Source organism: Lissotriton helveticus, chromosome 7 (assembly GCF_964261635.1).
Source record: "Lissotriton helveticus chromosome 7, aLisHel1.1, whole genome shotgun sequence".
Classification (NCBI taxonomy): Eukaryota; Metazoa; Chordata; class Amphibia; order Caudata; family Salamandridae; genus Lissotriton; species Lissotriton helveticus.
In genome coordinates this window covers 644,521,476-644,665,654 of record NC_136068.1, presented here as the reverse complement: position 1 = coordinate 644,665,654, position 144,179 = coordinate 644,521,476, and the positions used below count along the sequence as shown (strand labels likewise).

General features: G+C 44.9%; 1 long non-coding RNA gene across 1 annotated transcript; it reads right to left on the bottom strand.

Moving 5' to 3' along the window:
• Positions 1-36,210: 36,210 nt before the first annotated feature.
• On the bottom strand, positions 36,211-128,192 carry LOC144766945 (uncharacterized). The gene is made up of 3 exons (XR_013597995.1): positions 128,127-128,192; positions 126,769-126,878; positions 36,211-36,578 (listed from the first exon to the last, which is right to left on the bottom strand). It is a non-coding gene; the product is annotated as an uncharacterized LOC144766945 (long non-coding RNA).
• Positions 128,193-144,179: the final 15,987 nt, after the last annotated feature.

Genomic DNA, 144,179 nt, shown 5'->3' with positions numbered 1-144,179 from the left:
TTTTTTTTTAATGTTTGGATATGGTAAGTATGGGTATAGGGGTATATGTTTTGGGGTACTGAGGTATATGTTTTGGGGTGTTTGGGTATTTTAAAGGTTCAGATATAGTTTTGGGTAATGGGGTACAAGGGTAGTTCTAGGGTTTAGGGATAGGTATGGGTTTTGGGGTACAGGGGTATTTTTAGGGTTCAGAGCTAGGTTTGGGTTTTGGGGTATAGGGGTATTTTTAGGGTTCAGGGGTAGGTTTGGGTTTTGGGGTACAGGGTTATTTTTAGGGTTCAGGGCTAGGTTTGGGTTTTGGGGTACAGGGATATTTTTAGGGTTCAGGGGTAAGTTTGGGTTTTGGGGTACAGGGGTATTTTAAGGGTTCAGGGCTAGGTGTGGGTTTTGGGATTCAGGGGTATTTTAGGGTTCAGGGGTAGGTTTGGGTTTTGGGGTACAGTGGTATTTTTAGGGTTCAGTGCTCGGTTTGAGTTTTGGGGTATAGGGGTATTTTTAGGGTTCAGGGGTAGGTTTGGGTTTAGAGGTACAGGGGTATTTATAGGGTTCAGGGCTAGGTTTGGGTTTTGGGGTACAGGGGTATTTTTAGGGTTTAGGTTTGGGTTTTGGGGTACAGGGTATATTTATAGGGTTAATATGGGTTAGTGTTTAAGGGTGTTGGGGTATTTTAAGGAGTATGGGTGGGTTATGATTATGGGGTGCAGGGGTATTTAAAGGGAGCAGGGTGGGATTAGCACATGATATGAGACATGGCATGAAGGGCGGAACGTACCACATGCCCCCGGCGCTTGTCACGCCCTCAGCACACGCCCACAGCACAACGCAGACACGCCCACAAGGGACTACTTTGCTGGCACAGTTCTTTTACCTTTTAAATGTATATGGTGGGCGTCTGCATAGCCCATGTCCTTCTGCTGCAACTGCCCTTTCCAACGCTGTATTGGGTGTTGTGATTGGTGCTGTGGTTCCTGAGATTACCCGCTTCAAATGTTTGGGCTCTCTCTTTATTATATTACTATGGATAATCTCTGCAATTGATTATCTTCTCCATCAAAGTTAAAGTCCAAAAATATTTCAAAGTCTCTAGCACCATAAAATTGTTCAGTCCGACAGTATGTCGTGGTGCATCTAAAATCTGTGCCCATTGTTCCTTCCTTGTATCATTTTTACATAATTTTATTTCCTGCAATTCCTTTCCCATGGTTTTAGACGCAGGCATCCTTTGGCACACTTCATGCTCTTAGGCCAAGCTGACCTTCTCTGACATCTCTCACTCGAACACAGGCCATTAGTTCACATCAGACACGCACAAGGCATGCATGGGGGCCATCTTTTCTGGAGCCTTTGTCATTGTTTCAACAAACAGTCATCTTTCTCTGACGAGGCCGTGCAGGCCTCAATGGGAACTAGTACGAAAATAAACACCACAGAAATTAGATTTAGAATTGTAACTCTTCTGTTTACCTCCCTTCATTCTAATTTTCCCAGTTAGTTGTTACCTAGCAAAAGCACACATATATTCGTCTTTTTACTTACCCTTTGTATTTTTCTTTTGCGACAAAAGGACATTTTAACCAAGCACAAATACACACGCATTTTTATTATTTTTATAATCACAGCTCTATTTTACCATGACTCATTTACATTCATTTAGTTAGTTACTTTATGCAGGACAGTAATTCGTTTTCCCATGTGTAGTGTCTATCTATGTGCCTTTGTTGATTAGGTCACATGCTTAATTTCTGTTAATATTATTATGGTAATGAGAGTTTGACTTTACAAGGGGTAAGCAAAAACATTTTTCTCTCTCCTGCTCCATCACGTACGTAATGAAATTTGTTTAATTTATTTATTTATTTTCATTACTCCGGTCGGCCGTGAGAAGGAGTTTACTACCCCCCACTCTGCCCGTCCCCCGCCCCGCGGCACTCCCTCCTCAGGCTGCTACTAGAGTTCGCTGCTGCGGTTTGGGCAGTGCATTCTATGTAATATCGGACACTTAACCTGTTTGTGCCTGGTGCACCTGTTTTAAGGTGCTCCAGGGTGCAAACAGGTAAAGGGTTCCCTGTACATATTAGGTCCCAGGTTTATTAAAATCTGAGCAATATGAAATTCTTTAGTACTGTGTTTAGTGAAGAGTAAAAGCAAATTGCCCAAGGACATTTCTGCAGTTTTATGGCGATGTCATTGGCAGCACTGGCAAAAAAACGTTTATGCATGATGCTACTGTACCAAAGCAAATACAAATGAGCAATGACTTGTAGGACAATTTGCATGTGAGGGATACCTTCCAGTACAAATATCTAGGTGCAGAGCAATGCCCTTGGGCAAACTAAAAGACGTAATTCATATTGCAGATAGTAACATTGTGTGATTTCCTTCTGCCTATTGTTCGCATCTACTTTCATTTCGTGTTAAGATTGCAAACCAAGCCAAGTCATGCTACGTTTGTAGATCTGGGGTTTTCTGTAATCTAATGGGTATTTGTGTTATTTCCATTGGTGGCAAAGAACTGAGTAATGCAAAAGTGTTTTGAGGTGTACTCTCTGATACTTTTCAACATATTAAACTTTTGCACAAGAAAGGTAATTAATGCTTCAACTCCTACTGCTTTGTCTCACATGAGCTCTAACCCAAATGAAGAGTAGATATGGGTGAAAGAATACCAAAATATTTGCCTTTGAAGTTGTAACCTTACATCACCTTCTTTAAAAATAAAGCAGAGGAGGAGCTTCGCTCGATTCCAAGATGGACGCGTGAGCTAAGAGCTCCCGGGACCCCTTCCACCTCCGGCGACTATCCTGTCATCTATCCTGATTCTGACGACGGATATTTTTCATTGACGCCCTGCTGATGCCAGCGCTCTTTTCGTGACTTGTTTTGGCCGTCGCACGCTGAACTTACTGCGACCTGAACTTTGAGGCCTACCACATATGCCAACCGGGGGCTCAAGTCCCCGAGGTACCCAGGTGGCAATCGAACAACAACGGCTGGTAGGCCACGCCCTCTGCCCTTGGTGTGCTTTCGGTTTCGTTTCTGCTCCTTGTGCCAGCCCACTTCCCGATCGGAGTTCTTACTCTGCAACTGCCAGTCTAGTGCTTGTGCTGTGCCCTTATTCACTCGCAATTCGGTGCCTGCCACGACGGAGGTTGTTTTGCCCGAGTTTCGCACTTCCAGTTGGAGTTTCTCCCCGGTCATGACGGGCAGGACAGTTGTCGAGAGACGCAGCGCAAGAGGTTCGTCCCGAGGGGGGGCCACCCACTCTCAGACTATTGATCGCTTTACTCGACCTAAGGGCTCCCCGGGCGGATCGAGTGGTGCCCTGGAGGAAGCTGGGGACGGTGCTCCTGATGACGAGGAGCCTACTCTGAAAGACGTGATGGGCGCCATTGCGAGTATTCAATCCAGTATGGGCCAGCAGTATGAAACCCTGGCTGCTAAAATAGACACAGTGGCGGTTGATGTTTCCCTCATCAGAGCGGACCTTGGGAAAACAAACGAGCGTGTCAAGTCTCTTGATCTTAAGACCGCTAGTCTGACCACGGATGTCTTGGACCTCCAGACCACGGTCCGTAATCTTCGGACCACTTGTGACCTATTTGCCAATCGGTTGGAGGATTTTGAGGGCCGGGCCAGGCGCAACAACGTCCGCATCGTTGGTGTCCCGGAGAATTCTGCCGATATGCCTGTTGATATCCTGGTGGAGGACCTTGTGTTGAAGCATCTTGCGGCGAAGGGCCTAAGTAAATTTTTTGCGGTCGAAAAGGCCCATCGTGTTCCGGGAGGCAAGCCGAAGCTGGGTGCCGCTCCACGGCCTATTATAGCTAGACTATTTAACTTTCGCGATAGAGACGCTATCCTGCAAGCATCGCGAACCACTGGGCCCATTAAATTTGAGAACGCTTCGATTAGTTTCTATCCAGACTTCACGCAAGCTGTCCAGAAACAGAGGATGGGCTTTACGGGCGTGAAGAGGCGCCTCAGGGACCTGGGACTGAAATATGCCATGCTTTTCCCGGCCCGCCTGAGAATCGAACATGCTGAGCGTGCCTTTTTCTTCGACCGCCCTGAGGTGGTGAGTGACTGGTTGGACGCTTTACCGAAGCGTACCGAGGGCCCGGAAGACTCGAGAGGAGCCGAGGGAGGCGTGGAGGACCAGGAGCAGTGAGTCTACGTTGGCAAGCCGGAATACATCGCAGGGGCTGCTGGACTGGGTTTTTTCAGTATTATGTGAATGCCCGGGGGCGTGGGGGGGTCTGAGGGATCTTCCTCCTCTGGGGATTTTTTTCTCTCTTTCTGTAGGTTAGTTTAATGGGGCGACAGGCACACTGCAAGTTGGGGTGGCTTTTGGGTCTACTGCAGGGGTGCAGGGTGGGGGGTTCGTTACTATTGGGTTCCTTGGGGGTGGGGGGGGGCTTTTTCTTCTTGTTTGTTTCGAGGCTGTGCTCTGTTTATCACTTGCTTTCACTTGACTGTTTCGAGGTGGGGAGTGCGGTCGGTTTGCTTCAGGGATGGGGGGTAGGGGGCTTAGGGTTTTGAGCTGGAATGTTAATGGTCTTGGGGACAGGATAAAACGTGGGATTGTGCTGCAATATTTGAAGAGGTGCTCCCCGGATGTGGTCCTGCTTCAGGAGACCCATTTGGTGGGCAACACGTGCCACGCTTTGCACAGGAGAGGCTATCGTTTGGTGGCGCACTCCGGCTTCACCTCGGGATCGAGAGGGGCTGGTATCCTGGTCAAGCATTACCTTCCCTTGGAGGTGGATACCACACTGTTAGATGATAGGGGCCGCTATGCTGGCATTACCGGGAGATGGGAGGGGAAATTGATCTCCATACTGTCTATTTATGTTCCGCCTGGGCTGCAGTCTACTACGTTCGCTGACTTGGGCGAGGTCATTCTGGGCTTGCCCGAAGGCTTGCTTGTGCTGGGCGGCGACTTCACTTCAGTGGCAAATGGTGAGAGTGATCGTAGCCCCCCCCGGCTCCTCCCTGCATCGCAGTTGTGGTTGGGGAAATTCCTTGATGCCTTTGGGTTGGCCGATTGTTGGAGGCAGCTGCACCCTGGCCAACTTCAGTATACCTTTCATTCGGGGGCTCACGGAAGTCTCTCGAGACTTGATTATATTGTCGTGCCTATGGTGCAGTTGGCTTCGGTGCGTGAAATCAGACACTTGGCTAGGGGGATCTCGGACCATTCCCCGATATGGTTTCACTTAGACGTTTGTTTGGGGACGGGGGGCCGTATCGCCCCGATCAATCCGTGGCATTTCCAGAACCCTAGACTCAGATCCGAGGTGGTCAAATGTGTGGACTATTATTTTGCAGAAAATGAGGGATCTGTCTCCTCCCCTGTTTCATTGTGAGAGGCCTATAAGACGGTGATCCGAGGTCAGACCTTGTCCCTTGTGGCCGATGAGAAACGGCGCAACCAAGAGGAGGTGGTGAGTTTGGAATCTGAGATTGCGGTGCTTGAGGGGCGATTGGAGGCTGGAGTTACGCCTGAGATTCTGCATGTTTTGGCTCTTAAGCAAACTGAATACAGGGCACTTGTGACTGCTGCTGCTGAGGCGATGCATCGCGTGCAGCAAGGGCGACTTTATGATGTGGGTGATAAGGCCGGGAAGTTGATTGCGTGGCTGGACAGGAGAGACAGATTGAATCGTGTGGTGCCAGTGATTGAGAGAGATGATGGAGTGCGAGTCGTGGACCCGGTGGAGATAGTTGAGGTGTTTGCTCAGCATTTTTGGGTCGTATATGCCCCGGTTTCGGGCCTCCCGGAGGAGGACTGGTGCTTGTTACTTCACGACCTTGCGCTGCCCAGTCTCTCGGAGTCTGACGGGGTGTTAATGGAGGCTGATTTTTCCGCTGATGAGGTTGCGCTTGCCATTCGCTCCCTTCGTTCGGGGAAGGCTTCGGGCCCTAATGGTATACCGGTTGAGTTGTATAAGTTGTGTCCAGACAAAATGGCGCCGTATTTGCTGCGTATGTTTGCGGCCTCGTGAGATCTTGGCTCTCTTCCCAGGGACCAGAGGCTGGCTTCCATCGTGGTCATTCATAAAGATGGTAAGCCCCGCGAGCGTTGCTCATCGTATCGTCCAATCTCCCTTCTGAGCGCTGAACCAAAGATATTGGCAAAAATACTGGCAAATCGACTGGTCACAGTGATCAGCGGACTGGTTCACCCAGATCAGTCCGGTTTTATCCCCCAGCGCAATACTGCTCTCAATCTTCGCCGTCTGCATGGCATCATCGCGAGGGCGGGATCTCTTCGTGAGCCGGCCATCTTGGTTTCTCTCGATTCTTCGATGGCCTTTGACACGGTTGAGTGGCCGTATTTGTGGGCCACCCTCGCCAAGTTCGGTTTTGGCCCTAAATTCATCACCTGGGTTAAACTCCTGTATGAACAGTTGCATGCGCAGGTGGTGGTTAATGGCAGAGCCTCGGCGCCCTTCGCCCTCGGGCGTGGCACGAGGCAGGGCTGTCCTTTGTCGCCGTTGTTGTTTGCGCTTGCGCTTGAACCGCTGGCCGCCTGGCTTTGGTGGGAACCCTCTCTAAAAGGTATTCGTTGGTCTCCGGATTTTGAAGACCGTGTCTCTCTCTATGCCGATGACATCCTGTTATATCTGACGTCCCCCCGCAAATCGCTGGGAGTTCTCATTGACGTATTGCGCTCTTTTGGCCGCAACTCCGGGTTGGTTATCAATTGGTCTAAATCCTGTATCTTTCCGCTTACTAGTGACCCTCTTTCTCTGCCCCGAATATGTCCGATCCCGGTCTGCACTGATGGTTTTAAATATTTGGGGATTTATATTTCACTTGACCCTGTGCTGCGTTATGATCGGAATTTGCTACCTCCGCTCGCTCGGCTCCGGTCGGACGTTGCGGCGTGGTGTAATCTGCCCCTATCCCCCTTGGGACGTGCGGCATTGTTCAAAATGATGTCCCTCCCCCGTCCAAAACACGCTAGATTTGGTGCCGGCTAACTATTTTCGTGAAATAGAGTGCCTCCAGAGGAAGCTGGTGTGGGCTGGTCGGCCCCGTATAGCATTGGCCAAACTCACGCTACCCTGGTATGACGGGGGCATCGCGTTACCCGACATACGACGATACTATTGGGCATCCCAGTTGAGTGCCGTGAACCATGCTATGTATGGTCCTGTCCCGAATCCGGCTTTTGAAATGGACCGATGGCTTTTACCTGGGGGGGATTACTATAGGGCATTTTATTCTAGGAGTGCTAGGAGGAACTTGACGGGTCCCACGGCAGTGGCGGTGCGGGTTTGGAGCAGCCCGACCTCGGCTACCGGGTGGACAGATAGGCTTACCAGGGCGACCCCTTTATTTGCTGCGGAGAGGCTGGGTGAACTATGGACGTCAAAGGGGTTCGATAGATGGGATCTCATCGGGATTAGTAAATTGAGCGATCTTTTGGTTAAGAATAGAGTGAAGACCTTTGTGGAACTACAGCAGGAGTATGGTCTGCATGACTCGGAATTTTTACGATATCTTCAGGTTCGCCACGCCGTTGGGTCGGTTTTTCCGGCCGGTTCTGATATTCCAGAGAGTTCCCCCCTGGAGGATAGGGTGCTGGACGGTCTTGTTCCAGACAGCACTATTTCTCTTATTTATAAAAAACTCATTAATGTTCGGTCGGACTTGCTGGTCCATTTGCGTGGCGCCTGGACTGCCGATGGGCTGGAGCTAGACGATGAAGATTGGCAGGCTGCGGTGTCCTCTCCTAAAGAGGTCGCGATTCCGGCGCGCTTGCGACTTGTTCAGCTGAAAGTCCTGCACCGTGTCTATGTCACTGGTCCTCGACTGATGCGTATGGGTTTTTCTGATGATGGACTGTGTCGGCGGGGTTGTGGTATGCTTGCTACTTTCCTTCATATTGTATGGGAGTGCCCGGTGGTTGAGTCCTTCTGGAGGGGAGTGCATGAAGTGATGAATGAAGTCACGAATGTTCGACTGCTACCTGAACCTAGGCGCTGTCTCTTGAATGTGTGGGAACCGACCGACTGTAATGTTGCTCAGACTCAATGGGTGACTCTGGGCAACATGATCGCAAAGAGGGACATTGCGCAGTTATGGGGGTCTCAGAGGGCTCCCTTGGTCTCCGGATGGGAAGACAACATGGACTGGTGCATGTTCAGAGAGAAAATTGTCTACATTTCCCGTGGCAGGCCCCAAAAGTGGGGTAGGATATGGAACCAGTGGAATGCATTCCGTGGGGACATCTGTGAACCCCCCTTCGTAGATCCCCCTGATACTCCTTGTTCCCCTTGACTGTACACTCCAGCTCTCACATGTACAGATTTATCGATATTTTCACCGGCTCTGGGCTCCCGTTCTGCCCCTCCCTCCCTTTCTTTTTCCTGTCCTGAACCATCTCCTGTCTCCCTTATTGTTTCCTGACCGCCTCCTCCTGCCACACACGAAACGACCATAATGATCGGAGTGCAGCCTTGTTTCTTTTGTTGTTTGAATGTTATAAAATGAAACCGCTCGTATCCTGTCGTTTGGAACTTAACGATTTTCTTACCATGGCTGCCGGACCCCTGGTTGTCGGCTGATGAGCTGTGTATTATGTTATACCTTGTGATGTTTTCCTGGCCGGCCCGAAGGGTTGTAGGCGAGAATCTGTACTTCCATAATTTTGCTAATAAAGGTTTTTAAAAAATAAAATAAAAAAATAAAATAAATAAAGCATCCTAATAAACAGTGGAGTTTAGAATGTTTCATCTTCAGGTACCCACCAAACAATATGAAGTATGTTGTGAAGTGTTTGGTTTCTGGATTTAAAAATGTTTGTGGTGGACTGAAATAGGTCTTTTTCTACTATATCAAACCAAAATATGAGAAACATAATTATTTTGTCAAAGAAAAGCAACCATTTTTGGATTCAAATTATCAAAACAATTTCTTGATCGCCACGAAAGTGAGTGAATAGTGGTGCCGCAGTAGCAGCTTAAACTCGCAAAACACTAAATGGTAGGGTAGGTCTACTTGAAATATCATTACAGAAACTAGGATTTAAAGAAAGCAGAAGAAAAGCATCCAAATGGAGAAGCAGGATGTGTATTTTTTTAATTTTCAGCCCAAATATTTGATTTACGGTAAGCAGATTTTCTGTTTGAAGCACATTGAGGAAAGATGATTTAGCCACCGTTGCCAGTATTTTGATCGAATTTCAAAGTCAGGATTACAATCAGTCTTTTTACACATTAAGCAAATAACAAGCCATGCCAATTTCCCCTCTAGACCTTTCTGCCTTTGTCCCAAGAACTGTGTCATCTGTCAGTGGTTTTACATTTGCCTTTCAGTGGCAGCTCCTCCACTAGGGTGGAGGAGTGTTGCCCCACTGCCTTGCAGCAGTGAAGGAAAGAAACATAAAATGATAATAACATGACATTATTATAATTGTACTTGTTCCTTCTGCGGCAGCTTGGGTTGGTTTTGGGACTGCTGTTCACAGAGCAGAGCAGGAGAGGAATGGTGGGAACACTGAAGTGCGAGTGAAAATTTAGCCAGCCGTCTAGGGCCTGGCAAACAGTCATGCACCCTTAGCATGTTCTCCATCCAGGCTGTACTACAGTTTGGGTGGAGAATATGCCCAGGCCCCATTCCAAGTCTGAGTACCGAATTACAGTGCCAGACCAATCACAAAACTGCATGGCAGTTTTGTGAATGGCTTAGGGGAGCCAATCATTGGATCAGGGGAGACTTGCTGCTTTCTGTTCGGCCAATGGAGACTCAACATGTTTCAGAGTGATGAGGAGGTAAGTGTATTTTTCTTTTTTTATACTACCTTACCCCTTTGCCACCTGCCTCGCCACCCTGATCAGTGCCAGCCACCACAGATTTTCATTAGCATTTCATAAAACTCTGACACTGACTCATGGATGTGATTTGGGGGTCGCCAGGCGTCACAGCTGTAACCCCTGGCTTGCCCTGTGCGACCTCTTACACTGCTTTTGCAACCCCTGACTTCAATGGTGGCAAAGGTAATGCGATGAATAGAAGGTAAACAGTGCCCTGATGTACACTTTTTGATTACCGCAGCTCTTACTGTTACCCAGGCCATGAAACAGCTGCACTCTGCAATGCAATGTATAATCTCTTCCATTATTAACACTATAAAATAAGAAATTTACATTTTTAAACAAGATGTTTCAGATTGTTAACACATGGAGAATGAAGTATGTGTTCTGATAAAGTGAAAGTGCCTACAAGTAATGATAATCAAAATGCATTAATACTAAGAATAATTTAAGAACACCATACTGCAAACCATTACACATGACAGACCAGCTACCTGTCCTATCAATCCTTAACTTCATGCTTTCCTTTGATCCTGTACAGCTCTCCGTTCCCTTGTGGGTAGGTTTATACCAATTCAATACCACATACATACATGCAAGTCCTTAGCATCGTTCACATTCAATATATGGTCTACGCCAGCGTTTCCCAAACTGTGGTCTGCGGACCCCCAGGGTTCCGTGAGACATTCCCAGGGGGTCCGCAGGACTTGAGTGCCTGTCGTCTTAGTGAAAAATGAAACGCCCATGCGTACTCACAGCACACAAGAGCTGTGAATGTTGGCGCATGGGTGGCGAGACCACAACAATACAATAGGGACGCATGGTCAGTCAGAAGGGGGGGGGGCACAGGGGGCACAACGGCTGGGGAAACAAGTGGAACAAAAGGCAAAAGGGGCACAAAAACAAGGAAAAAACGAGTTGCTTAGAAGGCAGAAGGGCCCAAAAAAACGAGTGGAACAGAGGGTAGAAGGGCACAAAAAACGAGGGACAACGGGTGGAACAGAGTGCAGAAAGGCACTAAAAACAAGTGGAACAGAGGGCAGAAGGGCACAAAAAAAGAGGGAAAAACTAGTGGAAAGAGGGCAGAAAGGCACCAAAAACGAGTGGAATAGAGGGCAGAAAGGCACAAAAAACAATGGAAAAACTAGTGGAACCGAGGGCAAAAAGGCACAAAAAAGAGGGGAACAGAGGGCAGAAAGGCACAAAAAACAAGGGAAAAACGAGTGGAACAGAGGTCAGAAAGGCACAAAAAACAAGGGAAAAACGAGTGATAGAGAGGGCAGAAAGGCACAAAAAACAAGTGGAACAAAGAGTAGAAAGGCACAAAAATTGAGGGAAAAACGAGTGGAACATAGGGCAGTAAGGCACAAAATATGAGGGGAAAATGAGTGGCACAGAGGGCAGAAAGGCAGAAAAACAAGGGGAAAACGAGTGGAACAGAGGACAGAAAGGCACAAAAAACTAGTGGAACAGAGGGCAGAAAGGCACAAAAAATGAGGAGAACAGGAGGCACAAAGGCACTAAAAACGAGGAAAAAACAAGGGGAACAGAGGGTATAAAGGCACAAAAAAACGAGCGAAAAATGAGTGACGCAGAGGGCAGAAAGGCACAAAAAATGAGTGGAACAGAGGGCAGAAAAGCACAAAAAATGAGGGAAAAACGAATGAAACAGAGGGCAGAAAGACACAAAAAATGAGTGGAACAGAGGGCAGAAAGGCACAAAAAACAAGGGAAAAACAAGTGGAACAGAGGGAAGAAAGGCACAAAAAACGAGAGGAACAGAGGGCAGAAGGGCACAAAAAACGAGGGAAAATGAGTGGAACAAAAGGCAGAAAGGCACAAAAACAAGGGAAACAGAGTGGAACAGAGGGCAGAAAGGCACAAGAAACATGTGGAACAGAGGGCAGAAAGGCACAAAAAACGAGGGAAAAACGAGTGAACAGAAGACAAAAGGGGCACAAAAATGAGGGGAAAACGAGTGGCACGGAGGGCAGACGGGCACAAAAAATTAGTGGCACAGAGGCAAAATACAGAATGCAGAAATATAGGGGCAGCTAAGAACAGAAGGCAGAGAGGCACAGGGGCAGCGAGGGGAACAGAAGGGAAAACTGGGCAGAGACACGGGGCAGCAAGGGGTACAGAAGGAAAGACCGGGCAGAGAGAGCACAGGGACAGCGAGGGGAACAGAGGGAAGAAAAAGGGGCACGGACCACGTACAGGCAGCGGAGGAAGATAGACAACAGCAGTCACAGGTACAACAATGAAAATACAGGAAATAAAATCAAAGCAATAAAGCACTGAAAGGCACATGTGTATAGGTTACCCCTACTTGGCAGGCAGGTAAAAATAGATGCAGCCAGGATCAGCAGTAGAATTGTCATGCTGCTGTCTGATTGCTCACTTTCAAAAAGCCCTTGGGTGAATTATGTGTGCTGTCAAGCTTTCATATTCAGACATATCAAGCTCTTATTCTGTGTAGCCTTTGCAGTTTGTTGTTGGCAAGGGATGGGGCAGTGGGCATCCTAACAGGAGAGGGTCATGTCAGGTGCCAAGCGAGGCCTCTCTGAAATATGCCTTAACTGCACTGTTCACCCCTTGGTGGTAAAATGTTGTTCTGCTGTCTGTGACTAAAGATTATATCTAAAAGGGGTTATGGTAATTGGCATAGCATTGTTCCATGATCTCGCTGAAACAATATGCCTCCTGTGCAGATACCTTCCTGCCATCTCTTGCACTTCCATGATGAACTCCTCATATAGACCTTGAATTTGGTCTGTACACTGGACTCATCGCTTTGTGCACTATCTTGTTAGAATTTTCATGATATTCGTTGCTCCTTGGGGCATGTCTTTATTATAAAATGCTTCATAATTGTATAATATTTTAGGTAAAAATGCTAATAATTCACAATCATTCAACCTGTTGCTGTAAGGAAGGGTCACCACTCCAAGGCTCTGGAATGAGAATGTAGAGTTGCTGCTATGGCTGAGAGCAGGAGACTTGTACCGCTAAATAATACACTGCTGTATGCATACCTGTCCATGCCAATAGACCCAGGCTGTCTCCCTCTTGAAATTGCCTCTGCTTCAAAAGGCATTTTTAAAAAGAAATTTAAATTGTACAAATTGCCTGGGGGTCCCCGGCTTCCAGTAGTTATTCAGTGGGGGTCCTCAGGAGTCAAACGTTTGGGAAAAACTGGTCGACATCAATTAATACACATGAACATAGGCACTATTGCTTTTTACACATTTTGGTTAGTCTTACTTTAATGTACGCTTGGGGTATACTTTAGGGAGGTCATTAATTCACGAAAATTTGTTATTCAAATATTTTGGCTTCCCATTAGGTTTTGTGACTCTAAATTCTCCTTTTCAAGCAAACACATCATTTATCATACAGCAAAAAAAATATGCAATGTTTCTAGCCAGTCGGCATGCCTCCTCTATTTAACCCCTTCGCTGCTGGGCATTTTCACCTGCTGTGCGGGGGAGAGGGGCCGCGCGCAGCGCCGCTGTGCTTGTGACGAGCTTGGCTCATCATGAGGCACAGTGGAAATGCACTCATGACGAGCGGAGCTCGTCACGACCACACCCATTTTGGAACGTTCAGCACAGCGGGGAAATTATCCCTGCGTGTGAACGTACCAACGGTCATGACGAGCTCACCTCATCATGAGCACAGCTCAACCGTGCCTCATGACGAGCTGAGCATGGAAAGTGTTAAAATGTAGGTGGTTTATTAAAATGCCCATTTCTCTGTGTTAGGAACGGTTGTGCTGTTATACAACCATGTACCTCGGAAGCTCTTACCTTCAGCAATGTCATCAGGGTAAAGGTAATGTGACATCACTTCCTGAGGATTTAGTGTCAACGATTATATGATGTCACTTCTTAACATATCATTGGGTCAAAAGGTGGATATGTGATATCACTTTTCCTACCACTGGCATTTTGGTTAAACGCTGGACATGGATCTTTACTCAAGTTTAATGTTCATGCATGGGTGACACAATTAAAATACATTTCCATCTTGCACTCAATTCAATTTCACACTTTAGTCATTAAAAGGTTTTATTTTCACACATAAGTTATTAAAGGGATTTGTTATGCACGCCTACCTGTTTAGTTTCATTTTACTAAGAATGGATTCTGAATTTCACACAGATTATCATATAATCCGGGTGCTATATTGAACATCCTGAACACTTCGCCATGAAACATGGTTGTTGTGTGGTCGCACATTGGATTTAATGTTCAGTCTCCTATGTGAAGGATCATGAAAATATACTGCTGTAGAAAACACATTTGTGCTGGATTTCTTTGGACTCTGCACTTGAAGGCTCACATAAAATATAAACTCTCTTTGTGGAGAGTTTCGCCAGTCTGATGGCTGTCCCTTTTGTAACTCATTGAAATGTACATGGTTCTGAAGCTAAAGAACACTACAGGCTGCCATGAGAGCCCTGATAGGCATTGTGCATCATGTAAATCTTCCCACTGGTCAATCCTGACACGACAGAGCTCTTGAATGTGTTTCTTTTCCCGTAAATAGACCTTGAGCCCATCAAAGATTCAGTTATTGCTTTTAATATTTAAAAAACTAATATAGACAGTACAGTGTTAACCAACTATCATCCCATCTCAATGCAACCGTTTCCAAGTAAAATCATGAAATTGAAAGTAACAACTCATTTACATGATCATGTGTCAGAGTGTTTTAGTAAATGCAAATTAATGTAATTAACATGTAGAATTACTGTGTACGACTAAAACGAGAAGCAAGATTTTATCAAAACCAAATGGGAGCCCTAGGCTTTCACAATGAGCCATGTCAAATTAGAAATGCTCCTGAATGCAGTTTCTTCTATTTTTCTTTTTACTGACCTTAGGTCAACATTCTTACTCATGTGACGATGTGAAGAGTTCAATGTTAGAATCTACTGGACTAGCATGACAGTGTTAGGAAAGATATTTGTTGACCTTCCCATATAAAGATTACGCATAGAAAACACTAGTGTACTCAATAATGACGTTTAAAATGTATTCAAATGTTTCTTTTTACACAAGACGTGTACGTGGGATTATGTGAGAAAGTGATGGTTTCATTTAATAAATGAAAAGGACAAAAATGTGAACTGTTATGTTTTGTATAGAATAAGCCGATGGGACCAAACACGACTTTTTCAATGTTAACCCAAATGTAGCATTAGAAATCTAATAATCTGGGAGCTTTTGTTTTTAAAACAATGTAGATGGTGGAAGCTTTCCATTCCCATGAAGACATCACTACCTCGTTGGCTGAAGAGACTCAAATACCGCAACAAATGTATTCGTTATAGATATCTAAATTTTATGTTAGTGCGTAATTCTAGACTAGAGTGGGGCAGACTTTCCCAGGTGACGTCCCCAAGAGGTTCCTTTCACACTGACATCCAGACTCTTTGCCCTCTAAAGCGCTATGCTCTGAGCAGACTTTACTAAGCTCCTCACTGAGCTATTTACTGAGACGCAGTTATTTCCACTTTTGCCAAAACCTATGCTTTACCTCTGAAGACTCCTCTTGATAGTCTAAACGTCTCTTCAGGAGAAGTGCTATTCGATTTGCTTTAAAATACTTTTCTCGTCCTTATATTTAGAGTAGGGAATTATTTATATGGAACATGCTTTATGTCATATGTTTTCTATTGTATAGAATATTAACTGATGCCTAATAAAAACATAATTACGAACAGATATGAATAAAACCTATTAAACTCAAATCAAATCTCATAATTGATTCCTAAAATCGGTTGTTTAACAGTGATGATTAATTCAATTGTTGCTATTGCAGCTTCTGATTAATTCTTACCTGCATCAAAGGTCAAGAGCCTTTGGCCCAGTAAGAGCAGGGGTTTTGTTTACTGGGCATGCTGAAAACTCTTTCAGAAGCATAAACAATATATTTATTAAGCCCCTTTGCTCCCGCACATGTAAAGCACTGCAACTTGCTCCTTAGACACTTTCTGAATATACAGGCACCAAAGCAGTAGAAACCTCAACAGAAAACGTTGAACAGATTGGCTCATCTCTATAATTGATAACTCCCACACAGCACTGATATCATATGACCTCTTTGTATTCTACAATGTGATAGACTGCAATATAACGTGTCTGTTAAAATATTGTGATAATTAATTTCAGAAGTATGCTCCATGATAAATTCTAGATAAGAATCCTCCTTGAAATCCCTTAAGTATCGACCTACTCCCACAGATCTGACAAGCTGTGCATGCACCCTTCGGTTCTACAGTCAAATTGTAGTATTAAATACCTGAACATTCAGGGGCACTGAGACCTATGCTCACCCCTGACATATGCAGTAAATTGCCATTTACATGTTTCAATCCCAGTGAAATAGACTCAGTCTACCATCCTGCATTGCTGGTATGTTGAGAACCCCATCTTTGGCACCTTATGCTTACAGTATAACATCCATGGGCATTGGTCTAATGGATGGACCGGATTGTGTCAATTATTGTGTACAATACATAACAAATTAACAAGACTGTGAAATCTACTTGTGTCAGTTAATCACGGACTGCCCATGGATGCCAGAACAAGTTTTAAGATGGCCTCCATCACACATAAAGGGTCTACTACTTGCAAGACTAACTCTCAGTCCCAGCAGATGGGAGGAAAGCACCAGAAGTAAATCACAGTGGATTATGTAACTACTCAAGCCAAGAAAGCGCGGGACATTGAGTGACTTCAACAGCCTAGAACTATTTGTCTGAGATTCTACAGCGTATTGATGATCTACTATCAGTGAGTAGGAAACTGAAAACCCACCTGTTCAGAACTTTCTTATAGAAAGCAGCCCTTCTCCCATTGTCCCTCATTATCAATTAATCAATCAATTAATCAGTAGATTTGTAGAGCTCTACTTGTCACCCAAAAACCCTAATTCACGAAGTTATCCCGCTTTCATTTCTGTGCTTTCATATCATCGCTGTGTTTGTAGTTATTTATAAAGTGCATGAACAACCAAGTGGAAAGATAGCTGCTATATAAATGGAAATAAAAAACAGTAATAATTAAATATTTTGTTATTTAAGAAAATATTGGTTATGGGCTGGGCAAATAAGTAATGAAAGACATATATTTTAATCATGTCACTTCCACCATTAATAATACACAAATAACAATCCTCAAAATAATTTGCAATTCAAACTTAATTACCTTAGTCAAAAGAGACATAGATCAAAAGCACCAATCATGCAACGAATATGGGGATGAAGTGTGTTTCATTAATTGGTATGTACCAGTTACAGATAATACATGTGATGAGACCTTTTTGGACCTGCTGGATTTTGTTATACCCTACAGTCAGGTCATGCGTCCAACCCCCATGGGCACACAATGCTGACTATGTGCTGTAACAATATAAAGGTTGTGATTACAATTAAGGCTGACCTACAGACATTGGAAAAGTGTCAGGACACAAAAATTTAAAAAGGTGGCCTATTGATTTGATCATAGGGCCAAAACATCAACATATATAGAGAAAACCTATTGTCCAAAAATCTCTAATAATTATAATGAAATGTATATTGCAAAGTTTTAAAAATAGTAAATGTCATAAAATATTTTGTTAAAACCTTACTAATAAAAAAACATCAACATGCTTTTGAGTCTTTTTTAAACCTTTTTCAGGCCAGGAAATGCAACCCTAGCACCGACCTGAGCCCCTGGACTCCAGCTGAAGAGCATACAGCTCTAGCCATGAGTGTTTTAAAACAACATGGTAAGCTCTCCTGGGGTCAATGATATAATGACCCTGGGGACTTGCTGTGGCCTTTATATTGCTGGGGGGCTACTACAGTCCCTGATGCCCCCACAGCATAAAGAAATGGCTGGCAGTGCCCCTGCCTCTTCTAGAGGCACCACAAGGATGAAAAAATATAATTCACAAAAACCCTAAAGCAATATGGCACACTCCTTCCCAGAGCAGTGAATAATAAACGAGTGGCTCTTGAGGATAATTTATTATTGTTTATAATCCCTTTTTTGTAGTTTTTATGGTGTCCTGCCCATACTTCTATTATAGGTTTTTCAATTAATGGGGAGCCCCAAGGCCCCCTATCCCCTTGCCAGCTCCCCACCAGCACACCTACCTGATGCTGGCAGGATCCAGCCTTTTTATATAAAAATTGATTTCCCAGTGCCCCTCTGGGCTACCCAAAAGTGGACAAATCCTTCAAGGCTGCGGGGAGAGTTCAAAACCACTACAGCCCCTGCTGCGTCCACACCTGCACCCATATTGGGTGCCATCCAAAACTATCGTGTTTTTTTTAAAGAAAAAGGATACCCAGGTGCCCATCATCGGAATCCTCAACTTGCAAAACTATTGGCGCCAGAAATTTTCCCAGATAGCCTACTTCTTGGGTGCGAGAAGGCTCATTCACTTTCTTGCCATCCGGTTGGGAGCAGATTTTTTAATATACTTCCTAATAGGGCACTGTGAGGTAGCTAGGAATTGTGGTAACATACTCTGATGATATGGATGGACTCAGTCCCTATTTTCTGACTTTTGTTTCTGAATACACAGTCCTAATTAATTTGTAAGAACTCTATGACAGCAATACTGTAATAATAGTGGAATCTAGAACAGCTGTTAAGCAAACTAATCAGTAGTAACTTTAAAAGTTTTTATTACAAATAATAAACACCACAAAACTACAACAACCCAAATTACATTAACAAATGATTCCAACAATTATAAATAAAAAACAGCCAACTTTACTAATTTATAATTTCTTCATCACATTTTGAGAAGCAGCTTGGTGTAGCGGTGCCATCTCCGCCACCTCAGCCTGGTTAAAAGTCTTTCATATGGTAGTTTTAGTTTTGAAGCCAGCTAGCAAAAAAGTATTAGCAATGTTTCTCATGTGTATAGTTTTTTAAAAGGAGTTCACAAAGGCTAGCTTGGGCAGAATAAGCTTGTGCTGCAGAATTGCGGAGCTCTTTAGGTGCTTCCCCTTTCTTTCAACCTGGTTACACTGTGCCTGCTCAGGTATGCTATGCTGAATGAAACAATAATCTGGCATGTTTTAACAACGCTCATGTTTGCTGCTCATGTAAGCAGATAAATATTTCCTCAGAGACAAGTAGATCTACACAGCACAATCTTGTGCAAGATCACAAATATCCTTTTATGCAATACAAATAATATCACTTCTCCAATTAATAGTTTTTCCCCACTTTTCACAGAGTAATTATTTCCTGTTTTTTCAAAAGTGAACATGACTTCTTTTACTCCTCCATGTACTTTCTCACATGATAGTTTTCTTGTTCACAATGTCTGGTTTCCATTTTCCTCCTACAAAAAGAGAAAATAACCAAAAATTATACAAGTTACATACTAGTCAATAAATCATAACAGTCGTTCTTCATTATATTCTGTAAAGTTTTCATCTTTGATCCATAATCACAAATTTATATCTAGTATACTACTAACTTTTTATTCCTTTCTATGGAAAATTTTGACATCCTCACTCACTGCATTTTTTCACAAATAAATTATAACATGCCATCAAACCTGATTTCATAAACATTTATAAAGTATCACGTTCGTCTTGTGACACCTTTCCTAAGTCTGAGCATGGAGCTTCACTCTAGAAATAGCAATATGATCACAAACTGAGCAATCTCTGGTTCTGCACCCGATCACATCACAGCATTTTTTGAAAAATTTAATAAGAATCATAACTATTGGTTGAGCCTTGGCCCTTTTTTAGTTCTTGCCTAGGCAGAGAGCATGCGCTGCTCCAGGAGATGACCTTTAGAAAATGGTCAGCTCTTTTCAAGCACTCGTGCTTGTGCTGGCATCCACCTTGCAGGATCGAGCTGTGGCACTCTCACTAATTGAAAACAGATGGGTCTCGTGCCGCTGCTGCTCTCTCCCACAAGATGGATGCCAGCACAAGAACGAGTTCTTCTGTTTCTAATTCTGCGGAGCTGCATGGAGGTATTTACATGCAAGGGCATAGCCACTATCAATGCATATTACGAAGCCACCTCTCCTTCAGTGCGAGTTCATGGAGTCAGACTATCCTTCCCATTAGCATACCAATTTAGTTTTGAGACTACAAGGGGCAATTCCCCTTTTTTCTGACATGGCTATTTTTCATGTTAGTGTGTGAAAAATAGGCATACAATATGTATAAAAAGTAGATATATTTTGAGTGCAGTAGGGATCATTTTAGGTCCGGACGAGTAAGCTGTGGGGACGAATTAGGAAACATGTTGACCCAGTAGGGGACATGTCATTACGGTATACCCCTATGTATCCACATTTTTTAGTATTTCCAGCTAGGGAAGTGAATAAAATTAGTTTTTTCCACTAGCCAGGGAATTTTTTATAACTCACCCCTATTCTTCACAGACCCTACCACTCTCAATCCCACACTACACATAACCTATTTCACAAAAAAGTGCTCCCATGTATTTTTAGGTTGTAGCACACCCCGCCCCATAGAGGGATGGTAAGACCCCTATGTTGAAGCATGACACTAAGGGATTCTTAGTGTGTGAGGGGTATTTTAAAAACACTTGTGCTTTTCCATGACATTTCATGGATCACCAATACACCTCTTTATAACCACTAAAAAACAAAAATAGTCTTTTGATTGCAGGGTAGAACCTTATTGTTTAGAAAAAATGTTGAACAGGAGGTTGGTTCTATCTTAATATCTCTTTACTCCCTCCCTTTTTGTTATTTTTCTTATAGTTAGGGACATGCGTGTGCTTTTTTTTTGTTGTCGACTTTATTGCCTTTTGTTAAAAGTTTATTTTTTCTTTTATGTTGTCTTATTTGTTACAGGTTATCCTACACCGGATTTATGTACTACGTATAATGCTTTGATATTTTTCTTGCAGTGCGTTACTTTAACAACATGTAACAAATGGGATGATTTGCATAAAACGTGCTCCAAACAGCTACAAACACACTGATTTTCTGCATTCCGCAATATTGAGTAGACAATTTGCACCCAGTTTGAATCTACGGTAATGTGAAATAGACTCAGTCTACCATCCTTCATTGTTGGTATGTTGAGAACCCCATCTTTGGCACCTTATGCTTACAGTATAACACCCATGGGCATTGGTCTAATGGATGGACCGGATTGTGTCAATTATTGTGTACAATACATAACAAATTAACACGACTGTGAAAACTACTTGTGTGAGTTAATCACGGACTGCCCATGGATGCCAGAACAAGTTTTAAGATGGCCTCCATCACACATAAAGGGTCTCCTACTTGCAAGACTAAATCTCAGTCCCAGCAGATGGGAGGAAAGCACCAGAAGTAAATCACAGCGGATTATGTACCTCCTCAAACCAAGAAAGCGCAGGACATTGAGCCAAGCTATCTCTTGTGTGACTTCAACAGCCTAGAACTATTTGTCTGAGATTCTACAGCTTATTGATGATCTACTATCAGTGAGTAGTACACTGAAGACCCACCTGTTCAGAACTTAATTATAGAAAACAACTCTTCTCCCATTGTCCCTCATTATCAATTAATCAATCAATGAATCAGTAGATTTGTAGAGCCCTACTTGTCACCCAAAAACCCTAATTTATGAAGTTATCCCGCTTTCATTTCTGTGCTTTCATATCATCACTGTGTTTGTAGTTATTTATAAAGTGCGTGAACAACCAAGTGGAAAGATAGCTGCTATATAAATGGAAATAAAAAACAGTAATAATTAAATATTTCGTTATTTAAGAAAATATTGGTTATGGGCTGGGCAAAGAAGTAATGAAAGACATATATTTTAATCATATCACTTCCACCATTAATAATACACAAATAACAATCCTCAAAATAATTTGCAATTCAAACTTAATTACCTTAGTCAAATCAAATCAAATTGACTTTATTTCGGATATATTGCAATCCATAAAAGTACACAACATTAAACAATTCATATTAAAAACATCACAATAATTACAAAGTCAATCTATGTTACATACAACACATATGTTTCTTAAAAGAGTGCGTAGACAAAATTAGTACAAGAAAAAGTACAAGTAGTGCCCACATACAGAAAAAGTGCATTAGTGCATTGGGCTGCAGATGATTCACAATTACTCATCTAAACATTTTCTTAGTCTCATGGTTAATTTTAAAAATTCTAGCACCTGGAGGACACTATCAGAGTGCAGCAGCTGTAAGTACATAAGGGCGGGTCTGATTTGATTAAAATTTAATTTCTTTAAAAGAGTAACAAGATACCGCCTACGGGGATATTCATAAAATGTACATAAAAATATAAAATGCAGCATATCCTTTGGAGACTTCCCGTCGCAGCCACAGGGAGCTGCAGGTTTCTTAAAAATGTCCGACTTGGGTCTAATTAAAAGATGATGAAAGATGTTAAACCTGAACCGGGTGAGCAAAAATTTCTCATGGGAGGTAAGGGAGCATGTTAGGTACATTTCCATAGAATCACAAGTTCTCAACATGATATACTTTCTAACATTGGGTTTCGAGAGCTCAACTTCATCTCTTAAGGCATTACAATCCAAGAAAAAAGCTCTCTTAGTTGCTGCAACATCACCCTTAACTATATCCCTCGGGTTATCAAACAAGTTCAGGCGGCCAAGCTTCAAAAATTGGGACTTCAAATATTTAAGCCAAGGTACACACATTGCATGATCGAGTGATACAAGATCTTCCACTATCCGGTGGGTTAAAGGAATTTCATCACTTAACCATAATTTTACCCAGCATAACAGTGGTTTCAATCCAACAATGTCGGATAAATGCAGGCAACCAAGTTCTTCATGTACAGCTAAATTCGGTGTGCTACCTGGGACACATAACAGACGCTTTAAGAAATTATTTTCAACTATTTGTAGTTGTTCGCCATTTGTGTAGCCCCATATCTCGCTTCCGTATACTGCGGTGGCTATGGATTTAGCGTTGTATAATTTCATCATAGCCACATTTGGCTTTTTCCCCAATTTAGAGGCAAAGTTGAAGATGGAGGCATTTACTCTAGTCATTTCCCCCTTCTTCTTGGCCAAATGTGGGGCCCAACAAAGCTTCGTATCAAATAAAACACCCAAATATGAGAACGTCTGGGTGATGGGGATCAGAACATCATTCAGTTTAAAATTGAACTTCTTTTTAGGTTGACGGCCAACATGCATTATATAAGATTTAGAATTGTTGACCATAAGGTCCCTGTCAGACATACAATTAATAAAAGCATTCAAAAGTGCCTGGAGACCTAATTCTGTTTGTGAAATTAAAACCGCATCATCGGCATATAAAAGTAAAGGAATACCCCTCGCACCAGCTCTAGGACAATCTGATTTTACCTCTTGTAGTTCAGCCTCTAAATCATTTATATAAAAATTAAAAAGAAAAGGGACCAGGATACACCCCTGATGTACTCCTTTATTAATGCTAAAACTTCCTGTGGTTTCCCCAGTCGATGAGAACCTCACATTGGCTCTTGTGTCATTATGCAGATCCGCTAGGAACTCCACGATCCCCCCATCAATACCTTTATCCTTCATGGTCTGCCACAGCCTCCCTCTGTTAACACAGTCGAAGGCTGAGGACAGATCCATGAAGGCAAGGGGAATTACTCCTTTCTGTACGACAGTATATTTATTCAGAATAAGAAACAGGTTGAGACACTGAGTTATGGTAGAGCGCCCTTCACAAAAGCCATATTGAGAAATCGACATGGTGTTATTGTCATTCGACCAGCTTGTTAGGCGTTGAAGTATAACTCTCCCCATAATCTTAACCATTGAATCAATTAGGGATATTGGTCGGTAACAAAGAGCACTTCCCCTATCTCCCTTCTTGAAGACAGGAACTATAGTTGACAGTCCCCACGTTCCCGGACAACCCACTATGGCCGCAGCATTAAATACAGCAACCAGAATGGGAGCCCAGAAAACTGGATCAGATTTGTAAAGATCCGGTGGTATTCCGTCAGGACCTGGCGCTTTATTTGCAGTGAGACCCATTATGGCAGCCAAGACCTCACTTTTGTCAAAAATAATGGTGCTGTCCCTATCATAGGGGGCAGCAGCCATGGTTCCAGAACCCTCAGAATAGTACAGACTTTTGAAATGACTTTCCCATTCCTCTTTGGTTATGCAACAGACAAGTCCATCTCCAGGGTCCTCGGTCAAAAAAGGTTTCTTAACCAGGGCCCAGAATTTGGTGCTGCTATTCAGGGTAGAGGGGTCAAGCAGTTCCTCCCAGGCCTCTTTCCTCAGAAACTCCTTGCGGGCGACAGTAATAGCCTTATATTCCTTTCTACAGAGTTTTACGACCTCCCGATTCCTCGGGGAAGCTGACAGTGCAAGCCTCAGTTTGCGAGCAGCTATAGTGCAGTCGTGGCTAAACCATCTCGGGCCTATATTAACCTGAATTTTATTAGGGACCGATAGAAACGCTGACACCTTCTCCGAAATATTTTGATTAGCCTCTAAAACCAGCCTAGGTTCACCCCCCCCCATTGGTACAGACTTTAATATCCTCTGCACACCTTTCAGAGATGTTCTTATAAAGGATATTCGCAGAGACCATAGACCATTTTAACCGCCTCCTCCCATCTGTTGTGCCCAATCTGGTAACTAGACATAATATCGACTCCACAATATCGAATGGACAAAATATCGAGTTAAAAATATCGACAATAATAAAATATCGATAACAAAAATATCGTTGGGAAAAATATCGATTAAAATAATGATAAAAAAATATCGAGTACAAAAATATCGACTCAAAAAAATCGACAAGACAAAATATCGATAAATAGTCAAAGTAAAAAATATCGATAATATGTAGAAAAAAGGTAAAAAAATAAAAAATAATTATTAATAGTAATATAAATTGTAGTTAATGTTTAGGAGCGGGATGTTGGGTTAATAGGGGATAAGGGTGGGGAGTAATTTAAAATAAATAATTAATTAATATATCTTTGTAAATAATTTTAATTAATAATTAATTGGTAAATAATTAATAATAATTAGTTAATTAATTAATATAATTTTGTACATATTTTTTATTAGTAATTAATTGGTAAATAATTAATATTAATTAGTTAATTACATTAAATAGAGTAATTTTTATATATATAATATTTTGTTATTGTTAATTAATTAATTGGGAAAAAATAATATTAATTATTACATTAAATTAATTACAGCTAATGTGCTAATATATTAACTTCTTTGTTATTGTTATAAATTGTAGTTAATGTTTAGGAGCGGGATGTTGGGTTAATAGGGGATAATGGTGGGGAGTAATTTAAAATAAATAATTAATTAATATATGTTTGTAAATATTTTTAATTATTAATTAATTGGTAAATAATTAATATTAATTAGCTAATTAATTAATATAATTTTGTACATATTTTTTATTAGTAATTAATTGGTAATTAATTAATATTAATTAGTTAATTACATTAATTAGAGTAATTATTTTATATATAATATTTTGTTATTGTTAATTAATTAATTGGGAAAAAATCATATTAATTATTACATTAAATTAATTATAGCTAATGTGCTAATATATTAACTTCTTTGTTATTGTTAATTAATAATTAATTGGTAATTAAATAATATTAATTAATTTTGGGTAAAGGAGTATTTTTAGGGTTCAGGGTCAGTTTTGGGTTTTTGGGTAAAGGGGTATTTTTAGTGTTTAGGGTCAGTTTTCAGTCTTCATGTGAAGGGGTATTTTTAGGGTTCAGGGTCAGTTTTGGGTTTTTGGGTAAAGGGGTATTTTTTAGGGTTCAGGGTCAGTTATAAGTTCTTGGGTAAAGGGGTATTTTTAGGGTTCAGGGTCAGTTTTCAGTTTTTGGGTAAAGGGGTATTTTTAGGGTTCAGGGTCAGTTTTCAGTTTTTGGGTAAGGGGGTATTTTTTGGGTTCAGGGTCAGTTTTGGGTTTTTGGGTAAAGGGGTATTTTTTAGGGTTCAGGGTCAGTTTTAAGTTCTTGGGTAAAGGGGTATTTTTAGGGTTCAGGGTCAGTTTTCAGTTCTTGGGTAAAGGGGTATATTTTTGGGTTCAGGGTCAGTTTTCAGTTTTTGGCTAAAGGGGTATTTTTAGGGTTCTGGGTCAGTTTTCAGTTCTTGGGTAAAGGGGTATTTTTTGGGTTTAGGGTCAGTTTTCAGTTTTTGGGTAAAGGGGTATTTTTAGCGTTCAGGGTCAGTTTTGTGTTTTTGGGTAAAGGGGTATTTTTAGGGTTCAGGGTCTGTTTTCGGTTTTTGGATAAAGGGGTATTTTTAGGGTTCAGGGTCAGTTTTGGGTTTTTGGGGTACAGGGATATTTTTAGGGTTCAGGGTCAGTATTGGGTTTTTGGGGTACAGGCGTACAGGGTAAATATAAAAATCAGTGTCCAGCACATTTGCATATAATTGTACATTACCGTGTTATTATATTACAAAATATTGCAAAATGGATGTTTTCACAAAACTTTATTAAAACATTTTTTTTTTTTTATGTGTACTACAATACAATCACAATAAAAAAAAATAACATTTTTTGAAATGTAGTATTTGCAGAAAAACACATTATCATTTATGTACATGTTGTAAATTATCACACAAAATTATTTAACAACATTTTTTCTGTAAATAAACAAATTTATCATCATTAACTTTGAGTAACAAGTATTTATATTGAAATAAATAAAAAACCCGTTTTTTTTCAGCTTCTTCCATTTATATTCAATAATGTAAATATTATATATTAATATTATTAAATATTTATTTTTTAAATTTACATTTTTATAAAGTAACATGACAATTATTATATTTGCTCAAGATATGGAAATACAAATTAAGACATTTTTTGGTACATATTTCAGAAAATGTTGTTTTTAAATGAAACATATAAATATATTATGTTGTAAACTTTATAACTGTATAGAGGAAGAATATGTTTAATAATAATATCTGGTATTGGCAAAAGATTATTTATGCAATTATATACTTTTATAATACTTAGAAATTATTATACAACATTTTGTAATAATTAATAAAAATAATAACTAATATATTTATTATTATTATTATTAATTACTAAACATAATCATTTATCTCTTCTTTTCTGAAAAACATACATTCAGAGAAATAAAAATACATTATTTCAGGGCATTGTTTATATATTAAATGGTTATAATTGTTTTATTAATAACAATAAATAAGTTATATTATTTATTATTATTAATTATTACCATAAACAATTATAATGTTTAGTTATAAACAAACACAAAGTTATTCCAATAAATGTACACAATAAGAAATTATTCACATATATTATTTCAAGTGTTACATAATTTTTTAATATTATTAATATATAATAATTACTATATATTAATTAATATTAAATATATTTATATTTTTTAAACAGTTTAAATTATAATGAGTCTAGTGTATTAATTTGTAAAAATAACAATGTGTATGTATTATATTTTTTTACTATAACATTGTATTTTCTATGATACCTTTTCAAAAATGGTTTAAGGGGACTACTTTTTTACCGCGTAAGGTTATTGCGCTTCATTCAGGACTGGAGAAGCTCGCGGTTGGGAGTTGCTTCGCGTGGAGAGAGGTAAGGTTAATTTTACATACAATTTATAACTGAGTGGTAATGTTTGAGGGTATATTCGAACTGTGTAGTGTTTTTGTGTGTATGTATGAATTGTTTATGTAGCGTTTAGGTGAAATGTCGTCGTTATAGATGCGTCGTGTATGTTTTAGTTCTAGTGTTATTTTAAGTGTTAGGAAATGTCTTCTTACATGGTTAATGTTAATTGTGAGTGTATTTACAAATCTTATGGGCTATTTGTGGGTGGGTTTCGTTATGTATGTTTTTTTACAGGTTCCGGTTCCTCGCATGAAAACTACATGGAAGGAAGCGTGTTTTTTTCCGGAGAAACTAATGTATGACTTATTATGGTAATATTTTGACATGTATCTCCTATTTTTCGTGTTTGCCAGGAGCGGATTTTAAATTTTTTAAACATTTTTCGGGTTTTTGGAGGGTTTCGTATTGGATTGATACATTGAAATGCGTGACCCTTTTTTAAAAGTTGTGTGTATATCACTTTAAATACTAAAGTGTCCACACTACTGTTTTCGGGATTTCCTGGAGCGTTTATTTCATTTTTACATAATTTTCGGGTTTTTTAGGGTTTCCCATATTGGAATTGTCCTACATTGCAATGGATTGTATTTTGCTTCATTAGGTCTTTTTCATCTACAAAAATTGTAAATATTTAAAGTACTTTTTTTATTGGGTGGGAAATGTCGATCTTTATGTAATGTGTATGTGTGATGTAATTATAAATATTGCATATTTGTTCTGAAATAATGTCCCAAATTTTGATAAGTTTCTTAAACAAATATGTATTATTTATAATTGTTTAGAAATGTTTATGATTTTTATATTTACCATTATTGTAAGAAGACATTAGTATATTTTGTAGACATTTTTATAGTAGGCTTTTAGCTATTATTGACAGGTATTCTAATCCTCTAGTTGTAGGATATAGTGTGACTTGACTTTGCAGTAGTCGGAACATTTGTTTAGTTTGTTTAGTTAGTTTTGGACCAATTTGGGTCACAGATTGTTCCATTCTTAGTTCTTGATAGCTTTGTTCTTTTTTCAAAGCTTCTAGTAGGTTATGGAATGTGGGTTTGGCTCTGCTTGTGGTAGCTTGGAAAGCATTATGCCACCCTTCTACACTGTTGTTTGTTTTAGCCTCTTGGTTTAAAGTACTAATATAGACATTCCACCAAGATATTTGGAATTTGGGTTGGCGTCGATGTCCAGATCTGTGCAACCTTCCCACCCAAGTATCTTCGAAATAGTCCAGTAATGGGGTTAGTTTATCTTCATTCCTCTTGTAATATGTGCTGTCAATTAATAAATTATAGTGTTCCGTTACATCGGTAACAGGAACGTAGGCCAGTGCTATCAATTTTTTAATTTGATAGGCAAAGGTGCTATCTGTTGAGTATAGAATACTTAAAGTTGATTTCTGGAGATGTCTCCATATGCTCTGATTGAAATGATAGTAGCAACCCTGGATTGCTGTGTGGGGAAATGTTTTCAAAATGCTATTAATCATAGCTAATTCAAAATCAATAATTATTTTTTGTGAAAATAATTATTGATTTCATTTTTGAGAACATTTAATATTTCTGTATAAGTGTTTTGCTGTTTGTTAGGTAGCAAACAGTAAATGAAAGGGATGTTATAGTTATGGTATAAACCGTGGATGGAATATAGTTGATAAAAAGGTTTTGGGCATGGTTTAAATGTTCCATCCATCATTCATTGGGGACACTGTTGGATTTTTCTTAAATTACTTGCAGTTGCAAACATTATGTTTCTGTTTGTACTGCTTTCATTGTCAAAAAGGATAAATTTGTCTTTATTGTGTGTGATGCACATTTCTGGTGAAATAATAATTTCCTCAAAAGTAGTAGGGTTGGGTTGGGTTGTGGTAGTGAGTCTTTTAGTGTATGCAATTGTGCGTTTAAGGGAGTCAATAGAGGGTAGTTGAGCTGAAGCATGGGCTGGGACTTTTAACAGTTCTTCTTTAAGGATTTGTGTTGTTGGTTTATCACTTTGTGTGCTAGCAGTTTTTATACTTTCTAAAGCATCTCTTATTTCAATTTCTGTGACATTGGGGGGATGATTGTGTTCCCTGGTAAATAACACATTACTTTCCTCAGTAGTAGCCCTTCCATAACATTTATTTGAGTAATATTTAGTACATTTCCGGAAAACTTTTCTACCACTTTGTCTTTCCTGATTATAAACATAACCCATATAACATAACAGTAATTTATTTTTCTGTGACATAACAAATTCTGCACCTTCTGTCATTTTGTTTTACTTGTTCTAGGAAAGAGTAGAAATAAACAAAATCAAAAAACATATATTTCACTTTGTGGTGCAAACATAATTAATGATGTATTTATACTTACAGTTACTAAAAGTAGTAATCACAAAGGCAGAACTGTATTTTGAAGGATTTTCTTGTATGTATTTCTTTATTTACTGTTGGTATGAAAATATAGAAATGCTAAGTTAATGTTTACACATAACAAACGTTTTTCCTAGGAAAAAGCAGTTTTCTATTTTGCTTAGTAGTACATTTGATGTAAACATTACATATACTTACTTGTTTAAATAGTTGAGTTGTAGTATTTGGTGGAGTACATCAAGGTAGTAAAGTTCAGATCTGTAGAGAAGATAGAATAAATAAATGTAAAATATTATAAATAATATTTGGAACCGTTGGGAAATTGGAAATATTTAAAAGTATACTAACTTCTAAATAAGTAGTTTTGTTTGCTGTAGGTAGAATAGATGTATGATGTATTCAGAATATCTGTAGAGGAAATATAAAATAAATAACATGGTGTTAAGAACATAGTTTTCGTTTTTTTCGGAAGTTTTAGACAAATTACAAGTATACTTACATTTTTTACAAGGGTAGTCTTGTCTTTTGGTATAGTTGATGTTGGATGTTTTTATTGGATCTGTAGGGAAGATGTAATATGCAAGATATGTTGTTTAGAAAATAGCATTTTTAATATTGGGTGTTTACTAACAAAAACATATATACTTACATGTTTAATTAGTGTAGTTTTATACATTTGTAGTGTTGAAATAGGAAAATCTCAGAATATCTGTGAATAAAATGTTTAAAATAAAGAATGAATCTTGTGAAATAGTGTTTAAAAACAGCAGTTGGTGTATAACAGAGCATTAATATATACTTACTATCTGATTTTCCAGGTGAAGAAATAGGAGCATGTATTAGGAATTTATTTGGAGTAGTTTCTATCAGAAATGTAGGAGGAGATAAAAATTAAATAAGTGCAAGAGTTAGGAGATATAAGTAAAATAGTAGACTACTAATTTAGATTTCTAAATAATGCACTGTAACTTACTTGAATAATTAGCTAGTGAGCTGGATCTTTAAAGATGTTTGTTCAGGAACAAAATCTTCAGAGTGTTGGCATCTTCTTTCTATAGAGTTAGCAGCAACAAATGGTAGAATGCATGTATCCCTTTTATAGTATGTGTATTTTGTGTGCTTTGATTTGATTGGTTGTAGGATGAAATGAAGCATTGTATAGGCTAGTTTGAATTTTTTTTGGTTAATTGGTGTGTTTGTTGATGTGAGAATGGTGGTATGTGGTGATTTCCGCATTAAAGCAGGTTAGTTGTTAAATAAAATAGATGTGTAAGTGAAAAAAAATAATGAAAATGTTAGTTAAATGTAAAGAATATTTTTCAAATGATAGAACACATTTAATAGAATGTATAGCAAATGTAGATAAATAGGAATGTTATAAAAGTAACAGGTATTATATGTAAAATGTTTTTTGTATAGAGCAATGACTTTTATTGACGATTAATATGGTATTTTAGACATGAAAGGGTACAAAAAAGAACTCGATATTTTATTTGAAACGATATTTTTGTACTCTATATTTTAGTAGTCGATATTTTTGTAGTGTTAGGGGTAATTTCATGAAAAACGATATATTTGTAGTCGATATTTATTAAGGCGATATTTATTTACTCGATATTCTAAAGAGTCGATATTTTTGTAGTTGGTGTAATAAGTATACAAAGTCGATATTTTTGTCGTCGATGATTTTTCAACGATATTTTAGCAAGTCGATAATGTGACCGTCGATAATATTTCAGTGATCCGCCCAATCTACCTTGATTGATGATCTTATTACTTTTTTTTACCCAGGGACATTTTAAACAGATTGTTAGAGGGTTATGGTCGCTGAATTCGCTAGGAACAATGCAAAAAGAATCTAAAAAAGTTTGCATCGTCCGCGAGACAAGTATATGGTCTATAAAGGTACCCCTTCCATGCCCTTTAAAGGTAGGGGTATCAAAGCAATATAGCGGGTCCTTTAATGACATAGCCAGAGAGAGGTCAAAGTCATTCAGTAGGTCATTGCACATTTCCCCCTCCTTAGTGTGCTCCATATGGAGACAGTCTGCTCGTTCACAAGTCATTTCTGGTAAGCACTTGTGCAATGGATCTATACAAGGATGCAGATTAAAGTCCCCCATAATCATGAGGTATGGCCCACATTTTTCATAAAATTAGAGACAAAAGAATTTAATATATGAATATGATTCCTGCCTGCACTATCATAAGCAGCATTGTAAAAATTCACCAGGCCCACAAGGACATTACCTCCAGTTAGAGTTAAGCCCATTACACCTGTATGTTGTGCTTCAATTCTTCGTACTTCACAGGGTATTAGTATGGAAACAAAAATTACAAGACCCCCCTTGGGCCTACCCCGCAATGATGGCAAGGCTGGCACAAAGAAGGCCTTATACCCTTCTAAGAAGAGGTTACAGCCCAGCTCCCAGGTCTCTTGTAAGCAGATAATCGAAAATTGCTTAATGTAAGTCACCCAATTTGCATCAGACATTTTGGCCGCAAGACCAGCAATATTCCAAGAGACAGCAAGACATCCTGGCATTTTGCCCACCGGGTTATCTGAGTTTATAGATTCACCTGAAGCCCTAGTATCCTGAGCCGCAGGTGCCCCCCGTCAATCACACAGCTCAAAAACGGATAACACTTCATACCTGTTCTGTGTGTTTAAGTTCGACCCATATTGATAGTGTCCAGCACTGGGGCTCCTGCTATAAGTTCCAATGGGTCCGCCTGACCCGCAGGGATTAGTGATGTTATAAAGAAATTGAGTCTCTTGCACAGGAGTATAAGGTTCAAGCCCCCGCCTGGTTAAACTCTGTTGTGGTAGAGGTTTTCACAAATGCGCATAAAAGTAACCCAGTGGGCCTACACAGATACTGTTCATATTATATACCAGTGCAGAAGCTCTCAAAAGAACAGTTGCCACATGCTGGGGGTGTTTGGAATTTACAACTATACAATCCCCGGACCCAGTCTTTTTAGACGGCCCCACCCAGTTTACACGCCTTACTGTCATTATCTGGTCAGAATATGAGATGGGAAAACCACAGTTTTTGTTGAGCCATGACACTGTCTTATTTTTCAAAGAGGTTTGAGATTCATCAAAAGGAGATGCGGGATGGGTGCCACAGGGGGGCACATTAGTCAGTACTGCCACAAACGGAGCACAGTCTGGTGGTAAATTAAGATAGCGGTTGTACCTCGGGGGTCTGGGAGCTCTACTGCTTTGGGGGTTTGTAGATGGTTGTTGCTGCGAGGCAGTTGCCACAGGGATATCCGGTCGAATAGGTGTTTCAGACCCTGAGGCCACTGCAACAACAATATTCCCCCTCCCCATATTTCGTGTATCATTAACTTCAGCAATTTCTCTCCCTTTCCCCCCAGAGTGTTCATTTCCACTAGATGTTACAATCTTCTGTGACGATAACAGACCACCCAGCCTTGTCACTTCCTTGACTAGGTTATCTATCTTATTGGTTAATGGTTTAATAAGCTCCTCCATTTTTGCTGTTAAAGAAACTTCTAAGTTTTTTATAAGTGAAGCAAGGAAATCAGGAGTTAAATTTACACCATTACCATTACCATTACCATTAGTGCCCGTGAATACAAAAGGGGTTGTTATAGCAGGACTGATAATTGCCTTACCATCCTTATTTTTAGACTTAGAGTTGTTATGTTTCCCCTTCTCCCTTTGAGACAGTGTTCTACAAGTTCTCAGGGGCCTGGTTTCAGGTTGGGTCTCATTCAGCACACCAATATCTGAACTTGACAGCGCCCGTGAGTCAGGATGAACCTCCACATTCATTAAAATGGGCGCTGGAGAGTCAGTAGAGATGACATCCCTCGTGTTAATTTCACAGTCTTGGGTCAGACTAATAGGGGAATTTTCAAATAGTGTTTCCCCTATCACAGTGCCTTTCCCCAGAGATACACGTCTATCATTATTAATCTGATTTACTTTCCTAACCAGGAAATTGTCTAGAGTAGCAGGGCCCACCATCACTTTGTCAGTTTTGGATTTAGACAGTATGAGCAGTGATGATGTTAAACTTCCACGCAAGTACCCTTAAGTCTAAACACTCACAAAAAAAACACAAACGAAAATAACATAATAATAATGAGTAAAATGTCTTACATGCTCATAGCACGTTAGAGGTCCATAAGAGGCAATATAAAGTTCCTGGCCCAGTCCAGTCTCCTCAGGCCTCTGAGGGCCACAGAGGGCCCGCCCTTTGCCCGGGCTTCGCCCCGGGCGCTCCCGCGGGCGCGAATCGCGGTGCGAGAGGGCGCGTGGTGCTAAATACCACCTCCTGGGGCTCTGCACCCGTCACAGTGCGCCGCCACCCCTGAGGCTTCTGGGTGATGTAGTGCCGTTGCCCTCACGGCTGCCCGGTGGCGTGGAAGTCTCCCGGCGCTTCCCTACGCCCAGATGAAGCAAGCAAGCTGCACCGCCGTTTCCCTCACGGCTAGGATGGTAGTGAGAAGCCTCCCGGCATTTCCCTTGGCCAGGACAAACAAAACTGCACCGCCGTTTCCCTCACGGCTGCCCGATGGCGTGATTGCGCTACTGCTGCAGCCCCCTTACCTTAGTCAAAAGAGACATAGATCAAAAGCACCAACCATTCAACGAATATGGGGATGAAGTGTGTTTCATTAATTGGTATGTATCAGTTACAGATAATACATGTGATAAGACCTTTTTGGACCTGCTGGATTTTGTTACACCCTACAGTCAGGTCATGCATCCAACCCCCATGGCCACACAATGCTGACTATGTGCTGTAACAATATAAAGGTTGTGATTACAATTAAGGCTGACCTACAGACATTGGCAAAGTGTCAGGACACAAAAATGTAAAAAGGTGGCCTATTGATTTGATCATAGGGCCAAAACATCAACATATATAGAGAAAACCTATTGTTCAAAAATCTCTAATAATTATAATGAAATTTATATTGCAAAGTTTTAAAAATAGTGAATGTCATAAAATATTTTGTTAAAACCTTACTAATAAAAAAAATCAACATGCCTTTGAGTCTTTTTTAAACCTTTTTCAGGCCAGGAAATGCAACCCTAGCACCGACCTGAGCCCCTGCACTCCAGCTGAAGAGCATACAGCTCGAGCTCAGAGTGTTTTAAAACAACATGGTAAGCTCTCCTGGGGTCAATGATTTAATGACCCTGGGGACTTGCTGTGGCCTTTATATTGCTGGGGGGCTACTACAGTCCCTGATGCCCCCACAGCATAAACAAATGGCTGGCGGTGTCCCTGCCTCTTCTAGAGGCACCACAAGGATGAAAAAATATAATTCACAAAAACCCTAAAGCAATATGGCACACTCCTTCCCAGAGCAGTGAATAATAAACGAGTGGCTCTTGAGGATAATTTATTATTGTTTATAATCCCTTTTTTGTAGTTTTTATGGTGTCCTGCCCATACTTCTATTATAGGTTTTTCAATTAATGGGGAGCCCCAAGGCCCCCTATCCCCTTGCCAGCTCCCCACCAGCACACCTACCTGATGCTGGCAGGATCCAGCCTTTTTATATAAAAATTGATTTCCCAGTGCCCCTCTGGGCTACCCAAAAGTGGACAAATCCTTCAAGGCTGCGGGGAGAGTTCAAAACCACTACAGCCCCTGCTGCGTCCACACCTGCACCCATATTGGGTGCCATCCAAAACTATCGTGTTTTTTTTAAAGAAAAAGGATACCCAGGTGCCCATCATGGGAATCCACAACTTGCAAAACTATTGGCGCCAGAAATTTTCCCAGATAGCCTACTTCTTGGGTGCGAGAAGGCTCATTCACTTTCTTGCCATCCGGTTGGGAGCAGATTTTTTAATATACTTCCTAATAGGGCACTGTGAGGTAGCTAGGAATTTTGGTAACACACTCTGATGATATGGATGGACTCAGTCCCTATTTTCTGACTTTTGTTTCTGAATACACAGTCCTACTTAATTTGTAAGAACTCTATGACAGCAATACTGTAATAATAGTGGAATCTAGAACAGCTGTTAAGCAAACTAATCAGTAGTAACTTTAAAAGTTTTTATTACAAATAATAAACATCACAAAACTACAACAACCCAAATTACATTAACAAATGATTCCAACAATTATAAAAAAAAAAACAGCCAACTTTACTAATTGATAATTTCTTCCTCACATTTTGAGAAGCAGCTTGGTGTAGCTGTGCCATCTCAGCCACCTCAGCCTGGTTTAAAGTCTTTCATATGGTAGTTTTAGTTTTGAAGCCAGCTAGCAAAAAAGTATTAACAATGTTTCTCATGTGTATAGTTTTTTAAAAGGAGTTCACAAAGGCTAGCTTGGGCAGAATAAGCTTGTGCTGCAGAATTGCAAAGCTCTTTATGTGCTTCCCCATTCTTTCAACCTGGTAACACTGTGCCTGCTCAGGTATGCTATGCTGAATGAAACAATAATCTGGCATGTTTTAACAACGCTCATGTTTGCTGCTCATGTAAGCAGATAATTATTTCCTCAGAGACAAGTAGATCTACACAGCACAAACTTGTGCAAGAACACAAATATCCTTTTATGCAATACAAATAATATCACTTCTCCAATTAATAGTTTTTCCCCACTTTTCACAGAGTAATTATTTCCTTTTTTTTCAAAAGTGAACATGACTTCTTTTACTCCTCCATGTACTTTCTCACATGATAGTTTTCTTGTTCACAATGTCTGGTTTCCATTTTCCTCCTACAAAAAGAGAAAATAACCAAAAATTATACAAGTTACATACTAGTCAATAAATCATAACAGTCGTTCTTCATTATATTCTGTAAAGTTTTCATCTTTGATCCATAATCACAAATTTATATCTAGTATACTACTAACTTTTTATTCCTTTCTATGGAAAAATTTGACATCCCCACTCACTGCATTTTTTCACAAATAAATTATAACATGCCATCAAACCTGATTTCATTAACATTTATAAAGTATCACGTTCGTCTTGTGACACCTTTCCTAAGTCTGAGCATGGTGCTTCACTCTAGAAATAGCAATATGATCACAAACTGAGCAATCTCTGGTTCTGCACCCGATCACATCACAGCATTTTTTGAAAAATGTAATAAGAATCATAACTATTGGTTGAGCCTTGGCCCTTTTTTAGTTCTTGCCTAGGCAGAGCGCATGCGCTGCTCCAGGAGATAACCTTTAGAAAATGGTCAGCTCTTTTCAAGCACTCGTGCTTGTGCTGGCATCCACCTTGCAGGATCGAGCAGTGGCACTCACACTAATTGAAAACAGATGGGTCTCGTGCCGCTGCCGCTCTCTCCCACAAGATGGATGCCAGCACAAGAACGAGTTCTTCTGTTTCTAATTCTGCGGAGCTGCATGGAGGTATTTACATGCGAGGGCATAGCCACTATCAATGCATATTACGAAGCCACCTCTCCTTCAGTACGAGTTCATGGAGTCAGACTATCCTTCCCATTAGCATACCAATTTGGTTTTGAGACTACAAGGGGCAATTCCCCTTTTTTCTGACATGCCAATTTTGCATGTTAGGGTGTGAAAAATAGGCATACAATATGTATAAAAAGTAGATATATTTTGAGTGCAGTAGGGATCATTTTAGGTCCGGACGAGTATGCTGTGGGGACGAATTAGGAAATATGTTGACCCAGTAGGGGACATGTCATTACAGTATACCCCTATGTATCCCCATTTTTTAGTATTTCCAGCTAGGGAAGTGAATAAAATTAGTTTTTTTCCACTAGCCAGGGAATTTTTATAACTCACCCCTATTCTTCACAGACCCTACCACTCTCAATCCCACACTACACATAACCTATTTCACAAAAAATTGCTCCCATGTATTTTTAGGTTGTAGCACACCCCGCCCCATAGAGAGATGGTAAGACCCCTATGTTGAAGCATGACACTAAGGGATTCTTAGTGTGTGAGGGGTATTTTAAAAACACTTGTGCTTTTCCATGACATTTCATGGATCACCAATACACCTCTTTGTAACCACTAAAAAACAAAAATAGTCTTTTGATTGCAGGGTAGAATCTTATTGTTTAGAAAAAATGTTGAACAGGAGGTTGGTTCTATCTTAATATCTCTTTACTCCCTCCCTTTTTGTTATTTTTATTATAGTTAGGGACATGCTTGTGCTTTTTTTTTGTTGTCGACTTTATTGCCTTTTGTTAAAAGTTTATTTTTTCTTTTATGTTGTCTTATTTGTTACAGGTTATCCTACACCGGATTTATGTACTACGTATAATGCTTTGATAATTTTCTTGCAGTGCGTTACTTTAACAACATGTAACAAATGGGATGATTTGCATAAAACGTGCTCCAAACAGCTACAAACACACTGATGTTCTGCATTCCGCAATATTGAGTAGACACTTTGCACCCAGTTTGAATCTACGGTAATGGATATTAAAGGGTTTTAGTTGCCAGTCAATAAGTAATTTGTGGGTAACGTAATTAATTAGTAAAAGAGCTCGAATGGTGAGCGTAGTTTTCAAGTGCCATCGTATGTTTTTCTTTGAGGTACCCCCCATCCCCGCCACACCTATGGTATTTGACATATGTGTTACATTGGCATCTAATCAATTGAATCTATTGAATCTGCTAATATCATGTGTTTTTTTTAATTTGTAATTTTTTTCAAGTTTGCTTTTGCTTTGCCTGCCATTCTTCACCTTCTTTGCTTGGTGTGGTGTTCCCATTCCTGTTTGTGCTTCACGGTGATTGCTGTTTTATTTTGTAATTTTCGTATAGCGGTGTTCACATCCCCGTGTCTACTTCATGGTGTTTACTTTTTATTTTATATTTTTGTATAGTGTCAACCCTCACTCTCCATTACTCCGTCTCCTTCCTTTTGGAGAAACACAGCGCTCCCTCTACTCCGGGTTCAGTCAGTTCTCCGCTGCGGACCAAGAGCCACCTTCTTCCACTTTGAGCCAGTTGCAGGCATGCAGAGGCAGAACCTGTGAGCTTCCTCTCTCACAGTCAGGCCATGGACAAGGCAGAAGCAGGACCTGTGAGTTTCCCCCCTCGCAAGCAGGCCATTGACGAGGCAGAGGCAGGACCCGAGATCTCCCCCTTGCAGGCAGGCCATGGACAAGGCAGAGGCAGGACCCATGTGCTTCCCCCTCCCAGGCAGGCCATGGACAATTCAGGACCCCTTGAGTTCCCTCCCTCCAGGCAGGCAATGGACAAGGCAGGAACTGTGAGCTTCACTCCTCGCAGGCAGGCCATGATTGAGGCAGAGGCAGGAAGCAGGAGCTTCCCCAACGCAGCCAGGCCATGGACGAGGCACAGACAGGAACCGTGAGCTTCCCCCTTTGCAGGCAGGCCATGGACTAGGCAGAGGCAGGATCCATGAGCTTCACCGGGACGTAGGTTAGGAAAGCAGTAAGTAAGTGGGCATATTAAACCAGATTTGGGTAGTAAGCAGTTTTTAAACAAGCACATGTGTTTTCGTCTGATCCTAGTTTACTTTGCAAGAGTTTGTGTTTTCAGCTGAGCCTCGTTAGTCACTTGCAAACAAATGAGGATCAGGTGAAAACACAAGCACTTATTTAAAAACTGATTTCTACCCAAATCTGGTATTGCTTCCTTCCCACGTGGGTTTTTAAGATTCTCCTGTACTCTTGTAACTTTGTTATGTGGTATGTATCTGCACAGCACTGGAAGTCAATGATGTTTTGGTCGAGGCAGAGGCAGTACCTGTGAACTTCCCCGGGACGCAGTTAAGGATAGCAGCAAATTAGTGGGCATATTGAACGAGGTTTGGGTAGAAAGCAGTTTTTAAACAACCATGTGTCTTTTCATCCGGTTATAGTGTACTTTGCAAGTGATTGTGTTTTAAGCTGATCCTTGTTAGTCGCTCACAAACAAACAAGGATCAGCTGAAAACATACTTGAGCCACTGACTTTGCAGTGTCTCCTCTCTGTATTGTGACGTAATTTCTTTCTCTTCCGGCTTCCTCACTTAGCGCGTGCACTTGTATGTCTCACACACATCACTTTTTCTCCTGTCCTCTACTGTTGTCATTGCTGCACATCTTGTGCTGATTCCTCCACTGCCACGGACTCTGCTTTCCAGCAGATCATGGGATTTCTTATTATATACACCTAATCTCCCTGCACACAACAGAAAGGTTCAAGCATCTGACCTCCATTCCCTTGCGAGAGACATATGTTCCCTCCCCTCCCTCTCTGTGCCTGATGCCCTTCAAGCTCCCAGGTCTCTGCCCCTGACTCTTATCCTTCTCACCTCTTCTTTTCTCCTACCCCTTCTGCCTCTACTCGCTAATGTCTCCTTTAGCCCCGGCTCCAACACCTGTTCCCTGTCTCGGGTGTCTCTCCTAGATACTCGTGGTCTTTTGTGTTTTATCTAATCTTTCTCGCCTTCCTCCTTTTTTTGGTCACTTTTACCTCCCACCTCTCTTACCTCCTGTCCCTCTTTCTCTACTTGTTCTTACAGTCTCAAACACCCCTCTGCATTTTGCTGTCTCCTAGCTCTGCCTCTTTTACCCCCTCAGTCTATGCTGTTTATGCTAACTCCCTGTCCCTCACCACTTCCTCCACTCTCCACCCCCCTCCCCCAACACGCACAGGTTTAAAATATCTTAAGAGTTTATTTACATAGATTCCTTCTAGAACGAGCCTTTTTACTTCTCTTGCAAATATGTGATGGCAATGGCAAATATAAACCGCATTAGACCTGTTGTAAAGGGATGGGACTAAACATTGCATCCTGGCAGCACTGTTGAGAAGAGCGCAACCTGACAAAGTTCTTCTAAACAAAAAAAAGGAAAATGTTGCTGGCAAAGTGACTGAAAGGAGACTTGTTATTATGAATCTATGGAAAATGTGTGATTATTTTGCATTTTGGCACCCCCTTTTTTCTCAGCCCCCGCTTAAGAAAAATCACTCCAAATCTTTTGAGGAAAGAGCTGACGTTGATGGACCTTTTTCTTGAGTTATGTGAACATTTGCCAAACAGGGATACACTTATGGGCATACTTAACTAGAATTATGGAGAGGAATGGACAGCATGCACCAGCAGATAGCACAGCTTAAATCTGAGCTTCATGTCAGCTTGAAGTTTCTGATCCCGGACACATTCAGAATTCATTCAGCTTGGATTTAAGCCCTGCTGTTGCATGCTGTTCACTCCTTCCCGGCAATCCGAAAGAGATGGATCCTCTCTGACTTCACTCCTAATGTTTTGCAGTATTGCTTTTGATTCATCTAGGGTCGCTTGAAGACCTTCAGTAGTCCTAGTGATTTGTCACACCTTCCATACCTAAAAGTGATTTTACTAGTCACAACATGGCCATTAAAGTCTGGCTACTGTTCCCTTCAAGGTTTTACTTACCACTTGGTCTCCAGAATGTCTTCATTCATGTGTAAGCTTTGAGCGACAGCTGTGGACCTTCAGGCTCTTCACTGCAGACCAGTTGAACTAGCCTAGGCCCAAGTAAATATGCTCCCCTGGCTCCAACATTCCCTGAAAATCATTCAGGCAGCAGTCATCCTTTCTGTATTCCCTTGTCCTGATGATGACCTTGAGTCATGAAGGTTGAAACACCATTGACTTCAATCAGCTGAATTGGGATTGTTAATTATAACATGATTTTTATTTGCGGTATAAAGAAAACATTCATGTATAATATTGCTTCTTAAATTACTTCCAAGATTTTGCTGTTTTATTTTTCTCATGTGTTACACATGCGCCATTTTTTAAACCTTGCACAAGCACAATGTGCTCACTTTGCCCTTAATGCAAATCCTAAAAAGCAAGGGTGTTGCTGAATTCTAACCCTAGTAAAGTCTAAATGTATGCTGTTTCAGTTAACATAACTTCATGAATAAACTTTCTGAAGGTGGCATTTCTAAAATAGTAAGGATTTATCGTTGCCATTTCAAAGATATGAAACATGATGCAGCTAATCCTTTCTATTCAGGAATTACAGCTGAAAATTATTAAGGAATTCCTAATGCTAGCCTATGCTAAAAGTAGACATCACATTAGTGAAAAGTGAATTTAGCCATTTATCACTACCAGGACATGCAAAACATAAAAGTACCTGCCTTACCTTTTACTTACACAGCATCCTGCCCTTATGGCTACCTGTGGCCTCCTTAGGGGTGTCTTATGTGCAATAAAAGGGAGTTTAAGGCTTGACAATTAGTTTAAATGTCAAGTTTAAGAGGCCGGAAACTGCAAACACAGGCCTTGCAATGGAAGGCATTATATTGGGTTGAAAGGCTAGTTGTTTGGTTGGCGCAATCAGTGCTGAAAGTCCTTGAGTAACATTTAGGTTGTAGGCCCGGGGTACATGGTAAACCACTTTACAAGAGACTTATTAGTAAACTAATATGCCAATTGTGTATACACCACTGTCACCATGTTTAGGGAAGAATCACACGCACATTTGCACTGGTCAGTAGTTGTAAAGCGCTCAGAGTCCTCAGGCCAACAAAAAGATTAAACAAAAAGAGGAGGTAATCATGCAAAAGGTTTGTGGGAAGACTACCCAAAGGATGACAACTCTAATATGTTGGGAGAAGGTGTTAGACATGGCAGAAATATTGAAAACGATTAATGCTGCAGTGCCACCCTTATCCATGATGAGAAAGATGTTGTCAGTGGTAGTAAAGAATGCAGTCTGTAAACTGTGATTAAGCCTAACTCTAGACCGGGAAGGGTCCAGGAGGGGTTGGCAGCCAATTGTTTGCTGATAAGGTTTTCCCAAACTTTGCTGGGTTTTGAAGGTGGTATAATGGTCTGTAGTTTGCCAGTGTTTCTGTGTCTGCTGAAGGTTTATTCAGTAGTGGTAGAAGGTTGGCATTTTTCCAAGCATCTGAGAAGGTGGTGGTGGTGAGAGAGTTGATGAGTATCATGGTAAGGACAGTGCAGCTGGAGTCAAGTCCTTTGGTGAATATGAAGTATGGACAAGGGTCAGACATGGCTTCTGAGTTAATGGAGTGAATGGTATTGGGGATTTCTGCAAGCATGATGATGGAACAGCAGGTGAGGGTGGTATTCAGTGAGGTTTTCTAATCAGGTTGGAGGGTTGTGAGGGTGGAGACATCTAGTTTGTGGTGGCTACGTTTTTGTACATTGAGCTGATTTGGTTTCTGTAGTGAGTGCGCTGGGAGCAGAGTTTCTGAAGGGGATTGATGGTAAAGGAGCTGGAAGTGGGGGAGGTGAATTCCTGTACTTTGGGAAAATTATTTTAGAATACTTGGAGCTGTTTTTGATCTGGTCTGTCAAGGTAGAGCATTCAGTGGATCTAAATCACTGATGATAGTACAGAAGGTCTAATCTTCAAGTGTTTTGTCACTGTCATCATGGGTGCGCTGCTAAATGTGTTGCAGCTGTTTGCAGGAGTGTTTGGTGAGTCATAGGTCACATGTTTATCAGCTTGCTTGTGGGTGGTCAGGGTGTCTGCTCAGGAGGTGATCCAAGAGTTGAAGTTGGTGATAGATCAACAGAGGTTGTCCAGGCAACAGGCATGCATTTCTGTTGTCCAGATTTCTTCAGGAATCTTGTTCCAGTTGCATCAGGTGGTTTTGGTGGGTGTGATGCCCTGTTCTTGGGGTAGGTGTAGGTTGAATGATATTACAAAGTAGTTATTCCAGGTGAGGGGCGTGGCCTCATCCACTGTGATATTTAAGAAGCACATGTGTTTTAAGAAGTTGGTAGATGAAGGGTTGAGGAGATGTCCAGTCACATGATCGTGAATCTTCATACATTGGGTGAGTCCAAGTGTGTTGAGATCTTCCGAGAGATTGTTCATGTTTGTGTAATCTTCCATGTGGAAGTTGGGTTTGTTGAGGAGAATGAACGAATTGGAGTACAGGACCAGTGATGCCATGAAGTCCAAAATGGTGTTTGTGAATTTGAATCTAGGACTGGTAGGTTGATAAAGTAGGGTACCTGTTTCCGTGGTATTGCTTGAGATGTTAAACGTCAAAGCCATTTGGTCAAGATGGCTTCTCAAGTTATCAAATGAGATGGAGCAGTGGATGTTTTCTTTGTATAAAATGTCTACTCCTCCTCCAGGTTTGTCACTGAGATGTTGGTGACCTTTGTCAAATTGAGCCAGATCATGGTCTTGAAAAAGAGGTCAGGGAAAACAATGTTGTGGGATGTACCAAACTTTGATGGAATATCTGATGAGGGGGTATGCAGTGGAGGAGGGTGGGGTGTGTGCGGTATGTGGGGGTGTTATGAGGGTTTGAGTCTTGGGGCAGGGTTGAATACAGGTGGTTGATTAGGTGACACAATATAATTTGGTCTTCAATGTGGGTGGAGGATGGAGGGACTGGGAGAAAACTAGGAGTTTGATTTTGAAAAACCAAAGTCACTCACAAATTAGAGGGATGGCTGTCAAATCTGATTGCGGCCATATACCAAACATTTACTACATGAAAATAACCACAGTGATGGCAGGGCTAGCAGTTGCCCCTACATTTGCTAGAGGATTGCTGCCATCCAGATATACACTACTCCACCCACCCAGTTCTAAAGATGGCCTCAAGTTCTGTTTGATCAATTCATCAACATAGAGCAGATGTTGCAGCCAGGGGGCTCTTTTTGGTTTAGCTCTTCATGGTAGACCTCCTTGCTCAGTATTAAACAGTTTTTCCATTGTTTACTGCAGGACACCGATGAATGACTTTCATATGTAGAGTTTCATTTTATTCAGACAATCCCAGTTTAATCTTAAAATAATGGGTTACTTGTGGCGTCTTCCTCTACCAATATGGTGGCAAACTAAGTGCCAGGGTACATATTACACAAAGTTCCCCTGGGGCGCAATGGGCATTTGTGCCCACTTTGCACCCCCCAGGGCACTTTGGTATTACAGAAGGGGCAGCAGATGCTTGTACGTCCCCTTCTGTAATACTCATAATCACTTGCGCACACACAGCGCCTGTTCTTTCTCAGGAGGGCATTCCCTCATTGGCATGGGGGCGTGCCCTTTTGCAAATGAGGGAATCCCTTTGACACCATTGCCGTATTAAAGACGTGAGTACAGAAGCAAAGTAGCTCTCAGGAGGTGCACGTACAGTGTTCTACCTCATTGCAGGCTCTGGAGCGGGTAAAGATTGTCCTGTGGACTTCCCAGAAATCCCCTTGCAAGTTGGTGAGGTAACTCACTCACTTACCTGCAAGGGTATCTCTAATGCCCTTTAAAAGTGTAGTTTGCCACCAGCACAGTGAAACATGGAGCGCATGCTTTAAAGCCGCTCTGTATTTCACTTGAATGGGCTGCCCTCAGGGCAGCACAAGTTCACAAGTAGTGGACATGGAGAGAGTGCCCTGGGCAGTGGGCCGTGGCTGGGTGGAAGGTAGTCAACTCCGGCTCACAGCCGACCGGAATAATGTAAATAAATAAATAAATAAAATGATTTTAATTGCTCGCACTGAAACGCATTTTGCGTTTCAGCGCATGATGCAGATGAGCTTTCTAACATACCCTCAAACCTTTTTCACTTAACTCAGGAGCAATAATTTATCTTTTACTCATCGGTGGGGCCCATAGCCTGAATCAGTGATAATAGAAGGTGAGCTGCTCGATTGCGGGGTACCTAAGATCTATACTTTATACATTATATACATTTCAAAGTTATCGACTAGCCTGTATAAAAAGGAAAACAAATACATCAAGGTACTTCTCCTTTCAGTTGAAGGACCAACTAGTAGAAGTCAGTTGATCGCGATTAAGACCAGCCCAATCACAGAATTCCTTATCAATGTTAATATTTGTTTTTGTCATGACTTTATTTAAATTAATAAAAACAAACTCAAGTTTAGATTTTCAATAGTTTATCTATTTCATGAGGAAATTAATTTAGCATATTCTTTGACAAGTGAAATTTAAGCATTTATTTAGTACAGATTAATTGAGAAAAATAAATTTAAAAAGCATATTACCCATCAGTCATAGGCAAATGACTAAGTCTCATTAAACAGGTTCCCAAGCTTTCCATCTCTATTCTCCTCAATGACCCTCTCTTGACTTAAAATCTCTGCAATCGATCGTCTTCTCTGCTCCATCAAATTTAAAGTCCAAAAATATTTCAAAGTCTTTAGCACCATAAAATTGTTCAATCCAACAGCATGTCGTGGTGCAAAATAAAATCCGTGGAGCCAACTTTGTTCTCTCTATTGCCTAAGCTCTTTTATACCCTTTTTCTCTAACTATCTAACTTAAAATTGAAACTTTTATAGTCCACAGTCATTTCTGCAAAGCAGAAGAACAGTAGATAGAAGGTTATACGCTTGCGCTCAATAGTCATCAGTAATTAATGAAACTTATTGGGGCTTCTACTAGGGATAGAGATGACGTCTATCTAACCGTCACCATATAATGTAGAAATCCACATCAACAAAGATAAACACAATATATCCCGAGCAAATTCGAACAGTCGTATTATACAAATCATAAATCAAAAATGTAACATCATAATCCAAATAAGTGTCAATCTTCTTTTTTAATGTTCACAACAGCATCCTTTTGAGTTCTAGTCAACACGTGTTTCGTCTAATTAGCAGTATATGCATGTAGACTTCATCAGGGCTAGAATGTACAACAAGGACAATAATTACTGACTGATTTTGTCAATGTAGGACACATTTGAAATAAAAAAGAAGAGGCAAGATTTATCTCAACCCTGTGTCATCCATACCACAGCAGAAGACAGGAGCACCTAAAGCAGCAAGTGCCTCTACATGTGCAAAAAGCACATCCAAACAAAACAACCAAATGTGAGTGAAAAAGTGCATAAGAATAAGCAATAAAGTGACCAAAAAATATTCATATATAACAAGTGCAAAGAGGACCAAATAAAACACCAAAGGAACCAAGATCAAGAAATAAATAAGAAACAGAAGAAAGTAACACGTAGAAGCATATCCAGCCAAACAAGATCCACATAGGACGTGACTCATAAAAAAGACCCCAAGTGATAGAAAATCATTAACAATCAATAAAGTTAAGGCTCACCAACACATGTATTTACGATACTGGCAACACCACTGACTACCAGTTCCAAATGGCGCAATAAGAAAACTAAAAGAAGAGAAAAAATTTAGCAATATAAAGCCCATATCGACATAGTAATGAAGCTGCTAATCCAGAAATATCTAGATCATCACAGTAAGCAAAATATCACAAAGGCTGCTATACTCACTAGAATCAAAGTTCAAAGTAGACTCCACGAAGAAGTAACACCTCAAGTTTAAAAGTTATTGAAACTCATAACTTGGGATCTAATACTGATGTCTTGTTTTAGATTGCGTGACCTGATTATGCCCTGACGAGGGTTTCGATAACTTTTAAACTTTTAAAGCGATCATCAGAGCCAGTCACCACCCACGGTACATGAACTCTCGGATGTTGACTCCCAGGATAGTTTGGACAATGAGCTCCAGGCCGGCCCATCTGGTGTGCCAGGGACCAACAGGTCCCAGGCCCCCGTCTTCCCCACCACCACGTCTGCTCCAACTACAACAGCACAGCAGACCCATGTTGTCACGGCCTGTGCCTCCACCGCTGCCACCTCTGCCACCACCACCACCACCACCACCACCACCACCACCAGTTCCACCTGCAGCACCCTCCCTGTCCAAGGGGATGACCAGGATACACCAACAACTGTGGCGGGCAGGGAGAGTGTGTGTGGACCCACCATGGTGAGGCAACTGGTCACTGGCAGCAGGGCAGGTGGGAGGGCCAGGGCCCAGACCTCAGGAGGTTGGCACACCATCCCTGGTCCATTTCACCAGAGTCATCGGGGCATATGAACAGGTCCAGTGACAAAGTGGCCGGTCTGATGAACTATTACGTGAGCTCATCCTGCTGATGAGGTCCATCGACACAAGCATTGGACAAATGGTGGAGCTCATGGCCCAGCAAGTGGCATTACTGAGGGACAGGCCTGCATCCCAAATAACACCTTCGCCCCCCTTTGTTGTGCTGCAGGATGACAATGCACAATCCTTCCCTGCGGCCACAGAGAGGGGTGAGTCCTCAGACATTCATTAAACACAGATGAGGGGAGAGGGTCAACCGTATCTACAACTCTACCACCCCGAACCCCCTGAACCACAGTTATACACACGTAGAGGGGTGGAGAGACTCAAAGTAAACCCCAAAGCAACCCAAATAACAAAACAAATGTGATTGTTTTGAAAATACTGCCCTCGCTCACACACCGAAGTGTGTGACATGCTTCATCATCGGGTCTGCTTACAATTCGCCCAGGTGTAGCCACACTCTGGACGGAGCATAGGGGAGGGGTTTAAACATAAAAAACCACAGGACACAATACAAAACCAAACAACATATACACATGAACAGAAATGTGATCAGTGAATGTCACCCCGTGAATGGAACTGAAGTGCAACACGTGCAGTTAATGGGGAAGTGTTTAAAACTGGTTTGGGGATAACAAACAAGACTTTATTAACAGGTTCCGCAACCAGGATTAAAAGAAAAGAAAGGATGGGTAGTGTTTCCAAGAGAAAATGAAGTTCTCAAAACAACCCTCCTAGTACCGCTGTTGTCAAAATGTTTCGACCGACTTACTGCGCCAAGAGGGTCACCCCGGTCTTCTTCAGGACGTGTGTTGCTATCAGTCCTGCTATTGGTCGAGCCGTAGTTCGGTCAAAGTACCAATTAGCTGATAACACAGGATTCCAATTGAATCGACATGCGTGGAGGGGATCCCAACAACGCGGGAAACATAAGCTGGAAGTATAATAATCCCATGTAAATCTGTAGTAAAGGGGGATGCACACAAACCATTTCCAACATCCCTTGGATTGTGATATAAGAAAATTTAAAGATTGGTCCGTTTTACCGGCCTAAGGGCATATTATATTCATCACCCTTCAATATCAATAAACTATTTTAATGTGCAATGCTATGATCAAACAAGAGTCTACACCTCTTCACAGGTTCGGACTATGTATCCGGTTGTGGTATTAACTAACAGGATATATACCCCACATGCAAAGTCTGAGAGAGTAGTGTAGTGTCACTCCCATTCCAGAACTCACCGAGTTTATTAAAGATGTAAACTCGACATGGCGCACTGCAGGTAGGTGTCCCAAGATCACAACCTGTATACATAGAAACAAGATGAGGAAAAAAAATAGCACCACAAACGGGCTCTGTCATTTCATGCTCAATCCCAAAATGCAGTGAACCCCTGCCATAGGCATCAATGACAACAAATAAGTGAGATAGGCTCAGCGAAATGCACTCGTGTTAGCCCATAGAGGGGAGCCTGCATCAGAGAATGGAATAATTACTAGCCCCCCTGTACACTCCTTACTGTTCCGAGGAAAAACCTCGTACGACTGCCTGCTCTCGGATCGCCACGTAGATAAAAGCGGCTTCCGGGAATCCATAGAAGTAACCTCTGTGTTCTGCCGTCCGTTCACGCACTCCACGCATCACATGACGCGCCGTCCGTCCGTCCGGTACCGGAATCACGGTAATCATGGGAAATGGAGTTCCCAGTCGCGGGTGCCTGGTTAAACTATCGGATGTTCCGATCAATATGCCTTCGGTTGACTTATTAAGTAGTAGGGGGAAGAGATATACAACAATGAAGAAGTATAGAGTCAAAGGCCCCCAACTACCATAGGTAGTGTTTCAGATCGTGTCACAATTGGTAAAAAGAAAAACTTTTTTGCATATATGTGTATATATATATATATATGTAGAATCACAATACCCTCAGGCTGCCTCAAATGGTGGTGAGTGCAGCATTATTTTTGTATCATTGTAACAGCCAAATGTATCGCCAACGAGGAAGAACCAGAGAAACCCCTGTGATAGTATACAGTAACATTCTTAACAGAAAGCACAGTGAAGAATGATGTATGTATCTAGTCCCGGTTTCAAAGGCAAGGTAATAGGGCACCAGATCACGGAGCCGTCTATACCAAATGCCCCAGCTATCTAATCCCGAGTGGAGGCAACATGTTTTTTCAAGATCTTTAAGTGTTGTTGTATCAGCCCATTCATAATGAATAAACTAGTGCCTGCCCAATGATTGCCAAGGAATGTCATCATTGAGCCCTGTAATATGGCTTCTCAGGCGGTAAACCCATTTCTGTTCTCATTGAAGTAAGATGCGTTGTTCATCTGCCATATGTCTGCCTAAATTCAATTTCTCAATGACAGTCCATCTTAGTTCATCAGCAGAGTGTCCCATTTCTGTAAAATGTGCTGTCCGCTTGGTATTCGATCTGCAGCATTGTATTGTACTCCGATGTTCAGTGATCCTTGTGCGCACCCTCCTGCTCATCATCCCCACATAAAATTTGTTGCAGGAGCATGTAATAAGATAGATCACCCCCTGGGAATTACAGTTGGTGTAGGATCTCTGTTCCCAGGGAGTGTGGAGGCCCAGATCAATTTGTTTGGTGTTAGACGTCAAAGTGCATACACTGCAGGAACCACACCTGGTGTGGCCCATCAGTCTAGGAAGACCAGTCAATGACATGATGTCCATAGTCACGTTAGTAACTCTGGGTCTTGTGTGGACTAGCATGTCCTTCAGGTTCTGGCTCAGTCTAAACGAAAAAAGAGGCTTCTCTATGTGCAGCCCCCCTGTGTTGAGAATTTTCCAGTTACGCAGCACCAGTCGTCTAATCTGCTGGGATGCTGTATTGAAGGTCGAGACATAGACAGGTTTATTTGTCTTGGGTCTGGTAGTTATGGTAAGAAGGGAGTCCCGGTTGGCGTTCAGTGCCCATTTCTTAGCTCTCTTGATGGTATTCACTGGGTAACCCCTGTGCTGTAATTTCATTGTAAGAGCATTAGCTTCTGTGACAATATCAGCACAGTTGCGATGAATCCAAAAGAATTGGCCCACCAGTAAATTCTCCCGAAGGGACTTAGGATGAAAGCTATCATATGCCAGCAACGCATTCTTGTCTGTGAGTTTATGGAAAACCTTAGTTTTTAAGATGCCCTCACTTGGTTCAAGCAACAAGTCCAAAAAGGGAAGACTGGTCTTAGTGACGGTCGAGGTGAAATGGAGGAGGGGGTTTCTCTCGTTTAGCCATTCAAGGAAACACCCCACAGAAGTCTAATCACCTCTCTAAATCAATAAATCAATTCAGTAATTTGTAGAGCGCGCTACTCACCCGTTAGGGTCTCAAGGCGCTGGGAGGGAGGGGAGTCGCTACTGCTTGAACAGCCAGGTCTTGAGTTGTTTCCTGAAGGAGAGATGGTCCTGGGTCAGCCGTAGGGTGGTGGGGAGGGAGGTCCATGTCTTGGTCGCGAGGTAGGAGCAGAATCTTCCTCCGGCGGTGGCTTTGCGAATTCGTGGGACGGCAGCGAGAGCGAGGTAGGCGGATCGGAGCTGGCGGGTGGGTGTGTAGAATGTGAGGCAGCTATTGAGGTATTTGGGGCCCATGTCGTGGAGAGCCTTGTGTGCGTGGGTGAGGACTCTGAACGTGATCCTCTTGCTGACGGGGAGCCAGTGCAGGTCTTTCAGATGGACAGAGATGTGGCTGTGACGGGGGATGTCCAGGGTGAGTCGTGCAGAGGCGTTCTGTATGCGCTGGAGTATTTTCTGGAGTGTTATATAATCAATAACTCCTGGATACTTGAAAAGGTTTCAGCTGCGTTTATTGTAGAGAAGTAGATCTACACAGCTGGTCATCTTCCTGCAATCCTCTCAATACACAGTTAACTTCCCAGCATTGAATAATAACATTCCAGATACAATGACATCACAATCCCATTAACATCAGCACTACACTAACCCACTAGTAACTTTGTTTACAAACATAGAGCTTCAATATAACATAAAACAGTGTGCCTAGAATACAACATGGAGTTTGGCTGTGGTTCCAGCGTAGAGGGTGTTCCTGTAGTCCAGTCGGCTGGTGACGAGGGCCTGGGTGACGGTCTTCCTGGTGTCGGTGGGGATCCACCGGAAGATCTTTTGGAGCATGCGCAGGGTGTTGAAACAGGATGACATGACGGCGTTGACTTGCTTGGTCATCGTGAGGGATGAGTCCAGGATGAAGCCCAGGTTGCGGGCATGGTCCGTGGACTTGGGGGCGGTGCCCAGCGCAGAGGGCCATCCGGAGTCGTCCCAGGCAGAGGGGGATGGTCCCAGGATGAGGACTTCCGTCTTGTCCGAGTTCAGTTTCAGACGGCTGACCTTCATCCATTCCGCGACGTCTTTCATTCCATCCTGGAGGCTGCTCTGGCGGTGGCGGGATCGTTGGTGAGGGAGAGGATCAGCTGGGTGTCGTCAGCGTAGGAGATGGTGTTAAGGTTGTGTTGGCATGCGATGGCTGCGAGAGGGCTCATGTAGACGTTGAAGAGGGTGGGGCTGAGCAAGGATCCTTGAGGAACGCCGCAGATGACTATGGTGGCGGCGGATCCGAAGGGGGGAGGCGGACTCTCTGGGTTCGTCCGGCGAGAAACGAGATGATCCATTCCAAGGCCATTCCTTGGATTCCGGTGTTGCTGAGGCGCCGTATCAGGGTGCAGTGGCACACGGTGTCGTAGGCTGCTGAGAGGTCCAGGAGGATGAGGGCAGCTGTATCCCCGTTGTCAAGCAGGGACCTGATGTTGTCGGTAGCTGCGATGAGGGCAGTTTCGGTGCTGTGGTTTGCTCAGAAGCCGGACTGCCAGGGGTCGAGGGATCCGTTAGTCTCAAGGAAGGCGGAGAGTTGTTTGTTGACGGTCTTTTCGATGACTTTGGCAGGAAAAGGGAGGAGCGAGATGGGGCGGAAGTTCTTGAGGTCCGTGGGTCCGCGGTGGGTTTCTTAAGAAGGGCGCTGAGCTCGGCATGTTTCCAGCTCTCCGGGAAGGTGACGGATGCGAAGGAGCTGTTGATGATGTCCCGGAGTTGGGGTGCAATGATGGAGTCGGCTTTGTTGAAGATGTGGTGTGGACAGGGGTCGGTTGGGGAGCCGGAGTGGATGGTGTTCATCATGCGGGTGGTGTCTTCGGTGCTGACCGGCGTCCAGGTGCTGAGGGTGGTGGTGGGGGGCGCTGGTTTGGTGGTTGGGTGCGTGGTCTGTTCGCCGAAGCTGTTGTGTATGTCGGCGATCTTGCGGTGAAAGAACGAGGCGAGTGAGTCGCAGAGGTCTTGCGAGGGTGTGATGTCGTTGTTGCAGGAGCTGGGGTTGGAGAGCTTTTTAACTATGCTGAAGAGTTCCTTGCTGTTGTGGCTGTTGTTCTCCAGTCGTTCTTTGAATGTTGTCCTTTTGGTGGTGCGGATCAGCTGGTGGTGTTGGCGGGTGGCGTACTTGAGGGCTGTCATGTTTTCTGCTGTCTGTTCATGGCGTCAGGCTTTCTCGAGGGTGCGGCAGGTTTTCTTGGAGTTTTTGAGGTCGTTGGTGAACCACAAGGTTTTCTTGCTGCCGGGTCTGCTGGGAGGGTTCTTCAGTGGTGCAAGGTCATTGGCGCAGTTGGTGAGCCACTGTGTTAAGACTCTCAAGTATCTGTCCAAACTGTAGCTTCCACAGGAGCCGATGTAAATTCCGCAATTCCCAACTCCCCTACCAGCGAGGGTAATCTCACGTGAAGGAGAGAGGGGGAAAGGGGAGTTGGAGAGAAAAAGAGAGACAGCACTGTTTCTCGTTCTTCGGACTGATCTTCTGCCCTCTAGTTCTTCTGACTGGATTCACTCTTCTTATGGAACCCTGCAAAAGACACAATCATGCATTCACAATATCCAAACCCCAAGGTGGTTAAATCTAACTTCTAGGGATTTATTATATATCTGTCTTCTACAGTGCTATGGCTCCTCTCTTGAAGAAGTCGGTCACAATATCTGAGGACCTAGTTCTGTATTCTTTCATAGATTTGGTGTCTGCTGTTCTAGTGAATTCTGTAAAATAGATAACATGTAAATCTTGTCTTAAATTGCACCCTGCCGACCCTCTCTTAGTATGCTAATTACCTGACTTCACTTGCACCTATCGTTGAGTAATTCTGTACTTTCTTGTCCAAATAATGATAGTGACTCTTTGTTTCTTTCTTTCTTTTCAGCAACGAAGATTCCACTGGACTTTGTTGGTAAGTACAATTATATATTCGCTGTCTTAGCTGCCAAACACTGGAACAGCTTACCGATCGACCTGAGATTTGCTCCATCTGAAGCTCTGTTCCGTAGAGGCCTGAAAACTTGGCTATTCGCTTCTATCTAGATTGCTCTTCTCTTCTAGCAGATAATTTTAGCGCCGGGACACCCCCGTGGGGGGTAGCCGTGCGCTCTATAAAATCCATAAATAAATAAATAAATAAATATATATATAATTATATCTACTTGCATTCGTCTTTTTAATCCAATTGTGGTTCAACGATTTAGCCTTGGAACTCTTGTAGTTTATTCAAGTATAAGTCTCTAACTTCCTCAAAGCGAAGAGTATCTCTCTACTTAGGTTATTCAAAGGTCATAACCCCTAGAGTTTCAATAAGTGTACATTGTTCTAATTAGTCTTTTCCATATCTGCGGGACTAATTTCCAGAAGAGTACTGGCTGAAATATATTAGCCAAGAAAACTGACTCGCTATCTCAGCTTACTAATATTCTAAAATTGCTTCTCCAAAATACATTCGATAGTACACTTAGCTTATTCTTCAGAATTTCATTAGATTTCTTCCCAAACTCAAACTTCGTCTTTTCCAGAAAATGCAGACACTGTAGAAATCACTGCGTCTCCTCAGAAATCCTCGTTGAAGTGCGCAGTTGACAGCGTAAGCAAGTGCCTTCACAGCTGCACTCAAACGCGCGATGTCAACTAGACCGCTAAACCAAAGAAGATCGGATGGCGGCCATCTTGAAATTCCACGGCCAACCATCCGACAATGAACGCAAGGCTAGACTAATCAGAGTCAGGGAAACGACTCTTCTTAGCTGACTGTAACAGGGAAATGCTGGTAGGGACCTTGAATGGACTGCACTATGTCTGAATTTTAGTGCGCTGCCTTTGCTCCTGACAGAACTTCCCACCAAGGCCCCCCAGTCACCCCGACTTGGTTTACAGGGATAGGTCTTATGGAATTCATTCACTAGTCTGGGGGCATGCACATTATCCTCTGGATCCCATGATCTTTCTTCCGGACCGTAACCTTTCCAATCTACCAAGTAGAACAACCTCCCTCTTTGCAATTTGGAGTCCAGAATTCTTTTTACCTCAAACTCTTCAGAAAATTGAATCTGGACTGCAACTGGTGAACCTTTTGTTCTCAAACCCACTGGATTCTTCTTAAGTAAAGAAACATGGAACACTGGATGTAGCCTTAATCTAGGCGGGAGTTTTATCTTCACACTCACTGGATTCACCATTCTTTTCACTACAAAAGGGCCTAAAAATCGAGGTTGAAATTTTCTATTTCCCTTTAGGCGCATATTTCGGGTCGAAATCCACACCTTATCTCCAGATTCATAGATTGGGTTTGTGCGTCTTTTTTTATCAGCTTGTTTCTTATATGACTTCTTAGCCCTAATCAAATTGTTAGTAGCCTTCCTGTAAGCTTCTTGTAACTCCTGTACCACATCTTCCACTGCTGGGACCCCACACTCAGATTTTCCCACAAAGGTATTTGGATGTCTACCGGAATTAAGGTAGAATGGGGAATAACCAGTGGAGGAGTGTGTGGCATTATTGTGAGCAAATTCTGCAGCTCAAAGTAAACTCACCCATTCTCCCTCATGTTCCATCAGAAAAAGGTGCAAATATTGCTCTAATTTCTGATTCACTCTTTCCGTCTGCCCGTCGGTCTAGGGATGGAAACTAGTGGACAGACGAGAGTCAATTTCTAATCTTTTGAGAAAAGACCTCCAAAAATGGGAAACAAACTGAGGACCTCTGTCAGAAATTATCACCCTGGGGATGCCATGAACTCTGACCACGTGCTGAGTAAACAAAGTGGATAAATGAGTGGAAGTTGGAATTGATTTTAATGGAACAAAATTACTCATCTTAGTGAAATGGTCAACAACACCCAAATCGTAGTGTAGCCCTGACTAGAAGGAAGATCTACAATGAAGTCCATGGATAAGGTGTGCCACGGGTAAGGAGCAGGCGGCAAGGGTTGCAATAACCCTTGAGGAGCTGTTCTAGCAGGTTTCCCCCGCACACACTGTTCACATGAAGCAACATATTGTCTCACCTGAGCCTCCATGTCGGCCAACAAAATTCACCTTGAATTAATTCCAAAGTCTTCTTAACACCTTTATGGCCAGCTAACAATTCATCATGACAATGTTGTATTACTTCAAGTCGAAGCTCATCATTAGGTAGAAATAGGTTTTCCAAATAATAAGGTTTCCCATTCTTGACCTTTCTCCCAGAATCTGCCTTGACCCAATCACTAAGCTCTTTCCCTGAGAAATGGTTTCTTACTTTGTCTTCAAACTCTGGATATGAAATCACTCCGATAATTTTCTCTGAAGGGATTATCTAACCCTCCTTCTTTCTACCATCTTCTTCATCAAAAGGAAGGTGAGACAAGGCATCTGCCTTTCCATTAGCTGAGCCTGGGCGATATGTCAGCACAAAGTTAAAATCGTCAAAATACAAAGACCATCTCAATTGCCTTGGGGTGAGTGTTCTTGCAGATCGTAGAAATTGCAAATTTCGATGGTCTGTGAAGACTGTGACCACATGCTTAGCTCCCAACAAATAATGGCGCCATTTCTGAAAGGCGTCTTTCACCGCAAGTAACTCTTTGTCTGCAATGGAGTAATTTATTTCCGCTGCTGAAAGCTTTCGTGATCGATAAGCTACTGGATTGAGCTGCCCATTGTCCTTATGTCTTTGCGACAGCACTCCTCCTATGGCCAAATTGGAAGCATCTGCCTCCACATAAAAAGGTTCCGCTGGGTTTGGATGCTGCAAAACCGGTGCTGTTATGAAGATTCTTTTTAGCTCTTCGAAAGCCTTGTCAGCATCGTAGGTCCATTCAAATTTTACTCCTTTCTTAAGCAGACGAGTTAAAGGACAGACTTTCTCAGAAAACTTGGGAATGAATCGCCTGTAAAAGTTGGCAAATCCAAGAAAACTTTGCACATCCTACACACATAATGGAGATGGCCAATCCGTAAATGCTTTTACCTTTGCTTGATCCATAGAGACTCCTTTAGGAGACAAAACTAATCCCAAAAACTCCACCTGATTAGTATGAAAAAACACATTTCTCCAATTTCACAAACAGTTGGTCTTCCAATAGACGGCCCAAAATCGCGCGCACATGTTACACATGTTATTCCATATTGGCTGAGAAGAGGAGAGGATGTCATCTATGTGCACCACTGCGAACCGATCCAAAAATTCTCTCAATACATCATTCACAAAGTGATGGAAAGCTGCTTGTGCGTTGCACAAGCCAAATGGCATAACTTGATATTCAAACAACCCCAATCGAGTTCAAAAAGCTGTCTTCCATTCGTCTCCTTCTGCTATGCGCACCAGATGATAAGCTCCTCGCAAATCCAGTTTTGTATACACCTTCGCATCCTTCACCTGATCCAAGAGTTCAGAGATTAACGGCAAAGGATACCGATTCTTCTTGGTAACCAAATTCAAAGCCCTATAATCGATGCACGTTCTCAACTTGCCATCCTTCTTTGGAATGAAGAAGAGAGGAGACGAACCTGGAGATTGAGAAGGGCGAATGAATCCATTTGCCAAATATTGTTCTAAATATTCTTTTAAATGTTGATTCTTCGCTTCAGAATGATACAAAAGGGGGGGAGGATGGACGGAGCGTTTGAACAAATCAAACACTCACCCCCAGTCAACTGATCTGGGTTTAATCCATCACCATTCTTTAGTTCACTCAGCCACCCCAGTTCAGACATGGCTATATGCAAATCAGTCTGACCCTGTTGCCTCATGGGAACAGTCCAGCCCGAACTGCCAAGCCATGTCTTCCCTGGACCGGAAACAAGCATCCTGGAACAGGTTTCGGATTCATAATCCTCATCAGCCACGCTATCTTGAATCCAGTAGCCAAGTGAACAAGGGACTCACGTCTGAGCATACCCTGCCACACTTAGGGCGAACAAAGCGATACAAAAGGGGATGATGGACGGAGCGTTTGAACAAATCAAACAATCACCCCCAGTCAACTGATCTTGGTTTAATCCATCACCATTCTTTAGTTCATTCAGCCACCCCAGTTCAGACATGGCTATATGCAAATCAGTCTGACCCTGTTGCCTCATGGGAACAGTCCAGCCCGAACTGCCAAGCCATGTCTTCCCTGGACCGTAAACAAGCATCCTGGGACCGGTTTCGGATTCATAATCCTCATCAGCCAGGCTATCTTGAATCCAGTGGCCAAGTGAACAAGGGACTCACGTCTGAGCACACCCTGCCACACTTAGGGCGAACAAAGCGATACAAAAGGGGACCGATTTTGGCCGCCATAAGTGTGGCAGGGTATGCTCAGACGTGAGTCCCTTGCTCACTTTGCCACTGGAGTCAAGCAAGCCGGGCTAAAGACGGCTGCAATGCCAGAAACCAGTCCTCGGAAGCTTGTTTCCGGTCCAGGGAAGGCATGGCTTGGCAGTTCGGGCTGGACTGTTCCCATGAGGCACAGGGTCAGACTGATTTGCCTATTGCCATGTCTGAACTGGGGTGGCAGAGTGGGCTAAAGAACGGTGATGGATTAAACCCAGATCTTTTGACTGGGTGTGAGTGTTTGATTGGTTCAGATGCTCCGTCCATTACCACCCCCTTTTGTACCGCTTTTGGCCGCCATAAGTGTGGCAGGGTATGCTCAGACGTGAGTCCCTTGCTCACTTTGCCACTGGATTCAAGCAAGCCGGGCTGAAGACGGCTGTAATGCCAGAAACCGGTACTCGGAAGCTTGTTTCCGGTCCAGGGAAGGCATGGCTTGGCAGTTCGGGCTGGACTCTTCCCATGAGGCACAGGGTCAGACTGATTTGCATATAGCCATGTTTGAACTGGGGTGGCAGAGTGGGCTAAAGAACGGTGATGGATTAAACCCAGATCTTTTGACTGGGTGTGAGTGTTCGATTGGTTCAGATGCTCCGTCCATTACCACCCCCTTTTGTACCGCTTTTGGCCGCCATAAGTTTGGCAGGGTATGCTCAGACGTGAGTCCCTTGCTCACTTTGCCACTGGATTCAAGCAAGCCGGGCTGAAGACGACTGTAATGCCAGAAACCGGTCCTCGGAAGCTTATTTCCGGTCCAGGGAAGGCATGGCTTGGCAGTTCGGGCTGGACTCTTCCCATGAGACACAGGGTCAGACTGATTTGCATATAGCCATGTCTGAATTGGGGTGGCAGAGTGGGCTAAAGAACGGTGATGGATTAAACCCAGATCTTTTGACTGGGTGTGAGTGTTTGATTGGTTCAGATGCTCCGTCCATTACCACCCCCTTTTGTACCGTCTCCGCTTCAGAAAGCGCATAAATCTGGCTACAAGGCAGTGCCGCTCCGGGCTCCAAGTCTGTTCGACAGTCATACTCCCGATGCGGAGGCAATTTCTGGGCTTCTTGCTCATCAAACACCGATTCCAAATCCAAATAAACGGATGGCACACTTGGAATTTCCAGTGCAAAAATGGACGACGTGACACTGGCCAAACTTATGGATGGAGAAGACTCCAGTTTCTTCACAACCTCTCAAAAACAATGATGTTGGCAATAATCTGATGTCATTTCAATGGATCTCCTGGCCCAATCTATTTTAGGATTATGGTCTCTTAACAACGGTAATCCCAAGATTACTTGAAACTGAGGTGCGTCTATGAGACTAAACTGTAAAACACTATAGTGATCTCCCAGACCTCTCAAAGAAATTTCTTCGGTATCAAACACAATTGGCCCAAAGGATACATTTGTTCCATTCACAACTCTGACCGCTTCTGGTCTCATCTTCTTTACAAATTGAATCTTCAATGACTGTGCAAATCTGATGTCACAAAAATTCCCAGTGGCCCCAGAATCAATCATGACTGAGATCATGTCGACCACTGAATTTCCAAATCGAATCAAGACTGAAATGATTAGATGTGGAGCTGCGGACTGTAATGTGTTTGCAATAAATTTAGAGTTTGGAGTTGACTTATCGTCAGCATCCACCAGAGCATCCCCTTCTACTGGTGGAGCCTGTCTTTTACCCAGGGATTTGTCTTGGGCTTCTTCGGACACTCCTTGACAAAGTGCCCAGAATTTCCACAATACCTACAGAGTTTTCCCACTCTTCTCTTCTCTCATTCCTCCTTGGTAAGAGGACCCCGCACCGATCCAATTTGCATGGGTTTTTCATCGTTGGTACCTTCTTTGGGTCTAGTAGAATCAGATCTAATCCTATCAAAACGAAGAGGGAAATAATTCACATCCTTACTCCACTCATTCTTCCTTTCACTCAAACGCTGATAAATCTGTAATGTCAGATCTATTAGTTCGGAAACTTCTGTGGGATGCACCAGACCATCTTTCAGCTCATCCTTCAATCCTCTATAAAAAATTACTGCCTTCTTGGCTTCAGGCCAGTTGATCTTGACGATTAATTTATTGAAATGCTCTAAATAAGCTACCAATTCGCGATTGCCTTGCTCAAATCCAACAGTTCATTATCCGTGGTTTGAGATATTGAACGTCTATCAAATATGCGAAGAAATTCTTTTTTGAATGCTTCAAAATCATACAAAACTCTGTCATTATTATTCACCAGAGGCATAGACCAAGCCGCGGCATCTCCGCTCAGGTAAGACAATATGAAAGCTACTTTGGATTGATCCTCCTTGAAGATTATGGGTCTGCACAAGAAATGCAATGAGCACTGTGTAAAGGAGATGTGGGCCTTGTGTGGATCCCCACTAAATTGTTCAGGGGCTGCTAAAGGAATCGTAAGGGAGATGGCATGTATAACCTGTGTTGTCAATTCTGTAGCTGATGGAGCTGGGGAAAAAGACTGTGGTTTACTTTCCTTAGAACCTGATGGGTCACCCAGGGCTAATTCTTCAAAGCGTTGTCGTAGAAATAAAGCCTCTTGACAAGACTTCTTGACCTCCTCCCTAAGAGCCTTCCATTCCTCCATAGTGCCTCCCAAATGCTTTTGAATACCATCCAGAATGGATGCTAATGACTTTACATCTAACCCTTCAGCCATCCTGCTAAGGTGGAAGTTTGGGAGGGCACATCAATCTGTCAAGACTCTCAAGTACCTGTACAAACTGTAGCTTCCACAGGAGCCGATGTAAATTCCGCAATTCCCAACTCCCCTACCAGCGAGGGCAAACTCACGTGTAGGAGAGAGGGGGAAGGGGGAGTTGGAGAGAAAAAGAGAGGCAGCACTGTTTCTCGTTCTTCGGACTGATCTTCTGCCCTCTAGTTCTTCTGACTGGATTCACTCTTCTTATGGAACCCTGCAAAAGACACAATCATGCATTCACAATATCCATACCCCAAGGTTAAATCTAACTTCTAGGGATTTATTATATACCTGTCTTCTACAGTGCTATGGCTGCTCTCTTGTTGAAGTCGGTCACAATATCTGAGGACCTAGTTCTGTATTCTTTCATAGATTTGGTGTCTGCTGTTCTAGTGAGTTCTGTAAAATAGATAACATGTAAATCGTGTCTTAAATTGCACCCTGCCGACCCTCTCTTAGTATGCTAATTACCTGACTTCACTTGCACCTATCATTGAGTAATTCTGTACTTTCTTGTCCAAATAATGATAGTGACTCTTGTTTCTTTCTTTCTTTTCAGCAACGAAGATTCCACTGGACTTTGTTGGTAAGTACAATTATATATATATAATTATATCTACTTGCAAACGTCTTTTTAATCCAATTGTGGTTCAACGATTTAGCCTTGGAACTCTTGTAGTTTATTCAAGTATAAGTCTCTAACTTCCTCAAAGCAAAGAGTATCTCTCTACTTAGGTTATTCAAAGGTCATAACCCCTAGAGTTTCAATAAGTGTACATTGTTCTAATTAGTCTTTTCCATATCGGCGGGACTAATTTCCAGAAGAGTACTGGCTGAAATATATTACCCAAGAAAACTGACTCGCTATCTCAGCTTACTAATATTCCAAAATTGCTTCGCCAAAATACATACAATAGTTAGCTTATTCTTCAGAACTTCATTTGATTTCTGCCCAAACTCGAACTTCGTCTTTTCCAGAAAATGCAGACGCTGTAGAAATCACTGCGTCTCCTCAGAAATCCTTGTTGAAGTGCGCAGTTGACAGCGCGAGCGCCTTCACAGCTGCACTCAAACGCGCGATGTCAACTAGTCGCTAAACCAAAGAAGGTCGGATGGCGGCCATCTTGAAATTCCGCGGCCAACCATCCAACAATAAACGCAAGGCTAGACTAATCAGAGTCAGGGAAACGACTCTTCTTAGCTGACTGTAACAGGGAAATGCTGGTAGGGGCCTTGAATGGACAGCATTATGTCTGAATTTTAGTCCGCTGCCTTTGCTCCTGACACACTGTGTGAGGTTGCGGGCTGTTTCTTTGTTGTCCGTCGTATTGGTGGGAGGGTTCTGGCTGAGGGAGGTGGTGAGCTGGTCGGCGGTGATCTTGCTCCAGCTTCTGCGGGGAACTTGTTGCGGGTGGTGGAAGGTCGTGGTTCTCCTGAAGTTGAAGTGGATGCAGCTGTGATCTGTCCAGTGTAGTCCGGTGGAGTGGTTGAAGGAGATGTGCTTGCTGGAGGAGAAGATGGGGTCAAGCGTGTGGCCGGCGTAATAGGTGGGGGTGTTCACCAGTTGCTTGAGTCCGAGGTTGGCGAGGTTGTCCAGCAGGGCGGCGGTATTGCTGTCCTTGTTGTTCTCCAGGTGGAAGTTGAGGTCCCCAGGTGGATGTAGTCAGAGGAGGTGAGGGCGTGCGGGCTGACGAAGTCTGCGATGGCTTCGCTGAATTGTGTGCATGGTCCCGGGGGTCTGTAGATCAGAGTGCCTCTGAGGGTGGTCTTAGGGTCGGTGTGTATCTGGAAGTGAAGGTGCTCAGCAGCGGTGAGGGTGTCGTCGGAGTTGGTCGTGATGCGGATGCTGTTTCTGTGGACGATGGCGATGCCTCCTCCGGTTTGGTTGACGCGGTCCCTCCGGGTGATCTTGTAGCCATCCGGGAAGGCTATGGCGATGTCAGGGGCTGAGGAGGCGTTCAACCAGGTTTCTGTGAGGAAGGCGACGCCTGGTGATGTTGTGTCGAGGAGGTTCCAGAGTTCGACGGCGTGCCTGTGGATGGAGCGGGTGTTGAGCAGGATGCACTTGAGGTGATCGTTGCTGGAGCTTGGCTTGGCGGGTGCGGTGCAGGTTCGGAGGCAGGTAAATTTGCAGGCTTGGCATGTGAAGGGTCAGTGGGTGTGTTTCGGGGTGGCTCGGTGGCAGGCGGGGTTCCGGCCGGTGTTGAGTGCGTGGAGGGTAGAGGCGCGTAGGTCCGTCGGGTGGGCTGGCATCATCGGGGGCCAGGGGTCCTGGCGCTTGGCGCGGTCCAGGTGCGGACGGGCGCAGACGGGCTTGCGTTTGGCACGCCTTGCGCAGCCGCTTCGCGGACCCCATAAGAGGGAAACTGGGAGGGAGGAGCAGCTGTGTGGCGGGAGCGGGGCGGCGAATGGGCTTGGAGGGGGCGGGGCTGGAGGGAGCCAGCGGTGGGAAAGTGTGGGAGGGCGGGAGGAGTGGCAGGAGGAGAGAGCGAGCGCTGGATCAGCGCTGAGGCAGGCAGTGGGCAGCAGCATGTAGCATCATCGTGGGGGCGACCTAGCCTGAGGGCCGGGTCAGAGGTTGCTCCCTGCGTCGCCACGTGGTCCCCTTAAGAGGGAAACCGGGAGGGAGGAGCAGCTGGGTGGCGGGAGCGGGGCGGCAAATGGGCTTGGAGGGGGCGGGGCCGCGGGGAGGCAGCGGCGGGAAAGTGCAGGAGGGCGGGAGGAGAGGCAAGGGGAGAGAGCGAGCGCTGGATCAGCGCTGAGGCAGGCAGTGGGCAGCAGCAGGCAGCGGTGTGGGGGCGACCTAGCCTGAGGGCAGGGTCAGAGGTCGCTCTGACGTCATCAAAACGTCGTCAATGTAGCGACGACATAACCTCAAGTGAGAAAACCACTGGTCCGTGGTGTCAAAGATGGTAAGTTGTTCAAATGCCCCCACGTACAATCCAGCTAGACTGGGGGCAAAGACACTCCCCATGGAAGTACCATGGGTTTGTAGGTACATCGTGCCCTCGAATTCAAAAAAATTCTTCATTAAGGCTATTTCTGCCAAGTGTAGTATGAAGGCTCTGGGTGTGTGGTATCGCCATTCCTCCTCAAATAAGGTGGTTTCCAACATTCGGAGAGTTTCTCTTTGGGGAATGTTGGTGTATAAAGCCTCTATGTCCAGGCCTATAAGAAACTCAGTTGCGGGGTCAAAGGGGGTGTCTTTAAGGAGGTTCAGGATGTCCAGGGTATCCCTCAAATATGCAGGGAGTTTTTGTACAAGGGATTTAAAGAAAAAATCACAAAATTGTGATAGAGGTTCAAGCAGTGACCCCATCCCAGAGCCAATTGGTCTCCCGGGAGGGGGTCTGACCACTTTGTGAATCTTTGGCAGGACATAAAAGTACGGAATTTTTGGATGTTTATTTATCAAAAAGTCCACCTTATGCCCTGTGATCCAGTCATTGATACGAGCCTCCTCGAACAACATGGTGATCTCCCTGGTGATGGTGTCAGTTGGGTCCTCCACCAGTCTGTGATACGTTCTAGAATCAGAGAGTAAGCGGACACACTCATTCCGGTAGGTAGCCAGGTCAAGGATCACCGTGGCCCCACCTTTGTCCGCCGGCTTCAGGATGATCTCCTTATTGTCAGCTAGTTCCTTGAGAGCCTGTTTTTCAAGGTTAGACAAATTCGAGAAATGATGATATTGTTCCAGATTCGAGTTTTCCAGATCATGGATGACCGCCTGTTCAAAAAACGCCATTTGTGGGGGTAACAGAGATAATTGAGGAGTGAATAGAAATTTAGGCCGAAGGGAGGTATCACCTCTATCAAACTCCAAAGGTTCCTGATCTCAAAAGTAAACCTTAAGCCTCAAGTTGCGAAAAAAGGCTGCCAAATCTTGGCGGAGTCTGAATAAATCCGGAGGGTTCGTAGGGACAAAACCCAATCCCCTATTCAATACCTGTTCCTGTAAGGTGGATAAGGAATAGGAGGATAAGTTAACAACTAAGGAGGTACACTGCTGGTACTCGGAAGGCTACTCTAGTCTGTGCCATACTCCTGGTAATCTGTTGTGTGATCTCCTGATTCGGATCCTCCCAGGTCACTTGTTGTTGACCTCTCTGTTTCCCACGCCCCTTGTTCCGGCCTCTCCCTAAAAAAGGCCCTTGGTAATTTTGAAAATGAGGGTTCTGATATTGTGGATTCTGAAACTGGGGGTTCTCAAATTGTGGATTTTGAAACTGAGGATTTTGGAAATGTCCTGTGGGAAGATAACCCATTCCAGACCAATAGAACGGTTGGTTAGAGTATTGTTGTAATGGCTGATGGTAAATCGGTGTCCTTGGGCCACGCCATTGCCCTCAGCCCCTTCCTCTCCTTCTCTGTTGAAAATCCCCTTCACTGCCCTCACTAGAGCTACTGGTGGTATAGTGGCGAGGTCGACCCTGTTGATTGTTCTTATCACTTTCCGCCGATTTCTTTTTGGCGTATTCATCATTGGTATGGGGATAGGCTTTTTCCATGGAGACATTTTTTTAATCCTTTTGTAACTTTGAGATTTTGGAGTGTATTAGATGGTCCCTATATTTGGCCAATTCTGTGTTGATCAAATCCAGTTTGTGATCAAATGTAGTCATCACGATCTTAGTTTGTAGTCCAGATTCAGTGGTTTGAATCTGGATCAATAAGGTGTCTGCCAGTCGCTTGGCTGTGCTGATAATCAAGACTAACCAGTCCAGAGTGCACTTCCATGCCACAAGGGCCCAATCACATCTAAAAATATTAGAGGCTCATTTGTAACAAGGAGACCTCTGGGGGCAGCGTTGACCCGTAGGTATTGAGTGAGAATTGCCCCATGTAAAATCCTCTTGACTTGGGTTTTCTTTAATTCCAAAAGTGTGTCCCAGCCTTCCCCTTGTGCCAGAACGTCTGAAACGGCAGCATCACCTAAAAGGGGAAGGTCCCGCCAAAATCTCTGACACCATGTCTTCCCCAAAAGATAGACCAGGGATCAGAGCCATATCGGTAAAGTTCAATGAGAAGCACAGGGTTGCAAGGGACCAAAAAGAAAAAATGTAGATAATCAAAATAGCATTGCAAATTACCCTGGACATAGACTAAGTCACAGGATCACAAGAGGAGGAACCCCTGTGGCTAAGCTGCCACTCTAAATATCATTAAACACAGATGAGGGGAGAGGGTCAACCGTATCTACAACTCTACCACCCCGAACCCCCTGAACCACAGTTATACACATGTAGAGGGGTGGAGAGACTCAAAATAAACCCCAAAGCAACCCACATAGCAAAACAAATGTGATTGTTTTGAAAATACTGCCCTCACTCACACACCGAAGTGTGTGACATGCTTCATCATCGGGTCTGCTAACAATACGCCCAGGTGTAGCCACACTCTGGACGGAGCATAGGGGAGGGGTTTAAACATAAAAGACCACAGGACACAATACAAAACCAAACAAAATATACACATAAACAGAAATGTGATCAGTGAATGTCACCCTGTGACTGGACTGAAGTGCAACACGTGCAGTTATTAGGGAAGTGTTTAAAACTGGTTTGGGGATACCAAACAAGACTTTATTAACAGGTTCCACAACCAGGATTAAAAGAAAAGAAAGGATGGGTAGTGTTTCCAAGAGAAAATGTAGTTCTCAAAACAACCCTCCTAATATCGCTGTTGTCAACATGTTTCAACCGACTTACTGCGCCAAGAGGGTCACCCCAGTCTTCTTCAGGACGTGTGTTGCTATCAGTCCTGCTATTGGTCGAGCCGTAGTTCGGTCAAAGTACCAATTAACTGATCACACAGAATTCCAATTGAATCGACATGCATGGAGGGGAACCCAACAACGCGGGAAACATAAGCTGGAATTATAATAATCCCATGTAAATATGTAGTAAAGGGGAATGCACACAAACCATTTCCAACATCCCTTGGATTGTGATATAAGAAAATGTAAAGATTGGTCCGTTTTACTGGCCTAAGGGGATATTGTATTCATCACCCATCAATATCTATAAACTAATCTTATGTGCAATGCTATGATCAAATAAGAGTCTACACCTCTTCATGGGTACGGACTATGTATCCGGTTGTGGTATTAACTAACAGGATAAATACCCCACATGCAAAGTCTGAGAGAGTAGTGTAGTGTCACTCCCATTCCAGAACTCACTGAGTTTATTAAAGATGTAAACTCGACATGGCGCCCTGCAGGTAGGTGTCCCAAGAACACAACCTGTATACATGGAAACAAGATGAGAAAAACAAATAGCACCACGAAAGGGCTCTGTCATGTCATGCTCAATCACAAAATGAAGTGAACCCCTGCCATAGGCATCAATGACAACAAATAAGTGAGATAGGCTCAGCAAAATGCACTTGCGTTAGCCCATAGAGGGGAGCCTGCATCAGAGAATGGAATAATTACCAGCCACCCTTTACACTGTTCCGAGGAAAAACCTCGTATGACTGCCTGCTCTCGGACCGCCGCGTAGATAACAGGGCATATGAACAGGTCCAGTGACAAAGTGGCCGGTCTGACGAACTATTACGTGAGCTCATCCTGCTGATGAGGTCCATCGACACAATCATTGGACAAATGGTGGACCTCATGGCCCAGCAAGTGGCGTTACTGAGGGACAGTCCAGCATCCCAAACAACACCCTCGCCCCCCTTTGTTGTGCTGCAGGATGACAATGCACCATCCTCCCCTGCGGCCACAGAGAGGGGTGAGTCCTCAGACACCACTGGCCATGCAGCAGGCCCCCTGCCAAAGCGATCAAGGGGGCATCCAAAGAAGAGCCTGGGAGTCTCTGGAGGCAAAGCACCAGCCACACGCCAGTCACAGAGCCAGCCCTGATGGCAACCCTCTTCCCCACTGCATTGACTGTTTGGACTGTCCTTCCCCACACTGCCTTGTGGATGGCACCTGTCTGTTGGACTGGGTCACCACATCCATGTGGTGTCTACTCTTGCATCTCATCTACCATGACTGTCAACTCACTGCTCCATCACCCCTTCATGTAAATATGCCCGCACCCCTCACATGTCAACTTTGTAAATAAAATACCTTACGTACTTGAATTTGTGCAGTTTTGTTTTTAGTGAAATATTTACAGTGTTGAAAATGTCCATGATGTATCCAAAATATGTACAGTGTGTAGGGCTGGATAATTTTGAAGCACCTAGGGAGATACAGCAGAATAATAGTCCCTGGCATTAGTGTCTCATCACAGACATAACACTACACAAAATATCCACATAAGGCTACAGGCAGACAACACAATGTGCAGCAAGTGTCAACAAACAGAGTTCTGTATACGTTCACATGTGAAATATCACTGCCACATTTCCACACACAGGTGACTCAACATGTGCCTGTCTGTACCATCTGCGCATAGCCCTTCACAACAAAAGCAATCACACCAGACAATGTACCAGTCATACCTCTTCAACCACATTCAAATTAAGTAGCGAGTGATAAGGTGTTGACGCATGTCAACTCCTTCCTCCTCTCCACTGTCCTCATCACTGGACTCAGGTCCTTGGGCAGGCGGGGGCCTTGGGTCCTCACCATCATCCAGGAGCAGGGGAATCTACTTGTAAATGGCCATGTTGTGCAGCATATTGCATGCCACAATGATCTTGCAGACCTTCCCAGGCGAGTATGACAGTGCACCTCCAGTCCTGTCAAGGCAGCGGAATCTTGACTTGAGCAGGCCAAAAGTCCGCTCAATGACACGTCGGGTCCTGCCATGGGCCTCACTGTACCTGACGTCAGCCGGGGTCCTGGGATTCTGTAGTGGGCTCAGCAGCCATGGACGGCTGGGAAATGCAGTCACCTGTGAATGACGAACACACACATTGCAATGTTGCACAGGCAGAGGGCAGCAGGTCACACACACAGCACGCCATATCACTTGGCATACTCACCCACAATCCAAGCACTCTCGGCAAGCAGATTTGCCATCATCCTGGGCACTATGCTTTTCCTCAGAATGTACGAATCATGGGCTGAGCCGGGGAATCTTGCACACACATGTGATATGGTCATGTCCACAAGGCACACCACCTGCACATTCATCGATGGATAATGTTTACAATTTCAAAAAATGTGCTCAGTCGCCTGTGGTGGGTGCAATCGATGGTACCAACAACATGGGGGATGAGCCCAAGGGGATAGAAGTCACCCTTTACACCGGCCAATTCTGCTCCCCTGGGGAAATGTATGTATCGATCCTTATATATCATCATGCCTGCAAGAACATCCCCGAGCACCAGACTGAACAAGGGTTGCGACATCCCTGCAGAGCTGACTGCGGTCTACTGGAATGCACCAGTTGCAAAAAAGTGGAGGGCTGCCATCACTTTGTATGTGGGTGTGAATGCTGTTGGGTAGTGGCGACGAGGCTGCAGTTGGGGCTCCACCAGATCACAAAGGGTCTTCAGTGTCGGTCTGTCGAGGTGGAATTTGCGAATGATCGCTATATCCTCCATGTCCTCCAGCACTGTCAGGTGAAGTATGTGATTAGGCCTCCTCCTAGTTGTGATGTAAATGGACAAATGTCAATGACAACCATCATGAGATGTCCACAGCACATACCATTAAGGATGTCATGGAAAACGCAAGACTGCCATGAGAGATGCGTGGCACAACAAGTTACATTGGTGGACATTTGATACACACAGAGGGAAAACCTCTCCATTTACAATACACAAGTGCCGCAAACAACACATAGGTCAATGGGAATAAAAACATACAGAACCCCACATTCCAATTCCAATTTCCAATTTATAAACTTTATTTCGATTTTAAAATAAATCACAAAAGTCATCACAGTACAAACACAGGGGTTGGGTTAAACAATAACATTACACTGTCACAACAGCTTGATTGGGAAAACCTCTCAAATACATAGAGTTAAACAATGAATAATTTAATACGCTATAAAAACACCCAAATAGCGGGCCAGTGAGCTATACCCTTTTAAGAAAAAGAAAAAAAATATTTACAACAAGGGGTGGTGAGGGACAGAGTCTCTGAATTAAGCAGAATACTCTCACCCAGTCAAGAGATCAGGGCTAGATCCAACACCATTTTTTAGCTCACTGCACCATCCCAGTTTCAGAACCTGGCTGTATGCAAATTAGTCTGTTCCTGTCCCAGTGCATGATGGGAACAGGGCAAACCAAACTACAAAAGCCAATTTTTACACTGGGAAGGAAACAAGCTTCCGGGGCTTGGTAGTTTGGTCTGCCCTGTTCCCATGATGCACTGGGCCAGGGACAGACTAATTTGCATATAGCCAGGTTCTGAACTGGGATGGTGCAGTGAGCTAAAAAACGGTGATGGATCAAGCCCTGATCTGTTGACTGGGTAGGAGTGTTCTGATTATCTCAGATACTCTGTCCATCACCACCCCCTTTTTGAATCTTTTAAGAAAAAGAGCATCAATCAATCATAAAAAATATTTAAAAAAGAACATATACAGAAGCAATCATAACATTTGCATAATAAGGGATGTGTATCTGTTCCTCCCTAGAGACCAGCAAATCACCCGTACCCAGTCCCAAAACATGGCTGATGCAATCACTAGAGGGCCATCCACTGCGGTTTTTCATAGACTGTAAGCCTTGCAGTGGTCCCTGGTACCCATGAATAGACACACAGGTTTTAATCAATGAGCTCTCGGGTTTTGATACGCTGGGCAAGCAAATAAAATATGGACCACAGTTTCAACCCTACCTGGGCAGAAAGGGGAATTACTACAGTTGGTATGCAGATTAGACCACTTAAGGGTAAAATCATTAGTGGGTAATGTCCCCACTCTAAACTGGTGGAAAAGTTTTCTATCACGGGTTGAAGTGATTAGGTCCCAGTACAATTCATGGGTGGGTTCGGATTTGATTTGTAGAAAGGTGCTAGACAAGGTTGGACTGTTGGAGGAGGCAAACTGTCAAGAATAGACCAAATGCCTGTAAGCTGCTTTTAGCTCAGGTTTGCTTGGGAAAGGACTACCCGCGGCAGAATTTCATAACTGACTCAAACCCAACTCACAAAGAACATTTTTGATACACCTGAACCACTCAATTTTGTTGTTCACATCCTAGTCTCGAATTTCTAACACAGCCGATGCATAGATGGCTAATTCGGGGGTCACCCAGAGTCTTCTCCAGTAGGATACTAATCTATACTTGGCAATGTCCCGAATAGAGTGGCACCCCAGATCCAAATACAAGGGAATCAAAGGAGTTGATTGCGGCAGCCCCGTTAATGAACGTAAACATTTATTTTGTGCCAGGGCGTCCAGATTCACATATGCCCATAGATCCGAGCCATACAAAATTGAAGCACTAATTTTAGCATTGTAAATGTGCAATACAGGAGCTACGGGTTTTGAAAAAGAAAGACTATGCTCCCTAAGCAGCGCCCCTGATAATTGGGCATGTCTGGCCAAAATACAATCAATTTGTGGCCTCCAGCTCATCCTTTTGCTATAGTTACTCCCAAATATGAGAAAATCTCGGTTTGCTCTAATGCACCTTCCTTCCTCCTAACTTCGCCTATAGGTTTGCTGGAGTTCTGGAGAATCACAAACTTAGTTTTATCAACATTATCCACCAAGTCATGATCTACACAAAACTCCTCAAATCTATGAAGGGCACGTTGAAGCCCCTGACGTGTTTGAGGGTGTCGTCAGCGAACATTAGGAGTGGGATCGTTTTTCTACCTAAACCAGGGGCATCAGTAGGACAATTTTCAAAATATTTCAGAACCCCATTGATGTAAATAGAAAATAGGGTGGGTGCGAGGACGCACCCCTGTCTTACCCCCTTCTCAACCCAAAATTTTTCTGTGGTAGGACCTGCCTTGTCTCTGAGCAAAGTTATCCGTGTACAGTTTGACAACAAAGGCCAAAATTTCCATTGGCATACCCAGCCTCAAAAGATTATTCCACAGTTTAGAACGCGGAACTATGTTGAATGCAGACCCAAGGTCCACAAAATCTGCACAAATAGACCCTTTCCCCAAAGTGACGGTGCGCCAATAAATAAGGATAAACCTTAGCACCTGATCCACTGTGCTAATGCTACGCCTAAACCCTGCTTGTAAATCTGATAGGATGTGGAAGTCATCTATCCATGACTGCATTCTACCTAAAATCACTCTTGCCACAACCTTCTGAATGCAATCAATCAGGCTTAGGCCTATAATTGCCACATGTGCACGCCTCGTACCGTACCATCCACAAAAGTATGTAAAATGACCATGACTGTCTCATACCCATCTGCTGTACCTGTCACACCTCAATGCATCATGTGAACTTGGCACACATCAACAGCCCAATGATCACAGTAGCTGGGAAACTGCCACTTGTGTGCATGAGCTGATATGGTAGCACAAGTAAGTAACAACACCATACAGTGAGAAAAGCCTTGTCAAGGTCAGCACTGACCCACATCACATTGATTTATCACACATTATTGACATCAGCTTAACACTGTGAAGCATCATCCAACATCAAATGCAGAAGTGACATGGCAGGGACCACAGACCAATGTGCCTCACACATAACGTGCGTCCACCTATGAATTATATGGAATAATGGCATTGTGTGCACAATGATGTGCCCTTAACCATGTTGCTGCTGTGTACTAATGTAGTGTTCACGATGGACATTGCCGTTGCATGTGCCCAAAATTGTGGTAGCTACCGCATGGCCACGGTGGTGCGACACCAGCACCACCCCCTTCACAAGTGCGGTGGCAATTGGCATGGAGACATGGGTAGATGGCGGTGGGCATGCTCTGCCACCCAAATCACCGCAGCTACCGCCTGGCAACAGCGGTGTGACACCAGCACCACCCCCTTCACAAGTGCGGTGGCCATTGGCATGGAGACATGGGTGGATGGCAGTGGGCATGCTCCGCCACCCAAATCGCGGTACCTACCGCCTGACAATGGCGGTGTGACACCAGCACCACCCCCTACACAAGTGCGGTAGCCATTGTCATGGAGACATGGGTAGATGGCGGTGGGCATGCTCCACCACTCAAATCGTGGTAGCTACCGCCTGGCAACAACGGTGTGACACCAGCACCACCCCCTACACAAGTGCGGTAGCCATTGGCATGGAGACATGGGTAGATGGTGGTGGGCATGCTCCGCCACCCAAATCGCGGTAGCTACCACCTCGCAACGGCAGTGTGACACCAGCACCACCCCCTACAAAAGTGCGGAAGCCATTGGCATGGAGACATGGGTAGATGGCGGTAGGCATGCTCCGCCACCCAAATCGCGGTAGCATCCGCATCGCCACGGCGATGCGACACCACCATGGAGCATTGCCTACAGCCAATGGGAGCGATGATTGCGGTGGCATGATGCAGTTTCGAAAATAGCAGAAGGCGTGCTCTACCACAGCGGAGGAGGTCATTGGATGCTTTTGAACAGCGCACCATCGCGGTAGCATATCCCGGGCTCCTGTGGTGCATCACCACCATGGGGAATTGCATACAGCCAATGGCAGTGATGATTGCGGTAGCATGATGCAGTTTTGAAAATCACAGAAGGCGTGCTCCGCAACCGCGGAGGCGTTAATTGGATGCTTTTGAACAATGCACCATCGCGGTAGCGCACCCCGGGCCCCTCCAGTGCATCACCGCCATGGGGGCATTGCCTACAACCAATGGCAGCGATGATTGCGATGGCATGATGCAGTTTTGAAAATCGCGGAAGGCGTGCTCCGCCACCGCGGAGGCGTCATTGGATGCTTTTGAATAAGGCCGACCTGGAAAACCAATTTTTGCAGCTTTGCACCTTACAAACGACTCCAAGGGCTATAAATCTGTGGGATTGAGCCTCTCATTTCCACTGCTCACAGAGCCTGCTGCCTGGGACCCTCTCCTGCTGCTGCCTCAAGTGCCTGTTGCCTGGGACCCTCTCCTGCTGCTGCCTCAAGTGCCTGCTGCCTGGGACCCTCTCCTGCTGCTGCCTCAAGTGCCTGCTGCCTCGGACCCCTCACCACTCACTTCAACCACAGGTGTTCCATGTCCACAGGGATGGCAAGGACAGAGAAGATCCGTGCCAGTCCATTCACAAGCGAGGAGCTGGAGGTCCTAGTGGACAAGGTGCTGGCACAGTACCCAAGGCTGTATGGTGGCCCCAATGTAGTGGTAAGTCATCATTAAGGGAGCTGTAGGGCAGGAGGGTGTCAGACATGTAGTTGTGCTGCTGTAGTATATGCCTGAGGGTGTGGGGCTGTGTCATACACTGACAAACAAACTATCTCCAGGGCGAGGCAGTGTGTGTGTGTCCCAATGTCACTCTTTTCCCTGCCTGCAGTTGTATGTGTGAGTGGAGTGTGTTACATTGTCCGCCATACAGAGCCACAGGATGTTGGACATGTAGGTGCCAGGACAGTAATTGCTTGGGTGAATGTTTTTGTGTGCCCTGTTGTCTGACTCAGTGTGAACCCAGAGACTAGGCCCAGTGCCTGCCGACCCAAACGAGAACACATCACCAAAGTTACATGGTCCTTGCTCATTTTCATTCACACTGAATAGTAGATATGCACCATCTCAGCCCTGTTTAATTGCACGCGAACACACTTCTGTAGATGGATATTTTTTGGGTGAGTCCATGTGCCCCGAGGCCATATGCATTACAAACACATATGTTCACAGGACATGCTCATTGAATGCTGCCCAGTCATGCACACAGTGCTTCTAGACATAGACACAGGTAGATATGTGATGTATGCAGTGGGCAGACATGAATGGGACTGGTGATGTCTGCAAGCCACTGAGGGGGTTCAGTGCATTCATCCTGCATGTGTGTGAGTTTATCAGGGACCCTCTACACCCTTATGTATGCATGCAATCACATCTGTTTGGCCCATGCAGAGTGCTCTTGTGAGGTGTCCCCCAGTTTGGGATGGAGGGAGATTACAATAGGTCCTGAGTCTGTGTCTTGCTACTGTACTGATAGATGTTGGTACATGACACTGTGTAACTGGTCATTTACCCTCCTTTTCTCCCATACCTACAGCTCAAGGTATACCAGCTTAAGGCCGTGTGGAGGGCCATTGCAGCAAATATGCAAGCCCTGGGGGTATCCAACTGACGACGCACCCACTGCCACAAGAGGTGGGACGACATCAGCCGGCTGGCAAAGAACGTGGCAGAGATGACATTGGGGCTGCAACCGCGCACTGGGCGTTTGGCACAGCACAACTTAACACCACTGATGGTCCGCATATTGGCAGTGACTAATCCGGACCTGAATGCACGTCTGAAGGAGCATCTCCAGCAAGGCAGGGGTGAGTATTTGGGGAGGGTGACTTTGACTGGGAGCGGATGCATGTGTACAGGGCCTGTGGCAGCGGTGGCCCATGTGATGTTCATGTGGTGGTGCTGTGCTTTGTCATGTGAGTGGCTGCTGGGATGTGTGCTAGTGTCAGGCATTGTGCCAACCAGGTCTTACAAAGCTGATCCTCCCTGCTGTGCTTTCTCATAGCCAGATGTGTTAGGATCCACATGGTCATTCAGCATTGGGATAGTGTGGAGAATCTATTAGGGTGTGAACAGCAGGGTCCACTATCTGAGTGTGACTTCATGTATTCCTACTTTGCATGCACCATGGTCAGTGAGGCCCACACATCTGGCAACAAGGTGCCCCAGAGTACCACATGCTGCTTGGTATGGCCTTTTTGGCATTGTGGACTGTCATGTCCTAATAAGTGTGTGTGTTGTCCCCTCGTGTTCCCTGAAGGTCTGTCAGTGGCAATGAGTGTTGGGGCATGATCGGTGTGGGCAGGGCAAATTGTGTGTCTGGTACACATCATCCACGGGCAGGGTGTTGTGCTTTGTGGCCTCAACATGGCTCAGTCATGGCAGATATTCAGTGTTACAGGCACTGTGTGGTCCATGTAGTGTGTTGCTGCAATGTGATAGCAGGGTGTGGTGGTCACCATGTTGATTTGGGCATCCCCTGTACTGCATTGATTGGATCGCTTTGTCCTGATGATGACAGTAACACAACCCTGCATCTCTCTCTCATGCAGAATCGCCAGTGGACACTGAAGAACGGGAGCCGGAAACCAGTGGTGGCGAAAGTAGCACCACAGCTGCACCGGAGGCCAGTGACACAGAGCTCACCAGCGCATCTGAAGGGGACTGTAGTATGCAGGAAGAATCCCTGGCTGAGACACAGAGTACTACATTATCTGATGCCAGCGGTGATGCATCCATGTTGGCAGGCACAGGGGATGGTGAGTCTGCAACATCATCTACCTCTCAGCGGCCAGTGCCCAGGCTCCCATCCACTTCATCTGGTGCTGCCTGTGTCCATGTCAGTAAGAGGGGACAAGTTACGTTCACACCTGGCACTGCTGAGCCTGTACCTGCCCCCCCTGCTGCCATCAGTGCTGAGTCTGTAGAGCTCCTGTGCCAGCTTTGTGTGGGCCAGACCACCCTGCTCATTGCCTTCAGTGAACACGTGGTTGCCTACATGGACGGCATACACTCTGATGTTGGTGGGCTACACCGTACAGTCCAGGCTTTGTCATCCGCAGTGACGTCTGCCCTTCAACAGGCACATGCTCCCATTCCTGCTCAGGTGCCTTTGTCCACCCCCCAGTTAGTGGCCACGTCAGAGGACAGTGACCACGGTTCGCATACGTCACAGACATGATTCAGCACAAGGAGCACACAGCAGACACAACCCAAACGGTCCCACCCACAGACACCATCCCCACAGAAGAGCAGAGCCACCCCAGAATGCAAGGACAAGAGCCTATCAGGGAAGAGCAAGGCCAAAAAAGCAATGAGTCTGAGATCAGGGGCACATGCCTCAGAGGCATCACCAGCAAAGGACTCTTCTGTCCCTAAATATTCACGCAGAGCTAGGTGTGCAGTGTCTGTGCCCACTGAGGAGGTGCTGTATAGCAAGGGTACACCTAGGAAGGGGACAGGGCCACATCCCCCCACCACATCAACTCAAATTCTAAGCCCAGTGAAACAGGTGGAGGAGGGCACTGTAGGGGCCACCCCTGGCAGAGAGGCAAATAAGGGCACTGTAGGGGCCACCCCTGGCAAAGAGGCAAATGAGAGCACTGTAGGGGCCATCCCTGGCAAAGAGGCAAAGGAGGGCACTGTAGGTGGAACACCTGGCAAACAGGGGAAGGTGGTCCAGAGGCATAGCCAGACAAAGCGTTACACAGGATCCAGCACATCACCAGAGGTAGTGCCAGTGTCTGCACCTGATGTGGGACAGTTGCTGTGTATGCCTGTTGTGTCATCACCAGTTCTCATTAACCCCAAGACAGAGAAGCCATTGCATATTCCCAAAAAGTAGAAGGGCACCCCTCAAACTTCAACCACCCACACTGTGTCACATGTCTGCATGACTCCATCTTCAAGTGCCACTATGCCACCTGGTCCAAACAGCCCTCCAGCTTCTCAAACAACTGATAGCCCTACATCACCTGCGCCTCTGTCTCCCAAGTCAAGTGTTCCTGCTGTCCCCGACACACAGCCAGCACCAAGTCCGCCTGACAGCCAAATGGGAGTGGCATTCCCCCTCATACACCTGTCTCTCATACAGGTGTGCTAGTCCTGCCCATTGTTTGCCACCTGGGTGTGTTGCTGGTCATAGTAGGGTACAGTAAAACACAGTCACTGTGCAGCTTCTCATGTCCTGACTCCGCATTTTTCCCTGGCCACTGAAATTGTCATTCACTGCTGTGTTGTGCTCTCCCCTGTGCCATGGACACTGGCCCTGTTGCTCTGTTGTGTTAGACTCTCCCCTGTGCCATAGACACTGGCCCTGTTTCTCTGCTGTGTTGTACTCTCCCCTGTGAGGCCTCACATGTACCTGCTGTGCTACCTACCCTGGACACTGGCCCTGTTGCTCTGCTGTGTTGGACTCTCACCTGTGCCATGGACACTGGCCCTGTTGCTCTGCTGTGTTGTGCTCTCCCATTTGCAATGGACACTGGCCCTGTTGCTCTGCTGTGTTGTACTCTCACCTGTGCAGCCTCACATGTACCTGCTGTGCCACCTGCCCTGGACACTGGCCCTGTTGCTCTGGTGTGTTGGATGCTCACCTGTGCCATGGACACTGGACCTGTTGCTCTGCTGTGTTGTGCTCTCACCTGTGCCATGGACACTGACCCTGTTGCTATGCTGTGTTGGAGTCTCCCCTGTGCCATGGACACAGGCCCTGTTGCTCTGCTGTGTTGGACTCTCACTTGTGCCATGGACACTGGCCCTGTTGCTCTGCTGTGTTGTGCTCTCCCCTGTGCAATGGACACTGGCCCTGTTGCTCTGCTGTGTTTTACTCTCCCCTGTGCAGCCTCACATGTACCTGCTGTTCCACCTGCCCTGGACACTGGCCCTGTTGCTCTGGTGTGTTGGATGCTCACCTGTGCCATGGACACTGGACCTGTTGCTCTGCTGTGTTGTGCTCTCACCTGTGCCATGGACACTGACCCTGTTGCTATGCTGTGTTGGAGTCTCCCCTGTGCCATGGACACAGGCCCTGTTGCTCTGCTGTGTTGGACTCTTACTTGTGCCATGGACACTGGCCCTGTTGCTCTGCTGTGTTGTGCTCTCCCCTGTGCAATGGACACTGGCCCTGTTGCTCTGCTGTGTTGTACTCTCCCCTGTGCAGCCTCACACGTACCTGCTGTGCCACCTGCCCTGGACACTGGCCCTGTTGCTCTGCTGTGTTGGACTCTCCCCTGTGCCATGGACACTGGACCTGTTGTTCTGCTGTGTTGTGCTCTCCCCTGTGCCATGCCCACTGGCCTTCCTGTTGGGTGGATCCTCAGGCCAAATCCAAATCTCCTCAGGAGTTGGAAAATGTACACTCAGTCAAGTGACTCAGATGTTTCCTTTGCATCTACCATGACAATGGCAAGAGGGTAACTTGTGTATAACATCTTATCTAGCCATGCATATAACCTCCAGAGGTTAAAGCAAGTGGATCTTCCTGGGATGAAGTCAATCTGGCCCCGAACAGCAGTGGGGCAATAACCTTGATTAGTTTCAGGGCTATAATGTTAACCAGAATATTTACCTCTGTGTTCAAAAGAGAAATTGGCCTGTATAGTCATGTTTAGGTTTCCCCGATTTGGGGATTGTCGCAATGAGCATGTGCGGCACATCTGAAATCAAAATTCAATTCAAAAATTCTTTATTTTGGCCGTTTTGGCCATAAAAGAGTACAGAATAAAACATGGTAAAAGGAGATTAAATACAGAGTTCATTGCATGGGCACAATAAGATTCATTGTAGACATATTAGCATCTTCCAGTAAAAAAAAAGTTCAAGTTATTTAGACCTAGCATTCAATATCAATTAATTGACGCCGCTTGGACCACATAGCTAACAGATATTTAGAAAGTGCAAATACGATAGAACTTGACGTGTCAGACGCTAACATTCTAAAAGCATATAAACAGCGTTTAAAACCTACGTTTCTACAAAGTGGTACCAGCCAATACATCCTGGATTTAGTGTAAGCTGGACAGAAGAAGGGCACATGTTCGTCCTCTATGTCACAGCTACATCTTGGACACGACTTGTTAGAGGAGGATGACCATTTACTTGTGAAAGCTTTAAGTGATAAAGTGCCGTATCTCCATTGAATAAAAAGTTTCCTTGCTAATATCAGGAAGAGAACATCCATAAAATCCTCAAAATAGTAAGAATTTTTGAAAGCTAAAAAAGAATTAGTCAGGGTGCCAGCAAAAGAGGAGCAAACAAGAGAGTTCAATTTTTTTCTTTGAAAATCCAAGTGAGGGACTTACGTGATACCTCGCTACAGGCCCTTTCCGGATTGTCCCACATAGCAGGTAAACCTATTCTTGAGAATTAATTCCTTATAAATGCCAACCAGGGAATTTAACCTACACTATTATAGCTTAGTATCTGCTTAAGCTCTTGCCTATAGTTTAGCAGATTTGGTGTTGACCATAACCTACACCAAAACCTGAGGGGCTTTACCGCTAACTCATCTTCTATAGGTGTCAGTCCCAAGTCTAACCTTAAGGGGAGAAGCGGGGTACTTTGAGGAAGTGTCAGCAACTGCCTGATAAATTTTGTCTCCATTTTAGCAAATGCTGGCGCACAGGAATGACCCCACAACTCCCCCCATAGAGAGCTGCAGCCCTTGCTTGGGTCTTATAAATCTCCAGGGCTGGGCTCACTGGCTGAAATGTCGATGTATTTGAGGCTTTAAGGTTACCACCTGCCAACTGTGAGAGTTTCAGTTGAGATTTGACTTGTTGGGGGCCCCAAGACAAATTTTCATGAAGTGTGACCCCAAGATACTGGAAACTCGTAACCCTTTCCAACCTCACACTGCCCAGGGTCGGATTAGGTCGAGTGGACGCCGGGGGAGTAAATATCATACATTTTGTTTTGTCGGCATTTATCTCAAGACCACGGCATCGGCAAAAGTCCCCAAAACCTTTCAATATCCGTTGAATCCCCATAGGGGACTTGGAAAGCAGGAAGGTATCATCGGCGAACATGATCGCCGGAACCCTCCTGCCTGCCAACCTTGGTGCGTCATTGTTGAGTACGTTGTCCAGATGTGAGATTATACCATTAACGTAGAGGCAGAACAGGGTCAGTGCCAAAACACAGCCCTGCCTCACCCCTCTACCAACTGGAAACCTTGATGACAGCGCCCCATTCCTCCCGCATCTAACCTGGGCAAAATTCCCCTTGTGTAGCCTCATCAACACAGTCAAGATTTGGGGCGGGACGCCCAAATCCTGAGGAACCCCCCACAATTTTCCCCGTGACACTAAGTCAAACGCGGACCGGAGGTCCACAAACACTATGTAGAGGCTGGCACCCTTAATCTTTGCCGTTTTCCAATACAATAGTATGAGGCGAAAGATCTGGTCCATGGTAGAGGTGTTCCTCCTGAACCCCGCCTGAAAGGGACTTAAAACTTCATGTTCCTCCATCCATGCCAACAGGTGATCCAAGACGAGCCGCGCGAAGATTTTTTGCGGGACGTCAATGAGGCTAATGGGCCTATAGTTGGCTGGGAGCAGAGGAGAACCCTTCTTGTAAACCGGGACTATCTCTGTTCCCAGCCAAGTACAGGGAATCTCCATGCCTCTCAGGATTGCATTAAAAACAATAAGCAAGTAAGGGCCCCAGATCCCTGGTTGATGCCTAAAAAGGTCCCCCGGGAGTTTATCAAGTCCCGGAGCCTTACCCACTGCAAGTTTCCCTATCGCGTGAGACACCTCCCCTAAAGTTAACTCTAAGGCCTCGTGCTGGCCATTTAAAACTGAGGGTGCCGGCATACTATCCGTAGCAAATTCGTCCAAATATAAAGCTTTAAAATGAGCTTCCCACACTGAAGCATCAATATTAGGTTCTATAGATGATTTTGGTTCCCCCGAGCCTATATTAACTAGTGACCAAAATCTGCATGCATCCCTTGAATCCAAGGCAGTGGTTAAATTAGACCACCTTTCCATGTCCCAATCTTTCTTTACATGACCCATTACCTCTTTGTAATGCAGTCTCAGTTCACGGATTTTGGGTTTATTGGTCCCAGACTTGACCGCCATAACAAGCTCGGACTTTGCCTTTCTACAGGCTGAGTTGTACCAGGATGAAACTGGTAATCTTGTCCTCCTCATGGGAACCTGGGGATTAAAAACCTCTACTAGACTAGAGACCAGATCCGAGTGAATGGACCGTAATTTTCCGTTAAAATCTGGGGATGAGGCTTGGGTGATTAGAGTGTCAACCTCCAAGAGTCGAGGGAGGACTGTGTTGTATAATTTGGCTAATTCATCTTGGGATTCTGCTATTTTGCCCCACTTTACCCAGCGTCTGTTGTTTGAGAGTGTCATCCCATCACCTGGATCATCCATTTCTGGAGTTGGGATTTCCATTGGCCTTGGAAAAACCAACTCCAGGCATAATGCATTGTGATCACTGTCAGCCCTAGGGATTACCCTAAAATCAATGACCTTGGAGCACATCCTTGTTTTGACCATGATGTAGTCAAGACGAGATTCTTGACCCCTCCTATTGAAGGTGCACATCCACGGAGTATCGGACGGTGTACGCCCGTTGCAAGCCCTTAAAGAATTATTTAAGGTTAGGGCCGTGATCTGGATCGCTAAGGGAGACCACGATTTGGGACGTGGGGATTGGCATGGTGGAATAGCCCAATAATCATCCTCTCCCATAAGGGCACCCTCGCTCGCTCCCAAGAGGGGCTCGTAGTGAAATTTCACATCTCCAGCCACCAAGAGATTGCAGTCACTGGGCAATGTACTCAAGAAATGGGATAGGTCATCAATGGTGGTCGATTCAGAGGCCAACCGAACTGGACGTGAGTGTACATTCACAATAGCTAGTTTGAAAGAATTTGGCCATTTCAAAACTATACACTGAACATCTTCAGAATAGGTGACCAAATTCTCCACCATACAACCCAAGTGGAGAGCGACCCAAATGGCGAGGCCTCCTGACGGTCGTCCTTTCCCACCCCACCTAGCAGGTACGTGGAATGTGGCAAACCCCACTCTAAAGTGTTCGTCCCTGGCCCAAGTCTCTTGGAAGAGACAAATATCATTTTGGTCCACCAGGGACCCCCACTCTGTAAGTTTAATTTATGTGTTAGACCCGCCACATTCCACGATAGTATTGTCATCGACTTCAGTGTTATAGCATTGTTTGCGATGGCAACACTACCCAGTGGCGCACCTTCGCCTGTGGCTGCATGAGGTGACAGCGCTATCTGAGGCAGCACTGTACTCCCCAATCCATCATTGCCCATTATCATGTTTGGCCCCTGAATGTAGTTATGAAGGTTTAAGACAGGACTAGATGGTCTGCTACTGAGCAACTCCACAATTCCATTGGACTTAGCAAAGTTCCTAGATTGGGTGATGCACAAGGTATCCACCTTGCTAAGCTGTAGTCAATCCACCATTTCCAAACTGCTGAACCTGTTGTGCGTAGGTAAATAACTCTGGGCAGTTGGTCGTCCATAGCAACCCCTCTACACCCTTCCCCCACGACGGTGCATTACCAGGGACCCATCAGCTGCACGATCTAGCAATTCGGTTGAGGGATAGAAAAAAGACAAATGATAAGGTTGAATAGTTGTCCCGGTGCCATTATAGCTCCAATTACAAATGTGCTCCACAGTACGGGGATCCATAAAATTTACCAAAACACAGTTGCCTGTGGTAGTTTTCAGGCTGTGACCCACCCAGGAGAGCCTACGTACCATCAATATTTCACTAGTAATGTGCGGGGGTAGTGGTCTATTAATATTGAGCCAATGGGTCACTTTATTTTTTAAAGACATAAACGATTCCTGACCTGGGTTACTTATTTCAGGAATACCTGTCAATACTACCAGATATGGACTAGTTTCAGGCGGCAAGTCAATTCTAGGGGCCCCCTGAGATACTGCATCAAATAGAATCTTTCCACTCTCTTTAGGTATTACTGCAGTAACTATGGTGCTCCTACTAGTTTTTTCAGAATGTACAGGCACTTCATCAACAGTTTTAGGCTTAGATGCCTTGTTAACATCTGTGGTAGAAGTCACAACAGGAAAAGGAGGATTGTGTGTTGGAGACCCATCGAACACAGAATTCATTTGAGCTTTTTCCAGACGCGAACCATTTAGGTTTGTATTGTCCACATTACCCTGTGTGACTAGTTCAAGCAGGGAAAGCTGCTGCTCGATGCGCCAGAGTCTCTCTTCTATCAGACCAAGTAAGGCTCTCAGTAGGGCACCCAGTTTTGTGAGCAAGGGATCCTCTGCCACCATTGTACCTCCGGTGAACTGAGCCATATCCGTGAAAGTTGGCCCTGGGCCCAATACAGTCAGTGGAGGTGGGCCATGGCTAATCAAATCATTCAGGACATGACACCCCTTGTCTTTCGATGATGTATCACTACCATCTGACCCTTTTGCAAGTTTAGACTTCCTGCCGCCAACAGCAGTCGCGGCAGCGCACTTTCTCTTGGGTTTTGCGCCCTCACATCTTTTCCGAAGCTGTCGGGTGGGTGATTTCTCAGGAAAATTAGCGAGGATTGGAGCATCAGTAATCACTATGGCCTCCGATGTCTGTGAGCAGGCAGTTGGTGGAGTATGCTCATGCTCCTGGGAGGAGGGTGGGGTGTGTAAAGTGACTGAGACACAGGTTGTATTAGGACGACTATCGTGCTCGGGTGTCAGAGCATTGGCAAAATGGCCCATTGAGGAACATTTAGCCATAGCAAGAACTTGCGACACCCGGCGCTCCATGAGAGTTATCCCCTGGCCGATGACTGAGTTAGCTTTAGTTATGAAGTTGTCCAGTGTTCCTGTTAGCTGACCTCTAGCAACCAAAGTTTTGTTCCTCGTTTCGCGTGCAGCCATGCTACTACTCAAGGTCTTCACCCACTGGAGTACTTACAGTGAACCCAGGCGATGAGTGTATGTTGTAAAACAGATGAAAGAGGGATGGCCCGGTCCGGTCTCCCTCAGCCTAGAACTGGCTAAAACGGGCCCGCCTTTGGCCCGGGCTTAGCCCGGCGCAACCCGCGTGCGATCCCGCAATGCGGGGGCTCTGTTCAAATTTAAGCGCCTCTGGGCGCGATGTGGGTGTTGGTGGCTTCCGCCGCTAGGGCTCCTGGATGTTGTGGTCTTCCCTCCGTGGCCGCGCCGCGTTGATGGAGGCTGCAGCAGCGGCGGCGAGGGAAGACTTGGGAGACCGGCAGCAGGGGGCTCAAAGCAAGAGAGCAAAGCAGCGAGGGAAGCAAGTATGTGGCCCCAGCAAAAGCAAAAGCACAGGTAAGACCCCGGAGCACCCGCTCCACCGGGGCTCTGTTCAAATTTAAGCACCTCCGGGCACGATGTGGGTGTTGGCGGCTTCCGCGGCTAGGGCTCCTGGATGCAAAAGCACAGCAAATGCAAAAGCACAGGTGAGACCCCGGACACCCCATCTGAAATCAAGTCCTCAGTGCCCCTGGCCTTAATGAACATGTTTAGGAGGTGGGGAACCAACACCAATGATAGTTGTTTGTAAATTTCTACAAGTATCCTTTGATTCCTGAGGTCTTACCACTTTGTATCATTCCTATTGCCCCTGAGATCTCAATCATCTGTTCTTTTTGCATGTGCTGCCCTAAGTGGGAAGGGTATGCCCAGATGGAGTTCCTGTGCTCGCTATACCACCAGATTCAATCTGGCCTGGCTGTTAGGGTGAAACCCAGAAGCCAGTCCCAGGATGCTTGTTTCTGGTCCAGGGAGGATCTGGTCTGGCAGTTTGGGCTGGACTGTTCCCATCGGGATCAGGGTCAAGACTGATTTACAAATGGCTGGGCGTAAACTAGAATGGCGTGGCATGCAAAGAATTGATGGATTTAACCCAGATGTGTGACTGGGGTGAATGTTAGATTTTTTTCAACATACCATCCATCATCTGTTCTTTTGCATTTGTCACACTAAGTGGGAAGGGTATTCCCCAAAGTGGATCCCCTGCTCACTACACCACAAGATTCAAGCTAGCCTAGGTTGATGAGGGGTGATAACCAAAATCGGTCCCAGGGTGCTTGTTTCTGGTCCAGGGAGGACCTGGCCTGGCAGTTCTGGCTTAACTGTTCCCATGAGGAGCAGGGTTAAGACTGATATGCATATGGCTGAGTTTAAACTGGAATGGCTTGGCAAACAAACAAACAAAGGATTTTACCAAGATCTGTGATAGGGCAGAACATTTGATTTGTACAGCATTCCATCCATCAGCTGTTCTTTTTGCATATGAGATCTCTATCAGCATGATATCTTGGTCCAGGAGAACTACACTGACCTTGCTGAGTCTGGAAAGTCCTCTTACTATAAAGTGAGCTGTAATTGTGTGCAAAATTATGTCTGCAATTTCTTGGTTATTGTTTGCCTGTGTGCCATACTTTTTAGTGTGCTCCCCACCCATCTTCCAATATCCCCCAGCCTGCTCAGCCAGACTAGCAGCAAAACACACAAGATGATGGATGGAATGTTGCACAATGGCAAAACATTCACCCCCAGTCACAGATCTGGGTTTAATCCATCTTTATTTTGCTCACCAAGCCACCCCAGTTCAGACTTGGCCATATGCAAATCAGTCTTGACCCTCTGCCTCACAGTCCAGCCCGAACTGCCAAGCCATGTCTTCCCTGGAGGGCTGAAAGCCCGAAACCGGACCAGGATGCTTGTTTCCAGTCCAGGGAGGACCTGGCTTGGCAGTTCGGGCTGGACTGTTCCCATGGGGCACAGGGTCAAGTCTCATTTGCATATGGCTGGGTTCAAACTGGAATGGCATGGTGAGCAAAGAAACGATGGATTTAGGCCCAGATCTCTGTAATGGGGTGAAGGTATGACATTGTTCTGTATTCTGTCCATCAGCTGTTGTTTTTGCATTTGTCACCCCGAGTGGGACGGGTATGCTCAGACGTGAGTCCTGGCCTCTCCATGCCACTGGAATCAAGCTATCCAGGCTGATGAGGGTTGAAAGCATGACACCGATGCTTGTTTCCAGTCCAGGGAGGACCTGGCTTGACAGTTTGGGCTGGACTGTTCCCATGGGGCACAGGGTCAAGACTGATTTGCATATGGCTGGGTTCAAGCTGGAATGGCTTGGTGAGCAAAAAATCAATGGATTTAGGCACAGGATCCCTGTACTGGGGTGAATGTATGACATTGTTCTGCATTGTGTCCATCAACTGTTGTCTTTGCATTTGTCAACCCGATTGGGACGGGTTTGCTCAGACATGAGTCCCGTGCTCTCCATGCCACTGGAATCAAGCTATCCAGTCTGATGAGGGCTGAAAGCCCGAAACCGGTCCTTGGATGTTTGTTTCCAGTCCAAGGAGGACCTGGCTTGGCAGTTCGGGCTGGACTGTTCCCATGGGGTACAGGGTCAAGACTGATTTGCATATGACTGGGTTCAAACTGGAATGGCATGGTGAGCAAAAAAATGATGGATTTAGGCCCAGATCTCTGTACTGGGGTAAATTTATGACATTGTTCTGCATTCTGTCCATCAACTGTTGTTTTTGCATCAGCCAGACTAGCAAGCATTCCCATCTTATGCCCACTCTTTGTTCAGTCCTAGCTCCTCCTGGAGCATTGCTATTATATCTTCTTGAACAGCCATCAGTATTATATGAGTGGCCCAATGAATGGATATGGGCTGAATAATCTGTTCCTTTCTGTAGGATGGAATCCACTACAGTGATTCAATCCATCAAACAGGATTTATGAAGCACAGCTAATCACCCACAGGAGTATCCAGGTCCTGAAAGCCAAGCTACATGTGTGTCATCAGTTGAGCCAGGTCTTGAGTCCCCATCTGAATTTCTAGAGAGAGAGAGAGAGAGATAGAGAGAGAGAGAGAGAGAGAGAGAGAGAGAGAGAGAATGGGGTCCAGAGATGGAGGGGAGACTGTTCCAGGACTTGGCGGTGAAGTAGAAGAAAGAGCATCCTCTACTGTTGCTTAGGCAGATGCGGTGGATGCGAGCGAGGGAGAGGAAGGTAGAGCGCAGGAGTCTGGAGTATTGGTTGAAGCTCAGGCAGTGGTTGATGTATGCTGGTCCTGCTTGTACAGGACTTGGTAGGCATGGGTCAGAAACTTTGAATTGGCGTCACTTGTGGCTGAAGAGCCAGTCGAGTTCTTCAGGTGAGGTGTGATGGGGTCTTCCTAGGAAGGTCGAGGATGAGTCTGGCTGCTGAGTTCTCAATTATCTGCAGTCTCTCTGGAAGTGTGTTGTAAATCCTGCATAGAGTGTGTTGACGTAGTCCAGAGGCTGCTGATGAGGACCTAAGGGATGTTGCATCTGGTGGAGACTGGGAGCCATTTGAAGATCTTTCAGAGCATGCACAGAGTTAGGAAGCAGGTGGAGGGGAGCGCATTGATCTTGTTCTTCATGCTGAGTTTGCTGTCCAAGATGATGCCAAAATTCCGGTCTTGGTCCATGGAAGTTGGAGAGGGTCCCAGTTCACCAGGCCACCAGGAGTAGTTCCACTGGGAGGTGTTGTTCCCAAACAACAGTAGGTCTCTATTGTCTGTGTTGAGCTTGAGGCAGTTATTTTGCATCCAGTCAGCAACACTGGTCATGCACAGGTAGAAGTTGGCCCTCATGGTAGATGGGTGTTCGTATAAACAGAGGATGAGCTGGGTGTCATCTGTGTAGGAGATGATGTTCAGTCCATGGTTTTTGACGATGTTAGCCAGGGGGTCATGTAAGCATTAAATGGAGTAGTGCTGAGGGGTGAACCTTGAGGGATGCCACAAATGATGTTCTTGTGCTCCTTGGTGAATGGTAGAAGGATGCAATCTATTTGAGGGCATCCTCTTGGATTCCGATCTGGTGAAGCCTCTTGATCAAAGTGTGGTGGGACATCCACTTCTCCCCAGTCTAGGAAGGTTTTGATGGGGGTTACTGCGATTAGTGCAGTTTTGGTGCTGTGGTTCATCTGGAATCCAGATTCCCAACCGTCCAGAAGATTGTTATTCTCATATTTTGTGAGTTGGTGATTGATGGCATTTTTGAGGACTTTGTCCGGCAAGTGTAGCAGGGAGATGGTCTGCTCGTTCTTAAGCTCATTGGGGTTGTTGGACAGTTTCTTGAAGAGGGGTTTGACTTCAGCATGTTTCCACTCATCAGGGAAGGTAGCCGAGGTGACGGATGTGTTGAAGATGGCCGTGAGCTTGTTGTGTATGGTCTTTATGCCAAGGTTGAAGATGTGGTGGGTACAGGCGTCCGTTGGTGCTCCAGAATGAAAAGGCATAATGTATGTGGTGCTCTGCATAGTGTGCTGGTCACGAGCGGTGGGGCGTTGGCTGGACATTGTGATTGTGGGAGCGGGTAGGCTGAGGATGGAAGCAACGGTTTGGGGTTTGAAGTGTTTATAGATAGTGGAGATCTTGTCATGGAAAAAGCCTGCCAGCGTGTCCCAGACTTCTTGGGAGGTGGTGATGATATGTTCCGTTCCTGAGGGTATGGAAATTTCCATGATGATTCTGAAGAGTTATTTTCGATGGTTGAAGCTGGCTTTAATGCGGTTGGCTAGGGCATTTCTTCTGATCTCTTTCAGGGGTCATTGTTGAGCGATGTCTTGAAATTGGTCCAGTCAGTGAGCTCCTTGCTGGTACTATATTTCCCTTCCAGTTGCTTGCAGTTGTGTTTTGTGGTTCTCTGTTCCAAGGTGAACCAGCTGGTATGTCTATTGGATCTCTTGAGTTTGGTGGGTTTGATGGAGGTGCAGTCAGAGATCCAGGTGGTTACTTTCTTGATTGGCCTGGTTGTAAAACTCTGCTCCGCTCATGATGTTTGCGGAATTTAGCTACTACAAGTTCCGTGTAAAAAGCAGTTTTTTTAGTTGGCACGCTCAAAATGTCATTTCACATGTGCTGGAGTGACTTGCTGGCCGAATGGTGAGCACCCACAAGATTTTCTAGCCATTTGCGAGTGCATGAGATTTGCAAGCCTCCTGAATGCTCCCTGAGATTTTACAGATGCTAACTTAGCTTTAGGCCATGCCAGAGACTTATTTTGCCGCTCATAGTCGTGGGCAAAATCACGCTTTCAATAGACTTCCTCCCTCTGTCCTGCTTTCGACCAGTGGAACTTCGTCCTGTAACCTGGGAGCCCGTGTGCTCGGTTACCAACTTGCAGGGTGCTGCTGCGGGGAGAGCCTACGCCTCTGACACCGGGAGCGGGACTGCGAGGACCAGAGGTGCGTGCGCCAGGACATCGCGCGCAGCTGGTGCCTCTTCCCGCCCCCTCCTCCCTGTGGGCTACATAACGACTCGCGGCCCCAGCTTCGCGGGTGCCGCTCGTAGTCGTGGGCAAAATCACGCTTTCAATAGACTTCCTCCCTCTGTCCTGCTTTTGACCAGTGGAACTTCGTCCTGTAACCTGGGAGCCCGTGTGCTCGGTTACCAACTTGCAGGGTGCTGCTGCGGGGAGAGCCTACGCCTCTGACACCGGGAGCGGGACTGCGAGGACCAGAGGTGCTTGCGCCAGGACATCGCGCGCACCTGGTGCCTCTTCCCGCCCTCCTCCTCCTACTTAACCCAGCCCCCTGACATGATCGCGGGACGCGCGCGGACGGAAGCGCGGGCAAAGACAGGGCCAAGAGCAGGCCCGTTTTAGCCCGTTCTAGACCGAACTAGGCTGGGCTGGGCCACCCCCCGTGGTTCCTTCTTCAAGCAATATTTACCTCGATGGACCAGGTTCTCCTTTCCCATTTCAACTGCCACTGTTGCCGATAGACTCCGTGTATTTCTCTAGGCAGAGTCCTTGACTCAAACATCATGACCCGAGAGACCAGAAGCAAGACAGCCAAGGCTAACGCTCCGGTCCTATTGATCGCTTCATTACACGGACTAACGAAGTTATCAATCAATGTATATCTCTTCTAGAGCGAAGGGTCTCATACGACCTCGCTATTGCTAGAAGGTCGTCCCTGGGACCCATAGCTCTAGCCCAATCTCCCCTCAATCAGCCTCCAGATATACCTGTCTTAATAAAATCACCAGTATCAATACAATCATTGCAATCACAGCCAACTGTCCCAGTAGATATTCATTCAATCCCAAGATCAATAGATCTATCTGTCTCTAATTTTTCACTAGACACAGACACCCTAGGGAATCTAGAAATTACACCTGACCTCCAGCTATTACAGTCCCAGGAACAAAGCACAGGTTCTCAGCATACGGGGGTTAAAGAGGGCGCCGTTCCTAAGCGGAAAAAAGACAAACCAAAAAACACCAAGGTTCATCCCATCGACTCAGAAAGACTAAACCCCTCAAATATGCAGGGTTTATCAAACTCTCCAGATCAACATATAAATTTACCCCATATGACTGGAGACAACGTTGGGGAACCCTGCCGTCTTTGCAGTACAAACACACAACTCCTGGCAAGCTTTAGGGAAATCCTTAAACACCATCTTCAACCCCTAGAACGTAGCATTATGGCCATCGAAAAACAACTGGCAAAGCTGTCCCAAAAAACATCTAGCCATAATAGCATGAACCAACCTAATATAGGGGCTAGCAAGGCAATCTCTATAAGCTCCAGCACTCAAGGTGGTTCTAAAACTGTCTGTGAATCTAAAACTATAAATGCCTTGACACCTCAAACTACACAATCAAACGCCAAGAAGCCTAATACCTTTGCCCCCTCCAATCCTAACCCCGGTAGCGCGCTAACAGATATAACTCCGACTAACTCCCTACCCCAATCTGTTCCCTCCCAATCAGTACCAACTCAGCCAATTTCTGATAAAGGTCCTGTTCAGTCACAATTCCAGAGACCAATTCCATCTTTAACCCCGCGGCCTGCCATGTTAAATGTATTAGGCGACGGGAAAAGGGGGTATAAGTCCAGACGCCCGTTTCACCTTCCACGAGAAGCATCCCCCTTTACCGTCATTCGCACAGGGGTCCCGGAACTCCCGGAAACTACGAAGGAACCATCTTGGTCCCTTCAAAACAAGGTTCTGCAGTGGCTTAATATCAACAGGCCCACACAATCTGCCTACACTAGCAGAATATCCACAGTGCGTAGAGTATCGTGGATAGGCACAGAACCTAAGAGCTTACAGGGAGACTGCACAATAGTTAACTGTGAAGACCCTATTACCGTTGACCATATCTGTTCATGGCCAGCTCTAGCAAAGAGCGGGGGGATCGACGCATATCGTCTTTCCTTTTTTTATCCCCCGAAACACATCAACCAATATAACAATCAAAATTCAATGGCTGCAAATTGGGAGCATACGCTGGAGAGACCTTGGGACCATGAGGGTCCCTGGCTTACCCAGAGAAATATTAGTAGAGAATGGCAATCTGGGCCATGGCTTTCCAACAGAGAACAGGTTCCTCTGGCAGGATGGCACGGTTTCCCTACAAGAAATAGGTACGACTGTTTAGAAATGGTCGATTGACCGCTAACCACCCCAAAGTGCAAGACTCAGTTTCGGAGGTCACCTACCCCCCCACTATTTACAATGAAAGTGTCAGCAAAGTCACCATCATATACAACCTTCCCACTCCCAAATACTAACAGTGCTCAATGCCCACTACCTGTGCTTGGTTCTGCTGCCCGTATAGATCTTGCTGCAGTGGACCTTGAAATTCCTCTTGGCCAGATCCCTTTTTCAAACGAGGGCTCCAGGTCTCTTTCACCTATAGTGACCCGGACATGCCCTACTCAACCAACCTTGATCGATAATGTAATCACAGCCCCCTTACAAAATCAAGTAGGTGACCCCCTTCCATCCAACGATTCGGTCCTATCCGTCCTATATTGGAACATTGCTGGCCTTCGTTCTAAGACCAGCTTACAATCCTGGTCGGATATGACTAACCAGAATCATATTCTGCGTCTCCAGGAGACCTGGTCAACGGTCCCCATCCACCTGGTGGGCTTTAAAACTTTCTTCGTTGCAGCAACACAGGGTCTGCTCGGAAGACCCAAGGGTGGTCTAACTGTTTATGTAACTAACATCCTACCCTCTACACAAATTACTACTTTGAAAGAAGAAACGTCCTACCAAATTCTAAGTATTCACATTGACCACAGATTTATTTTTCTTCTGGTAAACCTATACAACAATCCCGCATCCACTGACTGTGAGCAGACAATGAATGAAATTACCACCTGTCTAAAGTTACAGCTGAATAAACTATCGTCTCTCCCCCTTTACATCATATGGGGAGGCGATTTTAATATTCCACTCTGCCCTAACCACAGAAATGGAAACTGTGGACTGAATGACGAGTTTGATCTCCCCTTGGCCCACTTTGTTCACAGCTCCAATGGGAACTCTCTGAACGAGAGTATCGCCACGCTGGAATTAGAATACGCGAACCACCTGGTTCACCCCCAAGTTGACTTCTCCACAACATTTCACGGTAGGGGTCTGTCTAGCACAATTGACTTCATCCTTTGCTCACAGAATTTAAAGGGCCAGCTGGCAAAATTCTCTACAGGTACAGATAGCTCCAGCGATCACTACCCAAATAGAATTACCTTGCAACTACAAACAGTGTCACCTCACACAAATGTTAGAAGCTTATTAACTCAGGAATCATTAACTATGGACAAACTGAACGGGTTTACAGTGAAATGGGCCAAAATAGTAACTCAGTAGTAGTAGTAGTAGACTCAGTAACTCAAAAAGTCCTTAAAAAAGCTATTGGCTCCGTCAATGATTGCCTAGATCCCTGCTCATCCCCTCAAACGGTGCTGGCCAGCTTCGGCAGGATTCTGGGAACGATAAAAGAGGAATTAACGCGTACCACCGCCCGGAAACCATCGGCCGAGGGCTGGTTTAACCCCGGATGTCGGATAGCTCTCTCAAACCTTAGGGTAGCTCTGAAGACCATCCCGAGGGATCATCTAGAGATAGCAAGATTAAGAAAACTTTATAAGGCAGAAAGGGTCAAGAGAACGAAAGACATCAAAGCCAATTTGTGGTCGCAACTTCACCTTAGCTGTCGATCAAGGGACAGTGGATCCTTCTGGCGTGTGGTAAAATCTCCCTTTTTGTCAAACCCGTCGTCCACTCAACATCTCGACGTTGCAATAACAGCAGAAGAATGGGTATCTCACTTCTCAAGAATTTTCGGAGAACCCACAACTAATCCAACTGAGGAAAGCCCTATCACCGTTTCTGCAATGAACTTAAATATTTTTCCATTAAAGATCAGCTTTGAACATGGAGAGGTGATTAGGGCCCTAGAAAAGTCGAAACCAGGCAAGGCCCCCGGTCCAGACGGGGTGCCAGTGGACATTTTCACTCACAACATCGAGCTATGGTCCCCGCTGCTCACCCCGGTTCTGACCGCAACAACAACCCTGGGCCTTATTGACTCCTGGTCTACATCCATCCTTCTTCCCATCTTCAAAAAAGGTGACAGGAACGATCCGGTCTGTTACAGACCCATTTCCCTCCTGGACTCTCTGGGTAAGGTAGCGGGTCGTCTGCTGTTGGAGCGTCTTCAAGAGTGGGCACATACCAACAACACCTTGACTGACCTCCAATATGGGTTCCAGGAGGGTCTTGGGACTGTAGAACAGGCCCTGAACCTAGCCCTCTTGATAGGGAAGTATGTGAAAGCAAAAAAAGGCCACTTATTCCTTGTATATGTCGACCTCAGTGCGGCATTTGACTGCGTACAGCATTCGAAACTCTGGGCCCTCCTCGAGGAAATGGGCGTTGATTCTGCTCTGATAGCCTTTTTGCGCGAACTTTATTCTGACGCAACTGCAAAAGTCAGATACGGAACGAGCGGAGAACTCACCTCCTCGTTCAAAATCACAAAAGGAGTAAGACAGGGCTGTGTACTGGCTCCCTTCTTGTTCAATCTGTACACAAATGGCTTGGAGGCAGCCATGCTAGAAGGGAGCCAGGATCTTCCACAAATCAAACATCGTCCTATACCTACGTTGCTATATGCCGACGACTCAGTCATTTTTGCCAGGACGTTGATTCAATTGCAAGCAGAGCTCAACAAATACTGGTTTTATATGGATTCCCTTGGCCTTAAGGTCAATATAAAAAAGACATTCGTTATGCACCTTGGCCCGAAAATAAGAAAACCTAAATCCATCTTTGTTGATAAAATAAAACTTGAAAGAACTCGTGTCTATCCCTATCTGGGCATCCCGGTGGACGATTCTCTCAGTTGGCGGCAGGCCGTGACAAGTAAAAAACTGCTTTTCATGAGAGCGAAGGCAGCTCTAGTTTCCTTTTCAAGGAAACTAGGGAAACCTGCACCCCCTGAACTCCTCGCAATATATTATGCTAAATGCTACAGTGTGGCAACGTATGGTGCAGGGGTATGGGGCTATGGTCCAATAAATCCACTCCAAATGATCGAGAACGAGTTTGCTAAATATCTGTTGGCCCTACCCCAAAGTGCCCCAACCTATGCCTCGTTAACTGAACTAGGCATGGACTTTATCACAGACACCATCCGCTGCCAACCCATGCTTCTGTGGCACCGTATCTGGACAAAAGAGGAGTGCCACTTAACGCGTTCTATAATACCAGACTGTACAGCCCTTGTCAACTTGGAAAAAATCCCTTGGCTAGAATATATATGGAACCTTTGCCGGGATATGGATCGCACTAATTTCTTCAACGATCCAACGAGCATGAGTGATATCTCAAGAAAAGATCTAAAAAAACTGTGTTTGTCTCATTTTAGAGCCCTTCGAGGTGCAGCAGAACTGGTAAAACCAACAAACTCACAAGCCATCGCTGTACAGACTCATTTGGGCATACAACCATACCTGACCTTCCCTCTGAATAATTATGAAAAGTACCTTCTTACAAGATTTCGTTTTAATTCTTTTTTCCGGCTTGTGACCTTTCCAAATGTCCAAAACTGGTCCCCCGTTATTATTCCTTGTCCTTGTGATGATGTTTCTCCCCAATCAACAATACACATTTTATTTTTCTGTAAATTTTATGTTTTCCCAAGGAAGGTCTGGATTATGCCCTTACTAAGATCAAGCAGCTTAAGAACTTGTCGTCTTGCTTTTTCAAACTTGCAATGTCTGAACTCTCCTACTACAGCAAAGTACGTAGCTAACTTTTTAAAATCCTGCATCAATTATCGACGTCACTATGAGTAACTTACATTTTAGCCTATGTTTTTATCTTCTTTTCAATACGATTGATTAACTCCTTATACGGATTTTAAACATGTATAATTGTAATGCTTTTTTCTCTGTACTTTTTATGGTTGCAATAATATGTGGCAATCGAATAAAAGATTATGAAACTTATTTTGCCTGTTTTGTGATGTAAGCAATCACAAGTGAGCGCTATCAACTGCGAGTGCAATCTGGAGAAGATTCTCTCCTCGAGAACCATCTCAATCTTTCTGAAATGGCAATTTGGAGTGAAAAACCTTCTCAAGTGGACCATTTGCGTTGATTTTTAGCGTGAAGAGTCCTTTTTTCCTTGCTTTTTTTCCATCAGGAAGAAAATAACCGAGAGTGTCCAACTTCCTGTTCCTGTCCAGCAGACTCCTCCCAGTGCTTTGTCCATCTCCGCGTCACTATTCATTTGGATTTGGATTTGGAACTGGAGCTGGAAAGATAACTCTTTGTGTTTGCTGCAAACATACCATTGGATATGAGGACTTTGTATTTGAGATTTCACAAGTAAGTTAAAGAACTGTAGTATAAGGGTTTTGTTTGGTTTATAGAAGGCATGCACCTGGATGTATTTCTAATTGTATTCAATTTTGAAAAATGTATTGTAGTGGGGGTGGCCTGCAGTTTCAAGAGGGGCCAAGTTATTCTTTGTATGTAATTATTATACTTTTGTAAAGGAAAAATGTTGCACAATTTAGTACATTTTCTCCATGTTTTTGAATACATTTGCAATGTTCTTTTAATTCACTATGTTGCCTAGTCTACCAATGGGCCTTAAAGCAAATAGGTCCAGTACTAGTCTTAGGTGTATGACACAACTGTTTCTGTGGTGTCTGTTGAATTTAAACATCACTTATGTGATGGATGTCATTGGATGTAATTTTTGGTGGTATTTCACATTTTGTTTTCCTGCAAAGAGTGTATAGGTTGGGTAATGCTGCTGGAGGATATTTTGCTCTACGAATTTTTGTTTTTGGCATTGCTGAAATAATGCTGTGTTCTCTGTGTTATCATGCCATTTTTGTCTACCCAGTGTGTGAGTGTTTGCCATAGGCAACCATTTGTCTTTGTTGCCCATGGATGTGGCCAGGGGCATTTTTGTATAGTCAGTGTCCATAGGCCTGCATGTGTTCTTTGTTTTCGAGGCCTTCTGCTTGTTGTTGTGACCCTGTGGTTAGCGGTCATGTTTTGTATAAGTTTCAAAAAGGGCTAATGTTCCTATGAAGGACAGAGAGGGAGGCGCAGTCTCTCAAAAGGAGGGGAGTGCCTGGTCGTAGTACAAGATAGAGACCGTCAGCTGGACTGCCCTCACACATTCCCTAGAGAATGTAATGGTTCATCATAGGGAGGTCCTCATCTCAAGGAGATTCTAGCTAAGTTCCTTAGCTTGATTGTTGTACCTGGTCAGGTCGCTGTAATTGTGTCAGATTTGTAGAAACTATCCATATGGGAGATTCTACCGGAGGGCCTTTGGATGGTGACTCTCAAATAAGAGGCGGCTGTTGCAATTGGTGCTTTTCCGATAAGTCTTGGTTACCAGCTGGCCTTCTTTTAGGTTGATCAGCAAGTCAAGAAAATGAATTTCTGTATTGGAAAGGGTGCTGGTGAACTTCAGAAAGGGGTTCAAGGTGTTAATCCACTCTGTGAAGGAGTTGCAGCTTTTTCTGTCACCCATCCAGAATACCAAGATGTTGCTAATGTACCTCTTCCATAGCAGGATGTTAGTTTTGAATGGGTTAGTTGCAGAGAGTACATGTTTTGTTTCAAAATCTTCCACATCCAGGCAGGCAATACTAGGGGCGAATGTACACCTGTTCATGTCACTTGTACCTGATGATAGAATTGAGTTTCGTAAAGAAAAACATTTTTCTTGATCTCTATAGTGGCGCATTCAATGATGAATCCCGCCTGGGTGGGGGTTGGCACGTTGGTTATTCTTAGGAAGCTCTACACCACTTCAAGGATGACGTCTTGGGGGATACTTGTATAAAGAACTTCCATGTCCAATGTCATGAGGAACTCCATCTCACCTTGGTTTCCTATGTTGGCAATGAGGTTCAGTACGTCTTTAGTATCTTTCAGGTAAGAAGTGATAGTATGAGAAAGTAGTTGCAGAACTGGCTGAGTGGTTCTAAAACAGAACTTATCCCTGGGACGATCTGTCTCCCATTTGGTGGGTGTGTTGCTTTGTGAATCCTAGGTAGTATGTAGAAGTATGGAGTAGCTGGTGTCTCATTAACCAGGAAGGCTGCCTCTTTCTTGGATATCCAACCTTGAAGCTCAGCTGAGTAAGATAGTGTCTGTATCCTTTTTGGAGATTCTTTGTGGGATATGTGCCCATTTTGGCATAGTAAGATTTGTTAGCCAACTGTTGTTGGCATTCATGGTCGTAATCTTCCATATTCATAATGACTGTTGCTCTGCCCTTATCAGCAGTTTGATGATGATACTGTGTTGCTGATTGCTGCCTTCAATCTGGTGAGGAGATTGTTGTAATTTTTCTTTGTTTTAAATTTTCCCACATCATTCAAGACAGCTTTTTCAAAGGTTAATATTTCACTTGGGGTCATGACTGTCAGTGGTGTGAAGGAGGATTTGGGTCTCAGGCCTGTATCTATGGATGTAGTGATAGAATCATGTTGAAAGGAGGAATGGAGTCTAATTTTCTGGAAGAACTGGTGTAGGTCACTGGTTGGGCAAAAGGACTCCTCTTGTGGAGTGGGGACGAAGCCTAAGCCCAGTTGTAGGGCCGTCTCAACTTGGTCTAGTTTCCTGTCTGACAGATTGGCAACTAAGTTCGTCTGGATGTTTGGCTCTGTGTCTTTGGTTGGTTATCCTCTTCCTGCCATTGAACATGCTTGTTGTTTCCTCTCCTTCTTCCTCTGGCTCTGCCCCTGCCTCTGCCCTGAAAAGGTTGAGGGGGTTTTTGAAGAATGGGGAATAGGGTTGCTGTCCCTTGAAGCCTGCATACCACATCAGGTTGCCAGCTGGAAATGGGGGTCCATAAAAGCTGTACATTAGTGGTGCCACAAGTAATCCCTGTTGGCCTCTGTTGTTGTGGTGGTTGTTGCTGCTAGAGTTGCTGTGTGTGGATTGGTTGGATCTGTTGGAAGAGGTAGAGCCATCCTCTGAGGATTGGTCAGTCCCAGAAGGTTGGTAATCCGCCTTTGTGTAGGGATACATACGTTCCCTGTTACATTTATGAATGTCCTTCTCCAATTTTTGTGTCTTCTGCTGTAACAGGTAGTCTTTATGCTCATTGATCTTTGTATTGATTTCTGCCAAACAGTTCTTGTAGGCTGAGATGCTGATACTGGTCTTCAGTGCAGTCTCAGCGATTTTTATCTTGATTATGACGGTGTCTGAGAGTCGCTTCGCAGTGCTGATTATCAGGATGAGCCAGTCTTGCATGCACTTCCATGCTATCTGGCTCCATTTGTTTCTGAAGATCAAATCCTCCAAAAACAGGCATGGTGCTGTATTCATGATCAGGCCATTAGCTGTAGCATTGGCCCTCAAATACTCCGCCATGATAGCCGTGTGGAGTGCTATCCTCATGTGCTGCTTTTATAGGGCACCAATAGAATTCCAATCACCCTTTTTGTTGCTAGAAGGACTGTTGCCGTCTTAGTTCAGTAATTGTAGTGAAGACAGGGCTCTGCCTGCACACATTGCTATGTTAGCATAAGCTTATTAGAAGTTTAAATGCCATTTTGCCACTTTGCAGCTTTTGCACACAACACTACATGTAACTGTTGTTGTAAGTTAAACTGCTTGATTTTCCTGGCATGAGAACGGTCTGTTTTTCACATCCCTAGACTTACACCGCTACCTTGGTCTGTACACTGCGTGCAGAAGTCTTCAAGGTCATAATAACAATGCATGCTGTGATTCAGGTTGATCAGCCCATGCTCTAGACACAACACTCACACAGCTTCAACTAACTGAAATTCTAGTGCCTTCAATATTGCATTGCATGCATTATTCAGGCACTTGGGGAAAAAAACGTTTCCAGTGACAGAGAGCTTTGCTGAGCCCCTGATGTGATTCACCTCTGCTGATCTTGGAGGTATGTGGTTCCCCATTTAAGCCTAAGAGACCTTCTATTATTATAAAACCTAGTTCCTAGCAGGGAAGGGTGGTTCACAAGGTGCTATACGACCTGTTTCCACTATCATTGTAACATGATTTCTCCCTTTGTGTTTCATGGAATTGTAAAAATGCTGATTGTGTTATTTCTAATCATATGCCCGCTTATGTTAGCCAAAATACTGCATCTTAGAGCACGTAGTTAAAAATAAACATTTTAAACTTTTCCGTGTCTCTGATTACTCACGTTGTGGACTGGTATGAGAATATAAATGAAAGAGTGTTCTTGATTCCCACCATTCCTGAGAGTACCCTAAGTCGCATGTTCTGGGTTGTCTAATCATTGGTAGCTTCGCTGTAGGACAGAGAGCTAATGAGACACTGATGCTAGTCAGATAGGGGTTCCGGGTACTGAGGTGAGTTTTTTGGTACACCACAATTCACTGAGGTCCTGGTTTCCTGTGCATAGTTATTTGCATGAGCAGAATCCCAGCAACATAATGATGAGGTTCTTAGTATTTCAGTGACTACATCTTTGCTAGAGCTCAGGCCAAGATTGGGATCCATGGCTGTGTCTTCTCAGGATCCAAGAAAAAGAAGGGTAGAAATACTAGATAGGTAGTGTCCCTCAGCTAGGCTGTCATGCTATGACCTTTCAAGAATGACCCCTTATCTAAGAGAAGTGTGTACAGGGGGGACTTGGAGCCAGATTTGGAGGTCCAAACGCATGTTCTCCTATACAGAATCAATCAATCAATCAAAACATTTGTAGAGCGCGCTACTCATCCGTAGGGGTCTCAAGGTGCTGCGGGGAGGGAGGGGGAGTGCCGCTACTGCTCAAAGAGCCAAGTCTTGAGGTGTTTCCTGAATGTGAGGTGGTCCTGGGTCAATCGTAGGTGGGCGGGGAGGGAGTTCCACGTCTTGGCCGCCAGATAGTAGAAAGATCTTCTACCTACGATGGTTCTGCGGATCCGTGGGACGGTGGTGAGTGCGAGGCTGGCGGAGCAGAGTTTGTGTGTTGGAGTGTAGAACGTGAGGTCGTATTTGAGGTATTCGGGCCTATGTCATGGAGCGCTTTGTGTGCATGGGTGAGGAGCCTGAAAGTGATCCTTTTGTTGACGGGGAGCCAGTGCAGGTTTCTCAGGTGGGCTGATATGTGGCTGTGGTGGGGGATGTCAAGGATGAGTCATGCGGATGCGTTCTGTATGCGTTGGAGTCTTTTCTGAAGTTTGACTGAGGTTCCTGCGTGTAGGGCGTTTCCGTAGTCGGCTGGTGACAAGGGCCTGGGTGACCATCTTTTTAGTTCCAGTAGGGATCCACCAGAAGGTCTTGCGGAGCATTCGCAGGGTGTTGAAGCATGAGGATGAGATTGCATTGACTTGCTTGGTCATCGTGAGGGAGGAGTCCAGGATGAATCCCAGGTTGCGTACGTGGTCAGTGGGTGTCAGTGCGGTGCCCAGTGCTGTGGGCCACCAGGAGTCGTCCCAAGCAGATGAGGATGGTCCGAGGATGAGGACCTCCATCTTGTCTGAGTTCAGTTTCAGAGGGCTGAGTTTCATCCATTCATCGACGTTTTTCATTCCTTCCTGGAGGTTGAGTTTGGCAGTGGCTGGGTCTTTGGTGAGGGAGAGTATCAGCTGGGTGTCGTCGGCGTATGAGTTGTTGTTGAGGTTGTGTTTGCGTGCGATGGTGGCAAGGGGGCTCATGTAGATATTGAAGAGGATTGGGCTGAGCGTTGAGCCTTGGGGTATGCCGCAGATGATCTTGGTGGCCGCGGAGTGGAAGGGAGGGAGCCGGACTCTCTGGGTTCTGTCAGAGAGGAATGAGGTGATCCAGTCCAGGGCTTTGCCTTGGATCCCGGCGTTGTGGAGGCGGGATATTAGGGTACGATGGCAGACTGTATCAAAGGTGGCTGAGAGGTCTAGGAGGAAGAGGGCGGTTGTTTCTCCGTTGTCAAGTAGGGTCCTGATGTCATCGGTGGCTGTGATGAGGGCGGTCTTGGTGCTGTGATTGGCTCAAAATCCGGACTGGGATGGTTGAGGGATTCATTGGCCTCGAGGAATGTGGTCAGCTGTTTATTGACTATCTTCTCAATAACTTTAGCAGGAAAGGGAAGAAGAGAGATGGGGCTAATGTTTTTGAGGTCTTTAGGCTCTGCACTGTGTTTCTTCAGTAGGTTGTTGATCTCTGCATGCTTCCAGCTCTCTGGGAAGGTGCCGGATGTGAGGGAGTTGAACAAAGGGCTAATGTTCATATGAAGGATGAAGAGGGAGGCACAGTCTCTCAAAAGCTGGAGAGTGCCTGGGTCAGAGTACTGGATAGAGACAGTCAGCTGGACTGTTCATGGTACCATGACATGTCTCCTAGAGGATGTCATGCTTCATCATAGGGCAGTGCTCCTCATCGGGCCAGAGCTGCAATGCCCTGTGGGTCCCCCGAAAGGTCACTTTGGTGGAGATATTTTAAGAGGATGCTATATGATGAATGCAGGTGAGGTAGTTTGTGTGATGATGGGGTGTGAGGCAAAGGATTAAAACTGGTAAGGGAGATCCTGCACTATACTTTAACGGGCGGCCCTTCCAGGGATAAAAACCTGTTGGCGGGTGAGTGCTACCTTGAGGTTTTCAAAGGAACCCTGGTAGTCTGGATGTTGAGACTGTGTAGGAGAGATCTCCAGTTGTTTCAGGGGAGGTACCTGCCTCTGGTCACTCCTAAACCCAGGTGGGTAACTCTGCTCTGCCTGCAGAGTTTAAAGAGATTTGCCTACTCTGCGCTCTGTTAAGAAGGTGGAGTTCAGGCAAAACTCCGACTCCATGCTAGAGCGAAGTTAGCTGGCCCCTTCACTCCTAATATGATTATAATTTTAAAAAGGCACTTACCAGCCTATGCTGTACGTCTTGCACATGTGCATCTGCACATGGAAGACGTACAATGTAGGCCGTTCCATGGACGAGGGCGGTATGGACGAGGAAGGAGAGAGAGATCATGGTGAGGAGGAGGCAGCCACAGCAGGTGCTTTTTTTAATTATAATTAAATTAGGGAGGGTGGAGGGAGCGGAGTTCCACAGAGTTTTTTTCGAACTCTGTGGAACTCAGAGTAGTGGCACAATGCCAGCTCCACCCTAGGTTATTCAATCCTTCATAAAAAGGAAAGTCAACATGTTTCACTCCTAAACTGGTCATAAGGATCCACGTCGCTTCATCATGATGAAAAAAAATGATAAAGATGGTCACTTCCTCCCTACAGAGCGCTGGCATGGGTCATGGTGTTTGAATACAGGGGTCTGGTAATGTGCAATACAATACCGCAACTACAAATAAACCTAAAATATTATATGTTATGTGTGTGTACTGTCTATATTCATAGTGCCAATTGCCAGTACCATGAGTGGGAGGGTTATTTCAATCTCCACACATTTTACCCATCGTATGGGGCCAAATTCTCCTGCGACAGTAACCTGCCCTAATCTATACATCTGAATAATACATACAAACTGACAGATATTCAGTCCAGCACCTACATTTATTTATAAAGTTGTATAAAGTGCGAACATGACCAAAATGTTGGTGTCAGATCGCTGAACAACCTTATAAATAGCATTAAATATACAAGGAGCAAAATATAGAATGTACAGCATGAAAAGATAATACATATCAACATAGTGAAAACACCATCCAGGAAGTAAAATTGGCATGGATTGTCGCCTCAGATAGGAAGGAGATTATTCAGTAGTCTCATTTTTACTTTGTTTTTTAAAAGAATGAATGAAGGGATTGTCCTGATCTCCTGGTGAAGAGAGTTCCAAATTCTTGGGGCAATTCCAGAGAAATATCTCTTATAGATTTTCTTTTTGTGAAATTCTGGGGGTTTCAGCAGTGGGGAGCATGTACTACGAATAGCTCTATTCCTTCCGGATAGCACCAGTTTCTGAGCTAGGTAGCGAGGAGTGTCGTGGTGGATGGCTTTGCATGTCGTGGATGCTATTTTTAGGTGGATCCTAGATTCATAAGGTAGCCAGTTCAGAGAGTAGAGGGCTGGGGTGATGTGATAATTTTTCTTTACACCTGTGAAGAGCCTTGCAGCCACATGGAGGGTAGCCCTCAACAGTGCTAGTTTTATTTTCTGTAGGCCAACAAGAGTAGCATTCCCATAGTAAGTTTGGAGATCAGAAGAACCTGAACCGCCATCTTGAGATCTGCATTGGGCAAGAAAGGCTTTAGTCTTCTTAAGATGTGGGGATGGAAATTGGCCACTCTGGTTGTGGAGCTGATGTGATTCATCATGGAGAGGTTGTTGTCTAGTGTTATTCCTATGGATTTTCCTGAATCAACAATATGTGAGGTACCGTTCAAAGCTGTGAGTAGTGGAATCCAGTCTTTGATATTAGAGGTGGTGTTGGGAGGTGGAAATGATAGGAATTCAGTTTTGAGGATGTTAAGTTTGAGGTGGGTAAGTGTTATCAAGTGTTCGGGTTTGGTCAAGATGTTATTGAGAGTGCTTATGTTGTTAGGAGAGGTAATCTTCATGTTCAATTGCGTATCATCAGGTAACATGATAGGATATGTTGGATTGTTTGAGGATTTCAGTCAGATGTTCCATGTAAAGATTAAATAGGGTGGGGGAAAGTGAATAACCTTAGGGAACGCCGATAGTGACCGGTGTCTGATTGGATAAGTCATGATTGATTAGGACTCATTGAGATCTGTTTTAAAGGAATGAGCAGAATCATTTTAAGACAGTACCAGAGAGACCCATGCTAAGTACTCAGAGGTTCAGGAGGGTTTTTATGTTTGACTGTGTCAACCACTGATGATAGGTCAAAAAGGATTAAAAGACAGGATTTATTATGATCGAGAAAGCGTAAAGCATCGCTGACAATGTGGACCATGGCAGTTTTAGCACTGTGACCTGGCCTGAAACCAGATTGGCAGTGGTTGAGGAGTTGGTCCATTGCAATGTGATTGCAGAGTTGTTGATGAACAAATTTTTCCAGGAGCTTGGCTAAGGTTGGGATACCCGAAATGGGGTGCAAATTGTTGGGGTCAGAGAGGTTCACGTCCGGCTTTTTTAGTATAGGTGTGACTTGTTCGCATTTTTTAGACATAGTGCCATGCATGAGGCATTTATAATTACAGTCCATAGAGGAATCAGGAGGTGTAAAGTTTCCTTTAGGAATTTGGAGGGGAGAGGGTCATTGAAGTGGTTGGAAAGTTTAGTGGAAACAGTTTCCAAGAGGCATTGTTTTTAGGTTTAAAGAGAAGGTTGCTAGGACACATTTTCTGCGAGGTGGAGGTGCATTGTGACTGGGTTTCAGGCGGTAAACAATTCACAGCAATGCGGAACTCATTGTCAATTGACTTAGTTTTATCAGGAAAAAAGGAAGAAAATGTTTAACAATTAGGTGAGGTTGTAGCGTCAAATGTGGAGGATTTACGCTTTCCATTAGTTTTCTGTTTCACTACTTCAAAAAGTTTTTGGGGACGGTTGAAGGCTGTGTCCAGTTTGAGGTTTGAAAGAGATGGGGTCTGTCTCCACATTCTTTCTGCAAGTCTAAGGGCATGGGATTTCTCGTTAAGGCTACAGTTGAACCAGGATTGTTTTTACTTATCGGGACTCTCTTTAGTTGTTTGGGGGCAATGGAGTCCATTATGTTAGATATAGGGGAGCGACCCTTTACCCTGTTCTCCAATCAGGTCACTCCCCATGCCACGCAGCTCCACCAGACTGCGCCCTTGCTCCCGTGACCTGCCACCGCTACTGAGGTTGTTCGAGCCCCGCCTCCACCCGCAGGCTACCATCTGCGCCTCATCCCTGGTGGCCAGTGGTAGGCCTTAGGTTTGCTTAAGCCCGCTCGTTTTTCTGCCTGTGACCGCTGTTTCCTGCACTGTATATTACTGCTTTGTGACCTCATTGTACTGCTTTTGTATTTCCTGTATTTGCTTCTGCCTTGTCCCCTGCCTTTGCCTGTGCTTGTTCCCCCTCCCTGCCGGCTCCCAGCCGATCCCGCTCCCCGCCCCTGCGTCCCCCGCCCTTATTGGCTTTGTGACCTCATTGTACTGCTCTTTGTATCTCCTGTATTTGCCCCCATTGGCTTTGTGACCTCATTGTACTGCTTCTTCTATTTCCTGTATTTGCCTCTGCCTTGCCCCCTGCCTTTGCCTGTGCTATTTCCCCCTCCGTGCCCGCTCCCCGCCGCTACGTCCCCTGCGGTCCCACCCCGCCCACCCACATTGGCCCTCTCCCCCACCCAGCTGTTCCTCCCTCCCACCTCCCCTTCTTATGGTGGCCGCTGCGTCCCCTTCTTATGGCATCCGCTGCGTGGCAGTGCGAGCGACCCTTGACCCTGTTCTCCAGGCAGGTCACTCCCCACGCCGTGCAGCTCCACCAGACTTCACCCTTGCTCCCATGACCTGCCGCCTCTCCTGAGGATGTTCGAGGCCCGCCTCCACCGCAGGCTACCATCTGCGCCTCATCTCTGGTGGCCAGTGGTAGGCCTTAGGTTTGCTTGTGCCCGCTCATTTTTCAGCCTGTGACCACTCTTTACTGCACTGTATATTACTGCTTGGTGACGTCATTGCACTGCTTTTGTATTTCCTGTATTTGCTTCTGCCTTGTCCCCTGCCTTTGGCTGTGCTTGTTCCCCCTCCATGCCCTCTCCCATCGATCCCGCTACCCGCCGCTGCGTCCCCTGCGGCCCCACCCCCATTGGCTTTGTGACCTCATTGTGCTGCTCTTTGTATCTCCTGTATTTGCCCCCATTAGATTTATGACCTCATTGTACTGCTTCTTGTATTTCCTGTATTTGCCTCTGCCTTGCCCCCTGCCTTTGCCTGTGCTTGTTCCCCCTCCATGCCTGCTCCCTGCCGCTGCATCCCCTGCAGCCCCGCCCCCCTACCCCCCCACCCCATTGGCCCTCTCCCCCCACCCAGCTGTTCCTCCCTCCCACCTCCCCTTCTTATGGCGGCCACTGCGCGGCAGTGAGAGCGACCCTTGACCCTGTTCTCCAGGCAGGTCACTCCCCACGCCACACAGCTCTACCAGACTGCGCCCTTGCTCCCATGACCTGCTGCTGCTCCTGAGGGTGTTCTAGGCCCGCTTCCACCCGCAGGCTACCACCTGAGCCTCATCCCTGGTGGCCAGTGGTAGGCCTTAGGATTGCTTGTGCCCGCTCGTTTTTCTGCCTGTGACCACTGTTTCCTGCACTGTATATTACTGCTATGTGACCTCATTGCACTGCTTTTGTATTTCCTGTATTTGCTTCTGCCTTGTCCTCTGCCTTTGCCTGTGCTTGTTCCCCCTCCAAGCCCTCTCCCAGCCGATCCCGCTCCCTGCCGCTGTGTCCCCTGTGGCCCCGACCCCATTGGCTTTGTGACCTCATTGTATAGCTCTTTGTATCTCCTGTATTTGCCCCATTGTCTTTGTGACCTCATTGTACTGCTTCTAGTATTTCCTGTATTTGCCTCTGCCTAGCCCCCTGCCTTTGCCTGTGCTTGTTCCCCCTCCGTGCCCGCTCCCTGCTGCTGCGTCCCCTGTGGCCCTCCCGCCTCCATTGGCCCTCTCCCCCCACCCAGCTGCTCCTCCCTCCCACCTCCCCTTCTGCACCCGGACGTGCAGCGGCCGGGTGCCGCTGGCGCCCCGAAGGCGGGCCAAAGGCAAGCCCATCTGCGCCCGTCTGCGCCTGGACGCGCTCAGTGCCAGAACCCCTGGATCCTGAAGACACCCCCGTACCCAACTGCACTATGATGCCAGAACCCTCCACGCACTCAACCCCCGGACGAGAATACGCCTGCTACCGGGCCACACCGAAGCACACCCATGGACTCTTCTCCTGCCCGAACTGCAGCCTCACCAGCGTCCAGCCTGCCAAACCATCAAGAGAAGATCCCAACCACCTCCAGTGCATCCTCCTCAACACCCGCACCGCTTGCAAACACGCCATCGAACTCTGGGACCTCCTCGACCCCACCGCCCCCGACGTCGCCTGCTGATGGAGACTTGGCTGAACACCACCTCAGCACCAGACATCGCCATCACCATCCCAGAAGGCTACAAGATCTCCAGCAGAGACCGCACCAACGGAGTGGGAGGGGGAATCACCATCGTCCACAAGAACACCATCAAAGTCTCGACCAACACCGACGACACCCTCAACACCGCCGAGCACATGCACTTCCAGATACACACCGACCCCAACACCACCCTCAGAGGAACCCTCGTCTACAGACCACCCGGACCCCGACCACAGTTCAGCGATCCCATCGCCAACCTCATCAGCACCCACGCCCTCGCCTCTACGGACTACATCCTCCTCGGGGACCTGAACTTCCACCTCGAGGAAAAAAACGACTCCAACACCACCACCTGAATCAACAACCTCGCCAACCTTGGACTCAGACAGATCGTAACAACACCCACGCCGCAGGACACACGCTTGATCCCATCTTCTCCGGAAGTCCCCACGTCTCCTTCAACCACACCACCGAACTCCACCGGACCGACCACAGATGCGTCCACTTTACTTTCAGGAAACCCACCACGCACCACCGCACCCAACAGATGCCACGCCGCTGCTGGGGCAAGGTCACCAAAGACCAACTGACCACCACCCTCGCCCGGAGTCCACCCCTTGACCCCACTGACTCCGACACCGCCGCCTTCAACCTCAAACAGTGGATCAATGACTGCGCCGACACCCTCGCTCCGCTCAGGACCCCCCACAAACCACTCCAGCAAGAACGCTTCCTGGTTCACCCAAGACCTCCAAACCTCCAAGCGCACCTGCCGAAAACTGGAAAAGTACTGGCTCCGCGAACGAACACCAAACAGCTACACGGCCCACAAGAACACCACCCGCAGACACCACCAGCTCATCAGGACCGCAGAGAGGACTGCTGTTGGAAACAGGACCCCCGGCTGGCCAGGGCTTTCGCCAAAGTCAGTCAGAGACCCCCACCTCCAAGGTCAGGGCAAGGGAGTCACACAACAAGATAACCCCTGCTCACCCTCTAGGTAACGTGGCGCGGGCAGCAAGGCTAAACTTGGAGGCGATGTGAGCTAAGTGTTTGCGCGCGCACCCCCAGCAACAACTTCCAAGGCCCACCACAAAGGAGACTCCACACCAGGTTATATGAAAATAGCCTTTGTATTATAATAAATATACATTAGATAAAACAGACATATTGTTACACTGCGCCAACAGGCACGGGCGGAATTTACAAGGGATAATGTAGAGGACAGGGCCACCTGGACCACTGTCAAGGGTATGCACTTTTAGAACTTAGCACTTGTAGAAAGAATACTTTATAGAAACAATACTTTGCACATAAATCATATAATGACTTTAGCATAAAAATAGCACATGTAGCACACAACCAGGACTTCCTGGTAAGGGGTAAACCCCTCCTACGTACCCCTAATCACTCTAGGCAAATCACGCAGGTAACTAGGACCTTAGTCTCAGGACCTATGGATGGAAAAGCAATCACCTAAGCATAGACACCTAGCAAAGGGAAAGAAGCAAAACACATGATGTATCAACACATTCAGAGGTGTAGCAATAACAATTGCGCAGAACTCACTTTTAGCATGTAAATCACAAATGTACCAGGATCACCTGGCACAGCAACAGAACCGTCTCTCAGGCCAACTGGCCTCACAAGGGCTGAAATTCCCTGAGTCTCAATGTTAGGCAGGCTGCGCAGGCAGCCAAGAACACAAGCCTAAACGTAGCAGTTTCCCACAAAGTGCTGGGCAACGGGTGCAGGAAAGTTAGGGCAACGTTGGAGCCTCGTGGGCTCAAGAACCACCACTGTGGCACTGCTGAGCCTCTCTGGGCTCTGGATAAGAACAAATGCGGACAAGGAGCCTCTCTGGGCTCTGAGCAAGAACTGGTGCCCTGAGCCTCTCTCAGGCTCTCCAGCAGAAATGGACACTCGAGCCTCTCTGGGCTCGCAAAGCAAATGGCAGGCTGGAGCCTCTCTGGGCTCAAGAACAAGGATGGCGCCTCGAGCCTCGCAGGCTCGTAAATCGAATGGGCCCTCGAGCCTCTCAGGGCTCTTTAAACAAGGAATGCCCCCTCGAGTCTCTCGGGACTCGAAACTACAATTGCGGCATGTTGGAGTCCCTCACGGGGGACTCAGAACAAGGGCAACTGCCCCCAAGAGCCTCAACCGGCTCTTCACTCTGACGGGGAGGGGCGGGCACCGGCAATGTGCCCCGACGCCCTCCTCCCCGAATCTGCACTCCCGGGCCCTACTCACCGGCTGTCTCGTTGGCGAGACGGCTCCTCGGCGGCTCTGCTGGGGCCGCGGGCCGGGCTCCCCTTCACTCGGGAGCCTCGGTGAGACGCGGCAGGCTGCTTCCTGCTTCTCTGGTCCTCGGTCCTCGCAGCCAATCACAGGGCGAGTCGCCCGGCGAGCCTCCGGCAGCTGTAACCAATCACAGCGCGGCTCTCCGGGTGACGTCAGCGGCTGCACTCTCTCGGTCCCGGGCTGTGGCGGTGAAACCACGGGGCGATGCCGGGTGGGCTCCGGCTTCTAATAGCGAAGTAACCAAACGGGCAAAATAAGGGCGGCAAAAGAGCGGGGTGGCACCCGCGCCGCTCGGTCACCTCACGAGGTGAAAGGATGCCGGGTGGGCGCCGGCTGGGCACACAAAGCGCTAGCAGCGCTAGCCACGAAGAACAGGTGCTCCCAAGCGCCACAGGACAAAATACAGCGCTCACAGCGCTATGGGCAAAATAAAGCGCTCTCAAACGGCCTCACAGGGTGGCAACTTGCTTCATTTTAAAGCTGGCAGAAATAGCCCTCAAAAAGAATTATTTTGTTTTCAACGACCAGTTTTACATGCAAGTGAAGGGCACTGCCATGGGATGTCCTTATGCCCCAGAAATGGCAGGGCTCTACATGGCCCAATATGAAATGAGATTTGTGGACAGTAACAATCCATACATTGGGAACATTGGGAACATCGTGCAGTGGTGGCGTTATATAGATGACGTCTGGCTCCTGTGGCAGGGGAGCCAGACTGATTATTGACGTTCCACGAATGGATCAATGCCAGACATAACGACATCAAGTTCTCCTTGGAAGCAAGCTCAACAAAAATGACATTCCTGGATGTGGAAGTGTCCTGTACCGATGGTTTCTTAAAAACATCTTTGTATAAGAAATCAACGGACAAAAATACCATCCTGCACCACAAGAGTCACCACCCCAGAAACTTAAAAGCAAACTTGCCTTATGGAAAACTGCTAAGAATACGCAGAAACTGTACGGAGATTGGCGATTTTGACCAACATGCAGATAGGTTTTGCCAAGAAATGATCCAGAGGGGCTACCCAAAGAAGCTACTAAAACATTCGCAAAAAAGAGCTCGCTATACGCCACACGAGTGCTTATTGCAAACAAAAGAAAAGAAAGAACTGGATCGTTTGGTGTGCGTGACAACGTTTGGCCCTGACACGCACAGAATGAGACAAACAATTTTAAAAAATTGGCACCTTCTAGAGGGATTGGAATGCCCTTTTCCACACCCAATTTTTGCGTACAGAAAAAACAAAAGTATTGGACAGCGAATTGTGAGGGCAAATTTAACACAGCCCAAACCCAAACACGATCTTCTATCACTGTGGAATATGAAGCCGATCGATATCCATCACAGATGCGGCAATTGTGTTGCATGTCCAAATACTATTGAAGGGACAGAGTTTGAACATCAGGGGGTGAAGTGGAAACACTGTGGCTTTTCGAACTGCAGAACAAAAAACGTAGTGTACGTTATAATCTGCCCGTGCCAAAAGATATACATTGGCAAAACAAACCAGCAGGTCAATTTACGCATCAGCCAGCACAGGTCACGGATCAAAAAGGCGGTATTAAATGCCCCAATGGTCGAACACTTCATGGAGAAAATGCACACGGAGAATGACTTTAAATGGTCAGTACTATTTACAATAGGTACAGTACACCGCCCTGCTGATGTTGACAGGGTGTTATTGCAAAAAGAGGCATATCTCATCCTTAAATTTAACAGCACTATGACAGGCCTTAATAGTATGTCTGAATTATCAAGGATCTGAGTAGCATGATTTTCATTTGTCCATATACCACTCCGTTACTTAGTTGGGGTCGCGCGATTTAGGTTGGCGACACAAACAGCATATTTAGTTACACATGTAAACAACATTTCCATGTTGATAAAATTTCCTTTTTACGATTAAAGTAGATTCCAAATAATTTTTCACCCGAACGATTTTTCTCAAAAACACAATGTAGCGTATTGAACTATAATGCCCACAATACACCAGGGTGCTGACCTGGTTGCCTTTAAAACCATTCAAGATGGCTGCCGCAATTCAGTGAGGTGATCCAGCAGGAGCGCCAATAATGGAGGTATAAGGCGAACGCATTCAGGTAGGAATGGCGGAGCGCCCTTGTTACTAAACTTTACACTGTAATTACTATCTAAGGAAGCTCCAAGCTAAGAACACTATTTCTTTCCGTGTAGTGCGTGGGCAAAGACTAACAACACATCGGACCCCCGGGGGTACACAGTTGCTTTGAAAATAATTCGAGAGAAACATATTGAAGGAGGTATCGATCGTAAACACAGGTACAACCTCAATCTTCATTAATGTTTGCATGAAAAACGGAAACATCATTAGCGTAGTGTTTTACTAACTGCCAAACCACGAGTTATATATAATTGGCCCCTCATTTCTTTAAATAGGTCCCCTAATAATTAAACACTCGCCCAGGGACAGGGTCACGTCTCCCCAACCATAAACACGGACATAAGGTATGGAATTTATTTGCAAAGACGATGGTATTTAATTTGATGTTCTGTTAATGAAGCAGAATGATACTAAGAAAAATCCTTTTCTTAAACTAGGATTTTCGATAAAATCACCACGAACTCCTCCCTCCACAGGGGCACATGATGGTGCAGATGGAGGTATGTTGAAATGATAATCTTGTATTTTAGTGAAAAACTCGAGCGCTATTGCCATTATTTGGCACACAATTTACGCTTCATTTTTTTGTAGAAATAGAATCTGAAGCTCTGCAAAAACGTCCCTTTTTCTTGGAAACAACGCCATCTCAAAGGATACAGGTAGATTATGATGACTCTACATTCTAAGAGTGGTAGTCTTAAGGTGGATAGGTTGTCAATAAAACTTTATTGTTTTTTTGCATCCTACACAGATAATTAACAAAGCCCTGATGAGGGTTCGAAAATTGGTTATTCGAACCCGAAACGCGTCGGCACACCCACAAGAGTGAATTGTATCATTGGTTGATATACAAAAATATTATTGTCCTCTTGTGATTGTATTTTGCTTTGTTTATCTTGAAAAGTGAATTGATTTGAAATTAATGATGCATTGATTTTTTAATGTATAATATGTTGTGTTATGTGGATGTACTCTTGATTTATGTCTTGTCATGAAGATTTTGTAGTCTTGTAATGTTAATGGTATTTTATGGTATAATATGTATCTTCTTTTGCCTTCAAAAAACAAGTTTCTTAAAAAGTAAAAAATATGAGTGAAAGGTATAAATAAAAGTACCTGACCGGATCTAATTAATTTACAACTGGTCTTTTTGTTAAATAACCATACAACTTATACATGAGGTTTTGGGGCAATTTTTTGCTTCTTCACTTGTAAACGGTCCAGCCCAACCTCAGTCCCGATCGGACCTAACTCCTTTGTGTGTCAAGCCAAGGGATTCCAGCGCTCCCCAGCGCTGAAGGGCAGAGAGCAGCGCTCTCAGTGCTATAGGCACAGCACAAGCTCCAGCAGGGGCTGGAGGCAGGCAGGGGGGGGGGGCAAGGCTGGGCCCAGAGCCAGCACACTGGGTCTCCAGGCAGGGAGACAGTCCAAGTGGTGGTCCTCCTGGCCCCAGCAGCAGCAACAGCCCCCTCTGGCAGGATCAGAAAAGAGAACCACATTCATGGGGACACAGCCCCTTCTTATACTGTGAAATCCTTTGTTTGGAGGTGCAAGGTGGGGGGAGACCAGTCGCAGCTGGTCTTGGAGCACCCTTGATGGCCCAACCACCCCTTTCATTCACTGGGGAGGCTAGGGTCGTTAGACACACCACAAGGGGGCGGAGCCAGCATTGTGTGGGGAAAAACCCAGCCCATCAAGGAACCAGGTGCAGCCCTCCCACACATCACTCATGCTAATCTCACACTCACCACCGGGCAGACCCATCCAGACTTTCTGGAGCCTGGCATGCCAGCCAGCTCCAGCCAATCACGCTCCAGCACCCTTACTGCACACATACATCAATGTCTGGAAGTGGCACTTCCCTTCTAGACACATAGAAGCCGCACATACCATCGTGCAGCATTCACTCTCACGAGTTCACACATACCAAACTCGAGCCTGCACTCCCCACACATCAGGAACTAGCATGGACACACATTTCCTATGCATTCCCATGGGAGGGCAGGCCAGCCATACTACACGCACGCACTTTTACTCTGGGCACAGGGAAAAGTGCGCAGAGACCCAAAAATCACTAACACAGGGTCACAGATAAAAGCAAAAAGGTTAGGGGTTAACCCGCCATAAGGGCCAAGTCCAACAACTGCTTTCAAGAACCACCCTGACAACAACGCACACAACAGCAAAGAGCTTTCCAACATCGTGAAGGAACTCTCCAACCCCAGCTCCAACACTAATGACATTCCCCCCTCTCAGGACCTGTGCGACTCACAGGCCCACTTTTTCCACCACAAGATCGCCGAAATCCACAAGAGCTTCAACGCCACGACCCCCACATCCACCGTTAAGCCCACCACCACCCCCTGAGACCACGATGTGCACCAGCCGCCTGATCACCTGGTTCAACGTCAGCGACGAAGACACCATTAAGACCATGAACTCCATCCACTCCAGATCCCCGTCTGACCCATGCCCATATCACATCTTGAACAAAGCCAGCACAGCCATCGCCTCCCATCTCCGGAAAATGATCAACATCTCCTTCGAGACAGCAACCTTCCCGGAAAGCTGGAAGCACGCCGAGATCAACGCCTTACTGAAGAAACCCAATGCAGACCTCAAAGACCTCAAGAATTTCCGGCCCATCTCCCTTTCCCGGCGAAAGTCATGCAGAATATTGTCAAACAAACAACTGACCCTATACCTCGAAGACAACAACATCCTGAACCCATCCCAGTCCAGCTTCCGCAGCAACCACAGCACCGAAACCGCCCTCATCGCCGCCACCGACGACATAAGGACCCTAATGGACAAAGGAGAAACAGCCGCCCACATCCTCCAGGACCTCTCAGCCGCCTTCGACATGGTCTGCCACCGCACCCTAACAGTGCGCCTCCACGGCACCGGAATCCAAGAGGACGCCCTGGCCTGGACCACATCCTTCCTCTCCGGCAGAACCCAGAGTGTCGCCTCCCACCCTTCCGCTCCAAGACCACCGAGATCATCTGCGGGGTTCCGCAAGGATCCTCTCTCAGCCTAACACTGTTCAATATCTACATGGCTCCACTCGCCCATGTCACCCGCCAGCACAGCATCAACATCATCTCCTATGCCGATGACACCCAGCTGATCATCTCCCTCACTGAAGACCCTCTTGTCGTAATTTGGCAGTACCTGAGTTAGCGTTTAGCTCAGCTACACGAGCTTTTCTGTTAACTTGACCTAAACGTACGGGGCCATTTTGTATTTGATGGCTTCCATTTTGTATGAACGTGCGGCCTCGTGGTTAGAGTGCCCGTTTGTCCTTCCTCCATGCCAATGAACCTTTACCTTGCCCGGCAACAGGCTATTTTTAGCAATGGTCAGTTTCACGCATGCGCACACACGATCTCTGGACTAGTGAGTGGTCACTCCCTAGGAATGTTCCCCCAACTGACCAGTGGTATTAAGCTCCTCCCACATGTTGGCTGTGCTCCATAAATGTCCTTATATGTACCTAAAACTGTTCAAATGTATACCGCCTACCTTTTAATTGCTGTTAAACTCTATAAAAGAAGTCGCGCACCGATGTTCGGTGTGATACTTCTTGCATTACCGAAGGGTGCTGTAGGAATGTACCACCACGCCATGGGGTCCTAGTAAACTTGTCTCTTTGCATTTTCAGTTTCCGTGCCAACTTCTGTTTATGGTGTTCGGGTGTTTTTGCAGTATATGTAGGCCTGACAGAACCCGATACCACAATTTGGCGACCACGAAGGGACTCATCGGCGACTCGGATGCCCGAAGGAGAGGTCACGACGAAGGATTGGAAACTCGCTATGGACGCGTACGCTGCCACTGAATGACCCGAGTCTCGGCACCCACGGTGTTTTTCCTTTCCTTCTGATCTGACCTTCCAGGTGGCGCCGGTCTTCGACTGAGAACCTGATCGTTCGGTTTGTCGTGTAGTGCCCGTTTTGGCTGATTCGGCTACGGAACTTGGCAGTTGGAATCTGGACACTTTTGAAGATATTTGGTAAGCTTATGTTTGGTAAGGTAATCTACTGACACTTACTGTGGCTTTTTGAATTTGAATTTGAATTTGTATGAGTTAGCTAACGTTTGGACCTATGATTTTAATTATATGTGGAGTGCACCTCACATAGGCAGGCATGTAGGGATATTTCTCTGATTTTGAATTTGTTTGAACGGCACATCGTGCGTAAGTACCTTTAAGTGCCATTTGTTGTAATATCACGTTTCCGTGATATTTTGAACATGCCTGTTCTCAGCACACTCCGAGGAATGTGCTGCTTTGGAAACGGTACCAATTATCGATTAAATGAATCTCAGCCGGCTCCCCCAGAGGGGACTCCTAATCGCGAAATGTACATTAAATTTGGCCTTCCTCCCATAATGTATAGCACATTATGGCACAAATACACTAAATCTGATCGTGAATTGCAATGGCCACTACATGGGTCATTCGACTTGCGAAAAGTCCAGTATGTGGAACAGTGTTTGTTCCAGCGCAGGTCTAGACAGGACATGTTTGATTGTGTGCGTTTGTGGGAGAAAGCGGTGCGTGAACGAATGAAGCGTGAAGAAGCCTTGGTGGACAAAGAGCAGCGTAAGGCTGCTCGGGATAAAGCTTTGCAGCTGCAGGAGAAGGAATTGCAGGAACAGAAAGAGAAAGAGAGTCGAGAACGTAATTTACAAGTTAATGGCCAGTTTCCTCTTCGGCGTCCTCTCTATCCTGTCCTTACTAATGAATTAGATGATTTGTCATTGTTAGATCGTTGCCCGCCTCCGTATGTTCAGCCTATGGCTCTGGATGTGGAATCGGACGAGGATAATCAGGATAAACAGCGTACCAGGTTACATACCGAGCGTATGATGGAATTGCGTTCGATTGCTCGTAAACGTAATGTAAATTCTATAACTGTTTCAGAGGTTGATGATTTTATGAGTAAGTGGTCTGACAAGGAACGATTGTATTTTTTAGATCATTTTGCAGGTGAAGTTGTTGAGCGGTTTAGGAAACAATCTCCTGAGTTGGAACCTAAGGATATATCAGTTGGTCGTGACAACTCTTGTAAAGGTGTTTTTGCTCTTTCAGATGCGGAGGAATTTTTCCAGCGTTTGATTTGGTTACGGGATGAGGCGACACGATTGCGAGCGGCGGAAAAGGCATCAAACCCACCAGCGTCGGGATCGACGGAAAATTCTCGAGTGTGCCCTATCTATGGATCAGATAAGAGTGTTGCGATTAAGGTTTTGCCTATGCGGGAAGCTGCACCTTTGTATGTCCCTCCTAAAGGGGATGGTACGGATGAGTATAAGACGTCTAAGGATTCAAGGGGCTATTTTGTGTATAATTGGGTTTATACGCCATGGAATAGAACAGATGTTATGGCACTTAAGAATGCTTTGCCTGACCCCCGTAAAAATCCAGCAGCTTTCTATGAAGGTGTGGAGGGTGCTATTTCTTCGTGTATTATGACGTTAGTTGATATTGATCTTTTCTTTGGGTTGATATTACCTCCTGATATGTGGAGGGTGATTCGTAAGTTTGACGATCGAACGATATTAGGTGCAGATTGGAAGGACATAGTGAGAGCTGATTTAGATAGGGAACCTGCATGTAAGCCGTGTCAGTTGATTTTAGATTTACCGACGGCTATCTTGACTAAATTAAAAACGCTTGTCCCCCCTAAGAAAATAGATTGGACAGTATTGGCATCTTGTAAGCAGAAGTTAGATGAATCGGTTTCTGACTTCTTTTCACGTTTCGAGGAAGTATTCCATGATTACAGTGGTCAATCATTAACAGAGGACACGGGCAGGCACTTGTTCGTAGACAAGTATGTGGCTAATCTCCTACCGGAGATTGCAAAACGATTAAAGGCTAGTGAAAGTTCATGGACCACTGCAACGCCTGCTTCTTTATTAACTATGGCTCAGTACTATGAAAGACAGGAATTAGAGGCTAAACAAAGTAGCGATAAGAAAGCGAAGGACTTAAAGACGAAAGTGATGCTGGCACAGGTTCATGCTACGCAATCGAGAGGGAATGATAGGGGTAGACGAGGATCGTACGTTACGTCTCCCCCTCGTTCCGACATTTCTGAGAATCAGTGTGCATACTGTAAACAGTTTGGACATTGGGTTGCAGATTGTCCGGTACTTCGTGAACAGCGTAGTCAGAGGGGTCGAGGAAGTGGAAGGTCACGGAATAGTTATTCAGGACCGAGAGGTGGAGCGAATGACCGTGGTAGGTTTGAAGAGAGGGGTCGTGGTCAGGTTGAACATAATACTTTTGATCGGCGGAATCAATACCAGATAGCTGAAGGAGAAAATACTGAGTCTCAGGATAATAGATATGCATAGGATTGCGTAGGATGGGGTGTGGAATCGGTTGAAATACCAGTCGATCAAAGGGGTCCATATATATATCAGCACATGTTTTGGGTTCTACTGATCAGTTTCTGGTTGACACAGGAGCTACTCGTAGCACTCTGTCCAAACACTTGGTTCCAAGGGCTCCCCTGTCTGGCGAAACGATTACAGCAATAGGGTTCGATGGAACACCTTCACTAAGCCCATTGTCTCAACCTCTTACATTTCATGTTGACAAATTTATTGCCCCATGTCCGTTTCTATTATCCCCAAATACACCAGATAATATTATGGGACTTGATATGCTGAAGCATTTTCGTGCAACAATACGCTGTGCCCCTGAAGGGGTGTGGGTTATTTTGAATGAGAATTACCCAGAAATTGAGAGATCGTGCCTCATGCAAGAGACCGATGCATTAGCTTCCCTTCCAAGCACGTTATGGGCTACTTCCGATACTGATGTGGGTCAAATGATTATTCCCCCTGTGCGCATTACTGTGAAGGAGGGAGCGATTTTACCTTGTGTTCCTCAGTATAAGATCTCTAGAGAAGGCGAAATAGCTTTGGCACATATTGTGAATGACTTGATAACGGCAGGGGTGGTGGAGGAAGTTCCCTACAATGTTTGCAACAGTCCAATCCTTCCGATTCTAAAGAAAGATACAGATTCCAAGATTTACCGTTTTATTATTGATTTGAGGGAAATTAATAAGATAGTTGTACCCCAGTATCCAGTAGTATCTGACATTACCACATTACTTACTTTGGTTCCACCCACAGCTACTACATTTACGGTGATCGATTTGAAAAATGCATTCTTTTCGATCCCCATTCATCCTGATAGCCGATATTTGTTTGGCTTTTCATTAAATAATAAATCTTATAGATTTTGTCGAGTTCCTCAAGGTTACACAGAAAGTCCTAGCATTTACAGCCAGGCTTTGAAAAGACAGCTTGATTCATTTGATTTGCAGTCTGGGGTGGCGCTTATCCAATATGTCGACGACATTTTGCTTGCGGCAGACACACAGGAGCAATGCGAGGAGAGTACACTCTCCCTGCTTTCTTTCCTTGCTGAACATAATCACAAGGTTTCACGGAAGAAGTTACAATACTGTAGACCAAAGGTGACATATATTGGTCATCTTTTGTCTAAGGAGGGACGTGCATTAACATCAGACCGAATTCAAGCAATTTTAGATACACCAGTCCCTTGCACGCAGAAGGATGTTCGTGCTTTCATAGGTTTGACGTCCTTTTGTAGGCAATGGATACTAGGATTTTCGTACATTGTAAAACCTTTGTTAGCATTGCTGTCCAAAACTGCACCAACCCCCCTTGAATGGACGGATGAATGTCAGAATGCTTTTGAACAATTGAGACAAGCTCTTTGTTCTGCACCAGTGCTAGGTACACCAAATTATACAAAATTCTTTACACTGTATGCACACGAGAAGGATGGGTGCGCATTGTCAGTTTTAGTACAATTACACGGAGACAAACAGAGACCCTGTGCATATTTTTCTGCGGTACTCGATTCTGTGGTTAGAGGACTGCCTGGATGCCTCCGAGCAGTTGCAGCAACAGCAGTAGCTATACGGCAGAGTGAGGGAATAGTTTTATCACACAAATTACTGGTGTTAGTTCCCCATGCAGTAGATGCGCTATTGAACAAAACGAAAATGCAGCATCTAACCAGTGCCCGTTTAACAGGATACGAGTTAACACTGCTGGCGCCACACATTACAATGAAGAGGTGCGCCACTTTGAACCCCGCCACTTTATTGCCATATCCTGTTACTGAGACCCAGGAAGAAGAACAACATGATTGTGTTTTTCTGACTGACGAACAAACAAAGGGTCGTGTCGATTTACAGGACACGCCGCTTCCTGATGTAGATGGGGAATTGTGGGTTGATGGATCGTGTGTGAGATTGCCAGATGGTACGGCTTCCGCGGCCTATGCGATCACGACACTTAAGACAGTGGTAGAAACAGCACGGATACGGCAGAAATCGGCTCAAGCAGCTGAATTGATAGCCTTAACGAAAGCATGCGAGTTAAGTGCTGGTCTATGTGTAAATATCTATACTGATAGTCGTTACGCCTTTGGAGTAGCGCACGACTTTGGCCTACTCTGGAGGAAACGAGGGTTTATGACTTCACACGGAACACACATCATGTACGGACAGTTGGTATGCGACCTCCTGAATGCACTATTATGCCCAAGGAAGGTGGCAATAATAAAATGTAGTGCACATAAGAAAGTGACAGACAAAATAGGGCAAGGAAATGCTTTTGCAGACCGCATAGCGAGAGAAACTGCCATGTTACAAAATAACTCCCCTATGTATGTGGTGAGATCGCAAGCCGAGCGATGGCATGATGCTAGAGAAGAAGTTTTAGACATACAGAAGTCAGCATCTGAAGTAGAACTTGCAACATGGGCAACAGAGGGAGTATTGGATGATGAGGGTTGCTGGAGAAGCAAAGACATGAAGAGATGGAAATTACCTGCTGCTTACTTGCAGGCAATGGTTCAAATGACGCATGGGCTGGCACATATTGGAGCTCTTGCAATTACTAAATTGCTTACACAAGTTTGGGAGCATCCTGAGATTACCAGCACGGCTAGGAGAGTAGTACAGACCTGTCTGATATGCCTACAGTACAATCCTGCTAAAGGGACCTCTACTCCTAAAGGAGGGTTCGTTCCACCTACTGCACCATTCGAAGCCTTCCCGGACCACACTGATTCTGGTGGAGTGAAGTACAATCTACGGCCAAGGAAATAAAATTTTTGTATTTTTCATGACTGGTTGGTAACCGTTCCGAGGTTTGTGAAACGGAAGCCGGGAATATCAAGGGGGGGGATCAGTTCTGTCCAGTGTAGCGACACCCGTCTTGAATCTCGGAGAAAAAAATCAACGGCAGCCTCGGTTCTCAGCACCATATTTTTATTTTTTAGTTTGTTTCTTGAGACTTTGTTCATTGTACTATGGCACCTATGACATTGAGAAACAGAAGAACTCTGGGTGCGGTTCTTTTTGTTGCGACAATAGTGGTAATAGCAGTAATAGCATGGACTATAGAAAGACTATTTCCTGCACGGGACTATTTACTGCCTACCACTCCAATTCCATCTGAACATTTTCATTTTACTTTGCCTTATCATGAAGAAAGACATAGACAGACTTACTTGAATAATAGTTTCATTCAGATATTACATCACACACATAATATGACTAATACATCCAACTGTTGGGTATGTGGGATGTTACCTGGGCATCAGAAGAAAGGAGGAACCCCACTTATTCCTCTTCCTTTTTCTCACAATGGTTCATGTAATGCCTGGTACACTCTTCTCTTTACTTTGAGATGGCCAACAAAAGGTGGACTACTTTTCCGATTGAACAAGGTCTGCTATAATGATCGAGATGGCTATCCACAAGCAGAAGGAACTAAGTTCGAGTGGGAAGAGTATTGACCGGACAATGTATCTACGCCTCGTATCTTCACTAATCAGAGACTTACAAATATGTCCAGTTTACATGTAATTACTGTTATTGATACGAAAGCAGATCTCTGTATTAGGAATAAGGGAACAATTCCGGTGGGGAAAAGTGAATGCAATATTACTCTCGCTTTTGATACTCCCAATGGTATTTCATTTGTGGCCTCAGGAAACACTTATTTTATTTGTGGTAATAAAGGTTATCATCGTCTTCCTCTTGGATGGTTAGGCACATGTTACATATCTTTTGTATTACCCCCTGTGTTTATTGCCCCGCCTATGTACCATAATGATTTTGTATTAAATCACGATTTTATATTGAATAGAGTTAAGAGAACATTGGACATTGATGGCGTTGACCAAACCGATACCTCACTACAACAATATGTGGATTTTAATTTAGGGTTGTTTTCTTTTGTGGGTGCTGTTCTAAACAGCAGGAAAATTAGACGGCTAACACGTGTTGTGGAGGCAGTTGCTAATGAAACTGTCTCTGCTTTAGGGAATATAACTGAAGAGCTCCAGATTACTAGAATTGTCACGCTTCAGAACCGGATGGTTCTGGACGTATGTTAGCTGATCGTGGGGGTGCATGCCGCATCATCGGAAATAGTTGTTGTGTTTACGCCCCTGATAATTCGCCATCTGTGTATGATGCCATTTCCAAATTGCACGAAATCGCCTCTGAAATTCACACTGACAATGGTACTTGGACATTTTCTGGTTGGTTTTGGACTATACTCAGTACATTCGGGCTGGAAACTGCTAACGGTTCTATGCGTGATTATTGGGATATTTTTCTTTTGTTGTTTATGTATTCAATGTGGTCCTACTTTATGTTCTGTATGTATTACGGCCTGTATCCCATCCAAACGAGCTATTGCTAAAAATGTACAGATGAGTAATGCTGAAGTGAAGCAAATCATGATGATCGATATTGAAGATGAACATCCGGATTATTTCCATTATGAGGTAGCTTCAACTAAACGCTAAAAGAGCCGTCTGTCGTAATTTGGCAGTACCTGAGGTAGCGTTTAGCTCAGCTACACGAGCTTTTCTGTTAACTTGACCTAAACGTACGGGGGCCATTTTGTATTTGATGGCTTCCATTTTGTATGAACGTGTTGGCTTGTGGTTAGAGTGCCCTTTTGTCCTTCCTCCATGCCAATGAACCTTTACCTTGCCCGGCAACAGGCTATTTTTAGGAATGTTCCCCCAACTGACCAGTGGTATTAAGCTCCTCCCACATGTTGGCTGTGCTCCAAAAATGTCCTTATATGTACCTAAAACTGTTCAAATGTATACCGCCTACCTTTTTATTGCTGTTAAACTGTATAAAAGAAGTCGCGCACCGATGTTCGGTGTGATACTTCTTGCATTACCGAAGGGTGCTGCAGGAATGTACCACCACCCCATGGGGTCCTAATAAACTTGTCTCTTTGCATTTTCAGTTTCCGTGCCAACTTCTGTTTATGGTGTTCGAGTGTTTTTGCAGTATATGTAGGCCTGACAGAACCCGATACCACACTCTCACCTCCAAAGCCAACCTGCACAGGGGAATGAAGGCCATCACCGAATGGATGAAGGACAGCAGGCTGAAGTTGAATTTTGACAAGACAGAGGTCCTCATCCTCGGCTCCTCCCCCTCAGCCTGGGATGACTCCTGATGGCCTACCTTGCTGGGTACAGCCCCAGCACCCACCAACCATGCACGTAACCTGGGGGTCATTCTCGACTCCTCCCTCTCCATGACAAAGCAGGTCAACGCCATCTCCACATCCTACTTCAACACCCTTCGAATGCTCTGCAGGATCTTCAAGTGGATCCCCTCTGAAACGAGAAAAACCATCACCCAGGCCCTCATCAAAAGCAGACTGGGCTACAAAAACGCCATCTACGCAGGAACAACACCTTGAGAGCCTCATGGGTATGTAGTGCGCTTTACAATTTCCCTGATTGATTGATTGAGAGCTAAGGTAGTGCTTAGTGAGGTCTTGAGCATCAACCATATCAGTGGGAGGAGACAGGAGGTTAAGGCTGGTGGTAGATATTGTGTCTGGATTGAGATGGAGAGTGTTTCTGGTCCAATGTTTAGCTTTCTCAGGCTGGCCTTTGTGGAATGTTGCCTTAACAACAGTGGAGAAGGTAATGCAGTGATGATCGATCCAGTCGCAGGGTGAAATAGAATTCAATAGTATGGTATTTTCCTTGCTATGATTAGGTTTAAGATGGCTCCTTTTATATGAGTAGGATGATTACAGACTTGGGTCAGGTTGAGGTCCTGGAGTAAAGCCTTAAAGCAATTCACTAGCGATTCCTTAGTATCATTCCAGTGAATGTTGAAGTCACCACAGAAAATCTGGTTGTTGTATGGGGTAAGGTTGGTGCAGATGATCTCCATGATTTGTTAAATGAAGGTAAGATTATCACCTGGGGGATGGTAGAAAGTGTGCAGAGTTATCATGATATTAGTCATGATAGATTCTGGAGTCCTCACAACTTTTTTTTCCTGCTTGAGAAACATATCCCTGATTTGAAGGAGCAAGGTTTTTGTTAACCATCGGTACCAACGTCACAGTGACAACATCTTCTGTGGACATCCCTGTGACTGCCCACCTTGGGTACCACTCAGCAGTACTCACCTGTGTCTTATACATTTTTGATAAAAGCATTACATTCTTGATCCAAGCTTTTCAAGCATTCAATTTCTACATTCATGTTTATGCCATCTTACTACACATGATTTGGGGTACTACTTCACAAGTCCATGACAGAGTGACATCACGGGTAGATTCCTGTCTACTCCACCTTGATTTTGTAACCTTCTTTTTGTTTCTTCCTCTCTACAGGTTGGACACAGAACAACATACACACACAGTAGGTAGCATCTAGGGGCACCAATCTTGTTGTGGGGTGGTTTGTCCACTAAACATGTTTTTTCGTCCTGATGAAGTGCTGCGAATCCTTATGACCAGTTTAGGCACAAAACATGTTGACTTTTCTTTTTATGAATGAGTGACCAGAGTCAGGTCCTTCCCATGAGACATTAGGAAATCGCTCCTACACAGTCTCAGCATCCAGACTACCAGGGATCCTTTGAAACTCCAAGGTAGCCCTCACCTGCCAACAGGTTTTTATACCTGAATTGTGGCCCCCGATTAAAGTATAGTGTAGGATCTCCCTTACCAGTTTTAATACTTTATTTCACACCCCACCACTACACAAACCATCTCACCCGCATTCATCATAAGGCATCCTCTTAAAATATTTCTGCCAAAGTGACCCTTTGGGGGACCCGTAGGGTATTGTAGTGCTAGCCCGATGAGCATCACTGCCCTATGATGAAGCATGATATCCTCTAGGGGATGTGTGAGGGCCACGAACAGTGAAGCTGACTGTCTCTATCTGGTACTCTGACCCAGGCACTCTCCGCCTTTTGAGATACTGTCCCTCCCTCTCGCTCCTTCGTAGGAACATTAGACCCTTGTTGAAACTTTGATTCTGTATAGGAACACAGGTTTTTGGACTTCCTAATTAGGCTCCCAGTCCCACCTGTACCCCCTTCTCTTTGATAAGGGGTCCTTCTTGAAAGGCCATTTTGTGTAGCTAGCCAGTGTGCTTTTGCCATAGGCTTGCACATGTTCTTTGATTATGGCCATGTCTCCTGACTTGCTCTTTGTCCATGTATTGGGTGACCATTTTGTGTAGGCAGCCAGTGTTCTTCTGCCATAGGCCTGCATTTGTTCTTTGTTGTGGTGTAAGGAAATTATAGCTAGCAAAGATAGCAGCAAAAATTCTTAATAGAAATACCTCCTTATACATAGAATATTCGAATATGTCTAAGAAGCACCCCACCATACACAATGTATAAATATATAGAACTTACTCTCATGGCAATATTTTTTTTTTTTGTATATTTCATGAGTGATTAAATATTACAAACATTCAATTGTGCATATAAAATTTAACGATAATCGTTTCAGAAAAAATATAATTAATTTAAACAGCCAACATCGGTATATACAAATCCAAATGATAGACGAAACGTTGATTCAGGCAGTGCGGCAGATGTCTACAACGCGTGTTTCGGCATACACGCCTTCATAAGGTAGCCGTCTATTGCTCTATGAAATATATAATATAAATGTCACTGGAATAGCAAGGGTACCTATATAATATATAACATGATTATAACTGGAGGTATTTGATAACAAAAACTTGATATATATATCTTGTTGCACTTCAATAGGCTCATAAGGTCGTCAATCCTTATCTACATATATACACATTCACAGATCATAACACAGTGAGTAAAAAGAGGGACGAAAATCAAAAATTAGAAATGGGCACACTTATATACATATCATAACAGAATATATTCTTATTTACATATATTTACAACATTACTAAATATATCCCGTTTCTAATACAGTGAGGAGAACTATATATACATAATTGGACACATTAAAGGGTTCAAACCAACAGTGAATCATCATGGCGAGTATTGAACATGAAAATAACATGGGCGATAATTTTATGAAACATCGATACTCTTACCATATAACTTCATTCCGGAGGTGGAAAATTATAAAATGTGGTTTCGCAATTCTTTACTTTAAGATACGGTTCTGTAGAGCTGGGAGCATGTGTAGAGGAGATTGGCCACACTAGAGGTAATTAAATCTTATATTAGTGTTGTATGTCAATAAACCTTTCTGAAAAATGCAGTGGATTTGTTACCTGCTAGCTAAGATCGAAGATATATATCAGAGCTATCATGCCATAGAAGGCAACTAGCACTTACCATTCAAATATTATTAGCAACCTACATAGTTACTCTCTACCTTTATTTATTGCCCCAGAATGTGTGAAGAATTCTATATGCTGCACCATAATTCATTTTAATTCAATCAGAAAGATGTGCGCCCTTAAGTGTTACATACTCCGATGCAGAGGTAAATATATCAGAGTTACACTTGCCAATAATTTCATATATGAGTAGAATCGTCCGTCTAGGGCGTGGAGATAACTTTATGACAAGTATCACAACCATTGATACTAATAAAGCGGAACGATGTTTTATAGTATCTATGAGAGTTTGAACATGTCCTGAAGTAGATGACATATAAACACCACGAGATTTACTAGTAAGAACTGGTAGCATACTCGATTAGAGAAAGAAATTCTAGTACATTTACAAGACAAAGGAGAGGCGGTATTGACTACTTACGGACTATGATCGCATCTTGATAAAGACATGAAGAAACATGCGCTTCACTTTAGGGGACAAATTCAGATAATACAAGATGATCTCCTAGACCGGGAACATAAAATTATAAAAGTGTACGTCCTCTTTGTTGTTTATAGCGTATGGTAAATATAAGATTACAATATACATATTTACCGAAAAATAGAAAAGTTGCGATCCAATAAAGCTTTCTGTCGAAGATTGCCGTTTTTCAGGAAGGGGGCCGACCGACTGGTATTTAACGTGTCAATTAGACTGAAGAATGTCTTCTAGGGGAGAGACACACCTGGTTAACCTACACATATCTAAACATGGCCGTAATATCTAAATAAATAAATAAATACACGGGTCACCATGCAATCGTGAAAGGCACGCAATTGCCTGAAGGTTAATTCTTGATGGTTAGAATAGCACGGGTTTAGATCGTAAGTATTCAGCCAGAAGTATATGCATATACCGGATATAAAGATTATGGCGGTTCAACGAGGCTATCCTGCGGTATTAGTAAACATCAAGGATAAGGCCAACCAAATGGTAAATTAAGGCACAACCGGACCGGGGTATATGTCCTAAAAGAGAGACACGAGGAGATTAAGTATACATGTCTCAGAGACCGTCGTATGAAAGTAACTTATTAAAGGTAAGGCCACAGAGTGCACGCATTTACCTGACAGATCGATAACTTTGGTCCAAAAACGCCCTTTGCTCGAATAGCACCGGCAGAGAGTCTGCTCTGATATGAATGATACGAACAGAACCGAGCGTGTAGGTTTCTAATATATATGCTCGAAATACGAGTAGAAGCCAATAAGATCACCTGATTTGGTTGAATTAATTGCACCTGTGTGGCCCATGAAGAAAGGATTACGGCCGTTAGCATCTGTAGTTCGGATGCTTATTGGTTTCCTAAAAAACGTGCGAGTTGACATCAGAGTTCTACAAAAACTAGGCGGAGGGAGGTATCGATACCATAAACAAAACAATATGGAATAAATGGAATACGTGGGTTGTTGGTAGACCGTATGGTGAAATTTAAAGTTGAAGAAAAATCCTTCCAGGTACGTCGGTGCGAAACTCGCGTTTGTACGCCGGCTGAAAACTGAGCCAGTAACCGAGTTGGGACGAGATCAGATGCGAATGTGTTGATTGGTTATATAAATAACCAATCGAGTTATTGAGGCTGAAATGTATATGATTCCTTAAGATGCATATATATAGATATAAATAGGGGGAATATGCTAAAGATGAAAGGGCAGTAGATAAATTGCCTAGTGGGTACACTCAACTATTAGAGATTAAAAAAAAATCCGACTTAGTTGGACAGAAAGCAGGCTGAATCGATGTAACAATAGATCCATCCATGCTACATTACCGTAAGTGAAGTTGAACCACATAATATGTTCTTTGTTGTGGCCATGCCTGCTTGCTGGTTGTTGCGACAATGCTGGTGGGCATTTTGGGTATGCATTTCACACTTAAGTATGCCTGGTCTTGTGATGCAAAAAGTGCTGAAAGCTTGTCCACAGCCCGAAACTGTAACCTGTATGAATAAGTATGTTTGTGATCAAATTGTTTACATAGAAGAGATCCTTTGCTAGGACGAGAACCCTCACTCACCCAAGTATGACTTGCTTCATCATTGGGTCCCCTCCTCACACCCGGACTGTGAGGTCCATGGTGTGGGCTGCAACTCCCTGAGTGGGAGGAGCAGAGGTGTTTTGATGAGTGATGGAAATGGGGTCAGTGAGGGATAGAGTGCTAGTGAAAGTTTAGTGTGTAGTGTTGGTTAAAACTACCTCCAGGGGGCCAAAATGACTTTTTTCTGTAGGTCCAATGGGGAGGGTTAAGAAGCGGGTTCTAAATCAATAGTCAACATGTTTCTGCCCACAAGTGGTCCCCAAAAGTGGTTCCAGGGCATTCATCAGGACCTTAGTTGTGAGTCACTCTGTTCACAGTATTTCTATAATACAAACAGTTAATTATACTGGCCAGTAAAGGATCAAATTGGCCACAGAGATGGTGGCCCATATGTGCAGAAGGTCCACCGTCATTCTAAAAAAGCAAAGAAAGATAAAGATCAATGTAAACATTTCAAGATCACACAACATTTGCAGAATTACAAGAGCACTCGGTTTTGAATGTTAAAATCATGACTGTTGTTAATGGCATATGCTCAAGGTCTAACAGTGCTCAACAACCACATAAAAGCTTGTTTAAAGTAGTTATCTGCGTGGCTATAATCTTTGTTATTGGATGGATATCTTACCTTCTCATTGAGTAAGGGATATCTACCCTCAAGAAACTAGATATATCCAGAAGCGCTCCACTGAAAAAGAAATCATGACAGACAGTAGGACCAGGAAATCCTTCATATGAAGTATATGTGTGGAAAATATTATCTACCAAAAAATTGTGCAAAATGTAAGACAACTATCATGATCTACAAAGTGCTACACCGTGTACCCCTTACGAACAAACTGTCAGTTGTAGCTTAAAACACCCCGACAAACTGCAGAGGAGTGAGAAAAGTGTGGCTGCTCTACCCAGAATGGGGAGGCCCATGGAACAGGCCACTCCTACAAGAACTTTACAAATTGATACGATTCACAACCCGTTGTGATATGTTAAAAATAACCCACTCTATAACAAGGGCCACAGTGTGTTAACGCTAGCATTATGTCCAGCGTTTTGAAACAATGAGTGGAACAAAGGTTCTTCTGGTTCCAATACATGAGGAAAACCCTCTCTCCCCAGAGGGTAGCAGGATATAGTGAGACCAGTGCGACTGGCTACAAAATAAAACAAAACGGTAATACAAGCCTGTGCTTACCCGTAGTTTAGTACTTTCATCCTTTACAGTGTCCCTGCGAGGGTGAAGCCGTTCAAAGCCGCCTGCCAAAAGTAATGGCACCAGGCAGCGTGGGTCCCTGTTACATGGTATGCATCAAAAGCATCCATGTGTAGATGGGAGTCGTAGTCTATATTGTATCAGGAGTCTAGTTAACAAAACATGGACTGGAGTCCGAAAAATATCAGCACGTACATATGGTGTCCTGAGATTTTGCTGTAATAGCTAAATGTCTGGCTCATCAAGAAGCAACCAAAATAAGATCAGAAAATGAGAAATGGCACTCGATATCACTTCCCTGACACGAAATGCATGTCAAAGGCGTCCTTGCGATCACAGGAGCTCCGGTGCACATATTATCCCTGTGGATCCCAAATGGATCGTAAGAAGTGCTGGAGTTGTAGGTAGGCAAATATCATTGAGGGCATGGATGGCATGGGATGATTGTGGTGATTTTTGAGTGTTTTTTGACTTTTTGGGGTGTTGTTGGGGCCTGGCCCTGTGGGTGGGGGCCATTTTGAGGCCTGTTACAGGCAGGGCCTGGCCATGTGGTGGGGGTCAAGGGGCCATTTTGAAGCCAGGCAGTGTGCTCAGGCCTGCACCCAGTTTGCCTTGCTTTCAACCATTATGCCCGGGGGTATACAGTGGTGCATGGGCCTAGTCTTTCTGTGGGGTGTCTTGAACTTAAACATCATTGAGGGCATGGATGGCATGGGATTGTGGTACTTTTTGACTGTTTTTTGACTTTTGGGGTGTTGTTGGGGCCTGGCCCAGTTGGTGGGGGCCATTTTGAGTCCTGGTACAGGCAGGGCCTGGCCATGTGGTGGGGGTCAAGGGGCCATTTTGAAGCCAGGCAGTGTGCTCAGGCCTGCACCCAGTTTGCCTTGCTTTCAAACATTATGCCCAGGGGTACTCGGTGGTGCATGGGCCTAGTCTTTCTGTGGGGTGTCTTGAATTTAAACATCATTGAGGGCATGGATGGCATGGGATTGTGGTGATTTTGGAGTGTTTTTAGACTTTTTGGGGTGTATAACTGATGTTCCTCTGGCTTCCATTTAGGTGCACAAGAGAACCACCAGTGCCAGGAAGAAGTCCTGCAGCGGTGTGTGCAGCACAACGTCACGTGACGTCACGTGTGGCCACAGACCATACAAGTCTGCAACTCGTGCAACTGCGGCCTGCTGTTCTGACATCTCAAGAAGATGGCCCCAGAGAAAGTTGGCCGTAGCGCCTCAGTGAAAAAAGTTGCCAGTGCCACTGCCATTAAGAAGGAGCAGAAGAAGCAAGTGGCACCATCTACCAAGGAGACTGGTGTGCCCACCGACACCTTTTTTGGGAAAAATAAACTACGCTTGCATCAGCAGCTGTGTCCGCCGGGGACCAAGCTGGAAGCAGCATCTCCGCTTCATTGGGCTCAGTGCCACCACGCAAACTTAGGTCCAAGACCATGAGTGCTGCTGCGGCAGCCACTTTGGTTGTTCAATCACCATCGACCAGTGATGTTGGCTCATCACAAGAATTTACCATCCAATCAACGCCGGGTGTAACTCAGCTGACGTGTGTTCAACAACCACAGCCGCAACGACAACCACACGTGCAACTAGTACAAGCGCAAGTACATGGGCAAGGAGAGGCGCAAGTAGAGCCGCAAGGAGAGGCGCAAGTAGTGCCGCAAGGAGAGGCACAAGTAGAGCTGCAAGGAGAGCGCATGGACAGGTGCATGGAGAGGTGCAACTAGAGGTTCATGGAGCGGCACAACTGCCTACAACGCTTGTTCCTCCAGAAGTAGGGGCACATCAGGAAATTGATATTCAAGAGGCGGTATCATCCGAGGAAGCCACTCCTCCTGAGGATGATTATCCATTGTCTTCCAGATCCCCAGCAAGAAAAAGGTCAAGGAGGGATACTTCTACTACTACAAGTTCTTCTTCAAAGCCCCCTTCCTTCTGATGACCTTGATCATGATTGGAACCCAGCCATGCAGACTGAGAGTGAGTCACGCCATGAGCCGACAAAGGTAGCTAAGCCTAAAAGGAAGGCTCCCGCAAAGCTTCCACTCATGGGTGATGACAACGAACAAGAAGTGGTGTCTTCTGCTGCTGATGAACAGTTTGACGATGACCCAGTCATCACAGTCGTCACTCCAGCCCCAGCAGGCATGCAGCAGACAGACATTTTTACCTTATCCCGAATGGCTGCTGAGCGGGATATGGGTGGCGTGGCACTGGTACCACCACCGTTAACTACAACACCAACACGACCTACAGCTTCCATCTTTTTTAGTCAGAAGGGCCGGCATGGACCTCCATCCAGCTTGACCTCAAGTAGTGGTGCTGTAAGTGAACAACAGAAACAAAATCAGCCACGCCCATCCTCCACCTTATCTGGCATTGAAAGTTAAAGTAGCACCTCCACCTTCAGCAGACATCACCAGTCCCCAGTTTGGGACTTCTTTACTGTTAGCGCAAAGGTGGAAAACATGGTCGTTTGTTCGATTTGTAAAGCATGCGTTAGTCGGGGTAAGCTTGGTACCAACTATGGTACCGGAGGCAAGAGAGGTCATCTCAAGGAACACCACACTATCATTTGGGAAGCACACATGAGGAAGATCGAGGAAGGCGAAAGAAAAACAAATCCAAATGTATCCATTGATATTGCATCTGATGATGATGACGAGAGGCTGATCGTGCAGGGGGGAAGTAAAGAAGCGACAGACATTTTTTCTGGTACACCCAGTACCCCTGGCAGCAGCACTGCAGTGGTATCGCCCACACCCTCTACCCCTGCAACATCTATGAGGCACACTAAGAGTGTTGGAGAGACACCAATGCGAAAAACTACATCACTGGGCCAAACTGGTTTGAAGACGTCATCATCATCATCACGTAAAATGATCCAGCCCACCATTCGCGGATTGTTCTGGTCGGAGGCGCCATTTGAACGCAACCACCCAACGGTACGTCTTTATAACGCAAATCTGGCTAAAATGCTAGCGCTGGACCTTCTCCCTTTGTCTTTCGTGGAAGGGGTGGGGTTTCTAGAATTAGTGGCAACAGTCTTCCCTAAATGGAAGGTTCATAGCCGGTCCTATTTTGCCAGAGTTGTGGTTCCAGCACTACATCAAGATGTGCTGGAGGTGATTGGGGCAGCTTTGCAGAAGAGTGCTGTTCACACTATCCACTTGACAACAGACATGTGGACCAGTTGCCAAGCCCCTGATTACATGTTCATCACTGCATACTGGGTCTCTTTTGCAGGGTCTTTTGCAGGGGTTAGAGACAAGTCAATTGAAGTTGTTGACCTGGACACAGTTTTTCAAGCTACTCGGAAACATGCAACATTAGCCATGTTTGCCATGGAGAAAACTCATACTGCAAAATACATTTTGGAGAAGTGTGGCTCACTGATTAGAGGAGGCAGACCTGGAAGCAGAGGTCAGCCCGGGACCAGGGTTCAATTCCCGGCTCGGCGGGGTCTTGAGTCCTAAAATGTCCATGGACTCGACAATTCTCGCTCCGGTGCCTACTCGATTCACGGGTTCACACTCTGCGACTCTGGGCAATAGCTTGCTTAATCTCCACAACGGCCCCTCGCGGCGGGATGCCTGGCTTTCACCTTGCGGATACCCTGCCGGGGTTATCTCACAGGGGAATACCAGGACGGGTTCCCTAAGCAAGCGCTTAGAAACCGCTCGGTGATTTGCGCTATATAAATTCCTGTACATTTACATTTACAGGAGTTTAACAGTAAGGTCTCTGAATGGCTGCAACCAAGAAATCGCATAGTTGGTTATGTTTCCATGGATAATGGCAGTAATATAGTTAAGGCCATGCAGCAAGGTGAATATTTCAGAGTGCTGTGTTTGGCGCACTGTATAAACCTGGTTGTGCAAGATTTCTTGAAAACTGAAAACACAGTCAAAAAGTTACTGACCACCTGCCGAAGAATCTGCACACATTTCAGCCATTCTTTTAAGGCCCGGAAGGAGCTAGGAGCATTCAACATGAACATAAAGTGCCAGTCAAAGGACTCATCCAGGAGGTGGCAACACGTTGGAACTCAACCTTTTACATGCTTGAGCGTCTGTCTGAGCAGTGCATGGTAATCAATGACTATGTCTTTCAACTAGGTTCTGATCATAAAGACAAGAGGCTAGAGTTGGAGGAATGGAAGTTAGTTAAAAGCCTGACAGACATGCTTCGTCCTTTTGAGGTCTTCACGCGTGAAGTCAGCAGGGAGGACTGTTCTTTGAGCAAAGCCATCCCATTGTTGGTCATGCTAGAGAACCAACCGAAGGTGGTGTCTTCAAAGTTCAGAGATGATGTTGGAAAGCAAGATGCATATCGGTTGGCGGAGAACTTATTAAGCCGCCTAGTTGCCAATGAAAGGCTTCAAAACATACATACAGAACAACATTACATTTGTGCCACTATTCTGGATCCACGGTACAAAAAGACAGTGGCCAGCAAAGCATTCATTCCTTTTGATGAAGCAGATGTTTCAGAGTACAAACCTTGGCTAGCTGTGTCAGCCAGTCGGTTCAAAAAAGATTGGCAGAAAACTCAAGGAGCCATCAGAAGTCCAACTGAATCAGCAGCGTCAAGTTCCACTTCTGAATCTGTGGGCGAAGAGAGTCACTTTCCCTCACAGCCGTTAACAACACCAGCTGCAACCGTATCATCATCCTCACCTGCACCAGGCCCAGCCATAATATTGTCGGAAGTGGATTGGCTAACACATCAAGGGTTTGTTTGTTCCAGTGCTGAAAAAGCCACAGATGGTACGCAAAGTGGAGCAACCGTGGAGAACCTTGAGTTGATGGTGCAGGCCTATCTGGATGACCCAACACAGGTCTTTGTTATTACGAACCCATTGCTGTATTGGTACAGGAAAATGGCTCTATGGCCACTGATCACCAACCTGGCTATAAATTGTCTTGCCCACTCGCAAGTGTGTCTTCTGAACGTGTTTTCAGTACTGCTGGTCCCATTGTAACTTCAAAAAGGACCCGCCTCTCTGCCAAAAATGTGGAGAGGTTAACACTGATCAAGATGAATCAGCACTTGATACCACCAGATTACAAAGTACGTGAATGCACGCAGAAAGAAGAGGACACCGACTTAGGTGACAGAAGTTCTTCTCTGTTACCTGACCTACTCCCGTCTCAATTCATGGAGTTTGAGGACGAGCTCTACTTCCCTGACACCGAGCCCTGAAAATGACTTCCTTTTTTTCGTCCTTATTCACTTTTATTCCTGTGTGTCTTTCTTTGTTTTGCTTTATCTGAATGTATTAACTTTGTATATATTGACACGTGATCACTATTCATTATTTTCACTGTTTTGCACTATATTGTAGATATTGACAGTCGTCATACAGAAAGTTTTTTTGTAAAAGTGTGACTTATATAAAATATAAAGAGAATATATAGTCACTTAAAAGGCTTTTCTTTTCATTGCTTGTATGAAAGTGCTTCCTTTATCTTCAGAGGGGGCTGAGCTGTTGTTGTTGTGTTCTTTTCAGTTCCAAATTAAGTAGAACTTAGGTATTCTATGACAAAGAAATTGTTGTCCACACCCGACAGAACCAATTTTGTTTGAACTTTCTTTGTTTTGCAACATTTGCCACAACACAACTCTAATCACCTAATCACAACAAGTCCATCAGCAGCACTGTCTTCATCTTATATTCCTTATTGATTTGAAGGTGCCGCAGTCTGCATTCCTGAGGTTCAAAACTAGTTCACAACTCAATCATGCTCCTTTATACTCCTCCTCCAGACTCCCCCTATCCATTTCCCTCAAGGCAGATGGATGGATTACGACGAGTCCCCTCAAGTGGGACTGAAATTACTGACTGACTACATGCTTGCTGATTGCTGACAGAGCTACTTGTGATATTGACAGGAGAGGCTGCCCTGTGGGCCCTCACTTTCCGAAGGAGATGCGGACAAAAAGTAGAACAGGTAATGAATAATGGAGAAGATGGCATGCAGTGGACAGCAATGGATGTCTGGCTCTGATGAAACCAATTGCTGTTTGTTTTTTGTGCATGAAATGATGATTCATATGTCTTGTCTTAGTTATTATTTAATCTTTCACTCAGTAATTGTAACTCATGTCAACAACTCAGTTTTTTTTACCTTGTTTAATCAAAATTGTCACAGTCTAATGTTAATTGCATTTGTTTTTCAGGAAATCAATGGTGGGAAAGGGGAGTTAGGGCCTAGCTGCAGAGCGTATTTGGACTGAATTGAAGGTAGGCCCATTTTTGCTTTTTTCCTGTTTGGGGGTGTTCTGCTTTTTGGCGGGTGGCTGCAGGGGTCTGGGGGCATAGCTCGAAGGTCTAATATCGGAATCAAGTGTTTTGGACCAAATCCATGGCGAAAAAGTTTTTGCGTTTTTGCTCACTTGCCTTTCTTTGGGGTGCTGTTTGGGGGGCTTCCAGGTTTATGTGGGTGGGTTTTGGGGTCTGGGAGCACTGCTGGCACAGTCTAATGTTGATTGCATTTCTTTTTCAGGAAATCCATGGTGGAAAAGGGTTTTTAGGGCCTAGCTGCAGAGCGTATTTGGACTGAATTGAAGGTAGGCCCATTTTTGTTTTTTCCTGTTTAGGGGTGTTCTGCTTTTTGGCGGGTGGCTGCAGGGGTCTGGGGGCATACTTCAGAAGGTCTAATATCGGAATCAAGTGTTTTGGACCAAATCCATGGTGAAAAAGTTTTTGCGTTTTTGCTCACTTGCCTGTGTTTGGGGTGCTGTTTGGGCAGCTTCTAGGTTTTTGTGGGTGGGTTTTGGGGTCTGGGAGCACTGCTGGCACAATCTAATGTTGATTGCATTTGTTTTTCAGGAATTCCATGGTGGAAAAGGGTAGTTAGGGCCTAGCTGCAGAGTGTAGTTGGACTGAATTGAAGGTAGGCCCATTTTTGCTTTTTGCCTGTTTGGGGGTGTTCTGCTTTTTGGCGGGTGGCTTCTGGGGTCTGGGGGCATAGCTCGGAAGGTCTAATATCGGAATCAAGTGTTTTGGACCAAATCCATGTGAAAAAGTTTTTGCGTTTTTGCTCACTTGCCTGTGTTTGGGGTGCTGTTTGGGGGGCTTCTAGGTTTTTGTGGGTGGGGTTTGGGGTCTGGGAGCCCTGCTGGCACAGTCTAATGTTGAGTGCATTTGTTTTTCAGGAAATCCATGGTGGAAAAGGGGAGTTAAGGCCTAGCTGCACAGCGCATTTGCACTGAATTCCAGGTAGGCCCGAAATTTGCTAGTTCTCACTTTTTGCGGTTTTGCTTTTTGGCTGTTTGGGGGGGTTAAACTTGTTTCCGCCTGGGTTTACGGGTCTGGGGGCATTGCTGTGACGGTCTAATACCGGGTAAAAGTGGTTTGGCGAAAATCGAAGGTGAAACAGTTTTTCCATTTTCAGGCATTTCGCTCACTTTAGCATTTTCGGGGGCCTGTTTGGGGGTTCCTGGTGTTTGTGGGTGGGTTTTGGGGTCTTGGAGCAACGCTGGGTATGGATACTTTTGATTGCAAGAGGTTTGAAGAAAATCCATGGTGGCAAAGGGGAGTTAGGGCCTAGCTGCAGAGCGCGCACGGAGTGATCTGGGAAATATGCAGAAATTTGTCATAGTGTCCATTTTTCCATTTTTGCTTTTTGGCTGTTTGGGGAGGTTAAACTTGTTTCCGCCTGGGTTGACGGGTCTGGGGGCATTGCTGTGAAGGTCTAATACCGGATAAAAGTGGTTTGGAGAAAATCGGAGGTGAAAAAGTTTTTCCATTTTCAGCCATTTCACTCACTTTAGCGTTTTCGGGGCCTGTTTGGGGGGGTTCCTGGTGTTTGTGGGTAGGGTTTAGGGTCTTGGAGCAACGCTGGGTATGGATACTTCTGATTGCAAGAGGTTTGAAGAAAATCCATGTTGACAAAGGGGAGTTAGGGCCTAGCTGCAGAGCGCGCATGGAGTGATCTGGGAAATATGCAGAAATTTGTCAAAGTGCCCATTTTTCCATTTTTGCTTTTTGGCTGTTTGGGGGGGTTAAATTTGTTTCCACCTGGGTTGACGGGTCTGGGGGCATTGCTGTGAAGGTCTAATATTGGATAAAAGTGGTTTGGAGAAAATCGGAGGTGAAATAGTTTTTCCATTTTCAGGCATTTCGCTCACTTTAGCGTTTTCGGGGGCCTGTTTGGGGGGTTCCTGGTGTTTGTGGGTGGGTTTTGGGGTCTTGGAGCAACGCTGGGTATGGATACTTTTGATTGCAAGAGGTTTGAAGAAAATCCATGGTGGCAAAGGGGAGTTAGGGCCTAGTTGAAGAAAGCGTTTGACACTATTTTTAACTTAGGGCTCGTTAGGGTTAGCAGTGTTGCATGTGTTTGGGGGTGTTCGAGATTTTGGCAACTGGGTTCTGGGGTCTACTCTTGGAACACTTGTCGAGAAATGTTTAATTTTGTTTGTAAGTGGTTTGAAGAAAATCCATGGTGGGAAAGGGGGATTTGGGCCTGCTTTACTTTCAAAGTACATTTTGTCACCATTTTCCACTAGGCCTCAGACAGGTAGCAGTATTGCACGTTTTTTGTGGTCTGATTGGGGGTATTCTACATTTTAGCGTCTGTTTTTAAGGGTCTGGGAGCACTGCAGGGAAGGTCTAAATGTGTTCTAAAATCCTACTTGACACTACACCTAGCTTGAGGGGAAAGATCCGCAAAATTCGCCCATACTTATTTATCCTTCAAAAGGAGACTCAGAGTACGCCCTTTCGAAACTATTGTACTGTCGATTCTGAAACTGAAAGTGTGACTTTTTGCACTACACAGCATACGTACCTTATATTTTTTTCTCAGTGGTATTTTAATATCACTTCCTGTTTTTGCATCAAGATTTACAGGGCGGCTTTCACCCTGGGCAATGGAAAAAAGGATGAAGTCAGGCTTCACATTAGCCACCCGCAATTCAGCGTCTGCCAGTCAGGCAGTGGACAGGGTGTCTTCTGGTCACCAACATTGATCGACGGAGCGTCAGATGGAATAAAGGAGTACCGCAAATAAGAGGAATGGCTTGATGCATACAACTTCCCAAATTCAACAGGACAACACAACATACAGTAACAGTATACATTCATTTCTACTTATCTTTTAAGTAATGTTATTGCTGGGAACTTCTATGAGTGTGACTCTGCATTTATTTGCTCTCTGCTTCTAAATTCATACCTCCAGCCATTGTATAGTTTTACTTTGCTATTTTTCAAACTGATTTAATGAACAAAGTGTTTCTCTGAGTGCTGAGATAGGCAAAGACGCATAATTGCTGCAGCCCTGTACTGTCGCATTCTTTCATTCATTAGAAAGTACTACTTAGTATAAGTAACCTAACCATCCATTTAGCAATCAACTTCATGCCTGCAGAAGTGCATGCACTTCCTTTATGTCCCTTAAAATATTTATGGATATCTTCGTATCCAAAGATTTGTTTATCTTCATTTGTTGTTTGTCCATGGTGTGTTTATTTTTCCTCTCTCAACAAAACTTTCCCAAAAAACCCCATTCCCATCCAATTTCCAAACCCTAACCCTCTTCCCCCGGGCTGTGTGGTTTTCATTGATGTGTGAGTAAATGACAGCAATAATTCCACACACTTGCTGGGGAGGATAAGGTCATAGCAACTGAAAATGAATTACATTTCAAGGCTGGTGAAGGAATCAAAGGATATATTCTTACTCAGCTTGACACAGACCCATGACTATTGGCAAATCAAAGCAGATTTTCATGGGCGCCATCAACTGGATTGATCATGAAGAACATACTCCTCCTACACGTGGCAAATGATTACGCTGCTGTGTCCTTCACCTTCAGTACTATTTCTTGTAGTAGTAGCCAATGTCAAATTCCACGCAAGTAGTAGTTATACTTTCAATACTTTAGCATTTGTAAGGCTACATTTTGGCACTGTTCTAGTGTACTCTCACGTGCTATAGCATCTATCGTACCATTCTAATGTTCCGCTCAGGCCAATCAAGGTTTCAATTTCTTTTTTTTCATCTGCTGCAACTGCCACTGTGTACCACCATTAGTACCACCGCAATGATGCCATTTCAACCGCCCAGGATTGCCAACCTTAATCGCCATTTGCCATGCAGCGAGCCCTGTGCCTAGCCCTATTTTCAAACACGAATTACAGGTAAGATAAGCGTTTGGGGGGAGGAAGAATAATGGAGTAGTATGAGAGACAAGAGACTGGCGGTAGTTCTAGTAAAGTACTAGGACAAATGAATTCACTAACTCTGTGAGAGGCACTTACTTTTGTAAACATTTGGGCAATTACTTACACAATTTGAATCAAGAAGCCACTTAAGTTTCAGTAAAACAAACTTACAGTTAACCCCCCCTCCAGCCTCAACTGCAGTAAAAACATGTATGCTATGTTTAAGTTGAAAGTAATAATTATTTATATCCCTAACAAAAATAAACTATCCTGCAAGACCCGACCCACCCCCCTACCTAACCCCAAAGAATGTCCGTGAAATAAAAAGTCCCCAAAGTCCAAAAAACCCAACTCCCAATTCCCACCCCCCAAAAGTCTTTAAAAAAGGGGCAAGGGACAGTCTCTCCTTCTCTAATGCCGCCGGCGGCGTACTTTTTGGGCCAGGTCATGCTCCTTGCGGAGGTTCTTGAGCAGGATTTCCAGTTTCTTCTGCTCCTGCTCAAGGTTAGACACCCTGAGGGTTAGGCGGTGCACACGTGCCTTGCACCTGCTGTGGGGGGCAGCTGATTTTTTTGGCTGCTTGGCGGTGGCGGGTGGCTGCGGTACCACGGCTCCGTACAGCTGGAGGCCTGCGCTGACTGGCTGACCCAGGGAGCGCGGAGGAGGATGCAGCTGTCCCTGTGGATGTTGTGGTCGACTTCGTGTCCTCCTCCTCCTGGGCCACCAGCCTCCGATATTCGGTGACAGTCGCCTCCAGTTTCCGTTGCCGGGCCCGTCTAGCCAGCTACTTTCGTGACAGTTTGGAAGGAGCATCTATATGAAGAAAGAAAAACATAGTCTGTAACCAATGCTCTTTAAGATTAACACAAAATAATGCAGCAGAAAGTTGTGTCACAGTAGAACTAGCAACTTGCAAGCACAGTACATAACATTTGTGGCCTGTATCTATCTAACCTCCCACTTCTTCAGCCTTGCTCTAACATTAGTGGGAGTTTCAGGAATCAATTCTATGAGCACTATGGACTCACTACATTAGAGTCGACTATGACAGTACACCAGTCTTATTCTTCTTCTTCTCCATTGTTTACCGAAATTGGTACGTAAACTTCTGGAAGCCGGCATAATGCCAGCGCAGTCAACTTGCACCCGAGAAAAACAGACGCACGCCATGATGACACAGGCTTGCGATACTGTACCAGTCCAGTACATGCAGGTGGTGATGCTCTTACTTTTCTATTACGGGTGGCACTGAGAATACTCTGTTACAAGGGCTACTGCTTAATTAATTTAACTTTCCCCCTACAGTGCCAATGACTACTAGAAAAGGAAAATGAAGAAGATAAATAATATGATTATCTATCCCTTCACAGGATATGCATTTGATTACATGTGGGATGACTTTAGGTGCTTTGTTTTTTATTGAGTGAACACTGATAGGCCACATATGAATGACAGAGTTGTACTAAAATTATTACCAGAGGTAGTGACTGGCCCCCGTAATCGCCGGATATATGCTGTGCTTGCAATACAAAGTACTGCTACTATTCATGGTAGTATTCTGAAAAATTACAACTTCTTTTCCTTGCCATTCCTACACTGGAACAGACGTGCGGGTGCGGTGTTACATGCTCTTCAAAGTACCACTTAGTTCATCCAGTGACTGCCTACTCTCTCTACATACACATATGCTATCTATGAGTCAGATGGTACCGTGATCCAGGCATCCATCCATTCAAAGTAAATGTCAATCATTCTTCTTAATGTCTCAAGTGGACAAACCTTACTTTTTCTCACGGGAAAACAACATTTTCATTTTATTTTGGAAACCGCAAGCCATGCATCCGTGCTTGACTTGCATTTGAATTTCAACCAAAGGATATATTGTGCACACATACAGTTTCTGTTTTAACCACCCAGGCAGTCCTCTTTCCTTTCTCCTTCTACCCATCCTTGCTTCATCCTTCAACCAGCCATGCATCATATTCCCAGCCACCTTGGGCAGCATTCAAAAACATGTATCATTCTTTGCCAGTCATCATTACTTTTAACTCGCTCGTCCTTCCACACTTACTTACACCCTTCTTTCCCTTTTCGTTCATCCCATCCATTAAGTTCATCTCTGATCTGACTTGGATCCTCGAAAAAACTTTCACACCTGAGTTGAAGTCAATTTAGAGGAGGCTACTACCTGGTTAATAAAAACTTAGTTCTAAATTTGTAAGTCTTCTTAACAGTATAGTATACTTGTACTGTACAACATATACACCCGTGCAGAGAGCACACTCTGCAGTCTGCTATCTCAATAAGTAAGGAATATAATAGCTTACCACTGTCCGCCACTACTGTGGCATCCCCCACCGCAGCTTCTGCTGGCTGTTGCACCGCCTCCGCCCCAGGAGTGCCCACCTCCGCGCTGGCCCCGGCACCGGTGGATGGTTGTGCCGAAGTTCCACCTAGAAAATACATTTCAGATTCTTAGATGCCATATACACCACTCCCTAGTATTTTGTCTAGGAATAAAGAAATGTCACTACGACTACACAAACAAATGTAATATTTTGTGACTGTCTAGTCAAAACTAAAAATTGCACTTTTTTTCAGGGAAGGGTGTTGTCTTGCTACACTTTTTGGCACAACTGATGAATGCTTGCTTTTTAACATGCACCGTTTTTCTGATAACAGACAGAAGCTTCCCTTCTAAGAACAAGAGCAACATCAGATCATCATCACTAGGACGAAGTCAGCAACGATTCAGCACCACAAAGATTTAAAGTTCCAACCAGGTGAGGGCTCGCCCACAATTAATGTGTGAAATCACTAAGCACTTTTCCATTTTCAATCCACCGTTTATGTTGTATGATGAACTTGATTTTAATAAATGTTTTTACTTTTAATAAAGCTTTAAAACTTACATAGACTCTGTGGTTTTTAGTCATGAGTGAGTGAGCGAAAGGGTTTGCAATTCTGTTATGACTGAGGTATGTGGAAAGTCTAACTGCGCCTATTATAATTGATAAACGATGCACTATTTAGTGTCCATAGTTCTGTTTGTGCAGAATTGTCCCAGCAACAATAGTAGTATGGATTGTCCTCCTATCCAATCAAAAAGTAAACTAGTATCTTATTCTTTCTTGGTGGTCATTGACAGTTTATTGTTGGGAATTGTCAAAGCATAAACATTTAGAAGACTTCAATAGACATTATGGGCAACCCAGAGGACTGCACTCAGTGCATAGAGCTATTGCTGAATAGAATGAGAGTTTCGTTTAACACCTTTTGCCAACTGTGCAAGCTTAGTTAGCTACACAGACAGACTAATAATAATAATCTAGTAGTACCACAGGGAGTCATAGTAGAGGCAGGATAAGAATTTAGAAAACAGTCTACAAGAAGATCAAAGACGATGTAGGAAAAATCGAATGAGGAACGTTAGTAAAAAATAGGTACTCTAAAAGATAGGGAAGTATAATTATTAATATTAACATGAAAACTTACTGGGGCCAGCAGAGGAGCCCTCGCCGGACCAATCCTGGCCTTCCTGGTCCTCGTCCTTCGGCGCCGCTACCTCCTCCTCTGTCCTCTTGCCCCTGGGGGGACCTGATGTATGATATGAAAGAAAGATCCAAACATGGATGATTGTTGTAAACCAAATCAAACATTTCAAAAGAACAATAACAAATTATTTTGGGGA